Genomic DNA, 144,179 nt, shown 5'->3' with positions numbered 1-144,179 from the left:
TCGGTGTGTTGCGTGGAAAGATGTTGCTGGGCTTTTGTGAAGATTACAAACGCGTCGTTGTTAATGCCCGTCACGAATTAATTTTGATACGTGCGCGTAGCGACAACAATTGCATTGTAGGAGATCCGGCGAGGGAGCCGGAAATCGAACTGTTTAAAGTACAGTGGCGAATGCCTCACGTTACGTTAAACGAGTTTAATAAATTATCCTTGTTACGGGCCTTGGGGAGCGGGCGATATCTTAGTGTCAGTTTTTGTTCGTGGGATCTGTACGAGTATCCCCTCTTGCAGAGCACGACCAAGCATTCGTGGGCTGTCAAGACTGCGACTCAGCTAGAGAAGCCGCGATACGTTATTTTTGCGCTGCAGACCGGTCGCAAGAATATCATGTCTCAAAATGTTAGCGTATTCGATGACTGTAATTTGACCAATGTCAAGCTTTATCTAAACTCCGAATTTTATCCGTACGATGACTTGAACCTAGATTTTACTAAAAATCGGCCTTTTTTTGATATGTACGCGCGTTTTCGTAAAACTTATTACGAATACGATTCCAGTGATACGCTTTGCAGCTTGTATACATTCCTGATGGATGGACCTTTTGTTGTCATCGATTGCTCACGACAAAACGAGTCTGTCAAGAGCGCCACCGTGGATGTGCGAATAGAATTTGACTGTAAAGAAAATGTACCTGCAAATACTACCGCCTATTGTCTCATCTTGCATGATCGCATAATCGAATACTGCCCGCTGTCTAATGTAGTGCGCAAACTCATGTAAATCGCCATGTTGACAAATAATCCGATATAAGAGCGACATATGTAGCGCGATATGGTACAGTAAGGATCGTTCCTTCGTTGCATCATGATCGTGCCAACGTTTGTCGATCTGCAAGGATTCATCGTCGGGATGAAGTTTGTCGTAAAGGAGGCAGCAGTGCTGAGAAACGGGACCGTTCTGGAGCATTACATCTTTGCGTGCCCCATGCCGTGGAGTCTTCTCACAAAATCTGACAAGTCATGTGCTTCCTGGTTGATTGCAAATCACCATGGATTACCATGGGATGAGGGAAACGTGCCATACGGTATGGTAAAACGCCTAATTACGTCAGCCGTGCTTGTTACAGAAGAGGATGACGAGACGCCGACTATCGTGTACGTCAAGGGATGCCAGAAACAAGAATGGCTGGTGGATCTGCTTGAGAATTATGCGAAAGAAAATCTGATCATCGAGACTTTGGATGCGGATTACGAAGATATCAAATCTTTAAATAATCTAGATGTTACTAACACTATGCGATGCGGAAAACATGTTAAGAATTGCGCATTACAAAATGTATTAAAATTATTTAACTGGTGGTCGCGACGCCAGAAGAATTGGGATCTTTTAAAAAAAACAAATTATATATAATTTTACAATGCTTTATTTTCTTTTCCCCATTCCCATTAGTTGTTAGTGGTTTCCCTCTCCTAATTTCCCCCACCACATCATAATTTTGAAGGTAGGGTGTTGTCGCGTATACTTGGTTCATTTTCCACTTCTTAGTTATTTGTATGAATTTTTTTATAACTTCTATGTAAGCAGCGCTAACATTGGTGCTTGAAAATATTGAAGGAAGGGGAATTATCCCTTCCCTTATAATTTTCATCTGCGCGCGCCGTCCAATTTTTCTAAAACGTTGCAAACGGAGTTAACGTTTTAACTAGTGTTACAAAGTCAAAATCAATCGAGTCTCGTCGTTCGAAGCGACAACTTCAACAGTGAAAAAAGTATACCTCTTACGGAGAAATAAGAACAATGGCTGGTCGCAGTGAAGACGTAAATAATTCTGAGAAGTGGATGTTCACTCGTGATATTCCCGATAAGGGACTTCGCGGCTTCGAGGGAAGCAGCACAAGTATGAATTATTACGTACCGTATCCTCGTGAAAAATCGGAACCTCGTTATACGCCTAAGCCTCGTGAAGTTTCATCGGACGAGCGCAAAACGTAAGTATTACTTTGGATAAATTTTTTCAAATTTATTTTTTTTAATTTTATTAATTTATCTACTTTATTTTTTTTACAATTTCAATAAATCGGAACCTCGTTATACGCCTCGTATCTTGGGCAGACGATTTGCCCTGACAGTCACGGCTTACAAATATTTGGATATCGGAATCAATGTGGGATCTACATCCTTTGTGGAATTGATTCTTGGCGACAATCGGGGAAATCAGATCGTGCTTCCTCATGCAACGTGGACAACGATCATCGAAAGACGCATGGATATCGAACAACTCATGCAGTCGACTGTCGGTTCATCGCTGTCTATTCGAGATCTAATTATAGAACTTGTTAAAATGCGTGACGCTAATATTGTAAAACTTACGTTGCGCAATACATGCTTATACATGATACCAGCAACTATATTATTTTTGTTTGAAATCGAACAATGTGTCGAACATGTATATTTCAATTTATGTCAAAATATACAACATGTTAGTAATAAGTATAACCATTTTGTAACAGTCTTGCGACAAAATCGTATCACGGATAAATGTCAAGCGAGAAAAGTACTTAGTGAGGTGTCCGATGGAAGTTCGCTTATAGGTTGCGAACTAGTTGCTTTCGCCTTAGATAACCCAGGTAGCAAGGTGACGTTAATATGACGTCAATAATTCGTCATTTTTTGGGTACGACGTCATTTTACCAACTTAAGACGTATAAATGTCGTGACTTTTTTGACGAAATAATAACTAATCGTAGAATGACCTCATTATAACGTACCATTGACGTCATTTGTATAACCATAAAAACACTTCGACAATTTAACCAAACTATAACGTCCAAGTAACGTTAGATTAGTGCCCATTTAATGACGTTAGTTATTTATTCATTGTACGACGTATCTGAGACGTCAGAATTTCGACCAATAAAAGACGTTAGTTAAATCACTTTAATACGACGTTCCTGGTTCGTCAGATTGTAGACCAATAAATGATGTTAGTTAACTGACGTTAATACGACGTACCTGAGACGTCAGACTTTAGACTAATAAAAGATGTTAGTTAACTGACGTTAATACGACGTACCTAAGACGTCAGACTTTAGACTAATAAAAGATGTTAATTAACTGACGTTAACACGACGTACCTGAGACGTCAGACTTTAGACTAATAAAAAATGTTAGTTAACTGACTTTAACACGACGTACCTGAGACGTCAGACTTTAGACTAATAAAAGACGTTAGTTGACTGACTTTAACACGACGTATCTGGTTCGTCAGTTTGTAGACCAGTATCCAACCCAAGGAGCAAAGTGACGTCAGAAGACGACATCGACATAATGACGTCTATTTTTAGTCATTTTTGGTCTATGACGTCGGCGACTAATAATGGACGTTTATAAGACAATGATAACTATTTCATGCAGTGTTATAGCTATCAAGAAGATATCATTACAAGATTTTTGAACACTTTAAAGATGTACTTGTTATAGACAAGTACAGTTACTAAGGAAGCATCAGGGTCAGAAGATCGTCACTGTTCACTGGATCATCGAAGTCAAGCAACACGGGCGCGGTACTGTACTAGGATGGGTGACCGCCTTGAGAAAGCGGGGCTATATGCACGTGATACGTAAAGAAACAGTTAAAAAAGCGTTTTTTTTTTCATAGATAAAGAAGAAAAACGTTTTTTTATAAACGTTTATCAAGTGGACATTTTAACATTTTAATTTCATAAAAAATAATGTAGATTAAAAAGTTGTCGTCTATTTGACGACATTTTATGGTCAATCTTGTGACTGCCATTCCAAGATGACGTCCAAATGTTCAAAATCTGACGTACTTTTATTTCGTCCCGTCGACGTCATTAATTACGTATTAGTGACGTCAATATATGACGTCACGGAGATGAGACAAAAGTACGTCATTTTTACGGCACTTTGACGTCATTTCAGAACGTCGCAATCGTCAGAACATGACCAAAAAATGACGTTAAATAGGCGTCACCTTGCTACCTGGGAACATTGTATATGAAGCAAAAATGGAAATAACGAATAAAAATTAAATATTAGCATAAATAGTGGTAAAATTATTTTTCAATCTATCTCTTCCGTTTTCATCTAACATTAGCCTCCTCTATGTTTAAATTATATATATATGTTGCGATAATGTCCTTTTTAATTATATACGATTTATTATAAATTTAAAGAATTAATAAAATTATTAAAATATTGATAAAAACTTTTATCTAAAATAGAATAATCGCATCACGGCACGTATGAACTTGTCCGTTCCTGTCTTCCACTCTCATTTCTCCACTATGGGACTCTATAGTTTAAGTCACGTAAAATATGTTTTTTTTGTTGATTTTTTTTGTTGAACGTAGACCCAGAAAAAAAAGGTCTTTGACGCCATCTCTTCCTGCGTTCAACTCTATAGTTTATTATGCAATTTTTTTTAAATTAAATTATTAAATTAATTAAATTATGTTATAAATAATTATATTAATTAAATTAGGTTATAAATAATTATATTAATTAAATTAGGTTATAAAAAATTATATTAATTTATAGGTTATAAATAATTAAATTAATTGAGTTAGGTTATAAAAAATTATAACCTAATTTAATTAATTTAATTATTTATAACCTATAAATTAATATATTTAATTAATGATGCAAACACGCCGTTATCCCCCTCCACGCCAATGACGTCATCCCCCCTCCACATCCCCCCTCCACAAAGTGGCCCAGAACGCCCATAGTATACCTACTGTCAGTCTCAGAGTATACCTATTTACCGTAAACAAAAGGCACGAGCTAGAGGGGGGGGGGGAGCGCTCGCCCGGCGAAACCACCCAGATAGCAAAATGTGTTCGTTCTGAGTACATATTGTACTCACGTTTATTAAAAACATGATGGCAAGAATAGACACAGATGCGGGCTCATATGTTGCTCAGAATGCAGACATGTTATGAAATCTATAAAAGTTTACAAAATAGTGACATAATGAACACATAAATGTTCAATGAAATACTGCATATTGTGTGCATATAAAGCTCAAGAAATGACAACAATTTTAAATATTCTATGCTTAATATAATTATTTAAAAACATGTAAATAAATAAGTAAGACGTATCCAACAATTTATCAAAAATTGCTTCGCAGACCTCTGCCCTATGTGATACCAGAGGTATCACAAGCTGATCTGCAGCAAAGAACATTGTAATTAGGCTTCTCACAAGCTCGCCTCTTATACTAGCGCGTGATGATTTTTGATTACGCGAAAGTGACGCGTGGTATAGCCGCGTCGCGGCAGCGTGCGGTACTAGCGCTCGCGGTAATTGTTGTAAAATTATTTCTACCAGGGTCATGTAATTATCATGAGTTGGCTAAGTAACGTCAATATCTGAGCTCATATATTTTCTCATATACATGTTAACTTGTACTCATGATGTGTATCATCACAAATATGATCACAAGACATACATCACATTTCGATCAATATCAGAAGATCATGACGTGATGAAATCTGATCATCAGGCATTGCTATCTGGGCAGTAACGCAGAGACCACGAAATCTATCGGTCTCCTCAAAAGGATAATAAAGATTATTCTCTCTGTACTGACCCGAGTCGTATATCCTACCCCGAGATTGACATTACCGAGAACGTTCATAACAGGCGCCATCTATTGGTTTTGGAATTTTTGGAGCCCGATATCTCTGGAACGGTAAATAGGTACACTCTGAGACTGACATATCTGTAATCAGCTTGACCTACTATCAGGTACCTACTTTGTGACCAAAATCGAATGCGAAAAAAATGGGGCCATTTGCCTATGGACACTTGTTCTCACTCTTTATAGGATATTTAACTTTAGATCAAGGCCAATAATTGTCAAGTCAGAGCGATATCTTATATGTGTTCTTCTGTATTTATTGTTCAAACATAACGATTACGAAAAAAACAGTCATCCTCGCGCGGAAAAAAGTTCTGAGGCCATCGTGCAAATTAGTTGCATGTCTTGTTCAAGCTTGAGACGCATTTGTTATATTATAATTATATATATAACAAAATATAATAAATACTGCACACTACATCTTTTTGGGGGCTCAGCCGAGATCGAATAGAACAGATTTGGGAGACGTGTGTTGCGAGATATCGGAGAGAATGATGTTGCGAGGTTTTTGAGACTGTCCTGCGGGTGACGATTACGACGACGACGGCGGCGATAGTGAGGAGAGTGAATGACGAGAATTGATGAATGTTTTGGTTTCTTACACATTATGTAATAGTGATATATTAGAAACGCATATCTATCTCTAAAATGTACATTATACAGTTTTAGTCGGACGAAGAGAAAAGCTGAGAAGATAAGAGACAACTAAACCAAATAAATATACTTTAATTATCTAAAATATGGAGCGCTGTGAACATCTTAATGTTTATTTTATTTATATTTTTCGAACTACAGACTAATATAATTAAGTACTAGTATAAGTTATTTAGATCCCGTTGATACACACTTGACAAAACGAATGCAAGTGCGATAGTTAGCGCACTTTGTACTGTTGCATGTACGCTATATATGCATTGGAACGATTATTTTCGAAATTCTTTTCTGATCTAAATATCAAGAGTGATAATCGTTGCATATTATCAGACAGACGACATAAATAATAAAAAATTATAATTTCAATGCACTTATAAGCTTAATAAATTATTTGACGTCAATAATTTCAATTGTTAAATAAAACATTTTTTTCTACATAAATTAGAAAACTTATAGTTACAATATACATATGAGTCTATAAAAAATGTTTCAGCAATATGCACAAATAATTTCATTCATTGCATAAAACATTATGCATATTCTTTTTATTATCTACAAAAATTGAATATGTCAATCAAGCAACGCGATAGCCAAGTTCAAGGTCGCGACGCCAAGTACATAAAGAGAGAGCTAGCAGACGACGCTACCAAGTAGCTTATCCGGAGTTTTCGGGCCGATTGATTCTCCGAATCAAATATCTCAAGAAAGAAAACTGCGATCGAAAATCTGACGACAGTTTTCTAATATAACATTGATACGAGCTTTCGATTGCGACCAATCTGATTAAGATTGGTGCAGTCAATACTGAGATCTCGAAATCTCACATATCAAAAATGTGAATTTTTTTAGCGAAATACATCTCAGCAAAAAGTTCAGATTTCAGTCACACAGACACGCGTTTGCACTCACACACGCAAAGCCAGTTTGTCCCTCAAAACGCGTTCATACCGTTCTGGTCAGTGCAATCAGTGTAACCACATTCACACGCTCACATTCCTTGATGCTGATTAGTTATCTCGATTATATGCAGATCGAATCTCGAAATTATCATAAGAGTGAAATTGATATTTAATGGATGTTGGTTAGTTATCTCGTTTGAGTGTTAACGGCTTGTCAATGCGTGTCAAAAGGTCAAATTTGTTTCGCGTTTGACAGTGCGAGGTTACAGAAAGAGTTTCAAGAGAGAATTTTTCAACAGAGAGAGAGAGGGAGAGAGAGAGAGAGAGAGAGAACGGAAAGGGATACAAAAAGAGGTATATATTCCAAAAATATTTTAACATATATTATACTGATGTATACATGTATGCATTATGTAAGTATGCATGTTTGTATGTATATTTGGTTTTGATTACAGATTATTATAGATACTTTTTCCTTTTTCCTTAATATTAAGGAAGACAAATAAGAGAGGAAGAAGAAAGAGAGAGGAAAAAAGACCTCCAGAGCGAGCGAGAGAGAGAGAGAGAGAGAGAGAGAGAAGGGACAAAGAAAGAGAGGTACCTATACATGTATTTCAAAAATATTTTAATATATTTTAGTATCATATGTAATATGCGGACCATTGTTTGTGGGCAGGTAGAGCGGGTAAAACTGGATCAAAAAGTCCTTTATCATATTAATTAATTGTAAGTTTCTTAATAATTAATGAGAAATTACTTAACACAGATACGCGAATCAGGATGTGGCTGTGCGATTCGACGAGAAGGAGCAGTCCAACTACGTTTTGTTAGGTGCGTGGCGAGGCATTGGAAGGAGTGAGAATAACAACGGCTATACATGAGCGACATTCGTGCGTAGCCGTTGCTATTTATAAAGCGCTCCTCCTAATATTTCTCCACACGAGTAACAACGTCCTATTCGTCAAATCGCACGGACGCATCCTGATTTGCGTATCTGTACTAATTAATTTCTTATTAATTATTACTAATAATAATTTAATTTTACAATAATTGATTCTTATTATTTTACGTATAAGGGGCTGCGCACAATAAAAGGAATAAGGAACAGGGAATGGGGAATAGGGAACAGTTCATCATTAATATATGAAGTTCATTAACATATGTAATTTATTAAGGGGTTACATCACCCAGACCTGTTAAAAAATAAGGCTCATTTTTGGAATTTTTTCTCCGCTACCCGGGAAAAAATGATTAGATATAATCATATATAATTATATCTGGTATATATATAATTATATATAATTATATATGTTTTTATATGGGGTCATATCTAATTATACATGGCCACATGTGCAATCAGTGGTCCCATATACAACCAGATATAGCACCATATCTACTTGTATATAAATGTATATAATTTTATGTGAAGCCAGATATAATGATATGTGAGTAGTGCACTCTACATATAATTAGATATAGTATTATATACAACTATATATGCAGTCATATATTGCCAGATATATTAATATGACTAATCTGGCGCTATATACAACCAGATATAGCACCATATCTAATCGTATATAAATGTATGTGAAGCCAGATATGTTGATATGTGAGTACTGCACCCGACATATAACTAGATATAGTATTATATACAACTATATATGCAGTCATATATAGCCGGATATATTAATATGACTAATCTTGTCCTATGTACAACCAGATATAGCACCATATCTAATCGTATATAAATGTATATGAAGCCAGATAAAATGATATATGAGTAGTGCACCCTACATATAACTAGATATAGCATTATATACAACTATATATGCAGTCATATATAGCCAGATATATTAATGTGACTAATTTGGCGCTATATACAACCAGATATAGCACCATATCTAATCGTATATAAATGTATGTGAAGCCAGATATAATGATATATAATGATATATGAGTAGTGCACCCTACATATAACTAGATATAGCATTATATACAACTATATATGAAGTCATATATAGCCAGATATATTAATGTGACTAATCTTGTCCTATGTACAACCAGATATAGCACTATATCTGTATAAATATAGATTCGCAAGTCATCATATATGCTGCAGATATTTAATCCTAAATTTAAAAATTTATTTGAATCGTTTTTATATATATTATAGATATTAAATTCAAAAATTCGTTACATAATATTATATAATTCAGTATTATAAAATAATATTGCAGGTCATGTGTGCGTATGGAACTTGCCCGGGAAAAGAAAATTATATATAATTATATATAAATATATATGATTATATATAATGCAATTATATATGAATTTTGTCTCTATATGATTATATATAATTATATATGACCATATATAGTCAATATATATTGGAAAAGAACTGTTAATTCGATAATAAAGCATTGATAAATTAAGATGTATATTTTTTCAAAGGCTATAGAATCAAAAGTGAAATAATTTATTCCATATATTACAACTTGGCACTGCTTGACATGAGACAGTGCCGTGTCTCTTGATACCGTTTTTATACCACTGTCCGTCAAATTTTAAATACGAGAAACGAATCCTATCGAATATATATATTATATAAAAAGTTTCACATACATTTTGACATGATTATATATAAGTTCATATAATTTATATATAAAGTATATATATAAGAATTAAGCATTTATCCATGTAGATTATATATGATTATATATAACCATATATAAACTTAAATTCGGATTATCCGATAGATGGCATCCGATAGGATTTATTTCTCGTATTTAAAATTTGACAAACAATGGTATAAGAATGATATCAAGAGACACGGCAGTATCTCACGCCAAGCAGCGCCAAGTTATATGTAAATCATTTCACTTTTGATTCTAGCTTTTGAAAAAATATACACTAAATTTATCAATGCTTTATTCCTTAATCGAAGTTAACAAAATTCTTATTTAATATATATAAAATATTTATTATGTTAGATATAATCACATCTGATTATATATAAAATCGACATTAGATATAATTAGATATAAAAAATGGCCCGATATAATTGTATATAATTACATATAACCACATACAATTATATATAACCATATATGGTTATATAATTATATGTGGTTATATATAATTATATACAATTATATACAATTATATCGGGCCATTTTTTATATCTAATTATATCTAATGTCGATTTTATATAATCATATGTGATTATATCTAATCATTTTTTCTCGGGTACTAATAAAGCAATCGAAAAATCGTTTAAAGGGTTATCTACAATAATCATATATATTATATATATCTATATATATTAGTACCGGACGTCTGTCTGTCTGTCTGTCTGTCTGTCTGACCGCGAACTACTCATTCGTTAGTGGACCGAATTTTTACCAAAAGTATATGAAATAGGGGTAGAATTTTCCGGGGAATGCCATGATGTGTATAGTTTTTTGTTACCGATTTTCTGGAAACCGGTTTTGCTTCCTCATAGAGGAAGCTTTGTTTTCATAAATTTCGTATATAAACCTTTGATTGCGTATAAGGTTGGGTCTAATCAACCAAATTTAAATGAATTATATATGAAATAGGGGCAGAAGAAACCAAAGAAAAGATTGGTTTTGAGTTTTTGATGCTAATATGTTCAGAGTGTTCTAAAACGTCGAAATATTGCATTAAAAAAATGTCCGTATGTGTGTGTGTGTGTGTGTGTGTGTGTGTGTGTGTGTGTGTGTGTGTGTGTGTGTGTGTGTGTGTGTGTGTGTGTGTGTGTGTGTGTGTGTGTGTGTGTGTGTGTGTGTGTGTGTGTGTGTGTGTGTGTGTGTGTGTGTGTGTGTGTGTGTGTGTGTGTGTGTGATTTGATGTCCGTGGTTGCTCTAACTGCATTGATACATCGGGCTGTTTTTTTTTAATCGATAGAGTATCATTCAAGGAAGGTTGGTATTGAATTTGGCGATAATCAATAAAGGGGCTCTTTCTTTTAAAAAATTTGATTTTTTTAGAAATGCCCGTGGTTGCTCTAACTTTTGCAAATTTTGAAATATTGGGCTATTTATAATTTTATTATATTTTTCAGTCTTTTCTACCCCTATTTCATATATAATTCTTTAAGATTTGGTCCGGAGAGCGCCATGATGTGTACAGTTTTTGGTTACCGATTTTCTGGAAACCGGTTTTTCTAATTTTTTCAATTTTTCGGGTAATAATTGATTGAATCTCAAAGAATTATATATGAAGTAGGGGTAGAATTGCCCGGAAAGTGCTATAAAGTGTATAATTATTCGTTACCGATCTTTTTGGAAACCGGTTCCGAATGACCGAATCTCAAAGAATTGTACATGAAGTAGGGGTAGAATTTCCCGAGGAGTGCTATAAAGTATATAATTTTTTGTTACCGATCTTTTTGGATTTTTCCGGAAATAATTGACCGAATCTCAAAGAATTGTATATGAAGTAGAGGTAGAATTTTCCGAGGAGTGCGGGGAGAGGGAAAAAGAAGAAGCAAATACTTTTCATCGCCGCGAATAAAAGCGTCCACCCGTTGAGTGATTCGGAGATGGTATAATTTAGGCAATACGGGGACTGCCATAAAGTGTATAATTTTTCGTTACCGATTTTTTGAAAACCGGTTCCGAAATTTTTTCAATTTTTCAATAATTGACCGAATCTTAAAGAATCATATATAAAATAGGGGTAGAAAGAACTAAAGAATGTAATAGAATTAGAAAAATTGCTAATAGTAAAGGGATTTCCGATTTCTGTAAAAAAAAATGTACGTAATTGCTCCAATTTCCGCAAACTTTGAGATATCAAGCTGAATTTCTTTTATGGATAATTTTTTGTTACCGATTTTTTGGAAACTGGTTTGGAAATTATTCAAATTTCGAGAAATAATAAGTATTAATTGACCGATTTTCTTGAAAACAGCGCCAAAAGTCTTTTAATTTTTGAAGGATAAGTTTTATTTTTTATTAATGGATAATTTTTTATTAATGGATCAATTTTTTTGAAACCAGTAATTTTTCTAATTTTTTGTTGATGATCTTGGTGAAACTGGTACCAAAAGATTACTAATTTTATGGGGATGGCTACTATGGGGTTGAAAATTGGAGGTTTCATGGGGTTCTATTGGTGCTCCTAATTAATAGGTGAGTTTGGGGAGAGGGGAATAGATTTTGAGTCCGCGCGAAGCGCGGGCGAAAAATCTAGTATATATATATATATATATATATATTGTATAGGGGAGACCGGGGCAAACTCGACATAATTTTTTCAAAGGCAATTTTCAACAATTAATTAAAATTTTCAAGCAAATTTAATGGTATACATTTAAAGAGTGTTCCTTCAGGTACAAATTGCTTAAGGAAATTTTGCTATACATTGCTTAGTTTTGCCCCCAGGAAAGAAAAAGTGACGCAAAATTTTCAAATTGAAAAATGCCGGGGCAAACTTGACACTTTGCCTGATCCACACAATTTGATCTGGAACTTATTTTTTATTGTCTGAAACTAAACATACATTGTTTATCGTGTATTTAAAAAGTACAAAAATTCGGAATTAAGTAAAACAATCGTTGGAAATAATAAGAACAGAAATTGTTAAACATTCAATTATTTTCATCTAAACTCATGTCTGAAAAACAGACGTGCACACACATTTGTCATGGGCTATATAGCTGCATGATAAGCATCGTTTGTTATTGGGAGCTGATAAAACGGCGTGGTGTCGACTTTGCCCCGAACGTCGTTTTTCACTTTTGTTACTCCAAAAATATAAAAATTTTGAAAATATGCAAAAACTATTATCGGATTCGTATAAAGCATCGAATTTCCTATGAAAATCACTCACCGGTAGATTTGCAAGAGTAAAGCTTGATAAAATAGTAGAAATTTTCGAGAGATCAGAAAAATTACTTTTCACCATCAAAAACGCTTATGTCGCTAAAAATTACACCATAACTCAGAATGTCACCAAATTCCGTTGATAATACTGGCACATAAAGACGTATTTACAGTAGGAAAGGCAAGTTTCTACGATAGATTTAAATTGGCAAAAAGCCTAGTGTCAAGTTTGCCCCGGTCTCTCTCTCTATATATATATATATGGGACGATCCACGTCACTTTTACCCCCCATCTGTCCAAAATTGGTATGGACGGATTTTAATGACCAAGGGCGGAAAATGTTTGTCTTGAAAAGAGCTTTCAAAAGGCGTGTGGCATATATGCGCAATTCAACATGGCGTCATAGTTATGGCTGCTTAAAGGGATAAATTCAAAATTTCAGATCCAACATGGGCAGATAAAACGGTGAAAAGTAACTAAATTCATGTGAAACTCAGTATTTGGGAAATTTTGGGGTCGCTGATTACGAATCTGAACGTAAAATTGTGAAATTCAAAATGGCGGATCCAATATTGCGGATGCAAATATGAGAAACGGACGAAAATTCCAGTAAATGATTTGAAAACTCTTACTGGAAGGTTTTTTGGGTCGCTGATCACGAAATTGTAGCTAATTTGTTAAAAAACAACAGACAAACCGTGTTAATTGAAATTCTACTCTTAGCGTTACCCAGAGATGATGGCGTGGACGTGGTAGAAATTCATCTCCTTTGGAGTGCTTTATTTTAGTGAGTTCCCCTTGCCTCTCACGCTTTGGGGTGCTTTATTTTAGTGAGTTCCCCTGGACTCTCACGCTTCGGGGTGCTTTATTTTCGTGACTATCGAAAGGAGTGGAAAACGTTCCTTCAGCATATGTATTTCTTGCAAATCTTACCATACGTTATATTTCACGAGTTTCACGAATACGTTAAACGTTATAGCACAAGTACAGAGCGAATAATAAAGAAATATAACGCAACGCAAAATAGGTTGTCAACATGTCACAAAGGACAGAATTCTCCATTGGAGAGAGTCCTTATTTCTGCCGCGACGGTACGTCGCCACCGTCAACGCAGAATTCTCGGCTTAGGGACCAGGAGCCTTAATAACAAGAAGTGTTATGAAAAAGAGCTTGAGGAAATGCTGGATGGACTAAAAGTAATTTGGGTAACGCTAAGAGTAGAATTTCAATTAACACGGTTTGTCTGTTGTTTTTTAACAAATTAGCTACAAATTCGTGATCAGCGACCCAAAAAACCTTCCAGTAAGAGTTTTCAGATCATTTACTGGAATTTTCGTCCGTTTCTCATATTTGCATCCGCAATATTGGATCCGCCATTTTGAATTTCACAATTTTACGTTCAGATTCCTAATCGGCGACCCCAAAATTTCCCAAATACTGAGTTTCACATGAATTTAGTTACTTTTCACCGTTTTATCTGCCCATGTTGGATCTGAAATTTTGAATTTATCCCTTTAAACAGCCATAACTATGACGCCATGTTGAATTGCGCATATATGCCACACGCCTTTCGAAAGCTCTTTTCAAGACAAACATTTTCCGCCCTTGGTCATTAAAATCCGTCCATACCAATTTTGGACAGATGGGGGGTAAAAGTGACGTGGATCGTCCCATATATATATATATATAGGAGAAAAAATATATATATATGGGGTTCTATATATATACAGGTGTACCAGGACCTCTTCGACAAACTTTGAGGAATGATAGGTCACACAGAGAGGATCATTTTTTGCTAAGGAACATATGGTCGCTGACGCGACCTTAAGGAGCTATGTATCCGAAAAGTCAGATCTCCGGTAAAATGTTTTGAACAAATAAAATTTATTTTTTCTTGCATGTTCTGACAATTTACAATAATAGCTGTTCAAATTGCCTACCCTGTACCTCATTACATTGTTGACACCTTCGCAGCATTGGTTGTCCAACTCTGTCGAGTATGGCAGGGTTGTTTCGGATTTGTTGAAACGCAGCATTTATTCGGTCAATCAGTTCCGCTCTGTTGTCAACTGGGGTGATGTACACGATACTCTTAACATACCCCCACAGAAAATGACCGAATAAATGCTGCGTTTCAACAAATCCGAAACAACCCTGCCATGCTTGACAGAGTTGGACAATCAATGTTGCGAAGGTGTCAACAATGTAATGAGGTACAGGGCAGGCAATTTGAACAGCTATTATTGTAAATTGTCAGAACATGCAAGAAAAAATAAATTTTATTTGTGCAATACATTTTACAGGAGATCTGACTATTCGGATGCATAGCTCCTTAAGGACGCGTCAGCGACCATATGTTCCTTAACAAAAAATGATCCTCTCTGTGTGACCTATCATTCCTCAAAGTTTGTCGAAGAGGTCCTGGTACACCCTGTATATGTATATAGGAAAAAAAAAATATATATATATATAGAAAATTATTATGTTATTGCAAATAAAAAATTTATGTTATATAAATATCTATTAAATTAATATTAAATAAATGTTTTTTTAATTATCAGTGTAATTTTCCATTATGATAAAAGTTCCATCATGGTATAACTGATGGACATTGTACAAACATTGTGCATGCTAACGGCTTGGAATAAATTTTAAATAATGATTCTAAAATAAACAAATGCAGTTGGTTTCAAAATATCAAAAACGTATACATTTTCTTTGCTGAAAAAGTGTAATAAGATTTAATATTAATTTCTATAATATTACAAAACATAAATAATTTCCACAAAAAAAAATAAAATACCAATAAAAGGACATTACTAATGTAAAAATAGACGTGAGATCAATGCAATTAATCAAGTACATAATATACATATAGTATCAATGTTATAATCTGAATTACAATTTTTAGTACTGCTATCTATATATTATAAGTAAGAAGTATTTAGCTCTCTCATTTACACTTTGTTATATTAATTCGTTGGTTCTCTGCATGTATATTAATAATAAACGCTAAAATATCCAGGTGAGAAGTTAAGGAAAAACTTAACATCAAGGCTTAAAAACTTGGCGTGCCCAAATAAATAAATTGACCTTCACTATAAATATTAAGAATCCCGGGAAAAAAAATTATATATAATTATATATAATTATATATAAATATATATGATTATATGTGATTATATATATGAAATTTAGTACTTTATATAAAATTATATATAGGTCCATATATATCATTCATGAGCACATATATAATTCCAAATATAACTAGATATGAACAATAGATCATATATACACTCATGTATGGATACATATAAGATTTATATGGAAGTGTATATAACCCTATATGATTATATATAATTTCATGTAGCGTTATATAAATCCAAAAATCCTAAATAGTAGTAGCTTTATTTCTCCCTAACAAAATAATTCACAAAATTGCGTTACCTAATTCAACCCAAGTGATATGTATTTCAAAAAAAGATATGACATCTTTTAATTGCGCCAATTACAAAGAGAATATATATATTGTTTTGAAAAATAATTGTTGTGCAACTACTTTTAAAAAATAAAACTCAAGTGGTACGTATCTTTGTATTCTCATTCAAGGGTCTTTCCATCCCAAGCTTTAATTCTACTTATGAAAATTATAATATTACAAAGAATCATTTTAATCACAAAGAATGAAAGAGATAACAGTACAAAATAAAAATATTTAATTAAAATAAAATAAATAAATTTTTCTTGTAAAAAAAACTTGGCGATCCGACGAGTTCTTCGCGTCGAGGTATATCTGGGACGATCACGACTGTCACTACACTGATGTACACGCCCCGAAAGGAACATGGGCTAGTATTGATGTTGAGGAGACAAAACAGTATGGCATTGTTACGACAATTTGTTGGTTCTATTTATTACACCAGATATTTGGTAGATAATTATTAAAACATTCCGTAAATTGTCATATTAATTCGTAATCACATCGAGAAAATTAATGAACATGAAATTATCAATAATAATATATATAGAATTACCAATGGCCAATTCACTTTACACACTTTACTTCCTTTAAGAAGAATTCTTTCTTAAAGTATCTTCAATGCTAAGTTACAAAGTTAAAGTATTAGCCTTTATGAAAACTAATTGAAATTGTCCAAAATATTCTTCTCAATCAGGAATAACTCACAAGTTTAAGTGACCACTAATAAAATTCATATAAAACACCATAAATGCAAGGATATTTCATAGAAAATAAACATATCAATAATATAAGCGATGGAATAATGCGTAACTTTGATGCTTAGACTTAATTTAGTGCAAACGCATGAGAACAGGATTTCATAAGTAAATAATTCGAAGTAGTACTAAATCGTCTATTAATAATATGGCTTTTTAAGAAATTATAATTGTAGAAAATATTAACTTAGAATACAAGAAAGGGTATTTCTTTTATACGTCAAGTAAACGCATTAATCCATAACTTCACGAGACAAATGATATTTAAATGATAAATCGTATACCACATATTATAAGTAAGCAGAATCGCATTCGCAATAATTAATAACCGAAATACACACGAATCGTTTGGTAATTGCGTAATATTTCTAATGAATGAGTGTCCGACGTATTATTTGCAATTGCTCTTATGCAAATTAAGAAAGACCGCAATCGTTAATAGTGTCGCTATGAGTTTAAGAATTAACGCATTTGAAGAAAGATTAGTATTTACAAAGATCGAGCTCGCTATTACAAAGAGAAAGTAAATACACGCGCGGTTGCGACCGTAGAAGTAATAATTATCCGGCATATTCAAGTTTGTAAGAAGGTATCTTCTGTAGTAAAATCCGGCTCGAATTTATGAGAAGGAATCTTCTCTGCAAAAGTCCGGCTTCATCAATTTTATTGCAGTTCCATTCGAACAGCCATATCGAATTATGCAATGTCCTCGAATGTTCTGGAATCAAAGATCGCCATTTTGCTAACTGAAGTTAGCCGCTCATAATTGATCAGTGATTCTTAATCAGAACAACGAGTTACCTGTGCCGAGACTTCCACTATGCGTGGAAGGATTCTCCAGAATGGAGGAATACGGCCTCACAATTTTGCCACATCCAGCTCTCTTTTACCGCCTTTATATTGCCAATGTCCTTTGTATGGATAGCAATGACGGACGTCCAACCTTCTAAGTACAAATGGCGGACTCCTCTCCTCGTTTCTCGTCTCGTTTATATCGGTGCCGTCTAGCCTTTTTATAAATCTACAGCACAAGCTATTATATCGTTCTTCTACTAAACGCGAAATTATTCCCTTGTAAGGGATTCTCATGGCCGAAAGCCACGACACCGCTTGACTCGACACGCGTGACCGTTCAGGACTAGAGACGACTGTGTAATAATAATGCTCGCTCGCTCGCTCTGAGAACAAAACTTACTTCCGTAAAAGAACCCGGAAATCGGGTAGCGCCACATCGCCGCACGGCTGCGCCGCTGCGCGCGCAACACTCTTACTGCCGGTTACTTTGGGCCCGCACTGGCCTCTCTAGAGCTCTTCACGGAATCGGTTATCGACTCGAAAATGCAATAGGTGGCAGCACACCACTTCTCTTATATCGTTGCCACGCGGCATTTCAAACAACTGATAATAAATCCAACCCGCTAATGTTTCGTCTCTTGTGAGACCCATTATTCTAATTTCGTGACACTTCGATCCTTACGCGACCGATATTCGGAATTAAACGATCCGATCGTAGTATTTAACAATGAGAGACCATAAAATCCCGATTAATATTAAATCTGTCGAAAAAATCAGTTGTTTTCGCAGTTACGAAATGTTCAATATCTTTCTCTAGCACTTCAGGAATATTGTGTGCTTTTATAACTACGCGCTTAACACTTTCATTTGTCGATATTTTTTCTGGATTTATAGCTTCAATCATCTACTTTTTCGTATCTGCGGATACTTTCTGATCAAAGAACGCAAGCGTAACAGCTTCAGGACTTAAGTACAAAAATTATTAGGTAACGTAAGCCACAAAAAATTGATTGTTTTTAATAAAAACATGAAATCTTTTAATTTTTTTTCTTCTTTTGGCTCTAAACATACTACTATAACTTTTGTAGCCCATACATAATTTTTTCCAGCTGATCAAGTAATAAATGCAATAACTATTTATTTTTATTTTTTAGTCATTATCAATTTACCTAATTGTTTAAATGAGACGTATAAGGTCGCAAACGATGCAGAAAAGCAAGATACACATGTTAAAAAAAGAAAAGTGCTTTAGGCCGGATTTTTGTGGAAAATACGCTTTAAAAACCAATGTTAATGAAATAAACAGTTTAATACAAGAGAACTCAAATGTTTAAAAATCCGGGGGCACGAGTTTCCGTTATCCGATCGAGCTGAGCTTTGACAGGGATTATTTTTTTGCGAATTGGAAACATTCTGGGGGGGGGAAAAAAAATAAAAAAAAATTTTTTTTGTCGAGTAAATAAGAACCACCCTAATACATATATATAACGTTAACATAATTTTTTTAAAATCACATTTAACTACAATAATTAAATTATTTATATTAAATCAATTAATAATTTTTAAAATAAGTAATTTACCTGACACTAATTATTCCTTATTGAAAAAATTAGTAATGATTTTCTACTAATTATTGGGTGTACAACTTAGTTCGGTCCGTTTTCAAAAAATGGCTCTAGGTGCTATAAATGGTTGACGGCGACAGCTGATTTTTGTTGTATCGTGAAGTGTCAACATCTGTCAACCAAATATTGTTTACAAGCCTTTGAGTTTTGCACAACAAGTTTAATTTTTACTGCGTTGAAAATGTCGAGTTTCGTTCCAAATAAGCACCATTTGCGGGAAGTTTTGATTTTCTGTTTCAATTGGAAGAAAAGTGCAGCTGAAGCGCATCAAATGCTTGTGGAAGTGTATGGTGAATCTGCACCATCGGATAAATCTTGCAGAGAATGGTTTCGACGATTTAAAAGTGGTGATTTTAGTGTTGAAGACAAAGAGCGTTCGGGTCAACCGAAAAAGTTTGAAGATGAAGAATTAAAAACATTACTCGATCAAGATTCGTGTCAAACGCAAGAAGAGCTCGCAAAAACATTGGAAGTTACTCAACAAGCTATTTCGAAACGACTCAAAGCCGCGGGATACATCCAAAAGCAAGGAAATTGGGTCCCATATGAATTGAAACCGAGAGATATTGAACGACGATTTTGCATGTCCGAAATGTTGCTTGAACGGTACAAAAAGAAGTCTTTTCTGCATCGAATCATTACCGGGGACGAAAAATGGATTCACTACGACAACCCGAAACGCAAAAAATCGTTTGTAAAGCCCGGCCAACCGGGAACATCAACGCCGAAGCCGAATATCCATGGTGCCAAGGTAATGCTCTGTATTTGGTGGGATCAGAAAGGTGTGATCCACTATGAGCTGCTAAAACCTGGTCAAACCATCACAGGAGACTTCTACAGGCAACAATTGATCCGTTTAAAGCGAGCTATAGCCGAAAAACGTCCAGAATATGTGACCAGACACAAATCCATAATCTTTCACCATGACAACGCTCGGCCTCATGTTGCTGTTCCGGTTAAAAACTATTTGGAAAATATCGGATGGGAAGTTCTGGCTCACCCGCCTTATAGCCCAGACCTTGCCCCTTCCGACTACCATTTGTTTCGATCGATGCAGAACGCTTTGACTGGAATACGCTTCACTTCAGAACAGGGTATCAAAAATTGGCTCGATTCATTCTTGGCTTCAAAAGATGAACGCTTCTTCCGCGACGGAATCCATAAATTGCCAGAAAGATGGGAAAAAGTAGTGGCTAGCGATGGACAGTACTTTGAATAAGGTATTAATTTATTTTATCGTTCAAATAAATGCGTTTTTCAAGCAAAAAAACGGACCGAATTAAGTTGTACACCCAATATTAATTTTCAAACAAGTAGTAATTCATTTTTTATAAACTACTAGCACCACAGACGCGCGCTTCGCGCGCGCTATTTAGCTTTAACATTATGCTATTAATATTACACTATTAATTTCTTGATACACACAACTGTCAAAATATACGATGACAGCTGCAAATGAAGTAAGCGCAGCGAGAAAACCAATCAGCATCGCGGAAAAGCGGCAACAATAAATTCGACTATCGACTTAACATGCCTTTTTTTAGAAAGGATTAGTTATTTTAATAATAAAGAATTTATTTTTACTACAAAAAAATTGATTCATTTTCGCCTAAATACTAATTTTTACGTAATTAGAAATTTTTCTCTGATAAATTACCTTTTTTTTTTGGTAACTAGACATCACAGATGCGCGGTTCGCTCGCCCTATTTAGCTTTAACATTATATAATACTATTACTATTTTATTATTAACCACTTGATACACATAAAACTGTCAAAATATACGATGACAGATGCTCACAAAGTCAGCGCAATGAGAGAACCAATCAACATCGCGGAAAAATGTCAACAATAAAATCTCTTACACGGCTTTTTTATGAATGGATGCGTAATTCACTTTTACCTAACCATTATTAATTTTTACGTAATTAGTAATTTTTTGTGACTAATTACTAATTTGTTAATTCAATAAAACTTTATGTAAATATGTACGTAGTATTACGGCACTCTCTTCGATTTCTTTTCAAATTTTATTTGTGTATTAGTTTATGTATTTTGGGTAGTAAACTGTCTGGCCTCCTCCCAATTTTTTCCCTCGACTCCCAGGAACGTGTCGTCCGCGTATCCCGTTACCCAGCAGCCGGGGGGAAGGGCAAGCCGCAAAACCGTATCGTACCCGAGGAGCCACAATAGCGGGCCCAATACCGAGCCCTGTGGTACTCCTCGGGGAATCAATTTCACCCTCCGTACACCATCCTGGTCTATGTAGGCCAACTGCCTGTCCCGGAAATAATCAAATATGACCCGTATTAGATATGGAGGAACGCGATGGTATTTTAGCGCCCTTCCTATCACGGGCCAGGGCAGGGTGTTGAACGCGTTTGTTATATCAAACGACGTTCCGAGCAACACCCCGCCCTCCCTCCAAATGGCCTTCACGTGGGACCTGATGCAATTAATTGCATCTATAGTAGACATGCCCGCGCGGAAGCCATATTGGTCCGTAAACAAGTTTGAATCATTCCGGGACAGATGGTGGAGAAGGCGCTCGGTGATAACTTGCTCGAATAATTTGCCATCCTCCCCCAGCAAGCAGATTGGCCTGTATGCGGAGGGTGAATCCGCATGCTTGCCCTCCTTTGGGAAGAGGACTAGTTTGGCCTCCTTCCACGCATGTGGAAATTGTCCGGTCTTTATGCAGTCTGAAAATAGACCTCTTATCTGACCGGACAGTTCCCCGGCGGCCAGGGCCCAGGCGCGGCCAGTGATGCCGTCGGGACCCGGAGCCTTGTTTCTCTTGAGTCTCCCGACGGCCCTCTGGAGCTCCTCCTGAGTGATCCCCAGTTCCTCCTTGTTCCATTCGGTTTAGTCGTCCGTCTGGAACTCCTCCTCCCAGCCTTCTTCTGTTGGCGGAAAGAGGGTCTGGACAACCTCTTCCAGGAACTGTGGGTCCAGTACCTCCGTAATGGGGGGCGCCCAAGGCTTGAGTCTGTTCATCACTAGTCTGTATGGGCGCCCCCACGGATCTTCCTCCAACGTTTGAAGGAGCTCCTCTCATGACCATTCCTTGGCCACCCTAATTGCCTTGGCGAGGACTTGCTGGGCAGCACGGTAGTCCTCGCCGGCCGCATCATCCGTGACGTCACCTCGTTCTCTACGAGCCCGTGTCCAGGCGCGCCTGGCGCGGACAGAGGCTTGCCTTAACTCCGCAATGTCCTCTGTCCACCAATAAGCGGCGCCCCTGGTACGGGATTTGACCCGGGGCATCGAAACGTCGCACGCGTTCGTGAGAATGCCCCGGATCTCGTCCACCTGCTCCTGAACGCTGCGCCCCTCTTCGGGGGGCGCAACTCTCCAAGTGGACACCACGATCGCTGCCATAAAGCGATTGGGGTCCATTTTTCTCACGGCCCATCTCGACAGCCTTGCCTCCACCGTGCGGCGGCGGGCTTGAACTGCCGGAGGGATGGCCGAGACCCTCATCTCTATTATAGACGGTCTGAGAGGGTCTCAACCTTGGTGGCCACCCTCCAGCCATGCGTCAGTTGCGCCGCGGGGTGGGATTTGCCCAGGTGATGTCTATCGCCGAGCCCCCCCCCCGCCGCGCCGGCGCACGCATGTGTTTACTGAGCCCACGTTTAGCGTAAGTAGGCCCAGCCCCACCGCCCAAGTCTCTAAGACCCGGCCCCTGCTGTTTGTGGCCGGGGAACCCCACAACGTTGATTTTGCGTTGAAATCCCCGGCCACGATTACCGGCCCCGAGAGGAGGCGTCTCACGCAGTCCTCCAGGGCCTCCAGCAGCTCCTCATAGCGGGCTAGGTCTATGTTGGGAGACAAGTACACGCTCACCACCGAGATGGGCCCCCAATTCACCGCCACGAAGCCCTCCCCGACTCACGGCGTGTGATCGGGGGAGACCGCGGCGATGGATTACAATAGATGGCGGCCGAGCCCCGCGTATCCACCGCCCAGTTTGGGTGGTTAGGCGGTACGCGGTACAGCTCGGCCACCACCCCTAGTCCACAACCACGCTCGGCCATGGTTTGCACGAAAAGATCCTGCGCCGACCGTGCGCGGTTGACGTTGGCTTGAAGCATGAAGGTTGTACCAGCCATTTAGTTTGGCTGTTGTATGACCTCCACGTCCATCGCAACGACGCTTTTGTCTGGCGTCGTACCCTCCTCTGCTTTCTCTCCGCCCTTGTTCCCCTACCCAGGGGTGTTGGCGGTTTCCTTCTGCTGCTTGCTAGCTTCCCATTTTGGGAGCGTGATCTGCACGCTCTCGTTGGACACAACGACGGGCTTCTTCTTCTTTCCGGCGCTCGCCCCTGTGACTCGTGAGTCCGTCTTCATCACCGTTGTCAACTTCGTCTTTTAGCTGGTGCTCGGTTTCGTGGCCTGGTTAGGTTTCACCAGGTTATTTCCCTCCTTGACGCTGGCACTGGCAGGAGCCCCCTTCTTTTTATTCGCCGGCCTGCAGGCTTTGCTGCCTGCCCTGTGGCCGGCGGGGAGCCCCTTGTCCACGCATACAGGACACCGTGGTGTAGCCGCACAGTCCTGCGCGCGGTGTCCTGCTTCGCCGCATCTATAGCAGCGGTTGCTGCGATTGACTTTGCACGTGCACGTGGCGCGCACGTGTCCCCCCTCCAAGCAGCAGAAGCATTGGAGGGGTCTCTGCTCCAGTAACTGGACTCTGGCGCTCAGCCACCCCACGAGCAGTCGACCCTTACCCGCGATCTCATTGGCCGCGGCCACTGGGCACTTGACCCAAACAGATCTAAGGCCGTTCGGCGCCCTTTGCGCCTGCCCGACCTGCACCTGAGCGAGGGTGCACTTGCCTGTATCGGCAACCACCCTCGCCTCCGCCAGCCACCGGCTCCTCCGTTGTTATGGAGTCATCAAGGTCGCCGATTCTCAATTCGGCCGTCTTAACTGGCCTGGCGACCTTGATTCCTTCTCTACCCGCGAATATTTCACCCATTCGTTGGGCGAGGGCGTCGGCCTTGGCGGCCCTCCCGTTTTAAAACTATTATATCCTCCACTAGCACAACTTAGAACAAAATTTTAAGACCAGAACAAGAACCTAAAGGGCACTTTACTTTTTATCGGAAAAAATTGTTTTTCGAATTTCTTGGTTAAAAATCTTGTTCTAGGCTTCCCGCGTTAAAAGTATCGTGTTCTCCACTGGAGCAACTCAGAACAAAATTTTTAAAACCAGAACAAAAACTTAAAGGGCACTTTACTCTTCATCGGAAAAATTTATTTTTCGAATTACTTGGTTAAAAATTTTTTTCTGAGTTGTTCTAGGAGAACACGATAGTTTTAACGCGGGAAGCCTAGAACAAGATTTTTGACCAAGAAATTCAAAAAACAATTTTTTCCGATAAAAAGTAAAGTGCCCTTTAGGTTCTTGTTCTGGTCTTAAAAATTTTGTACTGAGTTGTACTAGTGGAGGATATAATAGTTTTAAAACGGGAAGCCTGGAACAAGATTTTTAACTAAGAAAATAAAAAAATAATGTTTTCGATGAAGAGTAAAGTGCGCTTTAGGTTCTTGTTCTGGTCTTAAAAATTTTGTTCTGAGTTGTTCTACGCGGTTATAAATATGTTCTAAATCGATAATTTTGTAAGTCATTTTGTTTACGAATAAATGGCCAAAAACTGTTATTTCTAAAATTTTTCTTTTTTTATTATCTCTTAAAGTTTTTGACCAATCGAACTAATACTTTGGAACAATGTTTAGAACAACTAGAACAACCTGGAACAACCTTGAAAAGTTCGATTTTCGAAAAATGGGGTGCCAGGTCAGAAAATCGTTTTTATTAATTTTCCGCGAACATTTTTATTTTAAAAATTTGATTATATGGAACAATTTAGAACAAGTCTAGAACAACCCGGAACAACTTTTAGAATTTCAAAATTTCAATAATGGGGTGCTAACTTCACACAGGTGCATCAGTTTCCTGCCGTCAATATATATTTCATTATCACTATCTATCACGCGGCGATGGTCACGACTGTCACTATCTATTTCTAGGTTAGGTTATAACTGACTTACGTTTACGCGAGCGTTACTTCTGTAGTAACTTACGATAATTCACTCGTTTATAACACGGAATAAATTATCGTAAGTTATACCACAAAACCCCGTTTACGCGGAGGAATTATCGTAAGTTACTACAGAAGTAATTCTCGCGTAAACATTAGTATGACAGAGCGCTGAACCGGCTGAATGCACTATCTGCACTGAGCGCAGAACGCACACGTACATACATATGCTGTCACGCACTGCGACAGTGCACTGCAGTGCATGGTCTGCATAGGGATCCTCTAGTGAGGGATGGGACAAAGCCGCCATTAATGGGATAACAGAAGTGACGGCAGACATTACGCGCCATTTTTTAATAAAACAAAATAACTGTATCAAAAATATGTCTACATAAATTCAATTCTAATTAAGGAATTATTTCAATTAAATTGAAGTAAATAAATAAAACTTAATTAAATAAAATAAATTCCGTAAATTAAGAAATTGAGTAAATAGTAACAAACAATAAATACTGATAAATATAATTTATCACAAAAAGTTAATAAATGCAAATTAAAAAGAAAAAGGCCAATGATCGAGCATTAATAGATGTTAAATCATATAATTAATTAACATATATACAAAGAACGGAACGTTTCGACTTCACCGAGTCTTCTTCAGCCGTAGTATAAAATATCATAGGTTAACATAAATTGTGTATAGGTATTCGTAATTACAAAAATATAAAATTCTTAAACCTATAGAGCCACATCACCGTTCGAGAATCTTACGAATACATACTGAGTTTTTGTCGTTGCATCTACGCAGTCAAAACCGGAGATAAAATATAGTCAGCGAAATTACATAATTAATTCCTCGTTCGGAGGCGAGAATAAATCGGGTCCAGTCCATAAGAATTGTTGTTTTTATCAGGTTGTATGGTCAAGATATAAAAAGGATTTTCTGAAAGGAGATCGTATGTAACTAAATTAATTGTCGTAAGTATGAAATCCGTTAAAACTTACATGTATTTGTCAGGACGTAAAATGTGCGATGTAATGCTCTTTCTCGTGTTACGGATGTCAAATGACTGCGCGGATTGTCGGGACGAACAGAGTTATAAACAAATAACAATGTATACATAAACGAAATTAGTTAAAGTTCTTGTACTCTACCCTTAAGAGTAGATCCGGTCTTTATGGTACACCCTGTATATATACACACATATAATATATATAGAGTGTCCCATTTTAATCAATCCCCCCCAAAAACTTTTTTATTTGTAATTCTAGAAAAAAATGCTTTAGACGAAATTTCAATGTAAGTCGTGTCATACATGTCATCATTTTCAAGAAATTTTAAAGGATACTCATTTCTTAAACGGATTGATTTTTTTCTTGAGATAAAAGTTGTAGATCTCGTCGAGACGTTCTCAAAACACTATAATTAAGTTCTCTTTTGTTAAGAATTTCCTAAGATATTTTAAATTTTGTCATATTTTTAATATAAAATATGAAATATCTCGTAAAGTATTCAATTCACTTTTTGATAACTTTACGTTGATACTTTTATACGTAGAATAATAAAAGAAACTGATTGTTGTAAAAAAAACAGAAACAATTATTTAAAAAAATTTGATTGCATTTTGTAGACGCATTCAATTTTGCAAAATTGCAAATGTAAAAATTAATATTATTCGAATTCTTTCATTATTCTACGTATAAAAGAATGAAACTAAAGTCATCGAAACATGAATACTTTACGAGATATTTTATATTTTATATTAAAAATATTATTGTATTTTAATATACGACAAAACTTAAAATACCTCAGGAAATTCTAATAACAAAAGAGAGCTTTATTATAGTGTTTTGAAAACGTCTCGAGATCTACAACTTTTATCTCAAGGAAAAAATCAAGTTCTATTTAAGAAATTAGTCGCCTTTAAAATTTCTTGAAAACGATGACATCTACGACATAACTCACGTAAGAATCATGTTTCCCCATTCGAACCAAACAACTGTTGCCTGAAGCATTTCTTTCTAGAATTACAAATAAAAAAGTTTTTGGGGGTGATCGATTAAAATGGGACACTCTGTATACGTATATATATATATATATATATATATATATATATATATATGGGACGTTCCATGTCAACCGGGACAGGACCGTCTCCAAAATTCTATTGAACCGATTAAAATGGTTAAGGGCTTAAAATCTTTGTTTATGTGTGCTTTATCAAGTACAGTGTGGTACTTTTTAAAATTCAATATGGCGGTCAAAATATGGCGCTTCATATGAGTTAAAAACACAAATCATATGATTAAATTGTTGTTTCTAATGGAAAAAAGAGGATACATAGCTTGTGAGTAGATAGCACTAAGATTTGGATGTGTCTAAAAAAAATGGCGGATCCAATATGGCGGACAAAAAAACCAAACTTTTACCAAAATTTATAAAACTCAGTATTTGGGGGTTTTTGAGGTCGCTGATTACGAATCCGTTCATGATTTTTTAAAATTTAAAATGGCGGATCAAATACGGTAAATAAAAAACAAAATTGTTGACGAAATATGTGAAACTTAGTATTTGGAAAGCTCTCTGCGTTAACAGGGTTGAGACTGTCTTCAAATGTAGGTTATGAAGCCCGCATTACTTTTTTTTAATTTTTTTTTAATTTTTTTATTATTTTTTTTTACTTTTTTGAATTCTTTTTGATTTTTAAATTTATTTAATATTGTATAGTAGACATAATTTGCGTTGCATCAGAGTAGCGTTTCACTTGTAATCTTTTTGTGTCAGTCGGAATGAAAGAGTGTCCATGTTGGATTTGGTAACACTAGGAGCTAGAGAGAATCTTTTTGCAAGTTTTTTTTGCGTCCTACTGTGCATTTCTTTGCTGTACTCAAAAAATGTTATGATTGCAAATTTATTTTTTGCCCAATTAAAAAGGTCATGCGATGTCAAGATTGCCTCGGATGAGCAAGCTCAATCATCCGAGGCAATCTTGACATCGCATGACCTTTTTAATTGGGCAAAAAATAAATTTGCAATCATAACATTTTTCAAGTACAGCAAAGAAATGCACAGTAGGACGCACAAAAAACTTGCAAAAAGATTCTTTCTAGCTCCTAGTGTTACCAAAATCCAACATGGACACTCTTTCATTCCGACTGACACAAAAAGATTACAAGTGAAACGCTACTCTGATGCAACGCAAATTATGTCTACTATACAATATTAAATAAATTTAAAAATAAAAAAGAATTCAAAAAAATAAAAAAAAATTAATAAAAAATTAAAAAAAATTAAAAAAAAGTAATGCGGGCTTCATAACCTACATTTGAAGACAGTCTCAACCCGAGCCGGTAACACCGAACTGTTGTAGAGAGCAGACGTAACGAGCGAAAGAGAAAATTTAGAAAGCGATAGTATAGTCGTTTACCAGTCGGGCGCGTTGGAAGAGAGACAGGAGGAGATCCTTGTAGCGTAGTTAAACTAGTAAAGAAATAATTAAGAAAAGCTACGGTGCCCCCCCTCGGAAGGGGGGCCCTTCAAGCGGTACACATGTGCGAGGTTATGGTAATAACAACAAGAGCGTTCTAATATTAGAAGAAATCAGGAACTACCCTGTAAACAGAAGTGCAATCACAGACCAAAGGATGAAAAAGCTTAGTAAAGAAGATAAAATGACAGATAAAACTGAGAAGAACAAGGACAAGACGGATGCTGGATGTTCAGAGATGCATATGGATACGGACCTAGTAGAAACGAGAAACAAGGGCGAGACGCAACTAGAAAGGGAAATAATAACAGACGTAAGAGAAAAAGATGGAAAAGAGAATAATAAGGACATTAACTTCAGAGAGGTAATTTTTGTCAACGTCGGGGGTAAGTTAGTTAAGAAAGACCGTAGGTTAAGAAATGAGGAAATAGAGAAAGAAATGGCTAATAAATATTTCGAACCAGGGCTAAAAGGGTACAAGGTTGTGTGCTGTAAATTAACTAGAGAAAATATGTGCGTTAAAAAAGGGCTAAACAGGGTAAAAATTCAGAGCTTGTTGCACAATATAGGATGCACTCCAGATTATTTCGAGATGGACAGATTCAATCTAGCGAGGTTAAAATTTAGAAAGGACGAAGACGCGAATAGCTGTATAGAAAGGTTAAATACAAGGTACAAAGATAAAATACAGGTATACATAGATAATAGATCGAGGTTTTGTAAAGGGGTTATCGCGGATTGGCCGTATAGCATAGGAACTATGGGAAAACTTGGGTAAAAAAGATAATATATTGCAATTAGAGGTTATGAAAAAAAGAATATATAATAGAGAGGAGAAAAAACTTGAAATAAAAGAAACGAATAATATAATAATTACGGTAAAGGGAAATAAACTTCCGGAAAAATTTACAATTTTTGAGGGCTTCGGTAACTTAAGAGTAAGACCTTATGTTGAATCAGTCAGCCAATGTTTCAGATGTTTCAAATATGGACACTTCCAGAATAATTGTAAATCGAACGATCTTTGTGGAAGATGCGGCAACACGGCTCATGGTCCATGCGGCTTCGAGTTCAAATGTATAAATTGCGGAGGACGTCATAGGGCAACGGACAAGAAATGCCCGGTATACATTAAAAATAAGGAAATCAAAAAAGTAATGGCTTACCACAGCGCGTCATACACAGAGGCAATGAAGATAATAAATGGACAAGATACAGAAGAAAGAGAGTATGACAAATACAATAAAAAGACATGGCCAACAATAGACGAGAGACTAAGAAGTAAAAACCTAGGTAACAGAGAAAATTTTGAAGAAACTAGTTATAGAAGGGAAAATTCGGAAAACAACGAAAAAAGGACATACGCCAGGGTGGCAACAAATCCTGGAATAGCTAAAAAAGAGGAATATTATAATAGAACATTAAATAAAATTAAAGAGAATGAATATGACAGAAAAATGTTAGCAAGAAGTAGAGAAACAGAGTCAAGTAATTTATCAAGTAGGAAAGATAGAATGAGAGAGGAAAATACAAAAAGGAACAAAGAGGAAGAATCAGAAAGGGAAACCAGAGATGAAAGAATAGTAAATAAACAACAATATCAAAATATAAAAGAGGTACTCGAAGAAGAGGATTGGAAGAAATTCATTAGAGACCAAATTAAAAAAGTAGTTCAAGAAGAAGTGGAAAGAACAATAGGAATTAAAAGCACAGTTACAGAAGACGAAACAGAGGAAATCTACACAGAAGGGGAAACATATAATAATTTAAACGCTCAAAAAAGACAAAGATATCAATAATAAAATATGAACAGAGAAGAAAAACTAGAAATAGTTCTATGGAATGCTAGAGGATACATCGGAAAAAAAGAGGAAATAGATGGATATATAAAAAACACGGACATAACAGTAATTACGGAATCTAAAGTTAAAGACCTTAAAAAAATAAATGTAAAGGGATACAATACTGTTGGAGTAAATAGCAGAGGAAATAGTGGAGGTATTCTTATTTTCTGCAAGAAAGATATAAAAATAGAACTGATAAATGATTGGAAGGATTTAGACGAGGATTTCGACATTTGTGGAATTAGGACAAAATACGGAAGTGCTAGCATGAACATAATCGGGGTTTACAGAAGGCCGAATAAAAGTATTAATCCAGGAGAATGGACAAAAATAACGAAGTTTAATAGAAAAGGAATGGACACACTAATAATGGGGGACTTTAATGCACACAACATATTGTGGAACTGTAATAACACTGATTCTAACGGTGAAGGACTCCAGGAAAAATTTTTTAACGCAGGATTCCTGTGTGTGAATACTGACACAATGTCAAGATTAAACGAAATAAATCAAAACCCTTCTAATATAGATCTAATTTTTTCAGAAGCAAATATCATTGACAAATTTAAATACACACAGGCTAAGGACACTTGGGGATCAGACCATTTTCCAATAAAAGTAAGTGTTGAAGTCGAGGAAACCCCTTATACCAAGAAAACAAATAAATTAGCTAATAAAAAAACATGCTGGAAAGAATACAAAGGCATATTGGAGAATAAGATAGAATCAATAAAGGAAGAAATAACAGGAAAGGACTTGCAAACTAAATATAGTACGGTAATGAAACATATCACTGACGTGGTGAAGGTTGCCTCAGGAAAAAAGGTAGATGAAAACAGAACTTCAAGAAGAACTAGAAGAGGTAATCTAAACAGCAACAAAAGGAATACACAAAAAAAGAAAAGAAAACAACACGCAATATGGTGGGATAGAGAATGCCTAGAAGCTAAGAAGGAAAGGAGGAAAAAAATGGAAGAATATCGTAGAAACGGAAACACTCATTCATTCGTAGAATATAAGAAAAGCAGAGCCATTATGAGAAAAATGATAAAACAAAAGAAAAGAGAGAGTTTCAAAAAATTTTGCAATGGCTTAACAAAATACAGCAACATGTCATACGTGTGGAAAATGATGCGGATTTTTAAAAAAGGAAGAAATAAAATAGAGTGGAACAAATGGAAATTCGGCGAAAGGGAGGAACTTATTCTAAAGGACATTGAAAAGCTAGCAGCTCCAAGTGTGTCACAAAAAATTAAAATACCCGATAAAGAAGAAAACAACTTACTAGACAGAGAATTTTCAGGGGAAGAATTGATGAGAGCTATCAAAATGATTAAAAAGGACTCATCTCCAGGTAAAGACGGAATTGATTACCAGATGATAAAGGAACTACCAAAAGGTATTCTTAGAATACTGCTTGATATATTTAATGAAATATGGAGAGGTAAAGGATTCCCAGAGGAATGGAGAAAATACCAGGTATTCTTCATAGACAAAGTAAATAAGAATAAAGTACGACCAATCTCACTTTCTTCTTGCATGGGAAAATTAATGGAGAGACTTGTGAATGAAAGACTGATATGGTGGATGGAGAAGGAAAAAAAATTTAATAGATTACAAAACGGATTCAGAAGAGGCAAATCTTGTATAGAGAACCTGACAAAAATAACAGCGGACGCGAAAACTGCAATACTAAAAGGAGAATATTGTCTGGCAGCCTTCTTAGACGTTTCTTCGGCATACGATAACGTTCAATTCCACATATTGAAAAACAGGCTGATTAAAATGGATTGCCCGAAGAAAATTATAGATTTTATTGATACATGGCTAGACGATAGAGAAGTAGAATTCGTAATTGACGGGGACAGGACAATATCTAGAATAGTTAGAAAAGGATTACCACAAGGTTCGGTATTAAGTCCAGCTTTATATGAAGTTAACACGTATGAAAGCGACAAAGGAGTAGAGAGAGACATAGTAGATTTAGAATTTGCAGACGACAGAAGTATGTATGTTATAGGAAAGGATAGGAAAGAAAATAGAAGAAAGCTAGAAAAGGCAGTTAACACGATAGCAAAAAATTTGGCAGCAATAGGCTTAGAACTTGAACCTCAAAAAACCAACCTAGTAGAGTTCAATAGACACGGGGTTATTGACGGGGAAATGTATATAGATCTCCAGGGAACAAAAATAGAGTGCAAAAAAGAAGCTAGGTTTTTAGGTATTAGGATAGATAACCAACTAAAATTTGAAAATCAAGTAGCAGAAGTTAGGGCGAAAATAGAGAAAGCAAATTACATTTTAAAGTATCTGAATAATGTAACGAGAGGGTCAGATTGCAACACAGCTCTGAATTTGTACAAAAGTTTGGTTCGATCTGTGGCAGACTATGGCTGCTTTATATACGCACCCTGTTTAGAAAGGCTTAAAATAAAATTAGAAAGGGGACAATTCTTGGGACTAAGAACAGCCCTCGGGTATAGAAATAGCACACCAACTAACGTAATAATCGCGGAATCTAAAGTTGAACTATTAAGCGAAAGAGCCCTGATGTTGGCAAAAAATTTCTGCCTGAAAGTTAAAAAATACGGAAGTGAGGAAATTAAAAAGAGTTTGGAAAACTTATCCAGAGAAGAAGCAAAAGAAAGAATGAGATATCCGCAGAAGAAAAAAAGCATAATAACAACAGCGTGGGATGATATAAAAAAATATAGAAAAGAAATAGGAGAAGAAAAAGAAACTTACGAATTATGGGAAACAGAATACGATATATTAACAGAAGAAATTGAAACAGACCTAGAAATAGGAGAACTCTACAAGAATAAAGCAGAGGTTAAGGAAAGAAGAGAAATTGAAGAAATGAGTTACAAAAAAGAAGACTATGAACTGTTAGAAGAGTTTAAAAACAAGTACAATCAAAGGAATATTAAGTTCGTATACACGGATGGATCAAAAATCGAGGGAAACCCTAGTGTTGGAGCGGGGATCGTGGTAGAAGAGGAAGAAGACGCTTTTTACGCAAGCTTACCCAAAAACTCGTCAACATACACTGCCGAGGCATTCGCGATTTACACGGCTTTAAGGAAAATAGAAGATAAATTGGAAAAAGAACACAAGGAATACAAAGAAGAAGGTGAAATGATTATAATTCTATCCGATAATCAAGGGGTGATTAAAGCAATTAAAAATAACAGGCTGGACGTGTACAAAAATAAATATATACTCGAAATCAGAAGGAGACATCATAAAATAAAAACAAGATTTAAAAAACGAATAATTTACGCATGGATACCGTCGCACAAGGGCTTTACAGGAAATGAAATGGCGGATAAACTGGCAAAAGCGGGGACAGAAGAAAATAGTAATAAGAATATTGAAGTGCCCATACAAGATTATATGACTATTTTTAAAGAAGAAGCTAAAAATAGAACGCAAGATAAAATAAAAAATGAAGCAAGATACAAAGGAAGAGACTACTTTGGGAAATACTACGACGAGGAAAAAAAGAAACCTTGGTTCCATAAAATTAAAGCGGAAAGATATTTTTATACATGGATAAATAGAATAAGAGCTAACCACTACAATTTAAACGAGTCTCTAGCCAGAAAAGAGTACATAGAGACACCTGACTGCGAATGTGGAAACTACGTGGAGGACATTAACCACGTGGTATGGGAATGCAGAAAATACGACGACCAGAGAGAAAGACTGAACGAAGAACTTGAAATCAGAAACTTAAGAGGATCGGAGGACATATTTGAGCTGATCAGGAGAGAGGACTGGACTAAAATTTTTGTGATATTCAGATTCATTAAGAAGATAAATAGGATCATATAAAGCAGAAGAAAACGCAAATCAATAATACACTACGCTATATAGCCCAAAGGTGGGGCTGAAGGCGTCTTTAACTCCAACCGGAGCTTATAACCAAAAAAAAAAAAAAACAGTCTCAACCCTGTTAACGCAGAGAGCTTTCCAAATACTAAGTTTCACATATTTTGTCAACAATTTTGTTTTTTATTTACCGTATTGGATCCGCCATTTTTTTTTTAGACACATCCAAATCTTAGTGCTATCTACTCACAAGCTATGTATCCTCTTTTTTCCATTAGAAACAACAATTTAATCATATGATTTGTGTTTTTAACTCATATGAAGCGCCATATTTTGACCGCCATATTGAATTTTAAAAAGTACCACACTGTACTTGATAAAGCACACAAAAACAAAGATTTTAAGCCCTTAACCATTTTAATCGGTTCAATAGAATTTTGGAGACGGTCCTGTACCGGTTGACATGGAACGTCCCATATATATATATATATATATATATATATATATATGACTTTATTTTTTACAAATACTAGTTAATGGATATATACATACATATATGTGTATTTATATTCGTATTATATAGAGAATCGCTATAATAACATTAAATGTAATAATAGTTATAATATAAAACTACTGTCTCCTATTTTTGAAATTTATTAAATATGTATTGATTAAATACGTATTTATTATATTTAATGTTATACTTGCAATTCTCTATATTAAGTGGATATAAATACACATATATACAATATCGTACATATACATATATATAATATTAAAATAATGTTCTTTAAATCATGTTTAACTGCAATAATTAAATTATTTATATTAAACCAATTAATAATTTTAAAAATAAGTAATTTACCCGACAATGAAACTAATTATTCCTTATCCACTAATTATTAATTTTCAAATAAGAAATAATTCGTGTATTAAAAATAATTAACATACTTCGGAGAAATCTTTATTACGCGATAGTGTCTGTTACACGTGCATATAAATACGATAGATTTTTCAGAAAAATAGTGCCTGTCAAACGTGGATAGATACACATCACTTTTTCATTCTCTTTAACTTTAGCAACTTTTACAAGACAGCATATACGTACGTGTGCGATTTTGGATACACCTTCTTTCTTAGAGTCTGTTCACACGAGACGGTTTTGACGCGCGGTTGCGCTGCCGCACGTGGCCGCGCGTTATCGCGAGGCGAGGTGCGACAACGCGCGCATACATGCGTACGCGAAACGGCGTACGCGTGACGACGAGCGTCTACGATACGCTTTGCGGCATTTTAGACCCATAGGACACTCGCCGTCGCGCGTACGCCGTTTCGCGTACGCGCGGATGCGCGCGTTGTCGCATCTTGCCTCGCGACAGCGCGCGGCTCGTGAAACGTTACGCGCGGCAGCAATCGTACGGCAACCGCGCGGCAGAAATGCCTCGTGTGAACAGGCTCCTTGATCTCTTCGGTATCAGCTCCCTGCCGTCAATATATATTTCACTATCTATCACGCGGCGACGGTCACGATCGTCACTATTTCTAGGTTATAACTGACTGACAGCGCGCTGAATGCACTGACGATACTGAGCGCAGTACGCACACGTACATATATCGATATATCGATATATGTACGAATGGATTTACTCGCTGGGTTGATAATATACTCGCAACCGCGTAAAGATACACGGTCTCACTTCGCGTATACTCGACGTGAGACACTACCGTGTCTCTTGATATCTTTCTATCCTGGCCGATGAGTCATAAGTCATACGATCTGATTTACCTGCTGGATCGATAATAACGCGCGCACGGTTTATCATTAGAAGCGATATTAGCGCCGCATAGTGTCGAAAAAGTGAAAGTGACTAGGGGAATCCGACTGTCTAATTAAAACAAAGCATTGCGATGGCCCTCGCGGGTGTTGACGCAATGTGATTTCTGCCCAGTGCTCTGAATGTCAACGTGAAGAAATTCAAGCAAACGCGGGTAAACGGCGGGAGTAACTATGACTATCTTAAGGCCTGATAGGCCGGCTCCTTGAGCCGGCCTGAGGCGGCCCGACCTGACCATTGTTAAGGGTGATGAGGCAGTGGTCGTTGACGCGCAGGTAGTTTCCAGTGAAACTGCATTGGAGGTGTCGCATGACCGCAAGGTGGAGAAGTACCGATCTTGTGATGATCTGGTGGACCGGGTGGCGGAGCGCACAGGAGTGCCGCGTAATAATGTCCGTTTCACCGCCATTACGATCTCATGGCGAGGTGTCTGGAGCCCTAGGAGCGGGGGTGAGCTGCGTAGTTTGGGCCTAACACCTGCCCAGCTGCGTACGCTTACGACTCGGGTCCTCTGGGGCTCATGGCTAAATTGGAAACGATTTAACGGCATAACAACCCGTTATATGCCGGGGCGGAACGTTACCGCGATTAGTGATGCACGTCGGAATGGCACGTAGAGTTGGGTGCCTCCGCATCAGCGGACGAGTAGTAAGAATGTGTGTGTGCATGAGTAGTAGAGTGAGAGCTGCTAGACAGCTCCTTTCAAGCACTTCCAGGGTGTCCGCTGCAACATGACAGCAAACCACCTTGCAATATCGTTGTAGGTTTGAAATGACTGTTCATATTGCAGTCGTTTTGCCTTTAACGAAACAAATAGCCAAATGCCTCGTCATCTAATTAGTGACGCGCATGAATGGATTAACGAGATTCCCACTGTCCCTATCTACTATCTAGCGAAACCACTGCCAAGGGAACGGGCTTGGAAAAATTAGCGGGGAAAGAAGACCCTGTTGAGCTTGACTCTAGTCTGGCATTGTAAGGAAACGATGAAGTAGACACGGCGACGACGATAGTAACGACATATCTTAATCGAAAATATTTACATTTTGGACTTTGCATCGTAATATCTCCGTTCGTAGGGCACGTAAAAGAAAAATAAACACTTATTATATAAATCGACCCCAAGCTATCGATTGAGCCTACTCAGAACTTGATCCGTTCAGTCATTATCGAGATTTCAAAATCTCGGGTACTTACAACTCGTCGCGTCGCGTAAAAGAGTCACGGTGCGTCTCGCTTCGCGTATACTTGGCGCGAGACACTTCCGTGTCTCTTGATATCAAAGATTTTATATTTTTACGATTTCTACATGTACTTGTGACAAGAGAGTGATATTCGTACAAAACTTATCTTTTTCAAAAAAAAGTAAAAAAGATGCGCCAAGTGTACGCGCTCTATACAAAATTGTTATTGAAAGAAATTTTGATCCAATTTGAGCTTATAATACCGTTCGTATTTTTTACTACAAAAATAATAATATTACAGATTTGCGCCAAACAAATATGATAAATTAGTAATATTTGATTTTTTTAATCGAATTTTTTTTTATTATACTTATTGTGTACCTGTACTATTTTTTAATTCCACAATTTATATTCACATACAAAAAACACTCTGCGTGTCTTTTTTATCCCTGGCGAAAATAAGAAGCCTTATAGAGCGTTGACAAACGTTTGGTGAGGGTTTTCTGAGCGTTTATACGCTTTCAAACGTTGTAAGAACACTTACACAACGCTGTTGGGTTGTAAACGCTTTCGGAACGCTTATCAAACGCTGTATAAAACGTTTCGTGAAAATTCTGTAATGCTAAGCCAACGCTTTTCAGAGAACGCTTAGTGAACGCTGATACAACTTCGTATAGAGAGTTTGCTGTCAGACTTTACAAACGTTTATCAAACGTTTTTCCCAACGCCGTAAGACAAGCGTTTTCCCTTTGCTCAGCAAATGCTCTTCTAATGCGGCGAATTGTAGGGCGTTTGTGCAAACGGTTTGAGAACGCTTAAGAAACGCTTTATCCGGCGCCGTAAGACAAGCGTTTTCCTTCCGTTCAACAAACGTTCTTCTAACAATGCCGCTAGGCGGCGCATCTTTCTCGCATTTAAAATACATCCAGCCGCGTATATAAGCAGACCCTCTGCGAGGCGAAAAGCAGATTTTAACATTTAACGCTCTTTCCGCCGTTTCTTCTAACGACAAGAGTAAACGCCTGTTAAACGCTCAATAGAGGCTGCACGCAGTTTCCAATGATAAAAGCAAACGCTTTTGACTTATTAACAGAGGATCTCTAAATGTTTTAGGCCCGGTCTACAATGGATGTATTGTAGGTCGTAAGTCGTAAGAATTGGCCAATCACAGTTAATTATTCTTTGACCGCAAGAAGAACCCTAAAGCGATGCAATTTCCGCTTTTCAAACGCTTTTCAAACGGATTACTGGCCGTTTTCAAACGCTCAACAAACTCCCGTAAACGCTGTGCAAACGCTGTGAAAATGCTGTGCAAACTTTCAAAACGCTTTACAAACGTCTTTCAAACGCTAAAGCGTTGCAATTTCTGCTTTTTAAACGTTTTACTGACCGATTCTAAACGCTCAACAAACTCCCGCAAACGCTCACGTAAACGCTTAACAAACGCTTATGAAACTTTCTATTTTCGCCAGGGATGCCACAAATATGTTTGTAGCATATGCTATGTTGCTGTACACCAGTAACATAAGAAGGGCACGCCAAGTATATTTGTGTGTAAATCTAATAATAAATAGTATAAAAAAAACAGAACATGTACGCAACAAGTATAATAAAAAAAACATGATTAAGAAAATCAAATGTTACTAATTTATCATATTTACTTAGCGCCTTCTGATATCATTGTTTTTTGTAGTAAAAAATATACATAGAATTATAAGATCAAATTAGATCAAAATTGTTTAAAATAAAGATTTTGTATGGAGCACGTACACTTGGCTTATTCTTTACCTTATTTTAAAAAAGGTAAGTTTTATACAAATTTCTCATTTCTTCGCCAACCTTAATTGATATTATAGTGATACTATGAACATCAAGACAGGTATGATATAATACGTAAAAAAGAAATAAGTATGTAAAATACACATAGCACTTTTCTAGATTATCCGAGGAAAATAATCGAAATCATGAATAGCACAGAAGCATGTAGTTCCTGGAACGGTATTTACTCTGGCGAGGAGATCGTTATTTCTGGTATTGCTGGTAGATTTCCGGATTCAGATAATATGAATCAATTACGAGAAAATCTATTTAATAAAAAAGATCTTGTTAGAGCTGATCATGGACGATGGAAGAGAGGTGATTAATTCATATACCTAGGATAGTTCTGCATTTATGCCTGATTGGTGGATATAGGATATGCCATATCCCTTCTGCAATAATTATTATTAGTGGTTATATGTTAAGGATATGTATTTTAAACTAAAATTTTATTAAAAAGTGAACAAGGAGTGTAACGCCTTTGCGTGAAATTATACATTTTGTTAGATTATCCAAACGTATCAAACCGTATAGGAATAGTTAATAATTTGAACAAGTTTGATGCGGATTTTTTCGGATTATCTTTCGACCAAGCGCACACACTCGGACTTGACACGAGAATGATACTGGAACATTCTTATGAGGCAATTATCGACGCGGGGATCAATCCGAAGCAATTGCGAGGAAAGAATACTGCCGTGATCATAGCGGTAGCCTATTCTGAAACGCAAGCTAAATTTTTGTTTGAGGATCTTGAGGTAGAGAAAATTATTAATTGATAAGTTTAATAGAAGAGATTATTGAATTTATCACTTGTGTGCGAGAATTTGTAATCGTTAACTTTCTGCAATTAGATGGATGGTCTGAATCTTATTGGATGTAGCAAATCTACAATGGCAAACATGATTTCGTACCATTTGGATCTGAAGGGACCATCGTATGCAATTGATACAGCTTGTAGCTCTAGTCTCTATGCCATGGCTCTTGGTTATCATTATATCATGTCGGGCAAATGCGAAGATGCGATAATTGGGGCTGCACAATTATGTCTCAATTCAATTATAAGCCTGCAGTTCGTTCGTCTTGGTACTTTTATTGAAACGAATTAATCTTGTAATATATTAAACATAAAAATTAACGGATTACATTTTCTCATTCACGAACAATAAACAAATTTCAACGGGCTGTGTAGTTTTAGTAAAAACATTTGTGATAAGATTTTTGTCAAAGTCAAATATGTCTTTTCGATAAGACAAGTAATCTTTTAATTTTTCTGTATATATAAATATTATATACGTGTATGTATATACGAGGGTCAGTACGAAAGTAATATGCCTCCTAATATTTTTCTTTCGAATCTGGCGCCATAGAAAATTTTGCGTTTCAATGCATGAGTTGTTATTTGAAGTCTCTAGTTGCGAGTTATGGGGACTTGGTTAGTGGATGTGTGTGTGAGTGGGTGCGGAGAGCGAGCGTTACGTAGGATATTGCTAACGACTGCGTTCACAGATAGATTTGGAGTGTAGGATAGAGGGAGAGGGGAGGCGAACGGCGGTGGAGGCGATAGAAGTGGAGGGAAACAGGGAGACGCGAAGGGTGAGAATTAATCAAAAGGGTAAAGATACGAATAGGTGAGAGGTTAGGATAGAGGGTCGAGGGGAAAGGCTAGGGATAAATTAGGGATTTTGTGCTATGTACATGCGGCGTACGGCATAGAGCATAGAGGACATACAGCATAGAGTAGGGAGACAACCGAGCGGTAGCGAGGAAGGCCGAGTCCGCATGTAACGCGGCGGGCCCGTGCGTACACCATGCAGAAGGACGAGGAAATAGATAGAAGAGGACCGAGAGAAAACCAATTGAAGGAGAGAGAGAGAGAGAGAGAGAGAGAGAGAGAGAGAAGAGAGAGAGAGAGAGAGAGAGAGAGAGAGAGAGGAGAGAGAGAGAGAGAGAGAGAGAGAGAGAGGAGAGAGAGAGAGAGAGAGAGAGGAGAGAGAGAGGAGAGAGAGAGAGAGAGAGAGAGAGAGAGAGAGAGAGAGAGAGAGAGAGAGAGAGAGAGAGAGAGAGAGAGAGCGCACTCAACAAGCATAACGGAGTTTACGTATAACGAGAAGAGGAAGAGGGAAGAACTAGAGAGACAGACAGCAGATATATTCAAAAGGAGCAATAAGATGGAAAGATCACCACCTGGAGAGAAGGGAATGAGAGAGAAGGGGAGAGATACGGATGAGAAAGAAGAGAGGAAGAGTGAAGAGGGAGCGATGATAGCATTACTGAGAGAATTAAAAGAAGAGATAGCTGGCACAAGGAACGAGATAAGGGAATTAAAGGAGAGCTGGAAGGCCAGGGAAGAAAGAATGGAAAAGAAGATAGAGGAACTAGAAGAAAGAGTAAAAGAACAAGAGAGACAAGGAGACGGAGGAAAGGGGAGGTTAGAAGAAAAGATCGAAGAAATAACGGAAAAAGTGACGGAACGGATAGGCAGGTGGAAAGGACAGGAGCTTAGACAAGGAGATAAGAGGGGGTCGACGGGCGAGATAGGAGAAGAAGTGAGAAGGCTGAAAAAAATAATGGATGAGAGAGAGAAGAAACAACATAATCATAAGAGGACTGAAGAAGGGGAAGAACAGCTTAAAGGAGGAGACTAAAGTATTTCTGGAAAAGGAATTTGGGACCAAAGAAAATGTAAAAGGTGTTCAAGTGGTAGGCAGGGAAGGAAAAGAAGCAGTAATTGTAGAGATAGAAGATTGGGAGGGAAAGGAAGCAATAATGAAACAGAAGAGTAAATTGTTCGGTGGAAACATATTCATTGATCATGACCTGACGAAAGAGGAGAGGGATGTGCAAAGGAAATTGAGAGAACGGGCAAGAAAAGAACGAGTAGAAGGAAAGAAGGTAAAAGTAGGATATAGAAAAATGTATATAGAGAAGGAGATGTATGTGTGGAATGAGGAGGCAGAGGAAATAAGAAAAAAGGAGAATTTTTAAAAACCGGCCGAGATGAAGGAATAGAAGTGCAAGGAACAACGGGGGACAAAAAGAAGAGGAAGAGGGGAGGAAAAGGAAACGGAGATGCAAGCGCAGAAATAAAGGTGATATTCTGGAATGTGGCAGGGCTGAAGAAGAAGGACAGAGAATTCTGGGAATACATAGAAGGATTCAATATTATAGGTCTATGCGAAACGTGGATAGAAGAGAAGGAATGGGAGAAGATAAAGAGGAATATGCCAAAGAAGTTTGTATGGATATGTCAATTTGCGATTAGAGAGAAATGTAAAGGTAGGGCGAAAGGAGGTATAATAACAGGTGTGAGAAAGGAGATAGAAGAGATAGATATTAAGGAAGTAGAATCTGTAAACGGAATGCAGGAGAGAAGGTTAAGGGTAGCAGGGGAAATATGGAGAATAATAACGGTATATAATGGGGAAAAAATGAGAACATTACGAAGAGGGTTGGAGGAAATGGTAGAGGAAAGGGAAGAGGAAATTCTATGTATAGGGGGAGACTTTAATGCAAGAATAGGGGGGGAAGGTAAGAATTACGAGGGGGGCAATGAAGGGGAAGGATGGAGAAGCTCCAAGGACGAGGTAATAAATACGGAGGGAAAGGAATTCTTAGAGATGCTGGAGGAAAGGGGATGGGAGGTAGGAAACGGAAATATGAGAGGCGATGAGGAAGGAGAATGGACGTATTCCGGAGGAAGAGGAACATCGGTGGTGGACTACATCGTGGTGAATCGAGAGGCGTGGGATAGGATGATCAAACTAACAATTGGAGAAAGGGTAGAGTCGGATCACCAACCCTTGGAGGTAGAAATAAGGGGAGGATTAGAAAGATTAGAGGAGGAGCCAAAGGAAATAATACAGTGGGACGAAGAAAGTATCAAGAAGTACAAGGAGAAAGCAGAAGAGGTAGAGGTGAAGGGAGAAGAAGTGGAGGACGTATGGGAAAACTTGAAGAAGGCGGTAGAAAAAAGTATGGTAAGAAAAAGGATCAAGATAAGGAGGAAAAAAATAGGAGAAAAGGATTGGTGGGACGAGTGTAAGAGAAAGAAGAGAGGGTTGAAAAGGACATACAAAAGATGGAGAATGGGGAAAGAAGGAAAGGAGAAATATGTGAGACTAAGAAGAGAATTTAGGGAGTTGTGTAGAAGGAAAGAAGAAAAAAGACTAGAGAAATATGAGGAAAAAGTGAGAAACGCGAAAACGGAAGAGCAAATATGGAAGATAATAAACAAGGAAAGGAAGAAAAGAGTACCCATTGAGGAAGATATAGAGATGGAGGAATGGGAAAAGCATTTTATGAAACTACTGGGAGGAAGTAAAGAAGACAGGAGAGAGGAGGTGGGAAGAAGGAGCAAGGAGGAAGACGGAGAGCTGGAGATCCAGGATCAAAAAATAGAAGAACAGATTAAGAAATTAAAGAGGAGAAAAGCGGCAGGAGTAGATGGGATAGCAGGAGAGGCGTGGAAGTTCAGCGATGGACGGATAAAGGAAAAGCTGAAGGAAATCCTGAAAAAGGTGTGGAAAGGAGAAGGCTTTCCGGAAGAATGGAGAGTAGAGCTAATATCCCCAATTTTCAAGAAAGGTGATCCGAATAACGTGGAAAACTACAGGGGAGTCTCCTTATTATGTACTGCGTACAAGATTTATGCGGGGATATTAGCAGAGAGGGTAAGGGAAGAGGTAGAAGAGAAGAAAATTCTGCCGGAAACCCAAACAAGGTTTAGGAAAGGCAGAGGGACGATGGACAACGTGTATGTGTTACAGCACGTGGTCAAGAGAGAATTGAGGAAGAAAGGGGGAAAGGTATATGGGTTCTTTGTGGACCTAAAGGCGGCCTTCGACAGAGTGGATAGAAAGATATTATGGAAAGTAATGGAGAAAAGAGGAATAAGAAAAGGTATAATAGAAAGGGTCAAGGAAATTTATGAAGGGACGAAGAATGCAGTTAGAGTGGGCGGAAAAATCTCCAACTGGTTCTGGACGGAGAAAAGAGTAAGGCAGGGGTGCCCTCTGAGTCCGCTACTGTTTTCGATATTGATTGCAGATGTGGAGGAGGAGATGAGGACAGGACAGGCGGGAGGCATGAGGGTTGGAACAGAAAGAATATGGACGCTGGCATACGCAGATGATCTGGTGTTGCTGGCAAAAAGTGTGGATGGAATGAAGGAGATGATAAGGAGACTGGAGAGATATTTAAGAAGAAAAAAACTGCAGTTGAACACCGAGAAGTCGAAGATTATGTGCTTTAGAAGAGGAGGAGGCAGAGGGAAGGAGGCGGGATGGGAATGGGAAGGAAAGAGATTGGAGGAAGTAAGGGAATACAAGTACTTGGGATACGAACTGAGGAGAAATGGAAGTGACGGTGGACAGATTAAGAGCGTGAAGAAGAAGGCAAATATAGTGATGAGGCAGGTGTGGGGGTTGGGGGAACGGAGGTTCAGGGATGACTTTAGGAGAAGGATGATATTATTTAAATATTTAGTGCTTGGGGTTATAATGTATGGGGCAGAGATTTGGGGATGGAGAGAAAAAGAAGAATTGGAAAGAATACATAAAAAGTATGTAAAGTGGACCCTTAACCTTGACTCCTGTACGCCGGACTATATAGTTTATAAGGAAACGGGGAGAGTAAAGCTTAGTACAATTGCGGGAAATAGAGCAGTAAGATTTGAGGAAAAGGCTATGAGGGTGGGGGAGAGAAAATTGGTAATAGAATGCGTGAAGGAAAAAGAGAAGGAGGGACAAATGGGCATGGTGGGGGAGGAGAGAGAGATGTTTTATAGGCAAAATGGATTTAGTTTGGAAGGAATAAAAGTACTGAAGGATAGTGAGGCGGATATTGGTCAAATAATAGGACAGAGAGAGAGAGAGAGACTGGGGCAATGGATGGATAGTAAGATAGGAAGCACGAGATACAACGGCAGATATAAGGACATAATGGCGCAGGAGGGGCCAAAATATTTGAGAGAAAAAGGGCACAAAGGGAGCCAAAAGTTGATTGCGAGATGGAGGTGCGGAAACGAAGAGGAAAGAAACAGATTCTGGGCGGCGAAGGAAAGAAGAAAATGCCAGATTTGTGAAGAAGAAGAAGGAACGATTGAACAAATAATGACACATGTAGATAGAGAGAGTTGGATTAGAGTGAGGGATTTTTTAGGAGAGGAAGGAAAGTTAGAGAATGTAAAATGTATGAAAGAATTAGAAAAAATTAGAGAGAATAGGAGAAAGGAAAAAGGTATGGATGGAGGAGTGAGTGTTAAGTAACGAAGTGTAAACCAAGTCCCGGATTTTAGGCTGGAAGGCCGAATCGAATAAAGTACTATATATATATAGTTGCGAGTTATGTTGAGTGGTATTGTGATCATTTACGTGAGTGTGTCACACGAGCAGTTTGAACTGGTGTGTGTTTCAGATGCGCGTAACAGACAAGGGCGGTGGTTGAATTTCTTATCGTGGAAGAAGTGAGTTCCAATGGCTGCGTTCAGCGGAGAAAGCAGCTCAATGCGCGCTCAATGATTCTTTATTATGATTGGTTTCTACACTTGGATCCAGGGAAGAACTAAAGGCAAGGTCCAACCATTTAAAAGAATTACTGATTGCTCGCTAAATTGCTCTTTCTGCTGCACGCAGCCATTGAAATTCGTTCGCGTCTCAGAAATGTTTATGATAACACCGTTTCTGAAATACAAATAAATTTCAATAGGACTCACTTCTTCCACGGTAAGAAATTCAATCACCGACCTTGTCTGTTACGCGTATTTAAAATACACACCAGTTTGAACTATTCGTGTGACACACAAACATAAACTGATCACAACAGTACTCAACATAATATAACTAGAGATTTTAAGTAACAACTTAGTAAAATGCAAAATTTTCTATGGCGCCAGATTCGAAAGAAAAAAAATTAGGAGGCATTACTTTCGTACCGATCTACATATGTATATATATATGTATATATTGAGAGATGTATACCATATTTTTATTATTTAGGTGTTTTGTCACCCAACGGTTACTGCAGACCTTTTGATATCGCTGCAGACGGTTATTCACGTAGCGAAACGATAGGAGTGATATACCTTCAAAAAGCAAAGAATGCGAAAAGGATTTATGCTATATGTCCTCATATTAAAACAAACAACGATGGTTACAAGGAAGAAGGAATAGTACATCCATCGATGCTTATGCAAAGTACTTTGCTAACGGAATTTTACGATGAGTGCAGAATATCAACATCTTGCTTGGATTACATTGAAGCACATGGTACCGGTACTAAAATCGGCGATTCTCTGGAAATCAATTCTTTTTATAACGTTTTGTGTAAGAATAGAAAAACTCCATTAATGATCGGCTCCGTAAAATCCAATCTTGGTCATGCTGAAGCTGCAAGTGGTTTTACTCAGATCGCTAAGGTAAAGCAAGTAATTTTCGCATTTATTTATTATTTTAAAATTTATGTTTATTTTACGCAATACACACGCACGCACGCACGCACGCACACAGGAAGATTTATTTTACGTAAAAATTGTTTGACAAGTCATTCTATCGTACTCGAGCACAAAGGTTAAAGGATCGCGAGAACATTCTATTACATTCTATTACCTTCTATTACCTTCTATTACACGGTTATCTCTAGAATTAACATAATGAGATACATATGGAGGGGTAAAAGCCATAGTGGTGTAAGTCAAACTTTTTAAAAATATTGATTTGTGTGCATAGACGCAATCTATACAATATATAAATTGTATCTATGCACACAAGTCAATATTTTAAAAAATTTGACTTACACCACTATATGGCTTTTACCTCTCCATATAATATACGGTAAGTGAAATTTTGATCGATAAATAATTTTGACAAATAAAGATGTACCATCTTTGGTTGAGCTGGATTTGATTTTTTTGTGAATTTATTTCAAGTTTATTTTAAGTTAAAAATTTTTTACAGTGACTTAAATGATGCTGATATACATTAGCATCAATAAGTTAAATCAATTTAAATATGTTGAACTTATGGTTCCAACGAAAAACTGTGTTTCAAGACTAACGAATAATTGGCGCTCAGTTTTAGTGAAAAAAAGTATATAAATTCACACAAGAATAATATTAAGGGGTAACGCCACTCTAGAGTCCCAAAAAAAGTCAATTTTTGATAATTTTTTTCAGAAATACAATAATCATAAATGAAAATCGGTTTAATTCTATTTATTATCTATATATTAAAATATAAAAAAAAATTTATTAATTTTTTATTGACAAAATGGCGGCGCCATAGCCATGATCCAAAGTGCCAAGTCGTCCAACGGGCGGAATCGAAGCTCCTATAATTTCTGAGCTGGAACAAAAAATCAAAAAGATTTTTGAAAAATATATAAGATTTTCTATAGAAGTACAGATGGATTTTGCGATAAGTTGAACAAAACTTTTTTTATAAACAATTTTGTGCGAAATTTTTTAGCGAAAAATGAAACATTTTTTCCAACATGCACCATTCTTACAAAAAATGATATTTCGCAATTCCAATGTGTACTTCTATAGAAAATCTTATATATTTTTCAAAAATCTTTGAATTTTTGTTCCAGCACAGAAATTATACTATAGGAGCTTCGATTCCGCCCGTTGGACGACTTCCGCAAAAAGGCACTTTGGATCAATGGCTCTGGCGCCGCCATTTTGTCAATAAAAAATTAATAAAAAATTTTTTTTATACTTTAATATATAGATAATAAATAGAATAAACCGATTTTCATTTATAATTATTGTATTACTGAAAAAAATTATCAAAAGTTGGCTTCTTTTTGGGACTCTAGAGTGGCGTTACCCCTTAAGCTATAAAGATCCAGCTCGACCAAACGTGGCATATCACTACTTATTTATCAATAATATATGAGTCAATATCTAACAAATTAATTCATATTTACATTTTATAATTGTTATTGATTTTTAAAGGCAATAATAGCATTTGAAACCGGTTTTGTTCCACCAAATATCAATTATACATCACCACGAAATATAGATGCCTTAATAAATGGAACTGTTCGTGTCGTCGAAGAACCGATGCCACTTAAAAACGGTTATATAGGTATCAATTCTTTCGGTTTCGGGGGAGCTAATGCTCATATGTTATTAAAGTGGAACCTCAAACAAAAAGTTAACAATGGAACACCGAGTAATGACTTGCCAAGACTTGTAATATTATCTGGGAGTACTGAAGAATCAGTGAAGTTATTCTTAAACGATGTTAGTATACATTTTGAAAGCAATCTCAACAAGATCTTTTTAGTGATTAATCATTATATCATACTTTTTGCTTTAAAAAATTTTCGATTATAGGTCGCTAATCGTCCGATAAATATAGAATATATCCGTTTAATACACGACGTCTATGGGGACAGCATAGATGGTCACTTATGGAGAGGATTCACTATACTGAATATTTTGCAACAAGATTCAATAAGGGAAATTCAAAATTGCGAGAATGCGAAAAGATCTGTTTGGTTTATATTTTCTGCTTTAGGCTCGCAATGGCCAGGAATGGGTATATATGTATTTAATGTTCCATACTTTATTTACAGTAGCATTTAAATAATGATATATTTTTTAATTAAAATCAGGTCGAAGCTTATTAAAATTTCACGTCTTTGCAAATGCGATAAGAGTGTGCGACGTTACTTTAAAACCATATGGTATAGGTGTCGCGGATATTTTGACAAAGACAGATGAAAAAGTGTGCGAAGACGCGTTACACGCGTTTGTTGGCATTGTTGCTATTCAGGTAAAATATACTTTGAAGCTATAAAATAATGTCAATTATACTATATTTATTGATGAAACAATATAAATTCTTTCTACGTCATTTTATCCTACTACAGTGGAATTATCTCCTTACATAACTACATTTATTTCACCACACTTTATTGATTTATTAGAAATGAATTCTTCAAAGTAATTCAGCTATAAAATTATTTATATAAATTTTTAGATCGGTTTAGTAGATCTCCTAACATCATTAGGAATTATTCCGGATTACATGATTAGCCATTCTGCTGGTGAACTTGGTTGCGCGTACGCCGATGGATGTCTCACCATCGAACAAACTATTTTATCAGCATATTTTATTGGTTTGGCGTGTGCTGAAGGAAAAATAATTCGTAGCTCTATGGCAATTGTCAGTCTTGATTACGAGTGTCTCAAAATCATGTGTCCAGTGGATATTGAAATAATATGTCGCAATAGCAAGAATAGCAGCGTTGTGAGTGGACCCACAGAATCCGTGCGAAAATTTATGAAAATCTTGCAGGTAGGATTGAATAGCTCTCATATTTCATAAGCGAATGGAAAACTTCGTTTAATGATCTTCAAAATATCAAACTTGTCGCATTTGCATATATTAAATTTGTACTTTTGTATTGTCAGATCAATAATATTCACGTGAAAGAGGTACACTGCAATGTACCGTATCACACTTCTTATCTCGCATCTGTGAAAATTCAACTTTTGCTTAATTTAAACAAAGTAATATCACGGCCGAAGAAACGGAGTCCAAAATGGATCAGCACTTCCATACCTCGCACCGAATGGTTCACCTCAGCATCAAAATTATCATCGGCGGACTATCATACACATAGTATATTAAATACCGTTCTCTTTGAACAAACAACGCATCTAATTTCAAGTAACGCAGTGACCATTGAAATTGCGCCAGATAGCGTTCTGCAGCACGTTCTGAAAGAATCCTTGTGTTCGGAAGTAATGAACGTTGTATTGAATCGACGCACTGAACAAAATATTGACGTAATTTTACAAGGAATTGGAAGGCTGTATAACTGTGGCTTACAGCTAAAAGTTGCTAATTTATACCCGCCAGTGGAATATCCTGTTAGTCGAGGAACTCCTATGATTTCCCCATCGATCAGGTACAAGATATTGTTTGAAATCGCAATTTAGATGATGTCTACATAAAAGAAATTATAAATATATGTTTATATTATTTATAATTATATTGTAATTATTAATATAATATATATTATTAATTATAATTACATTTATTAGGTAATAAATTAATATTATCGAATCTGTTATTATTATTTAAATATATATTACATATATAAATAATAATATATTTATTTCTTATATATGTAATTATATAATGTACAAACAAGCATTCTAATGCCACATTAGATGGGATCACTCCAAAGATTGGTATATACCGAATTTTAAAACACAAACGTCCATAAAATCTCGAGAAAGATATGTCGAAATCTCACTCGACGATGAGGACTATATGAACGGTCATATAATCGATGGAAAAAATTTGCTACCCGCAACGAGTTATCTTGAACTCGTTTGGGAAACTTTTGGTATGATGAAAGGGATAACATACACAACAATACCGATAATATTTCGAGATGTAAACTTTATTCGCGCTACTCACTTGACGAAAAGTAATGCTGTAAAATTGATGATTGCGATACAGAAAGGTATTTATGAGATGAGTTGTTTTAAAGTAGCATAATCGTATAAGAATGTATGTAAAATAATCGGATATATAAAAATATTACAGATGGGAAGTTTGAAATAACCGAAAGAGATAGCGTTCTTGTGACAGGTACAGTGCACGAGATATCGAATCCAGAACAGGAAATGATTCGGACAGATCTATTACCGGAGATTAACGATGAAGAAGAATATATGACTGCTCGAGATATCTATAAGGAGTTGAGACTGCGTGGTTACCAGTACAGCGGCTGGTTTCGCGGATTACATAGCGCATCTATTTCAGGCAATAAAGGACATATTGTTTGGAAAACAAATTGGGTAACGTTTATGGATACTATGATGCAGATGTGTATTATTGGATATGATACAAGAGACTTATGTGTTTCGACGAGTATTCAGAAGTTGGTGATCAATCCTAAGCTTCATGCATTGATGCTAAGAAACAGCGTGGCTGGCATGGAAGATACGACATGCAAGGATAAAAGTAAGTGTTCTTCAATCACTTGTTGAGCTATTTTGTTTTGACGAATGTCGTGTAAGAAAATCTCTGATGTGATATATAAGGCGTATTATTTTGTCTTATTGCAGCATTACCGATACGAATATACAGAGAACTAGACACGATTATAGCTGGCGGAATAGAGATTCGAGGCTTAAAAACCACTCAGATCTCTCGCCGAAGATTGGCTCAGGATGTTCTTATCGAAGAACACGTATTTGTAGCTCATCATGATCGCGCTAAGATTTCTTTGAACGAAGCGATTCGAATATCGGCGCAACTCGCGCTGGAAGATCATCAAATCATCCAAGTGAAAACCATCGAGCTAGTGGAAGATGTCGACGATGTCGCACCAGAATATCTCTCTTCTTCGTTGCTGCTTGAGGCTTTTGGTGATGTGCCATTGATACAAACGAACATCATTGTATTAACATCGCCGAATCGTTTTAGTCCAGCAGATCTACCGCAGAACATTTCAATTACAGATTTAAACAAACCATCTGTAGATGACAAAGCCTTAATAGTTGCCGGATTCAACCTTTTGACCAAGCAACAAGCCTCGTTAGAACGACTTTTGTCATTTCTGAGAGAAGGTGGTTATCTGTTGTCACGTGAGAAATGCGACGTAGTTAACTACACCAAATATTTACAGCAATACGAATTAAATGTTATTCTTGAAAAGCGCACCGACAAAGAAATGATTGTGCTTCTGAAGAAGAAAATTCTGATAGAAAAAAGAATTGTTGTCTATATAAATAATAATAATTTTAATTGGCTGGAGGATCTAAAACGGCTTGTGAGCGATGAGAATAAGCTCGAGGAAAAGAGTAGGATTATAATTGTTGGAGAGAGAGATTTTGAATGCGGTTTATTAGGTTTTGTTAACTGTTTGAGAAAAGAGCCAGGCGGAGAGTTTGTTAGGAGTGTGCTTATTCAAGATGAGAAAGCCCCTAAGTTTTCTCTACAGGATCCTTTCTATATACATCAATTGCAAAAAGATATGTTCATTAATGTATTGCGATCTAATGAGACCTGGGGATCATACAGACATTTGCGATTACCACGACCGGAAGCCGAACCCGTACCTACCGCTCATGTATGCCAAACGGTATGCCACATGAATCTTTTCAAAGCATATCGATATACTTTATCAATGTACAATAATATTATGTATTTTCGTCTTTTGAGTACTGTCACACGATATAAAATTTCGTTTTATATATATGTCACGTATTATGAAATTGATATTTTTCTATAGGCCCGTGGTGATCTAGGTACACTTTGTTGGATAGAGAACAGTCTATCTGTCGAAGCCCGTCGTGAGGATTTGGTGCGTGTGGTTTACTCATCGCTCAATTTCAAAGATGTAATGCTTGCGACTGGTAAATTAGTATCTGGTCAAGCGATCTCGCGAGGACGATTTCAATGTACTCCCCTTGGGTTTGAATACGTAGGATTCGATGCCAACGGGCAACGTGTAATGGGAATCCGTGATAGCGAGTAAATAATGCTCCAAAAAATAATTACGTTGCGTAATATTATAGAATTGAAACTAAATTAAGATTATTCTTTCTAGTTGTATTGCAAACGTCGTTGTGAAAGATAAAGATTTCTGCTGGAAGATACCCGATGCGTGGACATTCGAAGCGGCGGCGACAGTCCCGTGCGTTTACAGCACGGTTTACTTAGCCTTATACATACATGGGAAAATGAAAAAAGGCAATAAGATACTTATACACTCTGGTACTGGCGGTATTGGACAAGCAGCTATTCACCTCGCTCTCAAAGAAGGATGCGAGGTGTTCACCACTGTGGGCACGAGAGACAAACGGAACTTTATTAAGAAGATGTTTCCGATCATTCTGGATGAACATATTGGAAATTCACGAGATACCAGCTTTGAACAAATGATAATGCGAGAAACAAACGGTCGCGGCGTCGACATCGTGTTAAATTCATTGGCAGAAGAAAAGTTAATCGCGTCCATTCGTTGCTTGGCGCAAAATGGTCGTTTTCTGGAAATCGGCCAATTTGATATCATTTCTAACAATACGCTAGGTATGTCTGTGTTTCAGAAAGGTATTAGCTTTCATGGGATTCTACTCGATAAAATGATGTGTCCTGGCGATCACAAGTATAAGTCGCTGTTGTCCAAAATGATAGCCGATGGTCTTAAAGATGGAGTCATCAAACCAATTCAAGTAAAAGTTTTTTCGAAAACAGAAATCGAAGAAGCTTTTAGATACATGGCGAGTGGAAAACACATGGGAAAGGTACGCTAGTATTGATTAATAGTAGCATAGAGAATTATTCATAATAGTTTTACAGAACTTACCTATTTTACATATAATGTGCAATTTTAACATATAAATATATATTTTTATAGATAATTATAAAGATCCAGGAAAAGGATAAACCTCTAGACAAGCCCATTGTCGCATATCGTCGCTATTACTGTCTCAGAAATAAAAGTTATATTATATTGGGAGGTCTAGGTGGATTTGGTTTGGAGTTGACCGATTGGTTAATATTTCGAGGCGCCAGGAATGTCGTGTTGATATCGCGAACGGGAATAAAAAATGGGTATCAACGCATGAAAGTTCGACTATGGAAGTCGTACGGTGTAAATGTGCTGATTATCAAGGATATCGATGTCGCTGATCCCAAGGACTGCGAATACCTCTTGCAAACTGCCGAAAGGAAAGCGTCGGTGGACGCGATATTCAATCTCGGTGTGGTGCTGAAGGATAGCGTGTTGAAGAATCAAACCGCGGAGACCTTCGCGGAATCCTTCCAATCGAAGGCTTCAGCAACGCAAACATTGGACAAACTTTCTAGAAAGATTTGCTCCCAACTGCGGCACTTCGTGGTATTCTCTTCCAGTGCCTGCGGTAGAGGATACGCTGGAAATACTAATTATGGCATGGCCAACTCTATCATGGAGAGGGTGTGCGAGAAGAGAGCGGAGGAAGGATTACCCGGATTGGCGATTCAGTGGGGATTAGTGGGTGACGTGGGTATCATCGCTGACATGCAGGAGAACGATAAGAAACTGATGACCGACCGCACCGGCATATTGCACCAAACGATATCTTGCTGTCTCGACGAGCTCGATAAATTTTTAATTCAAAGCCGACCGGTTGTAAGCAGCATGATCGTAGCTAAAAAGAAAGAAAGATCTTCTGGATTTAACAGTCTGATAAAAACTGTCGCCAATATTTTAGGTATCTGGTTCAAAGTATAGACTTACTTTTTGCATATACTTATTATATTTTTTATTAAATCAGTTTATGAGTAATACATTAAAAATTATAATAATTTTTTATATTACAGAGATAAAAGACATGAAGTTAGTAAGTCAAAATTCATCTCTGGCCGAACTTGGAATGGACTCCATAATAGCCGTGGAAATTAAACAAACTCTGGAACGAAAGTTTGACATTTTTTTGACTGCGCAAGAGATACGAAATCTTACCTTCGCGAAGTTTAATAAGATGCAATTATTTTGAATTTCGGTACTTCGACATAAAGTTGAGTTTAATTGGGGTCATGTGGTATACTACTGTAAAGTTCCGACTTCCCTCTATTCATTACATACTAGTGCTATCCTTCTTAGAGTGTATATGAAGTTATTGCAAACTATCAAATTGAAGATAGAAATGAAGCAAATTCGTACGATTATCTTATGTGTGTTCAAATTGGGTTGTAAAGCTTCGGAAACTGCACGAAATATCAACTAAGAAACATACAGTTCAACTTTGGTCGCACAAATTCCGTAGCAGAAACGAAAGCTTAGAAGATAAAGCGGGTCGGCCTGAAGCTGTTGATAATGATTAATAAAGAGCTATTATTCATGCGGATCCACTGAAAACCACTAGAGAGATTGCACAAATTATACTTAACATAGACCATTCAATGAGCTGAGATATTCACATTTGAAGTTGAAGATTAAAAGCCGCAATTATTTTTGCACTAACCTAATAATAAAACGTTACATATATATTTATACAAAACTTATCTTTTTTTAGAAAAGGTTAAAAAAACGCATCAAGTGTACACGCTCCATACAAAATATTTATTTAAAAAAATTTTTGATCTAATTTGAGCTTATAATTCTATTTGTATTTTTTACTACAAAAACAATGATATCAGAAGATTTGCGCCAAGTGAATATAATAAATTAGTAACGTCTGATTTTCTTAATCATTTTTCTTTATTAGACTTGTTGTGTATCTGTTCTTTTTTAGAACAGATATATACAACCTGCTGTTTTTTTATTATTTAGATTTACATACAAAAAATACTTATCATATCCCAAATATATATATGTTTATAGCATGTGTCACACGAAAAACATAAAAAAACACGTTTTTTTTTTAAAGAACAGGTATACAACAAGTATAAAGTAAAGTAATAAAGTAACATGATTAAGAAAATCAGACGTTGTTACCAATTTATCATATCCACTTCGCGCAAATTTTCTGATATTATTGTTTTTGTAGTCAAAAATACAAATCAACATTTCACACAAATCTGTCCATATAAATCTTGCAATATTGGAATATATAACAAACCTTAGCGAACAATATTCGCCGGTAAACAGTAAAGCTGGTTTAAACTTGTCAACTTTTAATGCACAAACGCAGTCGAATGCTTCTGCGAGATATGTGGGCGTCATTGTTTATTTTTAAATCAATCATCTGATTATATGCTGAAGATAAGCGTATTTATCGTATTTTACAAATCTGCTGATTAAATGGATACTTCACATAGTGGTGTTACGTGCGGAACCGCTTTCTCGGTCCCGCACTGCATTTGCCCGCCTAACAAAATTGATTACGGGATGAACTCGAGTCAACCCGCGAACATACCAATGCGTGAGCACAGCGGCTTAAGGCCGGCTATTGTAAACAGACCATTATACGAATGATATTGCTTGTAATATTGCTATTATTGGGAAATTATAAATTTAGTAGGATGCATGCGTTAGTAATGACATTGCTATTATTGTAAAAATATAAGTTAGTAGTAGGGGAGACCGGGGCGAAGTCGGCCCTATTTTTTCGGTGCCGATTTTTAACAACAAAATAAATCATTTTAGTAAAATATAGTATACCATTGTAAAAAGTGAACGCTTGGCTACAAAATTTATATAGGCATTTTTGGTCTACGTCGCTTTGTTCAACCGGTATAGAGTAAAAACGACAAAGGTGCAAAAATCGAAAAGTCAAAATTTCTGGGGCGGAGTCGTGTCTTTATTCTCGGACTGGATTTTAAATAAAGATACATAATTTTGATCATAAAAAATAATAGAATACACTTTATTCATTGTTTTTTAGTAAAAAAATGAAAAGCGGAAAATAATTTCAAGAAAATCAATTTTCTTTTTCGCTATCAGTGTCACTGAAACAGTTGAAGTATGTACGTGCTTTGGTACGTGCGATGGTACGTGCGTACCATTTTCCTGCAGTTGAGAAATACAATGACGCATTTGCAACGGAAAATAGAGTGAAACCACCGGGACGAGTCCGCTCCGGTGGTTTGGTCACGACTTCGCCCCGAACACAAGTTTTAGGTTTGGTCGCTTATAAAATAATAGAAATCAATGAAAATAAACAACTGCACTGGATTCGTGTTCAGCATGCATTACTCTTTAGAATCACTTACTTTGAGATTCGGAGAGACAATAATACTTAAGATATTACAAACTTTCGACGCGGAAGAAATTTTACTTTCGACCTGCGAAAACACGTTTGCTTCGATAAGAATCACAACATGTCACGTAACCTCACTAAACTCCGTTAGTCACGTGGGCACCATAAGCCGCGTTTACAGTATTAATGGCGAGTTCACACAACATACAGATTTCGAGATAATTGCAAAAACGACTCCGCCCCGGGGTCGACTTCGCCCCGGTCTCCCCTACGCATGTTAATGATAATGTTAGGTAAAATTAGTATTATTATTATTGAAAGAATATAGGACACATCAGAAAGAATTTAAAGGAACGTGAAAATAACGAGCATATAATTTGATTGATAATTTTATGTATTGAGCGATCAAGTTCATAGTCTGGACCGGCACGCGACGCTCTCGGATAAACGTGACATTTCAAATAGTTTCACGTGACGGTCGCACGTATTCACATGAACACCGTAGTCCCTTACCCCTAGACGTCACCAAACGAGTAGTACATATACAGGCCCTGTGAATCGGGCATTCGCATTCTCTTCTATTTCATTTTCCGAATAAGTCACGCGAGATTGATATATTGAGAGCACCGCGAGCCGGGAAGGACTTAGCCGCGAGCCGCGAAAGACTTAGCCGCGAGCCGTGAATAAGGACTTAGCCGCGAGCAAGTTTTCGGAGGGCTGTTCCTCTTATTTTCACGCGTCGTATTGTCGGTTTTCGATCTTTCCTAGCTGTAATACAGAGAAACAAAGTGAGGCCTGCAATAAATACTAGTTGCAGTGAAATACATGACTTAATTTAGTTTGACCTAGTCTTCCACGATTTTCTACCTTTCACCTAGGTGTCGATGCGCGCCTCTTTCTTGACAGATCCTCAAGGCGATGCGCGCCTCTATCAGGGCGTTCTCGGCAGATCCTCGCGTAGATGCGCGCCTCCCGCAGGGCGTTCTCTAGTCACCACTGTTCTTTCCTCGTTTCTATTAAATAAAGATAAATTATTGAACATCGATTATCTGTCTATCAGCTGCATGTTATTATAGGGTTTACAAACACACATACACTCTCACAAGGACACATTCACGCACGTTTGCATGCGATCTATTTCTATAAAAAGGGAACCGAAACAGCTCTGATTAAAAAGAGAACCGGAAGTATCACAAGGTAAGTGAATATATACCCAGTGAAAACAGCCCAGTCAAAATGACGTCAATATGACGTCAAAACTGTCGTTTTTCGTCATTGCGTCAAAGGAATAGACCAATATGACGAAAAATTGACACCATGCAGATTGACGTTGTGCGTGATGAAACATTATAAGGAAAAGTGGAAATAAATTTTTAGATAATATAATTGAGTGTTATGCGGGAAAAACTCAATTAATCACGTTGACATCAAAATGACTACATTATCCACACAGCAAAATATATCTGAGACATAGCTAGATATCTTTATGCTTACAATTTTAAATCAAATCTGAGATATCTTATTTTCAAATATTCATAGAATGTTTGCAGGATATCATTACGCGATATCACATTATATCTTTGAAAAAGATATCTCTGCAACATTTGCATACGAATATATGGCCGATTCACAGTTAGCTCTTATATTTTATAAAGATCAACTCAATTAAGTTTATTCGTAGCCAATAAAACAATCCGAGAGGACTTAGATGCCGTACCGATTCGTCCCGGCAAAAGCCACACGCCGCAAAGGAAACTTAGAAAACTTGCTCGGGCGGCGCCGAAAGTAACAACCGCGGCGCGAAGCAACACGCCGCGAGGGGACTTAAAAAACTTTTGCTTGAGCTGCGCCGGAGGTAACGACCGCGGCGCAAAAGCAACATGTCGTAAAGGGACTTAAAAATTTTCGCTCAAGCAAGCGCTAGTAACATGCGCATACATGCGCCAATTCCTTCTCGTAAGCAAACATCTTTACGCATTAGGCTAAAAGGCGAGCTTGTGAAATACTTGGCTCTAATATTTTGTGTGATACATTCGAGATATCATACAGTGCAGAGATGATAAAATGCACTAGTACATTTTATGTTCTTTCTGAGACAGAAACTGGATCAGAATTATATTTTGCTATGTGGGTAATAATGAGACAATTTGATCTACTCAGTTATTTTCTTAAAAGGGATCTCTAGCGTTGTTTTATAGTATGTATTACGATTTACATATATTTCAAACGTTTGGAGCTTCCGTGATCGCGTTTATTGTGGTATTATTGAAGACCACATACTGCATGAAGGTCAATAATATCAAAAATTTCTAATATTTTTTCAGAAATTTTGCAAGAATTGGGACTTATAAAAAATTCTAAAAATATTATATATAAAATTTCTCAGATACAATTTCTTTAGAAATAATTGGATGAAGATTTTCGGAATATTTCAGAATCCATAAGTATGAAAATTTCTGATGAATTGCAGAGATTTTCTTACATTTAATCAGACTTTTACAGAGACATATTTGCGAAAAATATTGTATTCTTATTTTTTTTTAGTTTTTCTGAAAAACGTTTCAGTTCGTATTAAAAAATCTGAAAAATTCTGAGTATTCTGAAAAAATCTGAAAATTTTTATAGAAATTTTGATTAATAATAATATAAAAAATTGATATTTTTCCACCAAGGTTATAAGATTTCGACAAATAAAATCGTAAATGTTCTAGTGGATTTTCTTACTTTTGTGATTTTCACCTCATTTCAAGATACATAATCGACCCCCACTCCCCAGAAGTTTATTGGTTACCGGCGTTACCGCGTCGCGTCGTTTCTTGTCGCGCGCAAGTGCTTCCGAGTCCTGTGTGTAGGAACTCATTGAGAGAAAGTTTCATGTGCGCAATAAACTGATAGCTGAGCATCGGATAGATCAGCATCGGATAGAAGACATGAATAGAAGACCAGTAAGTACGAATTGTCTGCAATATTTATTCCTTTTTCACACTTATTTGATAGCACATAGTAATTGAGGTTAAGTTAGGTTAACCGGTATTCTCCACGTGGATGTAAGTGGATGTAGTAATGTATTTGCATCAGGGTTGGCATGTTTTAAACAATTTGTTTAAAACTGTCTGATTAAAACTGATTTAAAACAGTGGACACTGTTTTAAACATTTTTGTTTTAAACAGTTTTAAACTACTGTTTAAAATTGTTTAAAACACTGCAATTAAAAACGTGATTATTTAGAAAAAATTGCAAAAAAACAAAAACTAAACTTCTATTTAGTTTTTTATCTATATTATTTATGTAGCATATAAATATAAAGATATATATACTAAAATAAAAATTAAAAATGATAAGATGGGTATTATTCTATTATTTTAGCAGAATATTTATTTTTAGATATTAAATAACAGTCATCACAATAAAGACTACTTAACTTAGTAGATATTGAATGACTTTACATTTTAGCAGTTTAAAATAATAGTACATAGCAGGTACATTTTAGCATTTTAAAGTAATAGTGTATAGCAGGTAGCAGGTCAGTAATTCGTAGTTGTAGTTATTGATATTTAATATATTCAAGAAATAATTGTTTATTCCGCCAATGATTATAAACCACGAAACATTTATTGTTATCGACTGACGATTGGCAATGTATACAAAACGCTGCGACGTTTCGACCTTTGGATTAGGTCCTCCTCAAGCTTCTAACTGACAAACAATTCAGAAAAATCAATTCGGTCGGAGGAATAACAATTTCCATGCTGAATTAATAAATTAATGAAAAGCGATACCTTGTTAATCATGTCTAAACCTACACGTCCGTATCTTAGAAAATTTTACCAGAAATAGTCATAAAGACAGTCACTATAAGAACAATGGTCAAAAGTCAATGCAGGAAAAGTGTCAAATATTTAAAACATTGTGTGTTCTGTGAAAATATACTTTACGTGTAGTTAGTGACAAACAAGAATGAGTGCAATAAGATGACTTCGCCCGCATCGATGCAACAATGTCGCTCAGATAAGCTGAGTAAACCATTATCGAAGGAGCGCCGACAGCAAACGTGATCACATGTCGGTGTTCAGAAACATACTGATCGTTTTCACAGTTTACGAACCCAGCAAACACCAAATATAATTGATATATAACCTGGGAGTAACAGATTATATAACAGGTGTTATACTGGAGTAGCATAACAGTTATATAACTTTACATTATTACTATAATATAGGTTATAGAACTATTATGTTGCTCCGTTATTTATATGTTATAATAAATGCACATTAATACAACTGTTATATATGCGTGTTATACAACAACGGTTGCGTTGATATTATATAAATATTATATAACATAATTTCAATTACCGCCGGAATTATATAACCTCGATAGCATGCGCCATAGCGGCGCACGCAAGTTCGCGGTCTCTCGCCGCTTCTGCTAGTGCCATCGTGCCACGATCGTGACAATAATACATTAGAAGACCGCGCCCGTCCGTGGGAAATCGTGAACCGCGTTCGCGGGTGTCTCGTGTGCGCGACGGCCCGTCGCTCGTGAAAGGACGCGACGCCGGCGAGAGACGGTCGAGGACGTGCCTTTGATTCGCCCTCATACGAGAGATAGCTTGATCGAGCTATTATAGGTTAGAACACATTGTGCACATTAGGAGGTATTTTCCGTTTCACGCACGATGCGCATAATGCATTATTTATCCTTGTTATTCATCGAGTGTTAATAAACAATTGGATAAATGATGCATTATGCGCATCATGCGTGAAACGGAAAATACCCTAAGGGTCGGTCTACAATCAGTCGTACAGTCGTATGTCGGAGGGTATTTTCCGTTTCACGCACGATGCGCATAATGCATCATTTATCATTGTTTATTAACACTCGATGAATAACAAGGATACATTATGCATTATGCGCATCGTGCGTGAAACGGAAAATATCCTCCGAATACGACTGATTGTAGACCGGCCCTAAGTCTTTTTCCGCTTCCGCAGCTTCCGCTAGTGCCATCGTGCCTCGTTCCTATCGCGACGATATTCATTTGGAAGACCGCGTCCGTCCGTGGGAGATCGTAATCGTAAACCGCGTTCGCGGGTGTCTCGTGCGTGCGACGGCCCGGCGCTCGTGAAAGGACTCGACGCCTGCGAGAGACGGTCGAGGACGGAGGACGTGGCTTTGATTCGCCCTCGTACGAGAGCTAGATAACTTGAAGGTAAGTATTACCTATATTATAGGTTAGAACACGTTGTGCACATATTTAATATAGAGGTACTTTCCGTTTCACGCACGATGCGCATAATGCATCATTTATCCTTGTTATTCATCCAGTGTTAATAAACAAAGGATAAATAATGCATTATGCGCATCGTGCGTGAAACGGAAAATATCCTCCGAATACGACTGATTGTAGACCGGCCCTAAGTCTCTTTCCGCTTCCGCAGCTTCCGCTAGTGCCATCATGCCTCGTTCCTATCGCGACGATATTCATTTGGAAGACCGCGTCCGTCCGTGGGAGATCGTAATCGTGAACCGCGTTCGCGGGTGTCTCGTGCGTGCGACGGCCCGGCGCTCGTGAAAGGACTCGACGCCGGCAAGAGACGGTCGAGGACGGAGGACGTGGCTTTGATTCGCCCTCGTACGAGAGCTAGATAACTTGAAGGTATGTCTTACCTATATTATAGGTTAGAACACGTTGTGCACATATTTAATATAGAGGTACTTTCCATTTCACGCACGATGCGCATAATGCATCATTTATCCTTGATATTCATCGAGTGTTAATAAACAAGGATAAATGATGCATTATGCGCATCGTGCGTGAAACGGAAAGTACCCTAAGAATCGGTTTCTGTAATCTTATTTCGGAGCGAGATATTTCGTTATCCGATTGATTCTGTACAGTTGGTGTTGTAATTTCGTCACGTTTTCGTTGGTAGATAATTTACGAGTTTATTTATTGTCGAAAGTAACAATATTTGTTGAAATGTTAAGTAGAATTTATATCGTTGTGCTGGAAACAAAGTAAAAGCTTTGCAGAGTTTTGTATTTTGATTTTTAAACCGAAGAGTTCAAAAGCGTTAGATGCAATTTTATTATTTTTATGAATTATATAGTTTTAGTACATGGAATATCTATTTATTAATATCTATCATTGTAATATCTATTTTCACAAAATTATATTACCTAACTTAACTCAAGTGACATGTATTAAAAAAAAAAGATGTAAAATCTTTATTTTCTTCTTCACAAAATTATATTACCTAACTTAACTCAAGTGACATGTATTTCAAAAAAAGATGTGAAATCTTTAAATTAAATTGCGCCAATTGAGAATATGTGCCAAAGAGAATATGTATATTGCTTTGAAAGATAATTGTTATGCAACTACTTTAAAGAAATAAAACCCAAGTGGTATCTTCGTATTCCTACTCAAGGGTCTTCCTATTCTAAACCAAAGTGATAATAGCTTCTTAATTCTCTTTAACAAATTTTTAATATTACAAAGAATCATTTTAATTACAAAGAATTAAAGAAGTAACAGTACAAAATAAAAATATTTAATTAAAACAAAATAAATAAATTTTTCTTGTAAAAAAACTTGGCGCTGCTTTTTTACTCCTGTCGCATTCTTCCCTAAATTATGTTTATTGTTTTTTATTTAATCAAAAATCTTAGTACTAATGTTTAAATTTTAATGTTTAAATTTCAAAGTCTAGCAGCGCCAAGTTTTTTTACAAGAAAAATTTATTTATTTTGTTTTAATTAAATATTTTTATTTTGTACTGTTACTTCTTTAATTCTTTGTAATTAAAATGATTCTTTGTAATATTAAAAATTTGTTAAAGAGAATTAAGAAGCTATTATCACTTGGGTTTAGAATAGGAAGACCCTTGAATAGGAATACGAAGATACCACTTGGGTTTTATTTCTTTAAAGTAGTTGCATAACAATTATCTTTCAAAGCAATATACATATTCTCTTTGGCACATATTCTCAATTGGCGCAATTTAATTTAAAGATTTCACATCTTTTTTTGAAATACATGTCACTTGAGTTAAGTTAGGTAATATAATTTTGTGAAGAAGAAAATAAAGATTTTACATCTTTTTTTTTTAATACATGTCACTTGAGTTAAGTTAGATAATATAATTTTGTGAAAAAGATATAAAGCTACCACTTAGGTTAGATACATGTCACTTGAGTTAAGTTAGGTAATATAATTTTGTGAAGAAGAAATTAAAGATTTTACATCTTTTTTTTTTGAAATACATGTCACTTGAGTTAAGTTAGATAATATAATTTTGTGAAAAAGATATAAAGCTACCACTTAGGTTAAATTTTGAATTTACAAAATACATTGCGTGTACTTGGCACTTTTTTTTACCTTTCTTGAAAAAGGTAATTTTGTACTGATATCACCTATTTTGTAGTGTTAAGCAAGGATCTGCAAAACATTTTTATTTTTTATTTTTAATTATTCACAAAATTAGCAATACCAACAAATACATAAAAATTAATAATATTTAAGTAAAAGTCAATTATACATTTCTCACAAAAATTGAAGGAACACTAAATTTATCTTTAAAAATGAATAAAATTTAAATTTCAAGCTTAAAACCTCTACTTCCGAAAGGTTACTATTATTCGTCCAATTTTTATTATGTCTAGACATAATTTTAATTCAGCGAATTTTTATTATGTCATGACATAATTTTAATTCTGCCGCTAGGGAATTTTTAAGTCGATTCTTATAAATCAAGCTTGAATTTGATGTCTAGGTGTCCCAGATTGCCGATAACGAGGTCCACATAGTGCGCTCCATAGTTTTCGGTGTCCAGGTGTATTAATACCTTGAATTCGATGTCCACGTGTTCCAGGTTGCCGATGACGGGTTCCAGATAGTGCGCTCCATAGTTTTCGGTGTCCAGGTGTAATAATACGTTGAATTCGATGTCTAGGTGTCTCACGTTGCCGATGACGAGGTCCACATAGTGCGCTCCGTAGTTTTTGGTGTCTACGTGTATTAATACCTCGAATTCGATATCTACGTGTCCTACATTCAGATTTAAAGTTATTAATACACCTAGACACCAAAAACTACAAAGCACACTATGTGAACCTCGTCATCGGCAACCTGGGACACGTAGACATCGAATTCGAGGTATTATTACACCTAGACACCGAAAACTACGGAGCGCGCTATCTGGACCTCGTCATCAGCAACCTGGGACACCTAGACATCAATTTCAAGGTATTAATACACGTAGACACCGAAAACTACGGAGCGCACTATGTGGACCTCGTCATCGGCAACCTGGGACACCTAGACATCGAATTCAACGTATTAATACACGTAGACACCGAAAACTACGGAGCTCACTATCTAGACATCGTCATCGGCAACCTGGGACACCTAGACATCGCATTCAACGTATTATTACACCTGGACACCGAAAACTACGAAGCGCACTATGTGGACCTCGTCAGCGGCAACCTGGGACACCTAGACATCGAATTCAACGTACGATTACACCTGGACACCGAAAACTATGAAGCGCACTATCTGGATCCCGTCATCGGCAACCTGGGACACGTGGATATCGAATTCAAGGTATTAATACACGTAGACACCGAAAACTACGGAGCGCACTATGTGGACCTCGTCATCGGCAACCTGGGACACGTAGACATCGAATTCAACGTATTATTACACCTAGACACCGAAAACAATGAAGCGCACTATCTGGATCCTGTCATCGGCAACCTGGGACACGTGGACATCAAATTCAAAGTATTAATACACCTGGACACCGAAAACTATGAAGCGCACTATCTGGACCTCGTCATCGGCAACCTGGGATACCTAGACGTCGAATTCAAGCTTGATTCATAAGAATCGACTTAAAAATTCCCTAGCGGCACTTTCTGCCAAGCGTAGAGAACCTTCTTTTCCGGCAGCGGTGGTAATACGATGTAAGGATACGAAATCTCTCCAGATAAACATGAAGCAATTGACTCAATATGTATTATATATATAACTAATTTACCTAAATAGAAATCTTCCTCCTGACCGATAAGTCTATCGACCTTATTTAATTTACCTACTAGATCGATCGAAATACGCGCGCGATATCGAAACTGGCGATACCTGCGCCGCCAGCGTCGAAAAAGTGAAAGTGACGCGATTCCAGCCAATGACATGAGAGATGATGAGAGACGGTCGACGTATCTTACGTATCTTACGTATCTTACGTATCTTACGTATCTTAATTAAAAATTTTCACATTTGGACTTTGCGTCACAATATCTCCGCTCGTAGGGCACGTAGCGGAAAATATTATAGGAGATACCCCCCCAAAGTCGACCCCAAGCTATCGATCAAGCCTACTTAGAACTTGATCCGTTCACTCGTTATCGAGATCTCAACATCTTGGGTACTCGCAACCCGTCGCGTCGCGTAAAAGAGTCACGGTCGGTCTCGCTCTGCGTGTACTTGGCACGAGACACTACCGTGTCTCTTGATTTATATTGCTCATATTTTTATTTTTGTTTTAAGGACATATTACCTCGCACTATTCGACGCTCACAGAGTCCGAATTTGATAATATTGCGGCTGAATGGATCCGCTTCGCAAAACAGCGTAAAACAAGAGAAGAAAAAGAGAAGGACAAGGAGAACAAAACTTAAGAAAATACATCATACGTATTTAAGGAGGTTCTACAGGTACTCTCTAGTCAGTTGAAAGATGAAGAGAAAATCTTCAAATTCATCAATTCTAAGTATTCATAAAATATTTTCGTGAATTTTGATGACGTTAGAGCCTATATCATACCCATATTAGTCGAAGCGAGGAATAATTAAAAATATCGTGTAAGTGCTCCTTTGACTCCGGCGGCTTATACATGCGAGAAAATGTGGTAACGTCGCGAACTTGAGTCTCGCTGTTCTGCTCATATGACCGTGGTTATTTCACATAATTCTAGAGCGAGTACTCCTCCGTAAGCGCTCGTAAAGGTTAGGTGCTTAAGTTTGAGGTGCTGTACTGGCTGTACACTTTTCGCGCGGGTGCAGTCGCTGCGACGTTGCCAAATCTCCCTTGTTATTCGAAGCACGCTACGTGAACTGTGATATGGCCTGTTTCAATAGCCAATATCATAAAATTTTACGCGATAACCCTTGTTTTTCTCAATATTTCTGAAAAGCTTAGATTAAGATCTATAAGAGCTCCGTTTTTCGAATCTCTGGTAGGTCGCCTTCATATAATTAATATCTCGTTTCCTGTCTCCAGGAACCCCTCTGCCATAAGAGCTCATGTTAAAAACTGTAATTTCAAAATTCATTTTTGCAAATTTTTACACGATAACCGATGCTAAAATTTTTCGAGCACTTTTCTCGCATCTCAATTTATACGTCCATGAAGTTTTTTCCAATTTTTAGATACATCCATTATCTGTAGAACCTCCTTAAAGGTTTATTTTAATTTTAAGGCTTAAAAAATTTGCAATAATATTTTGTTATGGCTTATTGTACTATTTTATAACCTCTGAAATTTTAATCACTTAATTGTCAACGCTTAAAAGCTATTTTTCTAGTTTATTCAACCGCAAGTGAGAAATGTTATTTTTTCATTTTTTAGAGAAATGGCTATGTTTCCATTATCTTTCGTACTTATAGCTTAATAATCTTTTTTAATTTGTTTGCAATCACAATGTGCTCATTTATCAGACATTAGATGGAGATGTACTTATATGGAGGACTTAGGTTAGTGCGGAATATTTCTACAAGGAGATAGTGCCAGCACTCCTGGTTTAGACCAGTGGGTGCTGGGACTGTCCTCTGTCGAGGACAGAGTCCGCATTGGTCGATGTCCTTGATCCAGCTTTGACCAGTGGGTGCTGGCACTGTTTTCTGGCGAGGACAGAGTCCGCATTGGTCGATGTCCTTGATCGAGCTTTGACCAGTGGGTGCTGGAACTGCCCCTTTTAGGAATAGAGTCCGCACTAGCCTATAAATCTTCCAGAGGAAACATGAATACATCTCCTTTTGATGTCCACTAGACAAGCATGCTCGTAAAATGATTCAGAAAAGAGATTATTAAACTATAGGTATAAGTCCGACAGATAAACGCGTTATGATAAAGTAAAAGGCTAGTATAAGTTATATATTATAAGTTAATTATAAGGATCAATATTAATTGTCATACAACTCTGAAATTTGAATCACTTGTCAGTGCTTAAAATGTCTTATGTTCATTAAACCGCTAGTAAAATTTTTTCTTTTTATACGAACGCAATTTGATTGTCTTTTTACAAAGTTGTGATTGAAAATCAGTAATTGTACAATTGACTAGTTTTACATAATTATTTTCTATAGAGAATTGACTGGTGGACTCCACAACAAAAACAGATTCATGTCTGATGCTTATAATAATATATATATTATATATACATATGTGCAAGTACAGCATATATTTAATTATATATACAACAACAGTAGATATATTTAAATTGAAGAATGTGGAAGCCACCAGCCAATATGAAATTTAGATTTTGGAATATATCGCATATATTCCATAGAATATACCAAAGATTTTATGTGAGGAATCCTTGAATGATCCTTGACTGGATCAATATGTATTGTGATAAAAAGCTGTTTATTAACCAAAAATGTTCATTAACCAAATAAGAAAAATGTTATTATACATTAATATAATATATATAGAAAAATATAATATATATTTTCTACATGTTTGGAGTGCAAAATATATCTAATAAAATGATTATTCAATATATATTTATATTTGTCCCTTTCCTACGCAAAACCATGTATGTATTTTGCACATACTAATTCCAGAAAAGGTTTTTAAATTAATTTCAAGCAAAAGCAAATAAAACAGTTTGTTTTCGCTTAGAATTAATTTAAAAACCTTTTCTGGAATTAGTATGTACAAAAGGCAAATTATAAATTAATTAATATACAATAAAATGTACGATAACGGTTACACTGCAGTTATATAACAAAAATGCTTTAAAGTATATTACTGCTATATAAATGTTATATAACATCGCTATATTTATATTATATAACTGCAATAATCCATATATGCGAAATTACAACTAACGTCTGCATAACTGTTACGATCGTGTTATATAGCGTGTTACATTTCGTTATATACTGGCAATATAATCGTTATATATCTGTGTTTGCTGGGAATACATTGGTTGTTATTATATATACATGTGATGCTCACGTGATGTCTAAACCAACGCAATGACTTTGTCATATATAGGGTTTTAATTTTCTGTATCCTTTTTTAAATTGATCGTATTGGAGTGTTTTTTGATTAAAAACATTTCTGCAATCTCTCTCTTTTTTGTGTTTATTTCTTTGTCAATGATATTAGTTTCGGACCATTTAAAATTATGGCCTAACAAAACACGATGTTTGCTAACGACCGAGTGATTGCTATCATGTTTTTTAATGTCTTTTTGATGTTCATTAACCCGTGTCATTAAGTGACGTTTGGTTTGCCCTATATATGTTGCATCGCAATCACCGCAATCTATCTTGTATATCAAATCAGTAGTTTTTTCTTTGCTAAGCGCGTCCTTACCACTACCTATAACACCATCCAGTTTTTTCGGGATCGAAAAGCGAAGTCATCTTATTGCACTCATTCTTGTTTGTCACTAACTACACGTATAGTATATTTTCACAGAACACACAATGTTTTAAATATTTGACACTTTTCCTGCATTGACTTTTGACCATTGTTCTTATAGTGACTGTCTTTATGACTATTTCTGGTAAAATTTTCTAAGATACGGACGTGTAGGTTTAGACATGATTAACAAGGTATTGCTTTTCATTAATTTATTAATTCAGCATGGAAATTGTTATCCCTCCGACCGAATTGATTTTTCTGAATTGTTTGTCAGTTAGAAGCTTGAGGAGGACCTAATCCAAAGGTCGAAACGTCGCAGCGTTTTGTATACATTGCCAATCGTCAGTCGATAACAATAAATGTTTCGTGGTTTAATATATTCAATTAATCTTTATTTCACTCCCCTTCCGGGGTTGGAAAGGCGTTTTTTTCAGTAAAAACGTTCCCAAAAATCTTTACAATTTCTGCTATACAAATAAAATCATATACATTATACATTCAATCATTAATCATATACATTTTATATCTATAATATAATTTTTCTTATTTCTTCTTTCCGCGACCTCACATCTCATTTCCCTTCCCTTCGGCACCCTTCTGGTCATCTCTTTTAGCTTCCTTTAATTCCGCACCCCTCTGACTTCCTCCTTTCTGTCACTGCTCTTCCCTTTTCTTTCCGGCTCTCTCCCTCCTCTTGTTCGACGCCTTCCTTCTTTCTTATTCTACGTTCACCCTGCAAATAACTGTATTAAAGATTATTCTTACATTCTTACAATCTTACCTTCTTCTCCCCTTCCTCTCCCTTAATGCTTCTCTCTTTATCTCCCTTCATCTCTCCTTTCCATCCTAAATTTCTCCTATTCTTTTTTCTTCCTATCTGCTTCGTCCTCGTCCGTATCCATAAGGAGATTCTCCTCCATCCTTTTCGCTCTTTCTTCCTCCGCGGTCCTCTTTGGCCTCCCGCTTTCCTTTCCTCTCCTCTATTTTCTCCTTTTTTTCTCCTCTCTTTCTTTTACCCTCGTTTCCACCGACTTATCCTCGTCCATTTTCACCCTCAATCCGCTCTCTTCCTTTCTCTTTGCATCCAATACCTTCCGCTTATCCTCTTCAACAAAAATCATCAGTATTATTCTCTAATCTTTCTGACTAACTTGCCGCTGTATTAGCCTGCCTTCTTCTTCTCTCCAGCTCTGCCATCCATTTCTCTCCCTCTCCTTTACTATTCAGTATCCTTATGATCTTCTCGCCAATTCCTTCTGGCTTCTCCTCCTCCTCTCCTCTTGTGCACCGCTCTAACACATGCTCCCATGTCTCTGGTTCTGCATCACATATTTTACAGCTTCTTTTCTCTATCCCAATATCTTCCACCTCTAATCTCATTACGTAGCCTAAATCTCGCTATCCTGATCATGGACTTCTCTTTCCTTTTTTTCTCTAGGTATTCTGGCCTTCTGATTTCTGCTATCTCCCTGTACCACCTGTTATATCTAGACTCTCTTACTCTTTCATCTCTCTCTTGACTCTGAATGTCTTTGTCTCTTCTTGTTATCTCCTCTATACTGCTCCAGCCATTTCCTCTTTTCCTTTCTATCTCCTCAGTTGCGTATCCTCTTTTTTCATAGAAGCTCCTTCTCTCTTCTTCTCAATTTGCCTTTTCCTTCCTGACATTCTCTTTTATTTCTTTCCAGCATTCTCTTGCAATCTCATTTCCCTCTCCCCTTTCCAGTTTTTCCTCGTATTTCATCGCCCTTTTACCAGCACTTACTCTCATTCTGTCCCTCTTGGTTTCCTCCCTTATCATGTATCCGGGTGTGCTCCAGTCTAGGCCCAATGTCCACCTTATATACCTTTCGTGCATTCTTTCTATTTTCTCTCTCTCTTTCCATTCCCACACTTCTGCTCCATATAAAGCTATGCTTGCTACCAGCGAATCGTATAACTTAATTCTTCTTATCCAGTCTCTTCCAAATAACCTTTTTCCTATTCCCCAAACCTGTCTCATTGCTATGGTAGCTTTCCTTACTCTTTCGTTTATATGCGCCTCCTGTCCTCCGTTCTTTTGGAATGTGTAGCCTAGATAGCAGAATTCCTTTACCTCCTCTATTTCTTCTCCCTTCCATTTCCATTCCATTTTCTTCATGTTACCTCCTCCCTTCCTGAATCTCATTACCTTTGTTTTCCCTACATTCACTCTCAGCTTTTTTCTGTCAAAATATTTCTCCAGTCTTTTCATCATCCTCTTCATCTCCTCTTCGTCCTCTGCTATAGCTACTACATCGTCTGCGTATGCTAACGTCCAAATTTTTATTCTCCCTACTACCACGCCTCCATCTTGCCCCCTCCTCATTGTTTCCTCTAAGTCTGCCAGCAGCAGTATAAAGAGCATAGCGCTCGGCGGGCATCCCTGTCTGACTCTTTTGACCGTCCAGAAGCATGATCCCTTTTCTCCTTTCACTCTTACCACGCTTCTTGACTCTTCGTACAGATCTTCTATCCTAGTTCTCAGCTGTTCACTAATCCCTTCTCTTTTCAGTACCTCCCAAATTTTTTCTCTGTTCACGGAGTCGAATGCTGCTTTCAGATCAATAAATGCTGCCACTAGCTTCCCTCTTTTTTTGCTAACAGCCTTTCCAATTACATAATTCAGTGCGTATGTATTCTCCATTGTACCCCTTCCTTTCCTGAACCCTGCCTGTGTTTATGGTAATATTCTTCTTTCTTCCGCCTCCTTTTCCAATCTTTTCGGCAAAATTGCCGCGTATATTTTGTAGCTTGTGTTCATTAATGTCACCCCTCTGTAATCTTGTGCTTCTTTTCCTTCTCCTTTCTTTACTATTGGTACTATTCTACCTTCTTTCCAGTCTTCTGCTATTTCTCCTGTCCTCCACGCTGTATCACATACTTCCCATATTTTTTCCTTCAATCTCTCTCCTCCATATATCCATACCTCATTAGGCAATCCATCCGTACCTGCTGCTTTCTTTTCTTTCATTTCTTTAATTACTTCTTCCACTTCCTCTCTTCTTATTCCTTCCTGGTCCTCTTTACTACCCATTCTTTCCTCTCCCTTCCTGTCTTTTTCACGCGGTTTCACAGTTACTCCTTCCAATAGCTCCATGAAGTGTTTATTCCATTGCTCCTCCGTTATTTCTTCGCAAACCTCTTTTCTACCCTTCCTTTCTCTGTTTATAAATCTCCATAATTCCTTCTCGCTAGTTGCTTCTCTCGCCTCTTTTATAACTCTCTCCCTTTCTATCTCTTTCTTCTCTTTTATTTTCTCCTCATATTCTTTTTTCTTTAGAATGTACCTCTTTTTATCTACTTCTCCCTTCCTCCATTTAACTAGTTTCTCTCGTGCTTCTCTCCTTAGTCTTACACATTCACTATCCCACCATCTGCTTTTTTTCTTCGATCTCTGGTGCTTCTCTTATTTCTTTCCAAACAGCAGCCTGTTTTATCTCTCTATACACAGAGAGGTTAGATTGACATGTAGACTGTGCGTGTGTCTTGCGTTTTGCGAACTGCGGTCTATTTATACCGGGCTTAACGGCGCGCCTTATTTCTCACAGCCTCCGCCGTTAGCGTTTTCAATTTTTTAAATTTTGGCAACGTTATTTATATATTTACAGTTTAATGTTACGCTAGCAAAAAATTTAAATGCCTGATAGCGTTTTTCTTTGGCAGAACTGGTGCGCACTCAGTGCACATTAAAACCGTCGTACACAAATCAACGTAAAGTGTATGTTTAATATAAACGGGTTAAGTCACAAAAGCCTCTATACTTTATTGTACTATTTGGTAAAATATGTATTGGGTATTTTATCAATCAAAATATTTGCATTTTACTTTAAATATTAAAGATTAAATCAGTGTACAACGGCTTTAATGTGCACTGAGTGTGCACTAGTTCTGCCAATGAAAAACGCTGACATTATTATTACTTATGGATGCTCCGCACATATTTTAAATCTTCTTGCATAGATCAAAGCTATCAAGTGTTTTTTTTTTGCTTGTTTAAAACATGTTTTTCTGTTTAAAACATGTTTTTTTATACCTTAGTTTAAAACACAAATAAAACATAAAACATTGTTTTAAACAAAAAAACAATGTTTTTTGTTTAAAATTAAAAAAACATGTTTTTTGCCAACCCTGATTTGCATGCACTTGGCCGGAAAACATGCAGACAAATAACATTGGGAGCTTTCCAACAAGCGACACAAGTCAACACAAACATTTAAGTTAAGACCACTCGCACATGTCGTAACTGTGCATTGTGAAGACACTCGTACGTATTTTGACGTCTGTGACGAATTAACCCTGCGTACCTGGTCTGTAAACCACAATTGCACCCCCCCCCCCCCCCAGCGAACAGTCTGTACTTATACTGAATCTTATTGAATATAAGGAAACATAATTATTCTTTATGGATCCTAAACTAAATCTATTTCCTATTCAGTCTTCTAGTTCTCTTGTTCTGTTATACATTCACGTGTGATTGGCAGTGCGGTACGAGCTGCACGCCACCACCGTTGAATAATCTGAGAGATTCGCTAGTGCAGTACGAGCAGCACGCTTGTCTTCTCGGAGTCCAACTGGAAACAACTGACCTAGCAAGAGTTATTGTTAATCTAAGTAATGACAAATGCCTAAAACACGTCGAGGTGGAATTAAAAACCGTATTCGTCGATTGAATCGTTTACTTCACGCCGCGCCTTTGAGTTAAGAGTTAGGTGTAGATTATGTAGAGGATCCTGAGTACGAAAGATATTTTGCTGCGAGGCCTGCACACGAAGTGACCGCGAGTGACTATAAATCCGAAACCCATAAGAGCGCGACTGACCAGTGCTACACCCCTTTGCCGAGAGTGTATGGGAGCGTAACGAGCGTTTGAAGTGTTGTAACTAGATTGTAATCTTAACGCCATCTATCGTCTTTAGTTTTCTTGGTTCTCACCATGCGTTGCGTGCACGCCTAGTGCTACTCTATTACACCTTTTTTATTTTTACTAAGTTGTTCGTCTGCGCGCGCTATTAAAATCCGTTAGCGTTCTCTGCACACACTTCGAGTCTCTACCGAGCGGCACACGACACGACACGTTTTGTATCGTTCTTTAAGAAATACATTTCGTATAATAAGAAACTATCGTACGTTGGATTGCAAACCCAGCCTATTTACAACAGGTTATGGGCTCAGGGCGTATTAGTAGAAAGCCGTTCCTGTGACTTGGTGAATTATTAAAAAGGAAAATTCACAATGATCGATGCGTCGACGTCACGAGATTCACGAGACTCGCGAAGTGTATTGCCACCGGCTTCAATCAAGTCTCTTTCTGGTCGAGAAGGATATTCTACTTGGAAATTCAAAATAAAGGCCTATCTAATGCATGAAAGGTTATGGCATGCTGTCACTGGATATCCTGAAGGAGACGCAATCAGAGAAGAGGTTAAGGCTGAGAAGGATGGGATGGCTCTTGCCGCAATGTCGCTGACACTCGACGATACTGCTATAATTCATGTAAGAACCTGCATCACAGCGAGATGTATGTGGGAATGTCTCAGGCAAGCATACGAAGACAATGGCCTTGGACGACGCTTAAATCTGCAGCGGAGACTTTATCGTCTACAGCTTGGCGACTTCGATACCATGGATGCCTACATAGCAGAGGTTATGTCGACTGTACAACAGTTAGCTGAAATCGGAAAAGAGATAGACGATGAAACTGTTGGCGCGATTTTACTGGGTGGACTTCCATCAAAATATGATCCCCTGGTAATGGCACTAGAAAACTCTAATAGACAGATTGGTGCAGCAGATGTTAAATCTAGACTTTTAAACGAAGCTGCCAAAAAGGAAGGTGAACCAGCTGCAAATGAATCGGCCCTGGCATTGAAGACACATTCTAACCAGAAGAAACTGCCGGCGAATGCAAATAAAAATAAGCCAACAAGTTTGAAGAGATACACTGTCAACAACCAGGACATAAAAGTCCAGATTGCCCGAAGAAGGACCAAACCTCATCCACTGATAAGAAGAAGGACTACGCACTGCTCACGATGATGGTAACTCCAGGCTCTTCTGGGACTTCAGTTAATCGAGAGGAAATTGCTCTACTCACCACCGAGCGGTCGGAGATGAAAGAAGAGGCTGCTATGGAAAGTAATACTTCAAATAAACCAGATCCAGATGCGTGGTACGTGGATTCTGCATCAACTGCTCAGATGTCATGTCAAAAACATTGGCTAGATAACTATCGCGAAGATGTATGTAAAGGTATAGAAATTACAGTAGCGAATAATGAAAAATTGCGTAGCAATGGTGTACGTTTCTTTCCTATTAAGAATATTGAAGGTATTACTGGAATAACTGATGTTGTACATGTTCCTAACTTAAATACTAATTTGTTATCTGTAAGTCAGACAGTTAAAAAGGGCTTTATTTTTGTTTTTAATGAACAAGGATGTAAGATATATCGTAAAGAAAATTGTGAGATATCTGGAGATGCGGTATTAACAGCGTTTAATGACAAAGGAATGTATAGGTTAGATTTTAATAGATCTTTAAGTGCATATACTACTGTAACTAATTCTATTGCAGATCTTTGGCATAAGAGATTAGGACATTTATGTCGATATGGAATGAAATTAATGCAAAATGGTTTAGTTACAGGTGTAAAATTTACAGGAGATAGTAATAAGACCTGCGTTAGTTGTCTTGAAGGAAAACAAGCTAGACGTCCATTTAAGAAGATTGATTATAAGCGAGCTACTACAAAATTAGGCTTAATTCATTCGGATATATGCGGTCCAATGAGTATAGAATCTATTGATGGAAAAAGGTATTTGCTTATTTTTGTAGACGATTATTCGAGAAAAATATTTGGCTATATCCTGAAATCAAAAACGGAAGTTCTAGCAAAGTTTATTGAATTTAAGGCTTTTGTTGAAAATCAAACAGGACTAAAAATTAAGGCAATCAGATCTAATAATGGCACCGAATATGTAAATGAGAGCTTTCAGAAGTACTTGGCAGAACAAGGCATCAAGCATGAGACGACTGTACCTTATTCACTTCAGCAAAATGGGATTGCTGAGAGAACCAACCGCTCTATTATTGAGAAAACTAGATGTCTGCTTCAAGATGCAAAGCTACCTAAAGGTTATTGGTCAGATGCGTGTGAGACAGCGATTTACTTAAAGAATAGGTCCCCTCATAGGTTAATAGTTGGTAAAACCCCAGAAGAAGTATGGACGGGTGAACGATCTGACCTCAGTCATGTAAAGGTTTTTGGATGTCGAGTCTATGCTCATATTCCTAAACAAGAAAGGAAGAAGTTGGATGCTAAAAGCAAAGAGTGGATCTTTGTTGGATATTCCAGTATTAACGGCGATCGGCCGCGAGGCTTCACGCCACTCTGACACGCTTGGCTCTAGAACACCGTGCCCACCGCCGGGGCACGAAGCCCTCGGGGCACGCGCTCCGCCTAACCGAGTAAGTAAGGAAACGATGAAAGTAGTGGTATTTCACCGGCGATGTTGCCATCTCCCACTTATGCTACACCTCTCATGTCTCCTTACAGTGCCAGACTAGAGTCAAGCTCAACAAAATCCCACAGCATACCGACTAAGAGACCCAGGTAATCCTAAGAAGTTGATTGAATCAAGAGATGTTGTTTTCTTAGAAGATAGGTTTCACAGCACAGACCAATCAACTGAATCTGTAGTTTCTCTAAATCAACTGGTGTCCGCATATCCTGAAGAAGAAATTGCACAAGAAGAATTGGACTCAGAAGATGAAAATGATGATCTTTTCCAGTCTATAAATAGCGACGTACAAGAAGAGGATCAACCGGCTCAAGATGACAATTCGGATAATCAAGAAAGAAGATATCCAGAAAGAATGCGTAAGAAGAAAGAGCTCCCCGACTACGTGCTATATGAAACTACGTGTATTGTAAATGAAGACCCGCAATCCGTAAAAGAAGCTATGGAGAGTATAGACAAAGATAAATGGAAATTGGCGATGGAACAAGAGATCCAGTCATTAAAAGATAACAAGACGTGGACTTTGGTTGATAGACCCAAAAATCAAAAAGTAATTTCTTGCAAGTGGATCTATAAAATTAAAAGGAATGAAGAGGGAAAAATCAGCAGATATAAAGCACGCCTAGTAGCTAAAGGTTTCAATCAAGTCATGGGGATTGACTATAAAGAAACTTTTTCCCCCGTAGTAAGAAGTTCTACACTACGTTCTTTAATTGCATTAGCCGTTGAACGTGGAATGGACATGGATCATCTTGATGTGGATACAGCCTTTTTAAATGGAAAGTTGGAAGAACAAATATACATGGAACAACCAGAAGGATTTAAGGTACCAGGACAAGAGGATAAAGTATGCTTACTCAATAAATCTACGGTTTAAAGCAAGCCTCACGTGCATGGAACAAAAAGGTTCACGCTGTGTTAGAAGAGTTAGGATACAAGCAGTCAAGTCATGAACCTTGCGTGTACTTTAAACTTAATGGAGACAAAATAATAATAGTGGGAGTTTATGTGGATGACTTCTTCATCGTTTTAAATGATTCAAGAGAAAAATCGAAACTAAAAAACCAACTCAAGAGTAAATTTAAAATAAAAGACTTAGGTGAAGTCAAACAATTTTTGGGACTCACAATTGAAAGAAATAAGAAGACAGGCGAAGTATTCATTCATCAGAAGCAGTACATAACGGAGATCCTAAAGAAGTTCGGAATGATTGAAAGCAAACCAGTTGCAACTCCAGTCGATCTTGAAATGAAAGGAGCTGAAGATACCAGTAAGAAGATTACAGATGTTCCTTATCAAAATGTTATAGGATCGCTTATGTATCTAGCGGTAAATACCAGACCAGATCTTGCTTTTATAGTAAATTTCCTCAGTCAATACAACGTTGAACATACTGAAATAAAATGGAAAATGCTGAAGAGAGTACTTCGTTACTTGAATAATACCAAGAACTTGGGTATAATGTTTAAACCTACAGGAGAAGGTATAGTAGGATTTGTAGATGCGGATTACGCAAATGATCAAGAAGAAGGAAAGTCGTATACAGGCTACGTATTTAAATATGGAGGTGGACCGATCTCCTGGGAAAGTAAAAAACAAAGATGTACTTCAATGTCATCAACGGAATCAGAATATGTGGCTGTGTCGGAAGCAGCTAAGGAAGCAGTTCATCTGCAAGGATTCTTCACAGAATTACTAGGAGAAAAGAAGACTATTCTCATTTACAATGACAACCAAAGTGCTCAAAAATTGGCTCGCAACCCCGTTTTTCACAAACGAGTCAAGCACATTAAGCCAAAGTATCATTTTATTAGAGAGCAAGTGCAAGAAGGTAATATTGCCATCGAGTACATATGTACGGAAGATATGATTGCTGATGTGCTTACTAAAGGTCTTGGACGACTTAAACACCAAAATTGTTTGATAGGTATAGGCATGAAAGATGCTACATAGAGTATAGAAGTATAGATATCAGATGTATCAACACAGTTTCAATTTCGTAAATATATTTTTGTTATTACAGCCTTTTTCCATCAAGGAATATAAGAGTTAATTTTGATATTTTTTATATATCGTTAAATGTCCTTCGATTAAGGGGGTGTGTTGTAACTAGATTGTAATCTTAACGCCATCTATCGTCTTTAGTTTTCTTGGTTCTCACCATGCGTTGCGTGCACGCCTAGTGCTACTGTATTACACCTTTTTTATTTTTACTAAGTTGGTCGTCTGCGCGCGCCATTAAAATCCGTTAGCGTTCTCTGCACACACTTCGAGTCTCTACCGAGCGGCACCGACACGACACGTTTTGTATCGTTCTTTAAGAAATACATTTCGTATAATAAGAAACCGTCGTACGTTGGATTGCAAACCCAGCCTATTTACAACAAGAAGAATACGTTATAAACGAACGCGCAGAGTTGTATAATTCTAATCGTCCCATTAGAATCAGAATCGACCAGACTCTCTGGTAATCGCGTTTCAAAATATAAAATGCAGCGCTTAATTCTATCGTGAGTTGCCTCGATCGCGGGTATCCTCGGGGAGAATCACTCGATTCGTTTGACCCGAAAAGCGATCGTGTTCCGCTAGGACCCGAGTTCTGTGAGTGTACAGCCGCGGTCGGTCGGGACGTGACAAAATTGGCGACAGCGGTGACACCGGAAAACTCGCGATAGTTACGCGTACTACGAAATCCATCAAAATGTCTAAACTTCCGGAAACCGAATTAAAATGCGCTGCGAGAATACAAGCACAAGAAGCCCAGTTTCGCGAACAAGTTGAAAAATGCGACAGCAGCAGGAGGCCCTCCGCCAACAGCAAAAATTGTTAGCGCAACAACGAGAAGCTTTCTCCCGCGAAATGGAAGCCATCGAGCGTGGTCTCGAGAAAATTAGAATGTCCCCTGAGGAAGAACGCGTCGAAATTAGCAAACGCCAGAATTTGCTCGAAAAAACCAGTGCAAGCGCCGAGCTCGCACCAGAAACGTCGCATTACGGACAACCTAGCAGCATAACGCCCACCTCTCCCTCGCACCAGAGAACCTACTTTTTCGACGCACATACTTCGGCTATATATCCCCCTTACGACCACGCCATGGAAAACTCCGGACCTCGTATATCTTCCCTTATAGAAAAATACACTCAACCCATAGAAAAACCCTTAAAGTTGGATGTGATTTCGGACCGCCAATAGAATGTTAACCATTTAAATGATGGTTAACCTTATATTGGCGGTCCGAAATCACACCCAACTTTAAGGGTTTTTCTATGGGTTGAGTGTATTTTTCTATAAGGGTTTTAGAGAGGCACTCGAAACAGTTCCCTATTTTGACGGTCAAAATATTCCTTTGCCTCAATTTATATGAGCATGTCAACGCGCCAAAGAAATTCTTCCCCCGTCCTCAGAACGAAATCTGACTCGACTAATACTAACAAAACTACGCGGTAGAGCCGTATGCGCAGTGGAAGATGAAACTTGCGAGACAATAACTCAGCTCTCGGACCTTTTAAACGGCGCCTTCGGGTCGCTCCAAACAATAGACCAGTACCGTGGCGAAGTAAGTACTGTCTACCTAAAACCCGGAGAGCATATTCTCGACTATAGGATCGTGTATAGGATCTCCGTTCCTCAATCCTCGACGCCGAACGCCGTAATCACGGAATATTAAGCAACGATGTAGTCGCCGAGACCGACGGCTTAACCGCGCGTTCCTTCTGTGACGGATTATCCCTTAGCTATCGAATTCAGCTCCGCCAAGAGCATTACTCTAACCCTTTTGCGGCATTTACCCACGTGAAGGATCTTGCAAAGAGACAGAAATTAGATAATTCACGTTTCAAAACCTCCCGTAGGAACGACAAAAAACGTACCTAAGAGAGAAATGTTTACAGCACGGGTAGACCTTTAGCACACTTGATACCCATCAAGCCGAATTCCGACCGAGTCGAAATAAACAGAGACCGGAGATACTGGCCTCCTAGAGTGACATTCCGAGAATCTTCTGGCAATCGTTACGTAAACACCGAAGCATCGGGACCAAATAGGCCTCGCTACGAAAACGTAAACCGGCCGCGTTACAAAAATGGAAGTAAACCCCACTATGAAAACGCGAATTGACCACGCTATGGGAGTAGTACGGAAAGGACTCGCGTCGAAAAACTCAAATAGGCCTCGCGTTGAAAATCCGGATGGGAGCAGAAAGTTCTGCCATTACTGCAAAAACGTGGGTCATGAAATAGAGGAATGCCGTAAACGTTAATATAATAAAAACAAATAATTTTGTAACTTGCTAGTGATGATTAACGAATATATTTCAATTACACCCTTATGAAAAAGTACACTCAACTTTGATGGTTAACACCCACCATTGAGAGTTAACACTCATATTTGGGCGTAAGTTTAGTGTTTGTCATCAAAGTTAAGTGTCAACACTTAAATTTAGGTGTAGATTGAGTGTTGACCATTAAGGTTTAGGTAAATTGTGGGTTTAATTCTCAATGATGAGTGTTTATTGGGAGTTTATTCTCAATGATAAGTGTAGGTTGGGGATTAAGCCTCAATGTTTAGTGTAGGTTGGAGATTGATCCTCATCGTTGGATGTACAACGCCCGATCGTTTCACATTAGATGGCGCAGCGCGAGTCGCCACTCTCAAAGAGCCTCACTCGTTTGTCATGGCCACACTTGCTTGCGTTTCTTCGAACGTGTCGAGTCCGTTACCTCTTTCTTGACGGATTGATCGTTGCGGCGCGTGTTCTGGAGACCAACCGAGCGAGAGTCGGATCACCAGGGAGAGCTCACCGCCAGGAAAGGGAGAGCTGCGGCAGCTAGCGTCCGAGAGGGAGGATCGAAGCGAGGAGTCCGGTTTAGCGAGCGGAGCCCTTAAGAGATTCTCATTGGGATTGGGACGCCATATTTGTTACTTTCATTTGAGGGTTCATATTTTATGGTTTATACCAACCTTCAAATGATGGTTAACCTTCAATTGGCGGTCCGAAATCACACCCAACTTTAAGGGTTTTTTATGGTGTTTTTTTAACGGTTAACACCAAAAGTTGAGTGTATTTTTCCATAAGGGCATCGACTTAACTGGCCACAATTAAAACAAATCACGACGTTTCGGCTCTTGGTTTGGGCCCTTTTCAAGTGCAAACTATAACATAACATGACGCAAAAATCATAAATAAGAGTCAATCTAAATATACGTATTGAAAGTAACAAAAAGTAATACCTAAATCATCCGTAAGAATCGTCGTTGAAATCACAAGACATTCGCAATGTATAAAATTATTCCAGAAAAATCACAAAAGTTAAAATGTGATATACGCGTTAATAATGTTATAAGATGTGAAATATAACAAAAATAAAAATAAGAACTTATTACGTCTCTTGTGTGTCCAAGAAGAAAGATATACATATTCCAGACTAAAAATAGCCGAGTATGACATGTTGTTCGTTTGAAAGCGACAGACCGACTGAACATAAAATAACGCGCTTTAGAACAATAAAACGGTAAATGAAAGGTTAATTGTTGAGATAAATATTTACAGGAGAAATTTCAAGTTGACATAGGCTGCGGTCCACTTGACGCTACAAATGTTTCGAAGCATTCCTCTTCTCTTTTCTTTCAATAAAGAAAGAAGGAGAAGAAGAACGCTTCAAAGCATTTGCAGCGTCAAGTGGACCGCAGCCATAATAAGTCTATCATATATGGGATTGAGATTCTCTGTATTTCCTGTAAGTTAATATTATCCTTGAATTTCTTTATGTAAAACATTTCGGCAATTTCCCTCTTTCTCGTGTTTTTTTCTTTATGTAGAATCTCAGCGCGCTTGCGCAGTCAGTTATAACCTAGAAATATATATCGTGCAACACTGTGGTCCGTGGTCTCTTATCGTTAAATACGATCGTTTAATTTTGAATTTTGATCGTGTCACGCAAGGATCGAAGTGCCACGATATTAGGATGGGCGTCACAATAAGAAGTGAAATATCAGCGAGTCGGATTTATCAGTCTAGTGACAGTCGTGACCGTCGTGACAGATAGTGATCATCAATATATCAATATATATTGATCGTAGGGAGCTGATACCAAGGACATCTTTAAGAAGGAAGGTGTATTCAAAATCGCACACGTATGTACGTATATGCTATCTTGTAAATTTTTAAAGTTAAAGAGAACGAGAAAGTGTTTTGTAGCGCAATTCGTATTGTCAAGTTATGCTAAAATATTAATCGAATCGAGTCCATTGTTATCTGTTGTTATGATAGACGTTGATTTTATACCTTGATGTCTGGAAATATTAATTATTCACAAAATTAGCAATAACAACAAAATAAATTTTGGTAAATATGTAGTATAATGGCATCCTCTTCGATTCCTTTGAAATTTACAAATTTTGTGTATTTTGTGTAGTAAAAAAGATTCTGAGAAGGAAAATTATCGCTCATGTTCCGTTTGTTTCTAATTAATACTTAAAATATCACGATGTCAGTAAGTAAGGAAATGATGATGAAATTGAAACAATAATAATGAATATGGGGCATTCTCCTCCCCCCCCCCCCGCGTGTCGGAGTCCTCTCCTGCCCACTTCAATTTTTGACATAATTCAACCAACCAGGGCTTAAAATTTTTGTTGAAGTGTCTACTTTTTAATGCCATGTGGCCTTTTGTGAAAATTCAATATGGCGGACTGATGCAGCGCCGAGAATAAAGAAAGTAAAAAAAAAAATTAATTGTATATCTTCTAAAAAAATGCAGAAATGTCACTTGATTCGGATGAAACTCGGTACTAGGCGGTTTTCGAGGTCGTTGATTCCGAATCTGGTCGAAATTTGGAAATTCAAAATGGCGGATTAAATATGGCCGCCCGTAATGCAGAAATGTCACTTGATTCGGATGAAACTCGGTACTAGGGGGTTTTCGAGGTCGCTGATTCCGAATGTGAAGTCGAAATTCGGAAATTTAAAATGGCGGATCCAATATGGCCGACCGAATGCAGAAATGTCACTTGATTTACGTGAAAAAAACTGTCGCTTCAGTAGCGCCAAAAGCTGTCGCTGTAACACCGATAGGATGATTAGAACAGTTTTACGGTATTATTTTTAAGATCTAGATATTACATTCGTATTTAGAGACCTTCAAAAGTCCCTAACAATAATTTTGCATTGGTTGTTATAACTATTATTACGATTTTTCCTTGAAGTAATGGATAGTTTAGTTAGTTAATAATAACACGAAAGGAGGCGATGAGAGCCGTACATGCTTTTACAGAATTGCTTTTCCGGTGGTTCTTCAGTCGTTGAATACGAATTTATAACTACAAACACGTATTTTTTAAAGAAGGTACCATAAAATCATTCAAACTATCCTGTTGGTCTCAGAGCGACAGATTTTGGCGCTACTGAAGCGACAGTTTTTTTCACGTGAATCAAGTGACATTTCTGCATTTCGGTCGGCCATATTGGATCCGCCATCTTGAATTTCCGAATTTCGACTTCACATTCGGAATCAGCGACCTCGAAAACCCCCTAGTACCGAGTTTCATCCGAATCAAGTAACATTTCTGCATTACGGGCGGCCATATTTAATCCGCCATTTTGAATTTCCAAATTTCGACTTCACATTCGGAATCAGCGACCTCGAAAACCCCCTAGTACCGAGTTTCATCCGAATCAAGTGACATTTCTGCATTACGGGCGGCCATATTTAATCCGCCATTTTGAATTTCCAAATTTTGACCAGATTCGGAATCAACGACCTCAAAAACCCCCTAGTACCGAGTTTCATCCGAATCAAGTGACATTTCTGCATTTTTTTAGAAGATATACAATTAATTTTTTTTTACTTTCTTTATTCTCGGCGCTACATCAGTCCGCCATTTTGAATTTTCACAAAAGGCCACATGGCATTAAAAAGTAGACACTTCAACGAAAATTTTAAGCCCTGGTTGATTGAATTATGTCAAAAATTGAAGTGGGCAGGAGAGGACTCCGACACGCGGAGAATGCCCCATATGTATATTTCGCTTCTTCTTATTTCAATTAGATCATATTATAGGCCAGTCATATTAGACATCGAATCGTCCAATTAATCTTCCCAGGTTGCAACCACCATGAATCGCTTTGATTTGAGGTGCTATAAGTAGGATTTATTTTGCTTCGCAAAATTAACGCGGAATAAAATGTTATTAACAATATTATGAACAAAAAACACAATTTTTTTATTTTTTTTCAAATATCTCGAAAACTAAGCAAGATAGGGTAACTAACTATACGTACCTTTTTTGTAGAGCGTAAAATTATGTACAATAATGATCTGAACAACATTGATCGTCAAGTCAGTCGTTTAGCTTGCACGCGCCGTCAAACTCCGAGACTCGGGTCCCAAAAACCCTCGATTACATCGTTTTTGTGATGTTGCGCCGGTGATTTTTTTCCGTCATTTAAAATGGAATTAAAAATCCCCAAAAAATCACACATCATCTGAGAACTACAAAGAATACTTTTCATGATGCAACCGATTTTTTAGACCCTTTTTTTTTAATTTGTAGCTATGTAAGCAAAAAATTTTGATTTTTTGGATTAGTCTTAGTTTTTCGCTGTTTTCAGGCCTTAGAATTTATTTGAGATATCAAAAAAATAAAATCGAGGATTTTCGGGATCCGAGTCTCGGACTTTGACGGCGCGTGCAAGCTAAACGACTGACTTGACGATAAATTTTGTTTAGATCATTATTGTAGATAATTTTACGCTCTACAAAAAAGGTACGTATAGTTAGTTACCCTATCTTGCTTAGTTTTCGAGATACTTGAGAAAAAATGAAAAAATCGTGTTTTTTGTTCATGTTTGCACTTTGCGAAGCAAAATAAATCCCACTTATAGCACCTCAAATCAAAGCGATTCATGGTGGTTGCAACCTGGGAAGATTAATTAGACGATTCGATGTCTAATATAACTGGCCTATTATGTTATTTACAACTTCAATATAGTTGTCTGATTGATATATTATATTCAGTAGAACAAATTAATAACAGTCCTTGCAGTTCAAGATGTAATTGATAATGCAAATACATGGCCCAAATTTTTCGAAAAATGTTTTAGAATAAAAATTTAAAGAATCACAATTAAAGCAGACAACCGTTTGTGCTTTTGGTTGAAGCAGAGAATACTCTGTATTTATGCTTTCTACTATTCTCTGCTTTAACAAAGATTATAATTTTTAAATATATAATTGAATGAAATTGTAAATAACATATGATCTAATAGTAAGAAGCGAAATATATATTTATAAATTATTATTTCTTTACTTACCGATATTGTGATATTTTAAGTATTAATTATAAACAAACGGAACATAAGCGACAATTTTCCTCCTGAGAATCTTTTTTACTACCCAAAATACACAAAATTTGAAATTTTCAAGGGAATCGGAGAGGGTGCCGTTATTCTACATATTTACTACAGGCGCTACTACTTATATCTATGCGGTTATCTACCTTAGTCTGCTACTGTGCGTGAGTAGGAATTGGCCTATGGATTTGCGAATCGCAAGGAGGTTTTCAGAAATGGAGGCGACACTTTTGATATATGTTTTCAACAGAGTATATTTACATATTTACACGTGGAAGCATGTCAGTGTTGATAAAAGCGCCGACATTTGACTTGATAGCCACCTCTTTGCTTTGTCTGGGTGGCAACATCCTTCTGCTGCTTCCTTGGGCTCGTCTGAGTGGACACCGTACATAAGGCCGGTGGTGTAGTGGCCAAGTCTTCCGGATCTGTGGACGTAGCTACGTCACGAGAATTCTTCTCTTTTGTAGCTGAGCGGTAGACGGGTCGAACCTTGGGAAGTTTAGGCGGCGGAGCTTGAAGCGTCTCGTGCGAAGGAGGCGACGTGCTGGTTACTTCTGCTGGTACTGAGGTTAAGACTACCTTCCGTTTCCTCACCGTTATAGCCTGAAGCGGTAGAGGCTGCGTTCGCCGACGTTTGGTGGAATCTCCTCCATTCTTGGAGACGAAGCGCTCCTCAAACAAACGCGGCGTTTTGTCTACGTCGATCAACTTAATAGTCCTAGCGTGGGATGCCAAGATGGAAGGTCTTCTTTCAACGATGGTCAGAACCGTAACCTTACTGCTGACGGTAATGGCGTCTTTGCGCCGTGAGAGCGACCAAGCGCTGTGATTGGCCGGCGGGCGTTGTTTGCCGTGTAAGCGACCGAGCGCTGTGATTGGCCGGCAGGCGTTGTGTGCTGCGAAAGCGACCGAGCGCTGTGATTGGCCGGCAGGCGATTGTACGCCGTGAAAGCGACCGAGCGCTGTGATTGGTCGGCAGGCGTTGAACGCTGTGAAAGCGACCGAGCGCTGTGGCAAGCGGGCGAGCGGCTCGCGCCGTGTCAGCGGCTAGCGCTTGAGTTGGTAGGCGACTCGCGCCGTGTAAGCGACTAGCGCTGTGACACGTTGGCAGGCCGTGAAAGCAAGTTAATGCTACACTGAGAAAAAAATGTTGTTAATTTGACTAAACTCGTTTAGTTGGTGTGATTTGTTTAATGTAAATATTAATATATTTAAATCAAATATACGTGAGTAATATCAAGAAATATTTTATTTTATTTTATATAATATTTGTTGAATTAACAAATGTTAGCTTGACAGCCCGTGACCGCTGCATTTAGTTGAATCAAATAATATTTCTTTGAATCAACGATTTTTTTTTCTCAGTGTAGAATAAGCGATTAACGCTATAGTTACTGAGCGTCTAGGCGCTTCTATGTGAGGCGACTGGCGCCTAAGAAAATCTGATCCGGTCCCGTACAGAGATGCCAATGGTGCTGTTTTGCCCGCTGCCTGCGCGCCTGGTGGGGGACACGCACACACCTGACGGAGCCGTGTACGTGTGCGCTGGGCGCTCGGCGGCGGCTCGGCCAGCTTCGGGCGGGTAGAAGAGTGCAGACATACACTCGGATGTCTCGTTCTTCCGCGAGTCGTAGCGTAGCCATAGCCGGTTCATCGAAAGTCGTATGCGTTAGCGCGTCGGCTGACTTGACTCGTCTATTATGTCTCGCGTATCCCTTCTGATGTTGATTTATGAATAAAATATATTTTATGACATTGCAGATAAATAAAATATCCCTTCCCACACTAGGCGCGATACACTGTGTCTCTTAATTATTTAAAAGTAATGAAAAAATCATTTATGTAATTAATAAATTTTACTAACAAAAAATGTTAGTAAAATTTATTAATTACATAAATGATGTCTAATGAAATTATATTATCTTTATTCTGAAAATAACCTATATAAATTAAGTAAAGAAATAAAAAACAGAAAAAGCGTAAATAATAGAAATCCACTCTTGGCCAATATGTACGCTTTCTTCTAAAAAAATCTTGTTATTAATTTAGAAAAATGACTTCTGTTTCCAATTCTTACATTTTTTTAAATAAAAATATATTACTGTACATCATCAGCACACTGCGTAATTTATATTTTCTCTTTACCATATACGATTATATATTTTTAATCCATTTATTTTAATAAATATCTATACATACCCTTAGGAAAATTTACTTTAAAAAACTTAAAATAAACTAGAAAGTTTACCAAAGAAATTACTATTGATAAACTATTAATAAACTAGAAGTGATTTCGAACCAAACTTTAAGTATTTCTATAATATACTTTAAAGGTTACTTTAAGTTAACTCATGCAATTACTATTAATCACCCCAAAAAAAATATTCTGTCATTTAGTGGCTCCCGCTTAATTTTAGAGGATTTTCCTCTAAAATACGGTCTCAAGAAGATATTTTAAAATCTAGAGGAATATCCTCTAACCATGAGACACTAGACTTAAGATTACAGTCCTCTTAATACTAGAGGACACTGATTTCCGATATTCACCCGGAATAAAAAAAAATTATTTATTTCGAAATTTTATTACTATTTTATAACTAAATTTGTTTCTTAAGATGCAGTCTATAATTATAAATATTTTCTCGTATTTGAAAAACACACTTACCTTGGTGGGATTCGAACTCGGGACCTCTGGATCGTGAGCCAACTGCCTTACGTGGTAGACTACTTCTTAATTTGATGTAAGTGTTATATATAGTCTACATATGTCATAACCAGCGCAAATATATAATTTTCCAAAAGTCATCTTAAGAAACAAATTCAGTTTAAAAAGAGTAATAAAATTTTGAATTGGATATATGATATAATATTTCTTAATGTCTCGTGTGGTGCAAGTGTGGTGAAAAAGGGAACTTGTCTTTTTAAGTATACTGTTGAAACAACACGCATAAGTTAAAATCAGCTTTAAGTATTACCTTTATAAAAAGTAAAGTTAAAGTATATTTATAAGTATTACGTTTGTTAAAAGTAAATTTAAAGTATATTTGCGACTTGCTTATAAAGTTTTTATTGAGGTTAATAACTTATAGAAAACTTTACGCTCGGCTGTCAGTATACTATTAGTCTACTATTATACTATTAGTATACTATTATTACGGCTAGTATACTTTATAATACTTTAAAATACTTTAAGTAACTTTAAAAAACTTTAAGTAAATTTTCCTAAGGGTATTGTTGGAATACATTTGCTGACTTAATATGACTCATAAAAATGTAAAATTAAACGATGACTTTCAGTTTTTATTTTATATTTGCGGTTTATTATTAGTAATAAATCAATAAAGAAATGGAAAGTTTTAAAATATTTATTTTTCTTACAATTATTTAATATCTATTTATAAAATGTGTAATTTTATGCTCGTAATCTTGCACTTTTTATTATCAAATTTTTCAATATGTTATCAGCAATCTTTATAATCTATAAATGCATATTTTGGTGTAATAACATGGTGTCTTTTCATAATAATGTTTGAAAGCTGTACTTTGGATTATCTTAAAAATGAGAACTGACTATATTAATACTAGCCTCATTCATATTTATTATAACACATCTATTTCACTATATTAATTATATGATGTTTTAAATTGACCTCTTCAATCGAATTATTATTTGTTCACTCTCAACATGCTTTGCATTACCGTGTGTCTGTGAAGTTGGCATATCATTTTCCAGCAGATCAAAAATAAAAGGGAGTTCTTGTCGCATGCAGTCGAGTTCTATAGTTCCTGATACTTTTTAGTAAGTTCTGTTGATTTTGACAAAAAAAGTCCATTGAAAAAATTATCTGCTAGTTTTCCGAAATCTCGGAGTTCCGGTTTATCTAAAATATTTTTCGAATAGTTCTGAGCATATTGAAGCATTTTCTACAGAGTTCCCGACACTAGCATTGTTGAATAATTTTTTTATAAATTAATACCGGCCGAAAGCCGAGTATTTAGAGAGAATAGGGTGATATGCTGTACGAAATGTCGCAGTTCCGGTTTATTTAAAATATTTTTCGAATAGTTTCGAACATACTAAAGCATTTTCTACAGAGTTCCCGACCCTAGCAATGTTGTATGATTGTTTAAAAAATTAATACCGCTCGAAAACCGAGTATTTAGAGAGAATAGGGTGATATGCTGTACGAAATGTCGCAGTTCCGGTTTATATCTAAAATACTTTTCGAATAGTTCTGAACATACTAAAGCATTTTCTAAAGAGTTCCCGACACTGGCAATGTTGTATAATTGTTTAAAAAATTTAATTGCTCGGCTTTCGAGCGGTATTAATTTATAAAAAAATTATTCAACATTGCTAGTGTCGGGAACTCTGTAGAAAATGCTTCAATATGCTCAGAACTATTCGAAAAAGATTTTAGATAAACCGGAACTCCGAGATTTCGGAAAACTAGCAGATAATTTTTTCAATGGACTTTTTTGTCAAAATCAACAGAACTATTACTAAAAAGTATCAGGAACTATAGAACTCGACTGCATGCGACAAGAACTCCCTTTTATTTTTGATCTGCTGGAAAATGATATGCCAACTTCACAGACACACGGTAACGCAAAGCATGTTGAGAGTGAACAAATAATAATTCGATTGAAGAGGTCAATTTAAAACATCATATAATTAATATAGTAAAATAGAGGTGTTATAATAAATATGAATTAGGCTAGTATTAATATAGTCAGTTCTCATTTTTAAGATAATCCAAAGTACAGCTTTCAGACATTATTATGAAAAGACACCATGTTATTACACCAAAATATGCATTTATAGATTATAAAGATTGCTGATAACATATTGAAAAATTTGATAATAAAAAGTGCAAGATTACGAGCATAAAATTACACATTTTATAAATAGATATCAAATAATTGTAAGAAAAATAAATATTTTAAAACTTTCCATTTCTTTATTGATTTATTACTAATAATAAACCGCAAATATAAAATAAAAACTGAAAGTCATCGTTTAATTTTACATTTTTATGAGTCATATTAAGTCAGCAAATGTATTCCAACAATATGTATAGATATTTATTAAAATAAATGGATTAAAAATATATAATCGTATATGGTAAAGAGAAAATATAAATTACGCAGTGTGCTGATGATGTACAGTAATATATTTTTATTTAAAAAAATGTAAGAATTGCAAACAGAAGTCATCTTTCTAAATTAATAACAAGATTTTTTTAGAAGAAAGCGTACATATTGGCCAAGAGTGGATTTCTATTATCTACGCTTTTTCTGTTTTTTATTTCTTTACTTAATTTATATAGGTTATTTTTAGAATAAGGATAATATAATTTCATTAGACATCATTTATGTAATTAATAAATTTTACTAACATTTTTTGTTAGTAAAATTTATTAATTACATAAATGATTTTTTCATTACTTTTAAATAATTAAGAGACACAGTGTATCGCGCCTAGTGTGGGAAGGGATATTTTATTCATCTGCAATGTCATAAAATATATTTTATTCATAAATCAACATCAGAAGGGATACGCGAGACATAATAGACGGGCCAAGTCAGCCGACGCGCTAACGCATACGACTTTCGATGAACCGGCTATGGCTACGCTACGACTCGCGGAAGAACGAGACATCCGAGTGTATGTCTGCACTCTTCTACCCGCCCGAAGCTGGCCGAGCTGCCGCCGAGCGCCCAGCGCACACGTACACGGCTCCGTCAGGTGTGTGCGTGTCCCCCACCAGGCGCGCAGGCAGCGGGCAAAACAGCACCATTGGCATCTCTGGTCCCGTAGGGGGTCTCCCTTTATAGTAGTAGTCTTTATTGCTTGTCCCCACAGGGTTTGCAAGGCGTTTTTACGGAACGTACCCAAACCTTTACAATCCTCCTTAACTCACAACAGACATATACATAGCTTTTACATAGCCGGCGTTTTCCAGGGACGTACCCAACCCTTTACAATCCTGTCCCTTCCTAACCCGACCTGACCATAGCGGCCTTTCACATACTCTTTCCCTCCCTCCCTTCCTCGCTCACTACTTCTCCTCCCATTTCCCCTCATCCTCGTTCCATACAATTTCCCTTCCATCCACCCAGATTCTCCTATTTTCCACCCGCGTTCTTCTTCCTTTGGCCCTCTCCTCTCTCGCCTTCTCTAACAGTCTCCACCTCGTCTTCCTCTCCTCCAAGGATAGGTCCTCATCCACCCCAATCCCCCACCTCTGCCTGAATACCCCATACCTTCCTAGCAGCTCCTCTCTCTCCTTCTCATCTTCCAGCTCCGCTATCACTACCTCTCTCCCTCCCTCCCCACTTCTTTCCCAGACCCTTCTAATTCTCGGGACCCTACCTAGCACCTTCTCCGCCACCCTTTCCATCACCCCCCTCCTTTCTTCAGCGTCCCGCCCGTCTAGCCCCCTCCAGACCACATTCCTCTTTCTTCTTTCCTTTTGCTCTCTTTCTTCCTCCAGCCTCCTTACTCTCTCCTTCAGGCCTCTTGACTTCTCGCTCTCTTCCTTCTCTCTTCTTTCCTCCCCCTTCTGTGGCCCTTCCCTCTTCTCCATATACCCCACCCTCTCCGTCCCTTCCGTCCCTCTCATCTCCGACGACCCAACTCTTCTCCTTGCCTCCTCATCCACCCACCTTCTAATACTCTCACCTCTGTCCCAGACAAGCTTCCTCTCTTCCTCTCCCCCTTCCTTGGATTCTCTCTGCGCCTCTCTTACATCTGCCATCACTTTCTCCCCCCTTTCCCTACTCTCTCCTACGACCTCTCCTCCCGACTCCTTCCACACCTCCTTGCCGCTCTTCCCTTCCAACTTGGCTCCTGCCTCGCTTCCTGTGCACTCTGCACCTTCCGCTCCCCCTACTCTTCCCTCCAGCACCTTTCTGATCTTCTCTAACTCCTCTGCTATCTTGCACCACACCCTCATGCTCTGCGACTCCTCCATCTCCCCCCTCTGTCTTCCGTCTCCTTCGCTCCACGTACCTTCTTCTTCTCTGCCTGCGCCCCCCTCTCCTGCACCACCCCTTCTGCTTCCTTCAGTCTTCTGTCTCGACCCTCCGCTCCCCTTCTCACTCCCCGTCCGCTCCTCCACCTACTCTCACGGGTCTCTTCTTCCTCCTACAAACAAAACCTTCTCAGATCTTACTTCCCTCTCTCCTTCTCTCTCTCTCTCTCTCTCTCTCTCTCTCTCTCTCTCTCTCTCTCTCTCTCTCTCTCTCTCTCTCTCTCTCTCTCTCTCTCTCTCTCTCTCTCTCTCTCTCTCTCTCTCTCTCTCTCTCTCTCTCTCTCTCTCTCTCTCTCTCTCTCCCTCTCTCTCTCTCTCCTCTCTCTCTCTCTCTCTCTCTCTCTCTCTCTCTCTCTCTCTCTCTCTCTCTCTCTCTCTCTCTCTCTCTCTCTCTCTCTCTCTCTCTCTCTCTCTCTCTCTCTCTCTCTCTCTCTCTCTCTCTCTCTCTCTCTCTCTCTCTCTCTCTCTCTCTCTCTCTCTCTCTCTCTCTCTCTCTCCTCTCTCTCTCTCTCTCTCTCTCTCTCTCTCTCTCTCTCTCTCTCTCTCTCTCTCTCTCTCTCTCTCTCTCTCTCTCTCTCTCTCTCTCTCTCTCTCTCTCTCTCTCTCTCTCTCTCTCTCTCTCTCTCCTCTCTCCTCTCTCTCTCTCTCTCTCTCTCTCTCTCTCTCTCTCTCTCTCTCTCTCTCTCTCTCTCTCTCTCTCTCTCTCTCTCTCTCTCTCTCTCTCTCTCTCTCTCTCTCTCTCTCTCTCTCTCTCTCTCTCTCTCTCTCTCTCTCTCTCTCTCTCTCTCTCTCTCTCTCTCTCTCTCTCTCTCTCTCTCTCTCTCTCTCTCTCTCTCTCTCTCTCTCTCTCTCTCTCTCTCTCTCTCTCTCTCTCTCTCTCTCTCCTCTCTCTCTCTCTCTCTCTCTCTCTCTCTCTCTCTCTCTCTCTCTCTCTCTCTCTCTCTCTCTCTCTCTCTCTCTCTCTCTCTCTCTCTCTCTCTCTCTCTCTCTCTCTCCTCTCTCTCTCTCTCTCTCTCTCTCTCTCTCTCTCTCTCTCTCTCTCTCTCTCTCTCTCTCTCTCTCTCTCTCTCTCTCTCTCTCTCTCTCTCTCTCTCTCTCTCTCTCTCTCTCTCTCTCTCTCTCTCTCTCTCTCTCTCTTTCTCTCTCTCTCTTTCTCTCTCTCCTCTAACCCTCAATCGTGTCGTGTGTGTGTGTGTGTTCCCGCGGCCAACCTCCTATCCCTCTTCTTCTTCTCCCTTACTTACTTTATTCTCTCCTTGACTCCACTCACTCCTACTTTCCCTCTCTTCTGCTTTCTTCCTCGCCTTCCTTGACTTCTCTTTTCCGCTTTTCTACCTTTCCGCTTTTCCGCTTCTCCTTTACCGATCAGCTCTTCATTGCCTTGCGACCACTAGCTTCCACATGCTATTGCCTAGCGCGCACCTCCTCGATCGAACCATCGTCTCGATCCATCGATTTCTCGATTTCTTCCGCTCCTCTCCCATTGGCTGCCGTGCAGTTCTCTTGCGCGCTCGCCTTAATCCAAACGCCTCTCACGCCAACTCCTCCGTCGCCGGTATCTACTCTCTCCTCCTTACCGACCTGCTCTGCCCGCAGCACACTCTTGCGCGCCACGTCCTACCGCCCCGCAGTGGTGCCAACATGCTCTTTCGGAGCAGTCGCCTCCCCGCGCCGGCTCGGACCGATACCTCCATAGCGCCTTCTTCTCGTCGACAGCCAACCAGCGGACTCCACGTCTCCACTTCTGCCCGCCAGGCCCTGCTCCAGCTCCAGCTAACACTCCCCTTCCACCGCCTCTCACCTCTTCCATCCCCGGCGACCTCCTTCCCGTTCCTCACCGTCATCCTAACCTCACTTTCAACTCTTCTCTTCTACCTCGGTTTCTGGCCACATCACCTCGAATCTTTCCTCACCTCCAATGCCTCTTCTTCCTCTCAACCTCCTTCGTAACCTTCTTCATTTCTGCGCCTCCACCCTTTCACACAATTCTGTCTTCGACCCAATTTCTACCTCCTCGAGCTTTCCACCTGTTCCCCCGCCGAGGGCTAACGGGGGGACCCATGGGTCTCCCTTTATACTAGTCGTGGTGGAATTTTGACCGTGAGAGAATGCGCGGGCGATGCGACGCCTAGCGGCGTTGCCGCGAACTGCCGGTAATGCAGGCGCCGCGCGAGCGTGCACCAATGGTGGCGCATGCCGCCACATTTACCTAAAGTTTTATTGAATTAGAAAATTAATAATTAGTTAGGGTAACTGGGAGGAATATGCCAGTGTGGGGAATATGCCACTCGTTATGTTTAACAAAGCTACGGCTAGGAGCGTTGTTGTAAATACTTTGAAATTGTTAAAAATATTATATTTGACTAAATAAACTCACAAAGGCAAATGAGAGCCGGTTCGCACGCTGGTCGGGCGACAGTAACAAACAAATTACAAAAATGAATAAATAATATAATATAGCAAACGTTTCGGTCCTTAGTTTGGACCCTCCTCAGTACATACAAATGGTCAACGGAGTAAATGCAGTGGTCAAAGTAGTATAATGCAGTCAAAATTTTGCTCTCCAAGATATTGTGAGAGTATGTATCTCGTATCCCCAATGTGACTGTTACCTTAATTCCGTAAGAAGAAATAAATTAAATAAATATATATGGTCATACATTAAAAATTAAATCGCAAAAGTTACCTGACAGTCAAATTGATAAGAGTTAAGACACCATCTCTCAACGTGATTATTAAACAAACGTTAAAACGTCCTTCTCTGGACGAGCGCAATTGTTACAATGACGAAATATCATGAGGCATCAGCATAACATTGAATAAAACTGTTGTGAGAAAAGAAATCAACATTGAGGAAGTCCCTCGATAACAGGCGTGTAATTATTACTAAGTCCCGCCGTGTCCTCCTGTAAGTTAATGCCGTTGTTTTGGCGCTTAATATAAAACATCTCCGAAATGCTTCTCCTTAAGTAAGATCTCTCTCGATCCAAAATTAAGACATTGTCCCAATCAAACTCGTGCCCCTCTAACCGGTGTTGTGACACAACTGAAAGGTCCCTCGGATTTCTGCTAAGCTGATTACGATGCTCCTTAAGACGGGTTCCCAATTGTCTCTTGGTCTGGCCGACGTACGAAGCATCACAATCCTGACAGCAAATTTTATAGACAACTCCGCTCAAAAAGTTATTATGTAGCTTGTCTTTCAAAGGTTTAATAATCCAGTCAATTTGTTCAAGCCGACAATTGCAGTCCGGAGATTAAATTTTTTAATTACGTTACACAAATTGTTAGTGATTTTCTTAATGTAAGGGACGACGAAGAAACGATCCTTAACCACGCTGTCAGAAATGTGAGCATTCGTCACGTTCTCCCTTTGTTGCTCATTTATCAATTTAATGATTCTTTTATTGACAATCCTGAACACAAGTTCCAACGGGTATCCATTGGCCAGCAAAATATTAATCAGCATTTTTATGTTTTTATGCTGATACCTCGGATGGGACAGCAAAAACGCTCTATCTACCATACTAATGATCGTGCCGATTTTTTGACAATTAGGGTGGTGTGAGAAAAAACTTAAATATCGTCCCGAAAACGTGGGTTTGTGATACCAATCGAACTCAATGATCCCGTTATTGATCATAACGGTGGTATCTAAAAAATTGATCTTATTAAGTCCTATTTCTACAGTAAATTGCAGTCTGCGGTGGAAGGAATTAAACACTTCAAGGACAGTTTTGACCAAGGACCTCGGCATAGACATCAAAATGTCATCGATATACTAGGTGCGCAACTAAGTTTCCGGGTTTTTTTGATCAATAAAAAATGGAAAATTTCAAGAGAAATACAAAAAATGGTTTATTCAAAGTATCGTCCCTCGCTAGCTATACATTTTCGCCATCTCTCTGGCAATACATGAATACCGCGACAATAAAACGACGCGTCTTTGGACCGAAACCATTCATCCAACCAATTTTGCACTTCTTCGAAATTGGTCAAGTGTAGCCCAGCCAAGCCATGCGCCATCGACCGGAACAAGTGATAATCGGAAGGCGCCAGGTCTGGCGAATACGGCGGGTGCGGTAGCAGATCCCATTTCAGCGTTTTGATGGTGTCCTGGACGATGGAATTGCGATGGCACGGAGCGTTGTCGTGCTGCAATATCACTCGTTCGTGTCTCGTGTCCCATTCTGGCCGTTTTTCGAGCAATGTATGGTTTAAATTGATCAGTTGTTGTCGGTAGCGATGCCCATTGACAGTTTCGCCCGGTTTCAGCAGCTCATAGTACACGATTCCTTTCTGGTCCCACCAAACGCAGAGCATTGTCTTCTTTCCAAAACGATTTGGCCGTGCCGTCGATGTTGATTCTTCACCAGGTGAAAGCCACGATTTTTTGCGTTTGGGATTCTCTAAATATATCCACTTCTTATCGCCAGTAACAATTCGATGAAGAAAACTCTTTCTTTCATGCCGCAAAAGCAAAATTTTGGAAGTGGCTCTTCGATTTTCCATCTGTCTCTCAGTCAACTCATGCGGCACCCATTTTCCTTCCTTTTGAATTTTTCCCATGGCATGTAAACGTTTGGAAATACCTTGGTGAGTCATGTTTAATGCCTCCGCAAGTTGATCTTGTGTTTGCGTATCATCTTCATCCAATAACGCTTGCAGATCGGCGTCCTCAATTGTTTTTGGTCTTCCGGAGCGCTCCTTGTCCTCAGTGTCGAAATCGCCACTTCTGAAGCGTTTAAACCAATCTTCACAGGTAGTTTTCGATGGTGCATGTTCGCCGTAGGCCTCCTCAAGCAAACGACGTGCTTCAGCTGCATTTTTTTTCAAGTTAAAGCAGAAAAGCAAAGCTTCCCGCAAATGCTGTTTATTTGGCACAAAACTCGACATCTCCGTTGTTAGAAAAAATATTTTTGCGTTGCGATATGTGTTTATATAACGACTGGTTATTGTTAACAGATGTCCAAGCTATAACTTCAGACAACTTCAGACATGTAAGTCGAGTACATGTGTTATTGGTGCCATCTATGTGTGAAACCCGGAAACTTAGTTGCGCACCTAGTATCTAAAATAAATCGGCACAATGATAGGCAGGCGCTCAAGCGCTTTAATTTCCAGATCTACTAGCACCAAATCCGTAATCGCAGGAGACAATTGGGAACCCATAGGGGAGCCAAAGGTCTGCTTGTAAATAACACCATAAAAAATGAAATAGGTGGAATCGAAAACGAATTGAATAGCAACTAAAAATTCATCCAAAGGCAGTTTAGTGTTTTGCGAGATAAATTGCCATCTATGTCTAATACTCGTGATTGCCAAATCTAAAGGGATATTCGTGAACAAGGATACCGCGTCAAGCGATATCAAATCAAAATGGTCGTCAATGCGAGTACCTGACAGTTTCTTAACCAATTCAAAGCTATTGTTAATGTGGCTGTTAGCTTTGGGAACACTAACTTGTATCAAGTCCTGCAAGAATCTGGCCAAAGAATGCAAAGGGCTGTTAACAGTCGACACGATCATCCTAAGTGGACAGTTGGCCTTGTGTATCTTCGGCAGGCCGTAAGCTCTAGGAATTACACCGTCCGTGCAATTAAGCAACCCATACTGTTGATGATTAATAAATTCTTTTTTCAACCAAGATTGAAGGAGGTTATTTAACTCCTTCGTAATTTTTCGTGTAGGGTCCTTTCTCAAAACAATGTAAGTATTCTCGTCACTTAACATCGAATTCATCTTATTCAAGTAGTCGCTGCCATCCAAAACCACCGTGACATTACCTTTGTCGGCCCTAGTAATCATTAAGTCATCGTTATCTTTGAGAAAACGTGTGGTCTCGTTTAACGCTTGTTTTAATACGTGATCATGGTGTTGAAAAGGCAGATTTCCAATTGCGACCCTCTCTATAGTCTGTATGCAATGGTTGCGAACGCCTTGACGGAAATTAGGTAGTAACTGTCGGATGTTAGCCTCTATGTACTTAATGAATTCGCAAACCAATTTCTCGCGGCAATCTCTCGGCGGCATACAAAAATTCGGACCTAATTGTAAGAGCCCTTGTACTTTAGGAGGAAGTGAGACCGACGAGAGATTAATTAACCATTTCTCCTGTAAGTTGAGGGGAGAGTGAGCGGGAGCCACTGAAAAGTCAGTCGGGTTAAGAGTGATCACAAAAAAATCCACTTCCGGAGCATTATTTACAACGCGCGAGAAGGACACGACGCTTCTATCGCAATTACCGCTCGCAATTACCGCTCGCGGACTTAGTAATAATTACACGCCTGTTATCGAGGGACTTCCTCACTGTTGATTTCTTTTCTCACAACAGTTTTATTCAATGTTATGCTGATGCCTCATGATGTTTCGTCATTGTAACACTTGCGCTCGTCCAGAGAAGGACGTTTTAACGTTTGTTTAATAATCACGTTGAGAGATGGTGTCTTAACTCTTATCAATTTGACTGTCAGGTAACTTTTGCGATTTAATTTTTAATGTATGACCATATATATTTATTTAATTTATTTCTTCTTACGGAATTAAGGTAACAGTCACATTGGGGATACGAGATACATACTCTCACAATATCTTGGAGAGCGAAATTTTGACTGCATTATACTACTTTGACCACTGCATTTACTCCGTTGACCATTTGTATGTACTGAGGAGGGTCCAAACTAAGGACCGAAACGTTTGCTATATTATATTATTTATTCATTTTTGTAATTTGTTTGTTACTGTCGCCCGACCAGCGTGCGAACCGGCTCTCATTTGCCTTTGTGAGTTTATTTATTGTTATCGAGAGCTTTATCCTTAATATTATATCTGACGTTTTTCCTCAGTTTTACTTACTTCCTGTCAGTATTATAGTTTTTATGGGGTAAGTACTATGGAGTCTGTATAAGGAGACCGATCTCCATACTTGAAAAGTGAAACCGAAATTTGAAACTCTATCAGTACCAAATATGACCACGTGCAGCGCTAGTAACGTTGATCTACCGGAAATATATTTTACACTCTTGATGAAGTTATAGTCCGAGATCCAAGTTCTTATGCCGTATGTCATTATAAATTACATGTTTTTTAAATAGCAGAATAAAAATTTGGAGCACTCCAGAACTAGCTCATGACTTACATGTCAGGAATCGGGAAAAACGCAACATAATCTAAAATATATATCTCGCAGAAACCAACGTGAGAAAATATAACGCGTTATTACTACGTAAGGATATAAAATACATGTAAAAAAATTGAGGTGAGTACTCAAAATGCAAAATTATATATTTATAAGTTATGCAAGGAAAAGTTATTTTGTTGTGAATCCTCATATATCAATTATTATTAATTAAATATTTATATAAGAAATTAAATGCCAATATTAGTGGCTGTACAGGTTATGATCTCGCGTAACGTTTAAAAATATTTTAATTAATATGATTTATTTTATCAAATATTGTATTTTTTTACCCTTTTAAAATTGTTAATGGTTGGCTATTTTCTTACAGAACTACATTGAACTACAATTCTTCCGGAAAAAAAAGGAATTATTGAAAATGGAAGGTGATAATATGTATGAAAATGTGGACTATGATAAGGGAAAAGGATTAAAATTCTCTGAATTGAAACAGAATATACAATCGCTTAAAAAACCACCTAATTGGGGAATATGTGTTTACGATACAGGGCTAATTATTATACAAATACGGGAAGATCTGACGGACGGATTTAAAATAATTATCAATGATAATATGGAAATTAAGTTTCTTCATCGTAATGAGTTTCTATCATGGATGACTTTAAAAAAAATTTGTTCTATACAACATCTTTCGAAAATCATTGATATATTGAACCAACTTCCATTTGAAATACTGCGTTCATCAGAAAATTGTAAAACTTATAACTTTTGGGAGTTATCGCATTGAAAATTTATTAGAAATACTAACTCTACAGTTACTAAAATAGTAACTTTATAAAACAATTGTACATATTTATTACAAAGAAAAATAACTGACATATAATACATAGACATCATCGCTATATATACATCATAGCTATATTATTGTATCAAAGCTATATTATTAACTATATTACTTATAAGTTATACAATCCAGCAATTGTGTTTTGTGTATTTATATATTTTCGTATATCCTAAATAATGATTTATATCTGACTGTATTATTTTTTGTCTGTATGCGATTTAGGTTTAAAAAATCATATACAAGTGTATTATTAAAATAAATTTTATTAAATTTATAAATACAAGATACCCGCTTACAATTTCGAGTCTTTTCTTGCCTTTTTGGTCTTTTCTTTGAGCTTTGCTGCTGTGTTAAAATTATGAGCTTTACTCATAAAGTTAGCTCGCATTATTAAATAAAAATTAATGAGTCGCTTGGTTAATTCTTTATTATGCATATCACATCCAACGAGTGGCAATTTCACCTCTTGCAAAGCGTAACACACATGAAAAAAAGTATCAGCCTGGAAGCATTCGTCACGAACGGTAGTCAAAATTATTTCTTCTATTTCTGTTACCAAATTTCGCAAGTATTGCGATGGATACTTCAAAGATCTAAGCGACAGCAGTTTAATCATTTGGTTTGCCTCAATATCTGCGTCGTGAAGTGATTGCAAGCTGTTCAAACAGTCTTCGCAGGATGTCCATTTTTGACTTTTATGCACAATATACCCTGCCATATATGCTGTTATATATTGCGCTGAATTCTTTTCTTGCAATTCTTGTGCATCTGAAGTTTTGGCTATGGAGCAATTATTGATCTCACTGTTTTCAATAATGCTATCTAATATACTTAAAAATTCCTTTTTGCCGGTTGTTTCTTTAGAAATATTATCTACGGTTAGTAACGCCGATAACATTTCCCCACCGCTGACATTGCTGCCTTTGCAAGGTTTTATTAAAGAATATGTAGACATGAGTCGAAACATATGGCCGAAAAGAATTGCATCTGGATGATCGTTTGATCCGCAAACTCCTCTAGCTAGACCGAAAAAACGCTAAAACATATATTACTCATTATTAAATAAAATACATTTTTATAAAAATAAAAAATATATTAAGTGTTTTTTATTTAAACGTATTCTGATCGATCCAGAGTTAATCGTTTAATCTGTCGTAGGTTACTAGATACAGGATTAGAAGCTAGATTTTTAATTATACTCGCAAGAGAAACGTATGCGCAGTTATACGGATAGCTATAAAATCAACTTGCAACTTTTCTGTAGGTATTTGCGCATACGTTTCTCTTGCAAATACATTCAAGAATTAAACTCCAACCTATTTCAGCTTGGACATGTTGCTAGGGAGATACGATTAATCTTAACTCTATCAAAATCTGTTTAATCGAAAACGCTAAAAGCTTAATTATAATTAAAAGTCTTTTATACTCACTTCCAGCGCATCTTGGCTTAATCGAGCAGTCAATAAATATTCATAATTACATTCGTAGTATAAAAACTCTACGATTTCAAGTGTCGCTCTTAATGTGATCTTTAATCCCAGCGATGTATTGTGCGTTAGATAAATGTAATCTAGTTTTTTCGTTTCCGTTTCCCATTCGTTTAAAAATTGAATAAATTGTTGTATATGCTGTAAGATAAGATTTTTAAAATATTTGACGCGATGCGTGATGCGGTCAATGGAAATTTAGTTTTAATTATTTATTTGATGACATTACCTCATAATTTTTAGAAATTAATTTTAAAGCTTCTCCCGATGTTCGCGATGTCATAATTGAAATCAAGGTGTCTACTCGATTAATAAACTTCACTGTAGATTCATAATTAGCTAAATCCGGGTGTTTAGATTGTAATAATGTCATCGCAGCTGCTAAACGTTGTGAAAAAAACTGGCAAAAAAAATTTAAAACATAAATTTTATACTGTAGACTGTAAACAATTTTTGAGTTCAAAATAAACTATCACAAAAAATACCTGAAATGCCAAAGCTACGTTCATTTTTTGATAATATTTTGGGTTTATATGAGCAGCTGACAATTTATAAGATATCTTCAGCGCAAAAGAGTCGGTATGCTCTAGTTCTAGCAAAGCCTTCCAACACTTTTTTTGTACAATACCATCAGGTGTCTGTAAATAACATCAATAATATCAAACATTGATAGAGAAATATCCAAGATAAACAGAAACATAAAATGCAGCATATTATTCATACATTGTGATGTAATTAAAGCAGCATAAAATAAAACATACTTATTTATAATTTTAAGCTGACTTTAATTTCATACAAAATGCATAAATTAGCATGCACTAATATATTTGTCAGCATACTGTTGCAATTTTTACAGCATATTGTCGCAATTTTGACAGCATCAGAAGATTCTTTTACTTGCTACTAACACACATATCATATATGAGGACGCATCTTTCAGTATTGATGCATTTTCAATTTAAAATTTTCATCATTATGCAGGCAGTATGCTGACACATGTCTATCTGAGATAGTTACACAAAATTTTAATAAATTAAAAAGTTTTATTGTACCCATATTTCCTCGTGCTTAACTACCCAATTTCGAAAATTTTTTATAAGATGTGGGAAATCTGAGCAAAACCATAATCGTCGTTCCGAATCGCAAGGATGTACGCAGCTAATATTTTCTTCACTAATCCCAAAATTAGTCCACATCGCTCGATTCCATTGAGCACCATCGGTTGTTATCACATCGCAAAAAAATCCAGCGTTCTCCAAATATGTAATGCACTCCAATATTAAGTTAGTCAGCACATTGCTTCGTGCACATCCTTTGCTCAAAAAACAAGCGAGTGCTTGTACCCATTTACCTCGAAAAGGTTGGAACATGAAGACCAAAGCATGATCTCCAGGTTCATTTTTCTGAGCTTTATCAGTGTATTCACCTAGATCGACGAATCCTTGAAATTGACATGTATCGCGGTTGAAACGAAAACCTTCTGTCAATTTCATTTCATCGATAAGTAACGATCCTAGAAAATAATAGTTCAAAAATTTAACATACAATGTGTTTTATGTGACTATAAAATAGCTAAATTATATATATATAATTATAATAATAAAATATTCTACATAACAAATAAAAAAATACCTCTTCTTTCAACAATGGACAACTGATTTGATTTTTCTTTAAGACATTGAAATGTCGCATCGTTAAATCCATATGCGCTATCTGTTTTTCGTATGCATTTATGAAGCGTGTCGACGTGAGGCAAAGCAAGAATATTACGCGAGCGGAGATGTTCGTATAATTTGCGATTTTTTATTCGCATTAATAAACACTCGTAAATCCATTGTTTAGTATATCGCACACCTTTTTTTGGACACGCTGCAGCTTTGAAACATGCTCGCACGTTTTCCTGTTGTTCCGGCGGTAGCGTTTCAATTTTTTCATTTAACAGTTTTTCCTGCGTGACTGCACATTTTACACGTAATTTTCCAATTTTGTTTTTCAATTTTTCAATCTGAAATAATTAACAAATATTATAATGTTTGAACAACTTTGAAATGTACAGAAATTGGTAGAAGATTTAACTTAAGATTTTACCTTAGATTGCATTCTTCTTCTTCGTTGTCTTTCCACTCTTACTATTTTCTGCTTGCGTCGATGTTTCTCTAGATATTTTATTGGCAACGTCTTTTCACGTATCTTGTTCAAACAATTTTTACGTTTTATCACACGGCAATAAACGCACCAGTAGTGTCCGTATCGTACTTTTGTTTTATTTGAATCAACAAACCCTAAACATTGCTTTGAGTACCTACATAAAAAATAAATAGAAAAAGTTAAAAAAATAGAGATTTATTCAATTTTAAAATTAAAGAAAATCTAAGAAAATATTTACTCTTGTGTAGCAATTCTTCCATTGCACAATAATAATGGTTCCAGTATTTTTATATTTTCTAAAAGTGTCTCCGTAGAATTCACGGCAGTTATTTCTGGCACATTTATTTGTTCATTATTAATATAAACCTAATTAATATAAAAACATATATTTAAAAAACTTTGTAAATAGTTAATGTAACTAATTATAATGTAATTATATAAATGTATTACTTTAATGGAATTTGAATTTGATTCCAAAACCATACGCTTTACAAAATATCCATTTAGCTTCCATATCCCGATTATAACATTATTGCCACATATCATATATGTCCATTTATCTGGCAATATTATATTTGCAATTTCTTCAACAATGTTCCATGTATCATGTATTACTGTGCATGGATTGGAATCAGTTGCTGTTAAAGTTCCAGATTCTGTATTAGCATCATCAATAAGATTAGATGATGTCGATTCCAATTGAGCATGAGCATCCAGAGTTATTGCAGTCTTTTCATGAGTCTCCTGTAAAAAATAAATTATAATTGCCTATATATTACCTTGATACACTAATAATCGTTACATACATACATACCTGATTATACGAATATGACGTTGAAGCTTCTGCACTGGAATCATAAAGATTTGATGATGTTGAATCCAATTGAGCATAATTATCCAGAGTTGTTACAGCCTTTTCATGAGTCTCCTGTAAAAAATAAATTATAATTGCCTATATTACCTTGATACACTAATAATCGTTACATACATACATACCTGATTATACGAATATGACGTTGAAGCTTCTGCACTGGAATCATAAAGATTTGATGATGTTGAATCCAATAGGTGAGCGTGATTATCTAGAGTTACAGCTTTTTCATTAGTCTCCTGTAAACAAAAGTAATTATATTTGTTTATAATACTTCTGTAACTTAAAAATAATATTATGTATATATCTCAAGATACCTGATCATACGAATGTGGAATTGCAGTTGATGACAAACGTATTTTCTGTTTGTTTGATGTAAAGATTGATCCATCATGAAGAAGCAATTTGTCTAGGAATAAAATATCGCCATCAGCAAAATGCTTGTCGCAAATAACTTCTGTATCAGTGAATGGTCTAGATCGTTTGAGAGCTTTTTGCCATTCCTGTCGTCGACGTGGATTCTGAAACAAATAATGTATAACAATTATAATATATTATATTAATCTTTATAATATAATATATATTAATCTTTTTATTATTTTTAAAAATATAAAATACATACTTTTGGTATAAAAAAAAATCTATGTTGTGGCAAGCCATGCTTTGCTGCATATCTTTCGTAAGCTGCCGATCCTGACTTGCATCCTGGATATGAACAAGTTCTTCCCATTTTTTTCGTTATTCACTAGCTTGTTCGTTTGCTCGTTCGTTTCTATCCTTCGCTTCTTCGTCTTTGAGTATAACCAAGTATAACCAAGATTTTCGACTATCATTTCCGGTAGATCAAAGTAGCCAGCGCCACAAGTGAGCAAATTTAGAACTGATAGTGGTCATAGATTTTGGTTTCAGTTTCGAAGCTATAATCAAGCTTAGTTCGGTCTCCTTATACAGACTCCATAGTAAGTACAGTATGACAAGTATGACAACGTGCTTTTTAGAATTTTCTTAGTGTTTTATATAAGATATTCTTCAAGCATTACACTATTTTTAACTCGATCAGCTTGTCGTTCTATTAATATTGGTTAGGATGAAAGTATTCAGTACGTCGCCGATTCGTTTTACTGGCAATCGTATAATACAGGCTCATTTTAATATAAAACTGCATCTTGGGGGAATATGCCACTACTTAGATAGGGGTAAAATGCCAGTACTGTTTACAGCTTCCTAACCTAGTAGCAGGATACTGCTAGTAGGTTAGGAACCTGTAAACAGTATAAATAAATATTTTGCCGTATAAATATTGAAAAAATGTTGAAAAAATGATGAAAAAATATTGAAAAATGTTGAATAAACACATTTATTTTATGCGCTAAGAATATTCCCAAGCAGCATTTTTCGGTTAAATTTCCGAATAAGGACTACTTTTCTACTAATCACAACGTTGTAAGCGGTTCAAGAAAGTTATAAAATGTAACTTATAATTAAAAGATAATACTAACGTTTTTTGGACGTTGTCTTAACGTTAAAATTACGACGTGCTTTTTTTATCACTTTCCCAACGTCAAATTTGAAACAGTTTAAGTCCTATTACCCGACGTTAAGATATTTAACGTTCGCCTAACGGAGCGTGTCCACCTGCGAGTAAAAACTCTCGAGAGTAGCTCTCGAGAGTGATTCTCGCACATGGACATACTCCTGAGAGTATATCTAAAGGTACTCTCCATTTGCGAAAATCACTCTCGAGAGCTACTCTCGAGAGTTTTTACTCGCAGGTGGACACGCACCGTGACGTTATAGTCTGCACCACACTTTTCGAGCGACTTCAATACGTAATTCCCAACGTAAACCAACGTTTTGTTATCAAACGTTGTAAAACGCTAACGTTGTGAAACGGCGCCTGTGGTCATTTCTGACTGACGTTAATAAATCACGAGAAATGGTAACAAATTCTGCCTAAAAGAGAGTAGAGATATAAGTGTAAATCCGACTTACGCTTAACGCTATACCATAACCATAACCTAGATCACCATAGATGGTATTGCATAAGTCGGATTTGGTTAAGATATACGACGCATTCGCAAATCTGGTATAGAATTTTCAACTAATCGATACTTTATCGACATGTTAAGTCAGTTTGGCGACCTTGTTAAGGGGTAACACCACTGTAGAATTTTCAAAAAATCGATTTTTTTTTATTGGCTTAAGAGATGCTTTGAACCTTCTAGAATAAGGGGAAAAAAGTTTCATACCTGTACAAAATTTTTTTCTTTGAAATTTCGAGCTCTTTTCCAAGCGCGTCGGACTGCTCCATACCACATCTCAAAACTTTAAAGACGTTTTTCTCGAAACTCGATTTTTTAAAACGGCACGCAGCATAAGTCCAACAATTTTCATTCTATTCACTCCAAATTTTGACCATATCTTTAAAATAACATTCCGAAGAGAAATACGTACGAGATTTTCGATAAGTTGATTCTAACATTATTTATTAACAAATGATTGCCCCTTTTTTTGTCAAAAATTGAACTGTTTACTTCAAATGCTCGCCAATCACACAAAAATTTATATTTTCAAAATCCCCTACGTATTTCTCTAGCTATACTCATGTAGATTAAGAGAAAATTTTTTGTTTTTTTCTAGATTCAAATTTGCGTCAGTTATACTGCGTGCCGCAGAGCGCGTCAAATTAAACATGCCTTGCGAGAATAATTGCAGCGTCGCGCTATTTTGTACTATTATTGAATAATTATTTTTTTTTGAACACTTAAAAACATGATTAATTACATCCTTAAATATTATTATCCTCTTACTTTTCCTTCCATCCAAAAAAAAATCGCAAAAAAACGCTTTATTTTAGACTTCTACAGTGGTGTAACCCCTTAAGACTTTTTGTCAATATAGGTACAATTTTGCCTACAGTGGTATACTACTTAGTTTGCAAAAGTCTGAAAAAGTTCATTATTTTAAAAGAGAAGACAAATCTTAGTAGAATTTATCGCACCTTTTACTACGTAAAGTTTGATATAGTGTGGAACGCTGACTTTGCCATTTTCATTCCTTAAAGAGAAAGGCAAATAATTCGCCATTTTCCAGTATATTTAGATTTATATTTTTTAACGCACTTTATTAACAATTTAAAGCATTTATATAATATCTGTTGTTAAAGTTTTGACAACATGTTTATTTTAAAAGTAATTTTGATAAAAAAAAAATAAAAATCTACATTTTGAAAATTTTAGCTATTTAATAGAATATTTAATCTATTGGAATATTTTAGAAGGGATTCGTCTAATTTCGACCTATTATTTCCACATTTATCAATAAAGTGGGTTTTGTTATAAATTTTCAGTGCTGGGTTCGTGTATTTATGGCAAAATTACAATAGTATCAAAGACTGCGCAAACTATATTTTTCCTCTAAAGCCATTTTATTTGTGCCAAATTGATAAGTACGTATTAGGATACATTTATTACACCAATGCCGTCATATGGTTTAAATGGAAGCACGAAAACTACACCTAAAATATTACGTTGTGAAAAAATAACATCAGGTCTAGCAGAGTGTACAAAATCAAAGTTTACAAAAATTACTTACACCAACGTTAAAACTGGTGGAAAAAATGTAACCTCAATTTAACTTATATAAGTCGGATCCCAACGTTGGTACAACCTAAATTTGATTCCCCAAATTAGTGCAAAAGAGGCTTGAAACGACGTAGCGAAAACCTTGGATACCAACGTTAAGTGTGTTTATCTTAACGTCGGGCGGACGTCAAAATGCTGCTTGGCTTATAGGCTTGGCTTATAGGCTACGTACTTAATATTTTGCAAAATTGCATTCCGAATAATTTGGACTACTTGTAGCACACAGAGTACTATTGAAATGCAAAGAAAGTAATAAAAATATTCTTTTACATGTTTTTAGACAAGAATGCCCTTCTAAAGTTAAATTACTATACATGTTTGTATATGTGGCATATTACCCACATGGGTGGGTAATATGCTACTTTGCAACACTTTTGTATTTCTTTCTTTTTAATAGTAAAGAATTAAAATATTTCATTAAAACCATATATAAATAACAGATAAAAGAAGGAAAAAAAACCAGTATACAAAGATACCTCAAAAAGAAAGAGAAATAGGAAAAAAATCAAATTTTTCTTAAGTGTGGCATATTCCCCCGAGTTACCCTATAAAAAATTACTAATTACGTAAAAATTAATAATATTTATAATAGGTAGAAGTGAATTGCGCATTACTTAAAAAATTTATAATTTGTCAGAGAAAAATTTCTAGTTACGTGAAAATAAGTATTTAGGCAAAAATAAATTAATTTTTTTGCAAATTGGTAATTAGTGGAAATAATTCCTTTATTATTAAAATAATTAATAGTTTATCAAAAATGGATTACTATTTATTTGAAAATTAATAATTAGTGAAAAATAATTACTAATTTTTTTAATAGTGAATAATTAGTCTCAGGTAAATTATACATATATGTAGACTTGAAGTCGGATAACCGGAAGAACAAATCGGTATCCAAGGAAAGAAGGATTTATTTTATAAACTTGAGAGAATGATAATGCGTCTAAACGTCTTCGCTTCTTACAATGATCTGAATATATATTCGCTCAGCACTCGAACAACACACACTCGATCAATTAATCGTTTATTAGTAGGTATATAGTGCCGGTTCTGGACCAGTTCGTGGAAAGGGGATGACGTCATCGGCGTGGAGGGGGATAACGGCGTGGAGGGGTGGGGGGGTGGCAGGGGGTGGTGGGTGGCAGGTTGGTGGGTGGCAGGTTGGGGGAGGGGAATAAATTAAAAAAATAAATAAATAAGAAATTAAATACATTAATAAATAGATAAATTAAAAAGATAGATTAATAAATAGAAAATTAAATAGATTAATAAATAGATAAATTAAAAAAAATAGATAAATAGAAAATTAAATAAATAAATAAATAAATAAATAAATAAATAGATAAATAAATAATTATGGTGCCGAAGGCCATTTTCTAGGTCTGCATTTAACAAAAAAACCATATTTTACGTGACTTAAACTATAGATTTTTAGCTGAACGCAGGAAGAGGTTCTTTCAAGATTGCAGCCGGATATTTATTTAGGTTATAATTATGGTACCGAAGACTATTTTTTCTAGGTCTGCGTTCCAAAAATTTTGTATCGAAGAGTTTCTTATGCAAATGTTATAGAATCGAGCGCCGTTGACAGGCTGCCATAATTTATGACCTACAGTTGTCTCGTCCTTTGACGAGCTACGTGTCGGGACATCCGTCCCCGTAGCTGCTCAGGTGGAGAGGGGAGGGAGTAAAGATATTTTCTATAAAGGTACATCCGGCCAGATAAGAGCCATACAAATGTTATAGAATTGAGCACCGATGACAGACTGCTATAAATTATGACCTACAATTGTCTCGTCCTTTGACGAGCTATGTGTCGAGACATGGTTTATGTTACCATTCGGACGACATTTTTTATTAATAAGCAAATAGCTTATTTGATTATTGAGACTCAAAGGGTCTAAGGGATGTCACCTCTCTGCGACGTAGAAGTAGAAGAGGAAGAAATAATTAAGAAAAGAGAAAAAGCGATAGAAGAAAAGTATAAAACGATGGAAAATAGTGTTAAAATCATAGTATTCTCAAGCAAGCAAGCGAGCGAGCAGTCTTTGGAAGCAATCTTTGGATCGAAGGAAACGAGAATATGGAGCAAGAGTTGTTGGAGCAATCCGATCGACTGAATTCGATCGAAGGAAACGAGAATATGGAGCAAGAGTTGTTGGAGCAATCCGATCGACTGAATTTGATCAAAGAATTTAGTGCGTGGGAGCAGCGATGCAAGCAATATATCGAAGTGTTGGAAGAATAAAGCTGAAATAAACGGCCTCGATTATCAATCGGCAACCAACAGTTATCAATCGGCGACCAACAGTCGTTGGTGGCTCAAATCGCGCGAATCGAAAGTATAAAAGATTTGGTACGTCAACGTTTCGTGCATGTGGGTGCCGGATACAGTGCGAGTGAGACAGGACTCAGATGGCGCGAGATAGATACGGCTTTCGAAAGTCGCATATTGACTGGTGCGGTAATCAATACCGATCACATCGAACCGCGAAAATTTCTCGAGGATGCGAGAGACATTGTATTCAATCTTGTGCGGAACGTCATACAACAACATGACAGTGTAAAAATAAACACAATGTTCAACGGCGAGTTTGTGGCGGGCGATATAAACGTGCAAATAAAAGTGTCAATACGAGAAACTGTGAACTTCTTGCGAGTCCGATTTGGAAGAGTGGTATAAGTTGCGCGTTATCGAGCCCACTTTAGCATTGCTGGAGAAATTCCAGGAACGCGATAGCGGGTGGGCGTTATCACGTATACTTAATTTAACGCTAAATATAAACAAATATAAGGGCGGCAGTGTGGTCTAGTGGTAGAGCGCCAGACTTGTAATCTGAGGAACCAGGTTCGCGTCCACTAGAGCCATGTAAACATGGAATGTTTTTCCGAAGCTGCGCTCCTCCGTGCAAGATAGGCTCTTGTGCGGAGCAAACTGGGCTCCGTCTTTCGGAAAGAGACGTTAAGCCGTTGGTCCAAAGGGTTAAAGTGAGAGGAGAAAGGGTAGTAGTGTAAAGGTTTGGGTAACGTTCCTTATAAAAACGACTTGCAAACCCTGCGGGGATATGCAATAAAGATAGTTTTTTTTATAAACAAATATAATCCATTGCACGCGGGATGTTACATCGATTTATTGCGAGAAATTAAATTAAAGAAAGCGGTGATTAACGTGCAATCAACGGACAATGCATGTTTCGCGTGGTCAGTGGTGGCTGCTCTACATCCAGTCAAGAGTCATACAAATAGAAAATCTTCGTACCCTCCTTATGAAGCAGTATTAAATTTACAAGGCATCGAATTCCCAATGTCGTTGCGTCAAATTAAAAAATTTGAAAATCTCAACGGCATTTCCATCAACGTATATGCCATCCAATACGGCTTACCGACCAGAAGAGAGAAAAGCATGTCAATTTGTTGTACGTGGAAGATCCGCGAGATGCTAACGTAGAACATTTCGCCTGGATAAAAAATTTATCGCGTTTCATTAGCTCGCAGATTAATAAGAATGAACACAAAAAATACTTCTGCGATCGGTGAGTATACTTCTATTATATGATATTTTTATTATATATAATATTTTTATATTTTTTCATAAAAAATAATAAATTATTTTTTTTTTCGCAGATGCTTACATTATTTTATTTCGAGTGAAAAATTGGAAGCCCACACCGTCGACTGTCAGGAGATGAACAACTGTGCCATCCGACTACCACCCAGCAAACACAATGCAACATGTAACGTACAGGTTAGTTGTAATTTCCTACTCAACAATATAAATGCAATATAACACACGTGTTATATTGCATTTATATAGTTGAGTAGGAAATTACAACTAACCTGTACGTTACATGTTGCATTGTGTTTGGTGGGCATGTGATAACGACAAGTGGCTGCAATTCAATAACTACGGCAGGAAAGAACGAGTCCCATACATCATATACGCCGACTTAGAGTGCACCCTGAAAAAGACGGACGTGGATCCAGAAACGTCCGGCATATACCAACACCATGAGGTATTTAGCGACGGGTATTACGTATGGTGCTCGTACGACGAGCTAAGACGTTTAGCTCACGACGTAAAGACTATCTTGTCCGCTAATGTACCCATGGCGGATTTCACGCGAGACGAGTGGAAAAAATTTAACAGCGCGGTGCAATGTCACGTGTGCGAGAAACCGTTCGCGCCAGACGACACGCGGGTACGCGATCACTGTCATTTAACCGGTAGGTACCGAGGTCCCGCACATTCGACATGCAATCTGAATTATAAGGATTCTCACTTCATCCCAGTAATATTCCACAATCTATTGGGCTATGACGCGCATTTTATTATCATGGAGAAAGCTGCCGCGTTCGAAGGCTCAATCAATGTACTACCTATAACAAAGGAAAAGTACATCTCATTCAATAAACACGTAAAAGATACCGCCGAAAGATCAGATTCGCGAAGCGATATAAAATTAAGATTCATCGACTCGTACAAATTTCTGAGCATGAGTCTCGCAAATTTGGCATCCTTCCTCGATAAGGATAAGTGGAAAATTATACGTTCCAAATTTTCTGCGTTATCCAACGACGATTTCAAATTATTGACGCGAAAAGGTGTTTTTCCGTATGAGTACATTGACTGCGTCGAAAAGCTGGAGGATACGTGTTTACCGCCGCGCGATTTATTTTACAGTTCCTTGACCGGTGACACCGTATCCGAGAGCGATTACGCGCACGCCGCCAACGTATGGCAGCGATTCTCCGTTCGAACCCTAGGCGAATACAGTGATCTATACCTGAAAACTGATGTCTTGCTGTTGGCCGACGTGTTTGAAAATTTTCGCGATAGCTGCGTTGCGAGTTACGGACTCGATTCAGCGCATTATTACACTCTACCGGGTTTCACGTGGGACGCTATGTTAAAACATACGCGCATAAATTTCGAACTGCTCACAGACATTGATATGGTAATGTTTATCGAACGCGGTATTCGCGGCGGCCTCAGTCAATGTTCCGGTAGATACGCGCAAGCCAATAACAAGTACATGCAATCTCACGATCCGTCGAAACCGTCGTCATACCTGATGTATTTTGATGTAAACAACTTGTACGGCTGGGCGATGTGTCGGCCACTCTAGCTGCCCTACGCGGAGATTCGATGGGTCGAAGACGTTTCGAATTTCGACTTTAGCGCGATCGCTTCGGATTCGCCCACGGGTTATATTCTCGAGGTCGATCTAGAGTATCCGCGGTGTCTGCACGATGCGCACAGTGACCTACCGTTCTGTCCGACGAGCGATAAACCGCCCGGCAAGCGAGAGAACAAACTTCTCGCAACTTTATACAATAAGGAGCGTTATGTCATTCATTATTGCAACCTGCAGCAGTGCATGCGCCACGGCCTTCGCGTCACAAAGATACATCGCGTATTGCAATTCGCTCAATCTGCGTGGCTCAGCGCTTACATCGAACTCAATACAAAATTTAGAACACTGGCCAAAAATGAGTTTGAGAAAAATTTATATAAATTAATGAATAACGCGGTTTTCGGGAAAACGATGGAAAATGTACACAATCACGTCGATGTAAAATTACTGACGAAGTGGGACGGACGATACGGCGCGGAGGCAATGATCGCGCGACCGAATTTCCACAGCAGGAGCGTGTTTTCGGAAAATCTGGTAGCCGTCGAACTGCGAAAACTCGAGGTGAAGTTCAACAAACCAATCTACGTGGGTATGTGCATCCTCGATATATCCAAGATATGTTTGTATAAATTTCATCACGAGTACATGTTACCGTTGTACCGCGACAAGTGTAAAGTTATGTACACCGATACAGACAGCCTTATATGGGTGTTTCTACGTAAATAGCGATTTTTACTGTCCAAGCTTGTTATATGTTCATGATTGAGAGGAGGGTAAGCAAGCGTTGTGAAAGTTCTCTACTGCCATCGTATTTGAAGTATCGCACAATAATCTGCTAATTGGGGAGTGGCTTATCCAACGGAAACATGCAAAAACTCCTAAAAATGTCAGTCACCTGGCCTGTCCATTGACGAAAATTCTCTATTCCAGTTACACTTACTCCCTCCAATTGCAAACTCAATTGAAAATTCCCCATGTTCATTCAATCATAATATAGAACTAAGATTCATCATTATTAAACATAAATCTCCCTTTGAAACCAAAAAAACCGGCTTCAAACTTGGTCCGGACATTTGGAGTGAAATTGCACATTTTGAATTTTACCGCGGTTCCGCCATGTTGCATCGATTCAATGGGACTCTCGTGTGGAGATTTCAAGAATTGGACATCAGGTGTGTTGTTTACATTGTTGGTGGTTGGTTGTTTCGAGCGTGATACAATCGTAATCGTGTATTACACTTGAGAAAAGGTATGTCATAAAATTACGCGTCATTTGACTGGCACATCTTTTTTTATTATATCGCAGTGAATTTTTCCTTTTAGTGGTAAAATTCTGATGATATTCGGTAGGCTAAACTTGATTTTTAATGGAAATTGGTTTACGTCAATTCAGGAGAAAGTGAGGTTAATTCAACCATGAAATGTTAGTCTACTGGCATGTCATTCACCTGGCCATTCATGGGTTTTTACCAATAAATATTGATTCATGTTTGTATTTTTATTAAATCACGAAGTCAACTGACAGATTCCCAATTCCTTGACGTCAATATTTATCTAAGAATATCAAAATCTGCTAATTCCATACGAAAATGGTAAACCGGCATTTATCAAATTGAATTTTTTTGTTAATTGTGAATTTATCTCGGGAATAAGTAATTTTAGGAATTTTTTTGACATTTCCTCTCAAAATCACTCATTGTTGAGGTAATTCAATATTTTACTAGACATGCAAAGTCGACTCGTTACCACTTTACCAGATCACTGATGAATGAGCCATTACTTTCAGGTTTTTGATGTTGTAGTACGCTGGCTTTCAGGGTATGTTTCTGCTTCTATATTCACTCAAAATCAGGAAAAAAAAATTTTTTTAGGTATGTTCGAAATTGAGAGATTTGCAATCAGAAAAATCGCTATTTACGTAGAAACACCCATATACCACATCGAGTGCGACGATGTGTACGAGACGATGAAACGCGACATCGACAGATTCGACACAAGCGATTATCCGGTAGATAACGCGTACGGTATACCACTTGCGAACAAGAAGGTGCCGGGCTTAATGAAAGACGAAAACAATGGCACGATCATGACGGAATTCGTTGGACTCAGAGCGAAGATGTATGCGTTGAAGGTGGATGTTAAAAAAGACACTAAAAAAGCAAAAGGCGTCAAGAGTAACGTCGTAGCGCGTACTATAACGTTCGACGATTACACGCGGTGTCTGAAGGACGAGATTGAAATGACGCGACAGCAGTTCTGTATAAGATCAAAATTACATGAAGTGCGCACCATCCGCGAGACAAAAATCGTTCTGAGTCCGTACGACGATAAGCGATACATTATACCCGATTCGACCGATACGTTACCGTGGGGACATTATCAAATACCCCCTCCGAAAACGTAGTGTATTGTATGTATAAAATGTAATAGTATAACGTAATGTAATGTAATGTATGTATGTATGTATGTAGGTATGTATGTACGGGTTGGCATCGATAAGATACCTGAAAAAATCACCCGAACCAAAAAATCCCACCAAAAAGATCCCACCAAAGAGATCCCCAGATCGACAACATCCCGTGCATAAATATCCCAGATGCAAAAGATCCCGTGCATAAATGTCCCAGATGCAAAAGGTCCCCGAATCGACAACATCCCATGCATATATGTCCCAGATGTGAATCATTATATTACATGATTTTTATTATAGCTTTCGAGATATCAATATTTAAATGTAATAACAAGAAACGAAGTTACATATAATGAGATACATTGCACCGCACAATTAGTGATCGTTGCAAATAATGTAGTAGAAGAGTTCCGCAAACCACATTGCGCTACAATGCAGCTTTCGAGATATCAATTTTTAAATATAATAACAAGAAACGAAGTTACATATAATGAGATACATTGCACCGCACAATTAGTGATCGTAACAAATATTCTAGTAGAAGAGTTCCGCAAACCACATTGCGCTACAATGCAGCTTTCGAGATATCAATTTTTAAATATAATAACAAGAAACAAAGTTACATAAAATCAGATACATTGCTCCGCACAATTAGTGATCGTTACAAATAATCTAGTAGAAGAGTTCCGCAAACCACATTGCGCTACAATGCAGCTGTCGAGATATCAATTTTTAAATCTAATAACAAGAAACGAAGTTACATATAATGAGATACATTGCACCGCACAATTAGTGATCGTAACAAATATTCTAGTAGAAGAGTTCCGCAAACCACATTGCGCTACAATGCAGCTTTCGAGATATCAATTTTTAAATATAATAACAAGAAACGAAGTTACATAAAATCAGATACATTGCACCGCACAATTAGTGATCGTTACAAATAATCTAGTAGAAGAGTTCCGCAAACCACATTGCGCTACAATGCAGCTGTCGAGATATCAATTTTTAAATATAATGACAAGAAACGAAGTTACATATAATCAGGTACATTGCACCGAACAATAAATAATCCTAATAGGCTAAGTTATGGGCAACACCACGCAGATATTCAACAACGTCGCCTTTACCATAGGTGCCCACGACATTAAGCAATCGCCTATTACGATCTCGATATTTTCTAGTTTTCTTTGGTCCAACGTCGCCTCGAAGTATCTGTTCAAGCTTTAATTCAGTCATAGCTTGCTCATCACGCATTAAATCGATAAATTTCCATGGTGTAACATGAGCCGCTTGGGCACGAATGTTAAAGGCGTTGTGCCAACCTTCAACGATGTTGTTGGTGCGATCTCCATTTTCTAGAGTAGTAACGTAATGGTTCCACAGGGCTACGGAAAAAAGAGCACCACTTCTCACTTTACGCCGATTAATATTGCCGATCCAAGTTGTTTCAAAATAAGAGAGCAACATTTCCCATTCGCCAGCGTGATCAGAGTAAAATGGTGACGCGATTAATGCCTCGTATGCAGCTTCAACGTTGTCCGGGGGCACAAATGCGAGTGCACTCAGCATCCTGAGGTTCAACGCGTAGTCACCACTACGAGCATATGCTGGTTGCAGTCCGAATTGTTGAATGTGTTTCCAAATACACTGTGACATGTGGAAAAAACAACCTTTAACATTAACGCCACAAAACACTTTAGTGATTGCATTGATAAATGCGCGTTCGAAGTCAACCATCACTGTCACCGGTTGTAAACGTGGCTCCATTGACTGCAACTCTTTCAGCATTTTGATGTAGACTCTCTCGCTCTTACCGGTTGTCAGCACAAATACAAGCGGCAACACCTCTCCTCCAACAGCCCCATGTATGGTGTACATTTGATGAAATATGTTAGGAACAACGCGAAATGTACCATCGGCATACCACACATCACACGTGCGTAATGCATTCAAATTCCGTTCTGTTGTAAAAATCAATATGCGGTCGGTTTTTTTGTCGTAATGCTACAGTCACATTTCAAAAAGACTTCGTTCTTCCACGTGTTTCGGTAACCATCGGCCACTACAAACTCATCAATAGTGGAGGGATTTGTTGGTACGTTTTGCTCGACATGACGAATGCGGCGAACCGTACAGCTGAGCTCTCTTCGGCTTGGGAGCTGCCCACTAGCTGCCACAGACACATCAGCGGTGGCTGCAGCAACAATGACTCCTGTCGGCTCTTGAGTTTGTTTTGCTTTCTTTCGCAGTTTGGCCATTACCTTCATTACCTCAACTTTTGCGGGATCCGGCGCGTGAGAATGATCAAATTCCTCGGTTACTCTACCTATAAACTCATATATATTATCAATAACAAAATCAATCACTCAATGTCGCACACAGCAATGCTGACATACCTGTTTTGTTTTTGGTGGATGTATAGCAGCGTCCACGGCATTTGCCGGTTTTATGTAAAACACATCGCCATATGAATTTTCCAGCACCCTCGCGATGAAATACATATACGTATCCACGATGAACAAGATTTTCACCGCCTTTCTGATTTGTCACAAAATGCAGCGTCATTGTTAACAGACAACCTCGCAAACTTAGGGCACTCGATGAATTATGCGACGAATAATTTCACAATTCGAAACAAGCAACGAATAAGCGAGTGACTCTATGTTTCGATACGCGTCCTCCGAGAAACTTTCGTCGTTAGCGGGCTCGCGCGCGAGGGTCCGGGGTTTTATTCCCACAACTTCAGAATGTTCTCGATTCCTCCGGACCCCCGGTAACGAGCCGAAAATTCGGCTGATCCAATCAGTTGTCGACGTCTCGAGTAATTCGTTTTGACGAATGTCACGCTGAACTCGAGGCCAGTCACCGATCAGCTGTTTTGATATATAGGTTGCTCGCTTTGTCACGGGTGTATGCCTCGCGCACCGAGTCTCCGAGACAAAGGAGCGAGTCATTATCGCCAACAATAGAGCTCTGTTTTTCTGCCCTTCAGTTACCGGGAAATATTCGGCTATTTAAATGTAAATTTCGGCGACCGAATCTATTCTTAACATAGAATTTCGCTGGCTTTACCCTTAAAGGCAGAATTTGACCGATTTCTTTAGAGTGGGATATTCTTGTTGTTGGGATTATTTTATTCGGGAAACATATTTTTCGGGATCTTTAGAGGGGGATTTTTTTGTTGTTGGGATTATTTTTTTCGGGGAACATATTTTTCGGGATCTTTAGAGTGGGATTTTTTTGTTGGGATCATTTTCCCCGGGGGATATTCACCGTTCACCGTATGTACGTATGTATGGTAACGTAACGTAATGTAATATAAGGTAAGGTAATATAACGTATATTATATTGTTAGAAGGAATATTAATAAAAATATTGTACATGTATGTATTTAATATTTCTTACATAGTTTATTTTTCATATGTTTTAAAAATACGATCTGCATGAATTAAATAACATTGTCCTTGGGTATTTATGAGTTGTGCGATCCATCGAATCCCAGCCATTTCACGTAGACCTCGTCACCCCTCCTGCGCAGTACTTTCTCCACGAGATACGTGTCCGGGTAAGCCGCGCGATGTAACTCGTGCTCGTAGAACGCTCCAGCGATAGATTTTCCGCGATGGTCCTCCACCAGATAGGTTGCGGGATTAGTGCGTTGCACTTTAACGATCTTAAACATCTCGGTGCTCCAATTTGGTGTAACCCTTCTCGAAGACTGTCTTGTGCTTGCAAACGCGTACCCGATCGCCTACTTTGAACTTTGTCAAACCTGCGATCTTGATCGCGCTGTACACCGTGGTTAAGAGTCTTTTAGCGATTGCAGGAGTAACGTCGACGGGCCGCATGCCGAGCGTTTGATGCTTGCGCGCGTTGTACTCCGCAACGAGACGTGGTAGCTCGTCGATCCACTTGTAAGTTCCGTTGAACGTAAACATCTTCTACATGTTATTCTTTAACGTGCGATTGAATCGCTCGACGACCGACGCCTTCAACACCGAATATGTGGAATAATGATTGATGTTGTGTTTCCTCACGAGACGTTGCACGTCGATGTTGTAAAATTCCTTTCCCATATCGGTTTGTAAGTTTTTCGGACATCTCCCGCTCTCTCGAATTATTTTGGCGATAACTTCAGCCGTCTCGCTTCCACCTTTACTCTTGAGCGGTAAAGCCCACGCATACTTGCTCAGCACGTCGATGACGGTGAGTATATAATGATAATCTTTGTTGAAACGTGAGTATGGGCGCATCTCAACAATGTCAGCCTGCCACAGGTCGTCGTATCCCCGAACTATGACGTGTCTTCGTGGAAAATTTCTTCTCGCCGGAGCATGCAGTTCTTCGACGAGTCGTTGCTTCTCGATATTTTTACGTCCATCGGATGTAATGTTTTTTTAGCGGTGCGTAATAATATGCACAAAGAAATTATATTATGATTTATATCTCAAACTTTTTTTTAACAATTCAATAGCCGTTTATTTCCGTTCATTGTTCTTCAATAGCCGTTCTTTGTCTGCTGGCCGTTCTTTGTCCACTATCCGTTTATAGCCATTCGCTAGCCGTTCATAGCCATTCGCATAGCTGTTTCTGAGTCGTTCGTTAGCCGCTTGATAGCTATTCCTGAACTGTTCCTGAACCGTTCGTCGTTGCCGTTTATCGTCGTCCGTTAATCGTTCATAGCCGTTCCATTTGTTGCTATCCATTGTTGTTGTTCGTTTCTGACTTAGCGGTGGCCAAATGCCGAAGCTCGTGTATCGCAATCCGTAACGCTTGCAGATCCTTCTCGAACGCAGCCAGCTTCTCGTCTAACTCTTTCTGTCGATTGCTCGACATTTTAAAGCACTGATCCACATATAGTTTGTTAACCGCATCATCATCAGCTTCCGGTTGCGCCACGCGTCGAATCTTGCGCGACTTTGCATCAAAGTTGGCGGCAACCATACAAAAGCGTTATCCCGCACGTAATTTCTGACTAATCCATTGCATTGATAGTTCGGTTGCGTCTTGCTTCGTCCAAGCGATATGCCAAACTTGTTGATCGGCATTTTAATGGTGATTAAATGGTTCGCCGACGCATGGTTTAATTTATAATAAGCCCAGCCTCGTGAAGTTCCTCGATGATCGACAGGATCTCGTTGTCGTGACCATTGTAACCCGCTTGGCGCGAAGCGTCGAGCAATCGGAGACGATCCACCAGCTCGTTGGGGTCGTCCCAGTGCACGTAGTCGATCTTATTGTTGGTTAGCGTCATCGCGCGAGGCATGCATAATCTCTTTCCAGATTTTTTCTTCCTGGATTCGCTAGGGAACAACGGTGCGATTACCTGTGTATACTTGTGTCCCCTGTTGCTCCGTACTCGCTCGCGAGGATCGTACTTGAGTTTATAAGCACTCGTTGCCAACAGCAGGCTCTTGTACTTTTTTATATCTCCCTCCGTGTAGATTTCATCATCGGGCATTTTCTTGAAGATCAACTCATAAAGACCGGGTGTGCCGATATATCGTATGCCATCGATAATTATGCTATCCGCGTTGTCTACGTCAAAACGTTTATTACCGAGCATCATTCCGTCCTTGCCGAAATAAACGCCGTATACGACGTCTATACTTCGATCAACGCTCAGAAAAGCCCCGATGTACTCTCGACCCAGTGGACCCAAGTGATTTTGCAACGTTTGTAGAAACGTTTCTCGCCCCTTCGACGTTTCCAACTGCTTTCGTACGGATGTCGCGACCGAGTCGTCCGTGGTTTCAAAAACATTCGCGCTTGCGAGGAATTCGGGAATTGTATCTTGCACGGTTCTCGCCGTCGTGGACGGTGTGGAGGTTATCGGTAGTACTTTCGATCGTTTCAATTGATTAGATTTATGCGGTGTCGATGAGAGATCCAACCAGGAGTCTGATCGCTTTCTCTTTTTCGACGTCGCATCCTCCCAATCCTCCTTATCCTCCTCATCCTCCTCATCCTCCTCCTCCTCCTCCTCCTCCTCCTTCTTGCGCTGCTGAAAGGGTAATGTTTCGATCCCCACGTCAGCGTCGCTCTCCGTCGGCTCCTCTTTCTTCACCGAGATCGAGTTGTCTGCGATCTTTTGCAACGGTCCGATGAGGCTTAAAGTGTGCGTCCAACTCAATGTCCTTCGCGATCTTACCGGTATTCAAAGCGCGAAGTTTTTTACGAATCGAATCACTCGTTTTCGCAATCTCCTTCACAATCTTCTCGCGCTCGCGAATATTCTCGCTCCTGTCGATCGTGGCCATCGCGGGAAAAAGCAGAGTGTTAATCTCACGTTTTAACTCGACGAGGTATCGACAACGACTGACCGCTTGTGCGGTATCGCGAACACGTTAAATTCTTTTCTGTATCGGCCGTTTGAAAGCGCGCTGTCCTTGTCTATCACTACGAACCCGTACTTGCATTGCCAACAATCGTGGCACAACGCACAAAATTCATCGCACGACATGTCGGTATTTACGTGATCATTGTACACGTGTTTCAGATTGGTACCGTCCTGTTTGAACAGGATCAGTAGGTTCGCGTTGTCACGTATCAGATGTTTAGGTATTCTTGCGTACGTTTGACAAAGATAGAAGCAGTCGACGCTCGAGTGCCTACTCATTGAGAAGTACTCTCTCACAGCATCTTGCTTATCGCACGCCACGTCATCGAAGACGAAGATTGAGTTTAGATGCGCATCACTCGGCAGAATGACGTCACTGTTGTTGGAAAACGTAAAGTAGCCAATCTCTTCTATCGACGTTAATACATTCTCCAAGTATCGATATTTCGGTTGCTGCAACGATTTCGAGTACACATACACGTTCTCGAAACGTACACCGTGCGGACTTTCCAGTAAGCTTATCAGAACGTTGGTTTTACCGCAATTCGAGGGGCCGCAAATGATCGCGCGTATAGTAGTCGGTAGCATCGCACCCTGCCTGCGCTTCTCCGCGTTGCTCCCCTGGTAACCGTCTCCGATAGAAAACGATTAAAAACGGCTATATATGTATTGTTTTTAATCGTATCTTATCGGTTCTATCGTTACATATTTAGAAGACAGATAAAACATTAATCGAATCGAATCGGTTTCTATCGTTTTAGATCCGAATAAGGAAATAACTATATAAATTTTATAGTTATGAATCGTTTTCTATATGTACAAATTATTGCCCGTCTGAATCAATCGTATATACACGATATAGTATATATCGTTATTTATGGTAATAATTTTACCGTATGCATTAATACGAATATATAAGAATAAAATGATAGACATCTCATCGATATTTATATGACTTAACCGAACCAACACATCTATCGTTTCTTATCAGGATTTTCCGACATACAACTTATCATCTTCTGTACAGCAGTTAATTGGTTCGTTTTCTGTTGTATATCAATGATATAAATTGAATCGTTTAAAAGCCTTCTACTTTGTATATGTTTTTATAACGTTAAAACGATAGACATCTCGTCGATATTTATATGACTTAACCGAACCAACACATCTATCGTTTCTTATCAGGATTTTCTGACATACAACTTATCATCTTTTTTACGGCAGCAAATCGGTTCGTTTTCTATCGTATATCAATGATATAAATTGAATCCGCATCAACCAATCGGCGATTAGTTTGCGACAATGCCGCTAGGCCGCGCATGATGGAAAGCGCTTCTCGTATTTAAAATACATCCAGTCATAATATATAAGCAGACCCCCTGCGAAGCGAAAAGCAGAGAAATCCAGTATCGTAACTGCAAGAGGGATCTCTTCCTATAAGGATCTCCTGGCGGTAGCCGCCCCGGACACCGAATACCGAGCCCAGCGGCCTCCGACTTCTGGCGCTAGTTGCCCCGTTCCCGGCGTTCTTCAAAACGATAAAAATCGATTGAAAGAAATGAATCGGTATGAATCTGATTCCTTAATTCACGGATTCGTAACGATTGAAATGGATTGACTAAAACCGATTCAAACGATTCATTAACCATATGTTAAAAACGATAGAAACTGATGTGCAGTTGATAATAAGACATTTACGATAAGATCCCAAGTATTTTGTAACGTGAGTTTCTGATGGAGTATCGTAAATAAACGATTCACTAACCATATTAAAAACGATAGAAACTGATGTGCAGCTGATAAGACAATTACAATAGAATCTCAAGTATTTTGGAACTTAAATTTCTGATAGAGTATCGTAAATAAACGATTCACTAACCTTATTAAAAACGATAAGAAATTTTTTATCGTTTTCTATCGTTGGCGGTTATCAGGGTCCCCATCGACCGTAACCTGTCGTCGCAATTCGTCACGCGACTCGTCAACGGTTGTCGCACGAATCTCATTTTTCAGACTGTCCACTGGAGCTTCTGGCCGAACGCCTATTTATAGATGCGTGGAACTGCGAATCGCTCAGTAGCAAAGATGTTCGTTCTGCTGTCGAGACCTTCCGATATCCGCGATTTGAGCGTCGAACAGCTACAATTTGTGCCGAAACCTGTTCTGCTGCGAATGTGTGGTGATCACGTCCACTACGTGTGGGACAATCTTCCGGAACATATAAAGACAGATTCAGAGGTTCAGACATATTGTCGCTGTTACGAGCATTACAATCAACCGTGGCAGCGAACGCACATCGACGGTCCCGCGCCATTTATAAAAGATTGCGGCGAATGCCAACGAAAATAGGCAAAGGCTTATTAAATCGCGCGATAAACGCACTTCCGATCGAATTACATATCCCCGGCTATCAGTTTTGTGGTCCGGGCACTTATTTAAAAAAACGATTGGCAAGAGGCGATCAAGGTATTAATCCATTGGACGCAGCGTGTCGCGAATACGACATAGCTTATTCTCGAAGCAACGATCTCACCGAGAGACACGCGGCCGACAAGATACTCGCCGAGAGAGCGCTAGGACGTGTCGCCGCGAAAGACTCGACTCTCTGCGAGAGAGCTGCAGCTACAGCCGTCTGGGCGGCCATGAAGGCTAAGAGGAAGCTCGGAATGGGTTTGAAAATGAAGACGAAGACGAAGACAAAGACGAAGATGAAGAAGAAGAGAGCGGATTCGAAAAAACGGATACTTCCGGCGGCGAAACACGGTGATATCTTGCCGATTCTACCGTTGTTGGGAGTTCTCGATTCGTTGGTCGGTGGAGAGTAGGAATACTGTGTGCCTACGGCCCCGGGAGCTCCGAGGGGGGAGCGGGGCGTGGGAGGGACTCGAGGGCGGCGAGCGCGTCGGGACATGTTGTTTATCAAATATTGATAAACATATCGTTGACAAGGAGTACCGCCAAGGGGGGGGGGGGGTTAGGTGTCCACGTTCTTGACCGAGGGAGTCCGCGGGGGGGGGGGGGGTAGGTGTCTGCGTTCTAGGCCGAGGGGGGGGGGGTAGGTATCAGCGTTCTAGGGCGAGGGGTACCGCCGACGGGGGGGGGGTAGGTGTCCGCGTTCTAGGGCGAGGGGGTCCGCGGGGAAGGGGATTCGCGTTTTCGGCGCGGGGTATTACTAACGGGCGCCGTTCGGCTGCTGGAATTTTATCGGCGACTATAAACAAAATAGCGAGTTAGACACTTGTCTCTGCAATGATCTCACCCTTGTAGAACATGCGAGCCGCCATTTGGTTACGGCGTCTCACACTACAAAAGCGAGCACCGATGGTCCGACGACGGTTTAAAGATAAAATAGCCGAGGTAAACAATTGATAAAATTTGTCACCCATGACGATTTAACCGTTGCGGAGTCCTCTTCATGTTTTTTCTAGGAAGAACCGCTGCCGATTACGATTTAACCGTCGCGGCGGTATTCGGTTATGGCGCGGCATATTACAAAAAGCGAGCGCCGAAGTCCGGCTGCTGGAATGTATAAACAAAATATGTCTAACGACAATTATACAAACGCATAGCATCCATTGTCGCCAGGATGATTATGGATCCACATCTTGCGGATCAGTCTTCGGCTAGTTTTCGCAACGCGAACATTTATACTCGGAGGTGAAGTTTTTTTCTGCCGAGTATTCAATACAGAGGAATATTTTTTACGATAAAGGAGATGACAATAATTTCGATATAGATGTAGACGAGGATCGCGCGTTAACGGACGACAGTGATTATTTCAGTGATGAAGACGACGATTATGAAAAAGTCATCGATAGAATAGTGATGCGTCGGGAAATCGTTGCACTAAATTTACGTACGAAACGTTGCGTAATATATTTTTATTATTCAACGGGTGGTGCACTTGCACTATGTGTTCCGTGCATGGTTGTTCTATCGGACCTTGGCGATTACATGTACGCTCGCCGAAAACACTACGTTGAGTTACGCGGAATGATGCATACCCGGTGTTGTTCAAGATGTCATGAAGCATTGTATATGATATTTCCGTGTAATATGTGCCCGATTTGCACGCGAGATGGACAATAATTTCGAGGCAATAATGGATGTAGATTCATCCGACAAAGATCGTCCATTGTCACCGGACAGCGCTTACAACAGTGATGAAGACGATAACCGTAGAGAAGTTATGAAAAAAACAGTGTCGCGTTCCGAATTTTTAGCGTTGAATAGACATACGAAGTGTTGCGCAGTTTATTTTTATTTTAGATACGGTTTGGATAAACTGTGTTATTCGTGTATGATCGCTGTACCAGACACTGGTGAGCACATACGTGAATATCGAGAGCATGTAACCGAACCGTACAACGTAATAAATGGTCGATTTTGCGGAGATTGTCACACTCCATTGTACCAAATATTATCGTGCAACATGTGTCCGATTTGCATAAAGTGATAAAAAACATTATCGCGAGTGAGACATTATATATAACGTGCGCAACATGGTGTGGATAATTGAAGAGAATTCTGTAGAGTCTCCAAAATCTGTGGATGTTTTAACAATGGAAGATATTACAACAGATGTCGCCGATAGTTTGCGTAAAAAAGATCAAAGAGTGAAATTGACGGATGTGCTACGAATATCACCGGTACAGTTTCTTCGCGATCGCGAACTAGGTATACGCGGAACCGGTCACCGCATTGCTAGACAAAGAGTCGTTATCGATACCTCGAATTCTCCTTATGATTGGAGTTCTAACGTGAAACGAAAAGTGTATCGACGGCTGCGGGACGAGTGCGTTAGCGAGGAAAAATCACGTGCAGCTCGCCGTGCTGACGTTGTGCCGTATTATATTAAACCTATTGTTGACTATCGCTATTGGGCGTCTAAAATTTTTGAAAAGCTCGACGATTGTGAAGCAACATACATTAAGATTCATACAGGTATTGGAAAATACGTCGAATTGGTTGTGATGAACAATTCGGTACGTATGTATATGTACCCTGGCCGTCTCGATAATCCTAATCATCTATTAATGCTTCAAAGAACCGATGAACGTAACTGTGATGATATTGATAATTGGGAACTTAATCACTTTAATGTCCCCTACTTCAATCCTGTAAATTTTATGTTTATGCACTTTGAAATTCAACGTTGCAAACGATATTGTTCAGCGTGTGATCGAGTCACGTGCAAGTGCTTCATCGAAGAATGTGACGTGATCTAAAAAAAAAAACATAGAACATCCCGATGAAACGGAACGCGACCTGTTGGAACGATCCGACCAAATCGCTACCTTGGGCGAATATTTTGCATGGGCACAGCGATGCGAGGAGTTTATCGAGCGGCTCGAAGAAGACTGTCGTTCCAAACGTCCGCGGCTCTCAGACGGCTCTCAAACTGTCGGAAACAGACAATCTTTAGTGGCAAGAATCGCGCGACTCGAAGGTGCGATGACCCTATTACAGAGACGGTTCGTACATATCGGTGGTGAGTACGCGGCGGGCACTAGTAGTGACGATAACGCGGAAAGACTCGTTTGGCGAGAGATCGATACCGCGTTCGAAAGCCGTGTATTGACCGGTGCGGTGATAAATATCAATCACATCGAACCGCAAAAATTTCTCGAAGATGCTGAAGTCATCGTGCTCGATCATGTGCGGAACGTCATGCAAAGACACGCAAGTGTAAAGATAAACACTGTGTTCAACGGCGAGTTTGTGACGGGTGACAAACGTGCGAACAAAAGTGTCAACACGAGAAACTGCGAACTCTTTCGTTCGTCCGATCGGTCCGATCTGCGCGAGTGGTACAAGCGACACGTTATCAAGCCTACTTTATCGTCCCTAGAAGAGTTTCAGGAACGCGACAGCGGGTGGGCATATTATCGCGTATACTCAATTTGACAGTGAACGTGAACAAGTACAATCCTTTGCGCGCGGGATGTTACATCAAATTACCGCAACAAATTAAATTGAAGGGAGCGGTGATCAACGTGCAATCGATGGACAATGCATGCTTCGCGTGGTCGGTGGTGGCTGCTCTACATCCAGCCGAAAGACATTCGGAACGGGAATCTTCGTATCCTCATTATACAACAGTATTAAATTTACGAGACATTGAGTTTCCAGTGACGTTGAGTCAAATTAAAAACTTCGAACGATTCAACGACGTGTCGATCAACGTATATACTGTCGAGGGGGAGAAGACGCCGAACGTTCTCCCGATACGACTCACCGACTGGAAGATGAGCAAACACGTAAATCTGCTGTACGTGCAGGACCCGCGAAACGACAACGTGGGGCATTTCGCGTGGATCAAGAATCTATCGCGTCTCGTTAGCTCGCAATTGAGCACGCACCGTGGTCGGAAATACTTTTGCGATCGGTGAGTACTTATACTCCTTTTTAATAAAATTATAAAATATTTTATTTAATAATTTACAATATTTGTTTTTTTTGCAGATGTTTGCACTATTTCTACACGAGCGAGAAATTGGAAGCGCACACCGTCGACTGTCAGAAGATAAACAACTGCGCAATCCGACTACCGAGCAAGGACGACAAGTGGCTGAGTTTCAAGAATCACAGCAGGAAAGAGCGGCTTCCATATGTCGTGTACGCCAGTAGTAAGTGGGTAGGTATGGGGCGTCAAAACAAACCCCCTCCACCGACCCCTCCGGCGCCAGGGGCGTGGCCAGACGGTCTGCCCACGTGACCTCGGAGCGCTCTGATTGGCTGCCGCCTGAGGGGAGGGGGTAACGAGGTAATTAAATGGAGCGATTTGATTGGATACCCCATACCTACCCAGCGTCTGATTGGCCCTCCCCCCTGAGGCGTCTGGCGGCTTTGAGGGGGTAGCACGTGGTGGAAGAGTAGGAGTCAAAAATGGCGGCTTCAAATGGAGCGTTTTGATTGGATACCCCATACCTACCCAGCGTCTGATTGGCTCTCCCGCGCCTAGGGTGTCTAGTGTCTAGTGACTTTTTTGGGGCTGCACGTGGTAAAAGACTACGAAACAAAAATGTCGGATTCGAAATAGTAACTAAATGGCGCGTTCTGATTGGATACCCCATACCTACCCAGCGTCTGATTGTCTCTCCCGCCTAAAGGGTCCAGCGTCTTTTTGGGCCTGCACGTGGTGAACGACGCTAAGTCACAAGGAAAAATAGCGGAAGTGTCGACCAGCGCCATTTTGGCGGGAGCACGTGGTAGACGACGCTAAGCTAAAATAAGGATATGATGCTAAGATGTCGAAAACGGAAAGTGGAATTTTTATGTTTTCAGAGAATAGATTTCATGATTTATGACCGTGTTCTTTTAGGACTTGGGTCTGGACAAAGAGTTTTCGAAACAATGAAATACGTGAAACTTATTTTCTAGAGAAAGGAGAGGGTAAAACAGGAACGGACAGGTTTGCTTTGTAACGTGACAAGATTATTTCGTTTTAAATAAAAGTTTTTATTATTGAACGCATTCGAAAAATATTTACGAGGTAGACTTCAACTAATTCTGAAAAATAAATGAAAAGGAATTTGTTGCGGAGAACGTGAGGATTGAAAAAATAGAAGAAAGTAGAAGTTACAAAAAATGTTTATTACAAATTCTTCTTCATGGGAAAAATACAAATTGTTCAAACAATAATTTTATAAAATTTACATTCCGCGATTCGACAAAATTATACGACGGATTTCGGTGAAGCGCAGCAAAATAAGTTCTAAAAATACTATATTAAAATACATATCGAGGAAAGTTAAATCGGTTATTTGCGTACGTACATTACGCTCGATGTCGTTGTAATTTCCTCTGAGAGTTAATTTCACAATATCTTCATCTATATAATTGTTAGGAAGATTTAATTCTATTTCTTTAATAAGATAACGTGCGCAATTGTTAACATTTTCAGCCACTGATTTTAATTGTGATAAATGTGCATCGATACATTTCGCAATATTTTTCAGTCCGATAAATGTAGGCTTCTGCATCACAATTGCCACTGCGAAAGTTTTTCGTTTCTTCGTCGGTGGACAATTTTCCTCGTCTGTTCGTTGATCCATCCCGGTGGAAGTACTCTCCTCGTTTTCCTTGTACGCCAACAATATGGATCTTGCTCCGTAGGCCGAAGTAAAATTGACGGAGATATTGTTAATGGAGATAGAATTCGGCTTCAATTTGGTTTCTCCATTTAAATATTCGCTCACGAGTCCCATGTTCTCTTGAAACTGCTGCCACGATTTCTCGTCGAAATAAACGCCGTCCGCACAGTTGCCGGTTAATTTGACCAGCGGCACGAAAACCCCCTCGGATGTTGCTTGTAAACCCACGTGAATTCTCTTCGTATGGGAGCTGTTGAGTCCATATGTTGTCGATAGCAGCATATGTAATTGCTCGTTTCTTCCCTCGAAGTAGCGTCCCTTATCGGAAATCCCTTTATCAGGAATAACGCGTGTGAACATCCGCTTCTCAGAATTATTAGCGTCTTCTCTGTGACTAGCCATTGTTCTTATTTCTTCGTAATATCGGCAGAAACACACAAACACTAATTGAAAAGTCAGATGTGAGAGTTATACTTTTTAACTGGTGTACGACTTGTCGCTTCGAACGATGGGACTCGAATGATTTTGACTTCGTAACGTTAGTCAAAACGTTAACTTCGCCTGCGTCGTTTTAGAAAAATTAGGCGGCGCGCGCAGAAAAAAATTAGAAAACTCTAGATTTTTCTAGACTTTTCTAGATTTTGTTAGTTTAAACTATAAATTCTGATGTATAGGGAGCTAAGAAAATTTGTTAATAAAAAGATCGGCTAAAAATTTTATACAAAAAGTGTAATAGTTAAAAAATTTTTAAATAAAAATATTTCTAAGAAATAAAGGAACAACAAAAATCTATCCAAGCTCTTCTTCTGCCGGAAGCAATAAATCAATAAATTTTCCGAGTTGTAGTAGTAATAAATCTTTCTATGTTGGTAATGTAACATTAGTAGAAAAATTCAATAGAGGAACTTTTGTAAGTTTTTAGAAAAAAAAAAATGTTTTGTGTAAAATTTAACCGATCTCTTTTGTGTTGGAAACAATAAAACAATAAATTTTCCGGTTGTAGTAATAAATCCTTCTAGTTAATGGGACATATAGCATTAGTAGAAAAATTCAATGGAGAATTCTTTGTAAGTTTTTAGATAAAAATGTGTTTTTGTGTAAACCGATTGTGTGTTTAACCGAACTCTTTTTGTGTTGGGAACAATAAATCAATAAATTTTCTGGGTTGTAGTCATAAATCCTACTAAATGTATGTTGGAACAAAGCACTACTATAGAAATTTCTAATAAAGAATTCTTTGTAAGCCCTTAGATAAAAAAATTTGTTTTCGAGAATGGAAGAGTAAAGACATAGAAAAGCTTTCACCGAAAATTTTCACGCTTTCATCGGTAAGGGAGAGTGGGTAGAGAGTGGGGAAAGCCTCAAATTTGTTGAGGCCAATATCCTAGCTAGACAATTTTTGACATACCTTTATTCTAGTTGGTTTTGGAAATATTTCCAACTATAAATAGCCTGTAACACCATAGCTAAGAGTTAGTTCTTACTTATCCGATCTTACTGGAGTCGTCTTGTACGCTCTTAGTCAGTCAGGCAAGTGTAGTGCTTCGAAAAAATGTCTCTCCGTGTAATTTTAGTGGAGTTTTTTAAAGTGAGTTGCAATTTAAGCAATCGCTTAAATGAGCAACGCGAGTTTGTAGAAGCAGTGTCAAACGACGAAGAGTCTAATTACAGATTATTCGGACGTTTCGCGGGTGAGTGCTCCAGTACCCTGTTATGCGTTATGCATGAACTGGGTTACTGCAGGAGAAACGAAAGATTGGTGAACATCATTTCGAGCATATTAGAAGCGCGTGAAACTTTTGGTCACGAAGAAGAAGACGCAGGAAGAGGCCATATAGCAAGATTCCTGCGTCGTAACGGAGGAACAGGTAAGTGTTAGAAATAAAAATTGTACCTTAAAATTTTAATATAGCGGAGTTTATCATTAAAATTTAAATTAATTTAATAGTGGAGAACCGCATTGCCGTTGTCCAACCGGTCCGACGAGGACAGAGACGTCGAGCGGAAGAGGACATTGCTGAGGAGGCAGTACCAGCACGTAAGTTGGAAATAATAAAATTAATTAATTATTAAAAATAACGATTATTATAAATATTAAATTTTATAGGAAGAGCTAGATTCGCGGCACCACCACCCGCAAACATCCCCGTCATCGATTTATCTTCTGGTAAGAGACTAATAATAACACGTAAAAGCTAACTCTTGCAATATTAGTATAATAAAAAATATAATTTATACTGTTTTAGATGACGATGATGAAGAAGAAGTAGAACAAGAAGAAGAGGAGGTGAGAATTGTGAGCTCACCCGATTCGGCCGTGTTTACGCCTCGTAAGTTTCAAAAAATAAGTTAAGATAAAAATTTAGCAGCGAATAAAAGAAATAACCGAAATGTTACATTTTACCAGGAAGGGAAGAATCGCAATTAGATGATGATGTTTTCACTCCGGGCATCGACGAGGTAATCGACCGAATATTAATGGAATCCGAGGAGGAAGAGGAGGAGGAGGAGGAGGAGGAGGAGGAGGAAGAGGAGGAAGCACAAGAACAAGAACAAGAAGAAGACGTTCGAAACGCAGAAGAACCGCAGCAAGATACGCAGGAGGAGGAGGAGGAGGAGGAGGAGGAGGAGGAGGAGGAGGAGGAGGAGGAGGAGAGTGAAAATAATATTAATAATATCGATGATGATATTAGCGATTCCGATGACGATAACGACGACGACGACGACGACGAGAGATACGCAGCTAACGAATATGAAGGTAATAATATTTCTCTATTATATTATATTTTTATTTCCGTAATTTATTGATCTAATCACAAGTAATTATTTCTGATTAGATGTTTCTTACTCCCCGGTTCGACCTTTGTCTCCGGAAAATGAATAAGAGACAAAGATTTAAAAAGATTTAAAAAGAAGAAGAACACCGACCTACGCTAGTAATAAAAGCAACTAAAGGTGAGTTACCTTAGTATGCTCTATCGCGGTCGTAAAAAATTTTAACTCTTTAAACTCAATATAAATCAATATTATATGAGACTAAGTTTTTTAATTTTTTCAGTACAGTCGGGTGGAGGAGGTGCGGACCGTCCTACCGTTGCTGTTGCTCCGAACACTGACGATGATGATTCGCAAACGCAGAGTGCTAGTGGGGAGGAGGAGGGGGAAAATACTGCTGCTGCTACCGACGCTGACGGATCTCAGTCGCAGAGAGACGGCCAGGCGGAGGAGGGGGAAAATACCCCCGTGGAGAGGGAACAAGAGGAACATCTGGTACAGGCACGTCAGCAGGAACGTCAGGTCGGACAATTTAATTTTATAGATTTAGTGGCAGAAAACGCGCGTCAATTTAGAAATTTCCGGATACTCGGTAGGGAGGCCAGTTTTCGAGTACGACCGATACCCGTAGGCGAGGATACCGTGCGTTGGCTAGAAAACGCGTTCCGCGAGATTCACGCGTATGCGTTACGTACGACTGGGCCGGGAGATTACGTCGGATTATCGTTTGAGTCGGCGGAACTAACGCACGGTCCGGCGGGTCTATCGTTTCGCCCGGCACGAGACTTAACTCCCGAGAATATATGGGATCTCGTGAGCTCGATCGCGCAAAGTAACGGGGGAATAGATATCGCGCAAAATTTCGACGTGCGCGTTTTCAACGTTGCGATGCCAGTGGGGCGTGGGGGTGCGATAAAGAGGTTAACGGCCATCACTAAGCGGTCAATTTTAGATCTCGGGAATAGCGATAATTTGTGCCTACCTCGTTCCCTCGTGTTGGCACGAATTTATCGCGAGCGCGGAAATCTACGTACGGGAGTGTTGCACGACAGGTGGAATACCGTAAGATGCCGGACTTCCGCGCTTCAGCGTGAATTAGCGTTGGAGCTGGTGAGGAACGCCGGTGTTACGATACCCGAAGACGGGTGCGGAATTCCGGAGATCGCGCGTTTTCAACATTTTCTCGCAAATGAAAATATAGCAATAATCGTATATAATTCCAACAACTTTGGTAGAGGCGAGAATCCTGTGTACGACGGCGCCGAATTACTCGCCTCGTTAGAACGCGAACCTACGTGTCGTTTAAATATTATGTATTACGAGCGTACGCACCATTACAACCCGATATTGAATTTGAATGCTGCCGCCGGTACTCAAAAAGAATTTTGCGTGTCGTGCAACACTGCGTATCGTAAAGACAGAGGACATCGCTGTTCGAAAAAATGTCCGCGTTGTTACGCCACTCCCTCGTGCGAGAATCCTGAAGTAGAAATTGTTAGGTGCGCGGCGTGTAATCGTGCGTTTTTCGGAAATTCGTGTTTCGAACGTCATCTCGCGCAAAAATCTTACGACGGTAAATCGCTCGCGAGCGTCTGCAGTTCCGTGAAGATTTGCGATAATTGCGGGCGATTCGTCAAGAGAGGTTCGCGACACGAATGCGGCGTTTCGTATTGCAAGACGTGTTGTTCGTTGCAGTCCGCTAATCATTTATGTTTCATGCGGCCTCTTCACCGTAATGCCGAAGTAAACGAAGACCCGGGCGAGAGTACGAGTACTACGTTGGCACGGGGAGAGCGGGTAGCGCCTGCTAACGAAAATGTCGGCACGGAAGCAACGAACAAACGTAGCAAAAAAGAACGCGTCGCATTCGTGTTCTATGATTTCGAAACGCGTCAAGACGAGACGCTCGAGGGTACGGACAACGTCAAAGTTCACGTACCGACTCTCTGCGTTGCGCAACAGATTTGCGAAACGTGTGCCGCGATAGACGTCATGTCGGAGCAATGCCGTTGGTGCGGAGTGCGCGAATTTGTATTTTGTCGTGATCCTGTACAAGAGTTCGTCGAATTTGTAACGCGAACGACGAAATGTTACAAAAAAATTATTTGCATCGCGCATAATGCGAAAGCGTTCGACGCGCAATTTATTCTGAAGTATTTAGTTGAAAATACAGAAATGACGGAACAGCCACAAGTAATTTTAAACGGAACGAAAATTGTCGTGATGACGGTCGGACATACAAAATTTATCGATAGTTTAAATTATATGCCGATGAAATTATCCGAATTACCTAAAGCTTTCGGGCTACAGGATACATCGGATAAAGGCATTTTTCCACATTTGTTTAACACCCGCGGAAATCAAGATTATATCGGTCCGATACCCGACACACGATATTTTTCTCCCGAGCATATGAAAGCGGAAGAACGCGAACGGTTTCTTTCGTGGCACGCGGAGATGACGCGTAACAACTTCATTTTTAATTTTCAAAGTGAAATTATTAAATATTGCCGTAACGACGTGGATATTCTTCGACGCGCGTGCATGGCTTACAGAAAAATTTTTTTGGAATGCGGAAACGTGTGTCCGTTCGTGGAATGCACGACTATCGCCTCTACGTGCATGAGAGTTTTTCGCAAAAACTTTCTGCGCAAGGAAGAGATAGGAGTCATTCCTGCGAGGGGATATAGATTCGTCGATAATCACTCGCGCAAAGCTCTACAGTGGTTAGTGTGGATGGAGCGCGAGCTCGGACATCCCATAATTCACGCAGGGCGGGGGCGCGAACATAAAATCGACGGCACGCGCGTTGACGGATATTACGAGACGCCGACTAATGACGACGACGACGACGACGACGACGACGACGAGACGCGACGTTACGTACTACAATTTCACGGTTGCTTTTGGCACGGATGTCCCACATGTTTTCAGGTAAATCGCGATAAAACGCCTTCGACCGCAAATCGCGAGGACACGATCGACGCGCGCTACGAACGAACACTCGCGATGACATGTCGTCTCCAAAGAAAGGGGTACCTTGTGACGGAGATGTGGGAGTGCGCTTTCGACCGTGAGTTGCGAGAAAATCAGGCGATGAGGGATTATCTAGAAAATCATCCATTATTGAAACACGCGCCTCTCGATCCTCGCGACGCGTTTTACGGAGGACGCACGGGAAACATCGCCACCCGTCGCGAAATTCGGGGTACGGAGAAAATACGTTACGTGGACGTATGCTCTCTGTACCCGTACGTATTGAAAACCGGTGCTTTTCCGATCGGTCACCCCGATATTTTTATCGGCGAAGAATGCCGAGCGTTAATCGGAACTGCGCCGAACTATAATTTTGATTCGCTCGAAGGTCTCATCCGATGTCGAGTACTTGCACCGCGCGATCTTTTTCACCCGGTACTCCCATATCGCGTACGCGGAAAATTATTGTTCGCGTTATGTCGTAGTTGCTGCGAAACGTTCTCGCAGGCCGCGTGCACTCACGATAACCCCGCCGATCGGGAATTCGAGGGTACTTGGGTATCCGTCGAATTGCGCAAAGCCGTCGAGAAAGGTTATCTCGTGACAAAAGTAAGCGAAATATGGCAATATAAAGTTGCGCGATATGACCCCGGTACTCGGCAGGGCGGTTTGTTCGCCGAATATATAAATACGTTTTTAAAATTAAAACAAGAAGCTAGTGGGTGGCCGAGCGATTGTCATGATGACGAGGCGAAAGAACGATACCTGCGAGAATACGCGGAAACCGAGGGTGTTGTTCTCGATAAGAACAATATCGTCCGGAATCCTGGCCTGCGCTCGGTCGCGAAACTCTGCTTAAATTCTTTCTGGGGAAAATTCGGCCAGCGAACCAATTTGCCTAAGACCGAGGTCGTGAAATCTTGTCAGCGTTTCATGACTTTGCTCACGAGTCCCGAGCACGAGATAATCGACATATTACCCGTTAACGACGAGGTGATATATGCTTCGTGGCGGCTACGAGATGAGGCCGTCGTGGCTTCCCCATTGACAAATGTCGTGATCGCGGCGTACACGACGGCACAAGCGCGCTTAAAACTATACGAATATTTAGAAGCATTAGATAGGCGCGTTTTATATTACGATACCGACTCTTGTATATATTTAAGTACAGGCGATCCGAACGAGTACGAACCGCGCACCGGTAACTTCCTCGGCGACATGACGGACGAGCTCGAGAGCTACGGCCGCGGCACCTATATCGAGAAGTTCGTGTCGGGAGGGCCAAAATTCTACGCTTATATTATTCGTACACCGGACGGACGTACTGTAGAGTCGTGTAAAGTAAAAGGTATTACTTTAAATTATAAGAATTCTTTAGCTGTAAATTTCAATAGTATTAAAAACTTAATAATACAAAGAGAGAGAGAGGGTAGAGGAGAGGAGGAGGGAGGAACGTCGTCGGCGGGGACGGCAATAAATCTGCGTTTTAGTGCAATTCGACGCACCGCGTTTCACGACATTATAACTCGCGAAGAAACGAAAACGTGTGCACCGGTATTGGTAAAACGTAGATTTATCAATAATCGTTATTCACTTCCGTACGGTTACGTGGAGTGAATAACTTTTTCTCCTTCTTCTTCTTTATTTTTAAGTTAGGCTAACACGTTTTCTGCCACATTAGGGTAAAAAAAAAGAAAAATGTTTTCGTATTATATTGTAAAGTTTTTTAATTTTGTAAAAATAGTTGTAAGTGAAAAAGGATTTTTGTACATATGTAACTAAAAATATAATGTAGCGATAAGTAAATATATTCTGTGTGTGTGTGTGTGTGGGTGTTTAAATATAAAATTTCTTGAAATTTGTTTTCTTTCCTCAGAAAATCTAAAAAAAAAAAAATAAAATATTTTCACATTTAAAGCGTAAATAGTTGCATCATATAATTTCATCCCCTCCCTTTCCCCGCGCTTATTTTTTCTCACAATTTTTATTCTCCGCCCGGAGCATCGCGTACAAGCTCGTCGATCGCGATGCTCTCGCTGCGGAATCGTAATAAGCTTGTAAGACATGGATAAGCTTATGAGCACCGCGGCGCGAGAATCAGCTGATCGACGGCCGCGGTGATGTTCGCTCGTGCGAGCGTTTGCGGGGGTACGCTGGTGCGCGCGTTCGCAGCCGCCGCCACCGCCGCCGCCGTTGATTAGCTTATTCCCCCCTCCCGTCCCCCTCTACTCTTCAAATTATTCTTTTTGAAGTCACGCGCGGAATTCGAGTCGATCATATCGCAAAATGGACGTGCGCTGGAAACATCCCTGGACGTCGATCGTGTGTGGACCCACCGGTTGCGGGAAGACGATCTTCGTGAAAACCTTTCTCCGACAATTATCTCACATGTCCGACGTACGTTTCGAGGGAGTTTTGTTTTATTACGCGGAGTGGCAGGAGGCTTATCGTCAATTACAATACGACGCGCGCGAGGAAGCAGTGCCGAAGAAAAAAAATATAATTGAATTTCGCGAGGGATTGCCACGTCCGGAAGATTATTCATCCGATCCGCTTTCCCCAAAATTGGTGATAATCGACGATCTTATGAGAGAATCGTCATCGTGCGACGCGATCGTGGATCTCTTTACCAAAGGCAGTCATCATAAGAATCTCAGCGTAATTCTCATCTCGCAAAATCTTTTTCATCAGGGACGCGGGCAACGCGATATATCGCTCAATGCAAATTACATCGTAGTTTTCAAGAATCCTCGCGATCGTGCGCAAATTCGTCATTTAGCGCGTCAAGTCTTTCCCAATGATCCAAAGTTTCTAGAAGAGGCATACTACGACGCCACGTCGAGGCCGCACGGGTATCTACTACTCGATCTGAAACAATCAACTCCGGACGAATATCGTTTTCGAACGTGCATCTTTCCCGACGATACGGCACATTTCGTCTACGTACCGCGTAGATCATTTTCCAACGGTTACGTATAAAAGGCGCGCACTAGCGCTCGCGCTGGTCAGTCGTGTCAGTTTTCTCGCGATGGAAAAGAAGGAAAATAACGCGAAATCAGACAGAGCGACGAAAAACGCCAGACGTTCGATCGGAAAGAAAAATATCTGTCTTCTCGAGGCGTTGCTGTATTTGAACAAAAATCAACGCGCGACCTTCTTACGGACCGCAGACGATAAATTAATACGGTGTATCGGCGAATGCGCGTTCAACACGCTCAAAGGTAACGTGCCGCTCGAGCGACGTGAAAAAAATCGATTGAGCAAATACAAAGCGACACTGCGTCGCATCGCGTCAAAATGCTGTAATTTGAAGGATAAAAGAAAGCTGATGGTACAACGAGGCGGATTCTTATGCCTATATTATCGGACCTATATTAACCGCCTTACTGTCGCGGATTATCGGCGGCGGCGGTAGAGATTAAAAGGGCGCGTTATGGAAAGGGCAAAGAAGATGGTTTTGATCACTACGGAAAATCTCGAAAGAATGCAGCGTCAATTATCGCAACAAAACGCTCCCCCCGCTGCGTTTGCCGTCGTCGGTAGCGAACGAACGATGGAAAACAGCGAAAATTCGGAGAACGCAAATATTACCGTGCGTACACCCGGGACACCTCTATCGCGACTCGATGAGGAGATGGGTCGCATTCTTAATTCACCCTTGCCACTCGACGTCGGGGAGAAATGGAAAAAATATAAAGAGGCACTTTGGCGATATCTTCACTTTGTTCGCGTAGCGCGAAAGCGAAATCGGGACGCGCGCAACGATGAAAAAAACGAAAATGTGGATAGCGATATTCGCGTGGTCCGTGACGACAACGACGACGACGACGGTGACTACGAAACGACGACAACGCGTGATCTCGAATCGACTTTACACTCTAACGGTATTATGGCGAAAAATGACGTCGCGGCAGCCGCCGCTGCCGCCACTGCCGTCGCGTCGAACGATCGTAATTTTGATATGTCGAAAAGCACTAAAAGAATACTGGATAGCGTGCCGAAAACTTATCGTCCGAATGCTCGTTTGCTGTTAAAGTATTTATTCGATAAAGCAGTTCCGAGTAGAATTAGCTGGAACGAAGATGGAGTCGTGACTATAGACGGCAGCGTTATAAAAGATTCGAATATCGACGACCTGATAAACGAGGCTATGCGCGAAAGAAAAACCGTGAAAGCAACGGGGAGACTTCAGTTCGCACGTTTACTTCGCGTCTTAAACGTCCCCGCGGTACTGGTGAGAAATAAGGTATTATTAACCGCTACTTCTTCGAATATCCCGACATTTCAACCTCCCAGGAGTTCCACACCGATAGAGACACCGAAAAGTAGCGTTGATTCGCAGCAGGCGAAGAAAAAACGCTTACTCGATTGGAGTAAACAGAAATGACGGAACTTGAAAAATTCTACTACGATCCGCGACATTACGCTGGCTATTCGGCAACGGATAATCTGACTCGAGCCGCTAAACCGAATTTCTCCCGTAACGAAGTCACGCGCTGGCTCGAAACGCAAGACGCTTACACGTTGCATCGTCCATCGCGCAGAAAATTTCCACGGTTGCATTACACCGTGACGAATATCGACGATCTGTGGGAGGCCGATTTGATCGAGCTCCGAAATCTCAAAAGTTACAACGACGGATATTCGTATCTTCTGGTGATTATAGACGTGCTTAGTAAATATGCCTGGGTAGAACCGCTACGAGACAAAACGAGTAATCACGTGACGACGGCTTTCCAGCTCGTGCTCTCGAAAAGTGACGGGCGCGTACCGGTATACCTACAAACGGACAAAGGTAAAGATTTATCGGGCGTCCGTTGCAAAAGTTTCTGGAAGAAAACGACATTCGTTTTCGCGTAGCCCGTAATCCGGATATCAAAGCTGCCGTCGTCGAGCGCTTCAACAGAACGTTGAAGGAACGAATGTGGCGCTATTTTACGCATAAAAATACGCGGCGCTACGTCGATGTTTTGCAGGATATCGTAAGCGCTTACAATCACACCCGTCATTCCTCCATCAGAATGCAGCCGGCTGTCGTTACGAGAGAAAACGCTCGTGTCGCGCGCGAAAATATAGTTCGACGATGGAGGACGAGCGAAAAGATGAAACGCGCACGAAAAGCTAAATACAGTGTCGGAGACCTCGTTCGCGTCAGTAGAACAAAAGCTACCTTCGAGAAAGGATACGAGGCGAGGTGGAGTGAAGAGATATTTCGAATTCACCGCGTTCTCGAGTGGCGAAAACCACGAGTGTACGAATTGAGCGATTTAGCGGATGAAGTCATAGACGGTATTTTTTACGAGCAGGAATTAGCTAGGGTAGAGAAAAACTTGCAGGAAGAAGAGTTTATCGTCGATCGCGTGATAAAGACCAGGGGGCACGGCGCTAATAAACAGGTGTTAGTTAGCTGGCGCGGTTATCCCAGCAAGTTCGACTCTTGGATCCCCGCTTCGAATTTAACTTCTCTTCCTCAAGATGAGGGACGACCAATTTCTCATGGTTCTTCCGAGCAATAGCAGCATGCGCTATTTCCCAGAAAATAGAACCTCGTCATTCGTTACGGAATTACCTCAATCTGTACACTTACACGGTGAATGGGAAGTGGCGCTTAGCGAGATTCAATTTCCCAGTACTCTTTTACACTTGCGCTATAAGGAAAATGAAATCCTCTTCTACGATACTAAACCGGAAGAAGAAAAAGAGAAAGTACAGGTGGCGAAAAAAAGCACATTTTCGTTCGGACTTTACAAAAATACCAGAGAACTTATCTCGGCGATTAATGAAGCATGCAAACAAGCTGACTCGCACTTTTATTTAGATCAACAAGAGAAGACTGGAGGAAAAACCCACATCAGCATTACTTGTAACGCAAGTGAATGCAATCTATACATCATATGTGCCTTTCCGATACTCTTCTACAAATACTCGGTTTAGGTCATGTTCTTCTCAATAATCCCGAATACTATGGCAAATTTTCTGTCAGACGCTACGCAATTTATCCTTTTTCCAACCAAGCGTTTACTGCAAAATATATTAAACTTGGTCATATTAGTGAAAATAGTGATGCGCGCGAAACAGCTTTCTATAGTCGTGAACCTTGTAGTTTGCAGCGCGGTATTCCAGATAAAATGTTCGTTTATTGCGATATTTGCGAGCCTTATGTAACAGGTGACGCGCAAACACCTCTTCTCCGAATAGTGCCGGTCGAGACATACCGCTATAATCACGTGGACGCTTACGGAACGAATCAGGTGAAACATTTCTCCCCGCTGCATTATATT

At 38.6% G+C, this 144,179-nt stretch overlaps 12 protein-coding genes, 1 long non-coding RNA gene and 1 pseudogene across 13 annotated transcripts; 7 read left to right on the top strand and 7 right to left on the bottom strand.

Annotated features, from left to right (window-relative positions):
* The first annotated feature begins 863 nt into the window (after positions 1-863).
* LOC139781914 (uncharacterized) lies at positions 864-2,649 on the top strand. Its single transcript, XM_071720798.1, has 3 exons — positions 864-1,153; positions 1,811-1,987; positions 2,061-2,649. Exons 1-3 carry the CDS (start codon positions 864-866, stop codon positions 2,647-2,649), a joined length of 1,056 nt encoding a protein of 351 aa, XP_071576899.1.
* Positions 2,650-7,013: 4,364 nt separating this feature from the next.
* LOC139781902 (fatty acid synthase-like) lies at positions 7,014-58,280 on the top strand. The gene is made up of 18 exons (XM_071720789.1): positions 7,014-7,574; positions 7,676-7,817; positions 39,898-40,095; positions 40,285-40,535; positions 40,632-40,863; positions 46,776-47,194; positions 48,734-49,024; positions 49,118-49,322; positions 49,399-49,559; positions 49,767-50,084; positions 50,201-50,700; positions 50,966-51,264; positions 51,348-51,767; positions 51,872-52,890; positions 53,041-53,282; positions 53,359-54,055; positions 54,169-55,006; positions 55,116-58,280. The coding sequence occupies exons 3-18, from the start codon at positions 39,924-39,926 to the stop codon at positions 55,289-55,291; spliced, it is 6,240 nt and encodes a 2,079-aa protein (XP_071576890.1). The 5' UTR covers positions 7,014-7,574; positions 7,676-7,817; positions 39,898-39,923; the 3' UTR covers positions 55,292-58,280.
* LOC139781913 (uncharacterized) lies at positions 22,783-23,211 on the bottom strand. Its single transcript, XM_071720797.1, has one exon. The coding sequence runs from the start codon at positions 23,209-23,211 to the stop codon at positions 22,783-22,785; it is 429 nt and encodes a 142-aa protein (XP_071576898.1).
* Positions 24,102-24,708, bottom strand: LOC139781911 (uncharacterized). Its single transcript, XM_071720796.1, has 2 exons — positions 24,566-24,708; positions 24,102-24,504 (listed from the first exon to the last, which is right to left on the bottom strand). Exons 1-2 carry the CDS (start codon positions 24,706-24,708, stop codon positions 24,102-24,104), a joined length of 546 nt encoding a protein of 181 aa, XP_071576897.1.
* A 13,463-nt stretch (positions 58,281-71,743) lies between the features above and the next one.
* LOC139781910 (uncharacterized) lies at positions 71,744-72,766 on the bottom strand. The gene has a single exon (XM_071720795.1). It carries the CDS (start codon positions 72,764-72,766, stop codon positions 71,744-71,746), a length of 1,023 nt encoding a protein of 340 aa, XP_071576896.1.
* A 33-nt stretch (positions 72,767-72,799) lies between these two features.
* LOC139781909 (uncharacterized) lies at positions 72,800-73,219 on the bottom strand. The gene has a single exon (XM_071720794.1). The coding sequence runs from the start codon at positions 73,217-73,219 to the stop codon at positions 72,800-72,802; it is 420 nt and encodes a 139-aa protein (XP_071576895.1).
* Positions 73,220-99,095: 25,876 nt separating this feature from the next.
* On the bottom strand, positions 99,096-99,839 carry LOC139781908 (uncharacterized). The gene has a single exon (XM_071720793.1). The coding sequence runs from the start codon at positions 99,837-99,839 to the stop codon at positions 99,096-99,098; it is 744 nt and encodes a 247-aa protein (XP_071576894.1).
* A 1,111-nt stretch (positions 99,840-100,950) lies between these two features.
* Positions 100,951-101,686, top strand: LOC139781916 (uncharacterized). Its single transcript, XR_011720731.1, has 2 exons — positions 100,951-101,289; positions 101,540-101,686. It is a non-coding gene; the product is annotated as an uncharacterized lncRNA (long non-coding RNA).
* A 572-nt stretch (positions 101,687-102,258) lies between these two features.
* On the bottom strand, positions 102,259-107,466 carry LOC139781907 (uncharacterized). Its single transcript, XM_071720792.1, has 14 exons — positions 107,142-107,466; positions 106,837-107,040; positions 106,645-106,758; positions 106,463-106,576; positions 106,099-106,392; positions 105,887-106,014; positions 105,589-105,802; positions 105,395-105,505; positions 104,852-104,926; positions 104,553-104,771; positions 103,986-104,138; positions 103,730-103,900; positions 103,444-103,641; positions 102,259-103,049 (listed from the first exon to the last, which is right to left on the bottom strand). The coding sequence occupies exons 1-14, from the start codon at positions 107,247-107,249 to the stop codon at positions 102,306-102,308; spliced, it is 2,847 nt and encodes a 948-aa protein (XP_071576893.1). The 5' UTR covers positions 107,250-107,466; the 3' UTR covers positions 102,259-102,305.
* A 21,087-nt stretch (positions 107,467-128,553) lies between these two features.
* LOC139781905 (uncharacterized) lies at positions 128,554-130,320 on the top strand (annotated as a pseudogene).
* Positions 130,321-131,706: 1,386 nt separating this feature from the next.
* LOC139781904 (uncharacterized) lies at positions 131,707-132,549 on the bottom strand. The gene has a single exon (XM_071720791.1). The coding sequence runs from the start codon at positions 132,547-132,549 to the stop codon at positions 131,707-131,709; it is 843 nt and encodes a 280-aa protein (XP_071576892.1).
* A 5,239-nt stretch (positions 132,550-137,788) lies between these two features.
* On the top strand, positions 137,789-139,725 carry LOC139781917 (uncharacterized). Its single transcript, XM_071720800.1, has one exon. It carries the CDS (start codon positions 137,932-137,934, stop codon positions 139,513-139,515), a length of 1,584 nt encoding a protein of 527 aa, XP_071576901.1. The 5' UTR covers positions 137,789-137,931; the 3' UTR covers positions 139,516-139,725.
* Positions 139,726-139,884: 159 nt separating this feature from the next.
* On the top strand, positions 139,885-141,158 carry LOC139781918 (uncharacterized). The gene has a single exon (XM_071720801.1). The coding sequence runs from the start codon at positions 140,185-140,187 to the stop codon at positions 140,875-140,877; it is 693 nt and encodes a 230-aa protein (XP_071576902.1). The 5' UTR covers positions 139,885-140,184; the 3' UTR covers positions 140,878-141,158.
* A 1,123-nt stretch (positions 141,159-142,281) lies between these two features.
* On the top strand, positions 142,282-143,414 carry LOC139781903 (uncharacterized). Its single transcript, XM_071720790.1, has 2 exons — positions 142,282-142,693; positions 142,759-143,414. Exons 1-2 carry the CDS (start codon positions 142,282-142,284, stop codon positions 143,412-143,414), a joined length of 1,068 nt encoding a protein of 355 aa, XP_071576891.1.
* The last annotated feature ends 765 nt before the right edge of the window (positions 143,415-144,179 follow it).

The sequence above is a fragment of the Temnothorax nylanderi genome, unplaced genomic scaffold (assembly GCF_030848795.1).
Source record: "Temnothorax nylanderi isolate EJ_2023f unplaced genomic scaffold, tnyl_v1.0 TNYL_tig0374_pilon, whole genome shotgun sequence".
NCBI classification, from domain to species: domain Eukaryota; kingdom Metazoa; phylum Arthropoda; class Insecta; order Hymenoptera; family Formicidae; genus Temnothorax; species Temnothorax nylanderi.
The sequence above is the reverse complement of the archived record's forward strand: the minus strand, read 5'-3'. Positions and strand labels throughout refer to the sequence as shown.

Excerpts from the sequence above, each read along its gene's own strand:
- LOC139781918 (XM_071720801.1), top strand. The coding sequence starts at position 140,185 with ATGGACGTGCGCTGGAAACATCCCTGGACGTCGATCGTGTGTGGACCC.
- LOC139781917 (XM_071720800.1), top strand. The coding sequence starts at position 137,932 with ATGACATGTCGTCTCCAAAGAAAGGGGTACCTTGTGACGGAGATGTGG.
- LOC139781909 (XM_071720794.1), bottom strand. The coding sequence starts at position 73,219 with ATGGAGCTATTGGAAGGAGTAACTGTGAAACCGCGTGAAAAAGACAGG.
- LOC139781910 (XM_071720795.1), bottom strand. The coding sequence starts at position 72,766 with ATGGAGAATACATACGCACTGAATTATGTAATTGGAAAGGCTGTTAGC.
- LOC139781911 (XM_071720796.1), bottom strand. The coding sequence starts at position 24,708 with ATGGGTGAAATATTCGCGGGTAGAGAAGGAATCAAGGTCGCCAGGCCA. Across the intron at positions 24,505-24,565 it reads GAGGGTGGTTGCCGATACAG|ATCTGTTTGGGTCAAGTGCC; the intron begins GCAAGTGCACCC and ends GAACGGCCTTAG.
- LOC139781907 (XM_071720792.1), bottom strand. The coding sequence starts at position 107,249 with ATGGGAAGAACTTGTTCATATCCAGGATGCAAGTCAGGATCGGCAGCT. Across the intron at positions 107,041-107,141 it reads GATTTTTTTTTATACCAAAA|AATCCACGTCGACGACAGGA; the intron begins GTATGTATTTTA and ends TATTTGTTTCAG. Across the intron at positions 103,901-103,985 it reads ACGTAGCTTTGGCATTTCAG|TTTTTTTCACAACGTTTAGC; the intron begins GTATTTTTTGTG and ends TTTTTTTGCCAG.
- LOC139781914 (XM_071720798.1), top strand. The coding sequence starts at position 864 with ATGATCGTGCCAACGTTTGTCGATCTGCAAGGATTCATCGTCGGGATG. Across the intron at positions 1,154-1,810 it reads GACGAGACGCCGACTATCGT|TGAAGACGTAAATAATTCTG; the intron begins GTACGTCAAGGG and ends GGCTGGTCGCAG. Across the intron at positions 1,988-2,060 it reads TCATCGGACGAGCGCAAAAC|TTACAATTTCAATAAATCGG; the intron begins GTAAGTATTACT and ends ACTTTATTTTTT.
- LOC139781908 (XM_071720793.1), bottom strand. The coding sequence starts at position 99,839 with ATGATTACTAGGGCCGACAAAGGTAATGTCACGGTGGTTTTGGATGGC.
- LOC139781913 (XM_071720797.1), bottom strand. The coding sequence starts at position 23,211 with ATGAGGGTCTCGGCCATCCCTCCGGCAGTTCAAGCCCGCCGCCGCACG.
- LOC139781903 (XM_071720790.1), top strand. The coding sequence starts at position 142,282 with ATGACGGAACTTGAAAAATTCTACTACGATCCGCGACATTACGCTGGC. Across the intron at positions 142,694-142,758 it reads ATACCTACAAACGGACAAAG|CCCGTAATCCGGATATCAAA; the intron begins GTAAAGATTTAT and ends GTTTTCGCGTAG.
- LOC139781904 (XM_071720791.1), bottom strand. The coding sequence starts at position 132,549 with ATGGCTAGTCACAGAGAAGACGCTAATAATTCTGAGAAGCGGATGTTC.
- LOC139781902 (XM_071720789.1), top strand. The coding sequence starts at position 39,924 with ATGAATAGCACAGAAGCATGTAGTTCCTGGAACGGTATTTACTCTGGC. Across the intron at positions 40,536-40,631 it reads TTTTGTTTGAGGATCTTGAG|ATGGATGGTCTGAATCTTAT; the intron begins GTAGAGAAAATT and ends TTCTGCAATTAG. Across the intron at positions 51,768-51,871 it reads TACGACATGCAAGGATAAAA|CATTACCGATACGAATATAC; the intron begins GTAAGTGTTCTT and ends GTCTTATTGCAG.